This window comes from Anomaloglossus baeobatrachus, chromosome 5, assembly GCF_048569485.1.
Source record: "Anomaloglossus baeobatrachus isolate aAnoBae1 chromosome 5, aAnoBae1.hap1, whole genome shotgun sequence".
Taxonomy (NCBI): Eukaryota; Metazoa; Chordata; class Amphibia; order Anura; family Aromobatidae; genus Anomaloglossus; species Anomaloglossus baeobatrachus.
Window position 1 is genome coordinate 487732480 of NC_134357.1, and position 144179 is coordinate 487876658.

The 144179-nt window shown below is 48.9% G+C and overlaps 1 protein-coding gene across 2 annotated transcripts; it reads left to right on the plus strand.

Moving 5' to 3' along the window:
• Positions 1–14296: 14296 nt before the first annotated feature.
• On the plus strand, positions 14297–105987 carry GPR142 (G protein-coupled receptor 142). 2 transcript variants are annotated; one of them, XM_075347904.1, is made up of 4 exons: positions 14297–14394; positions 75951–76012; positions 76414–76581; positions 104844–105987. In XM_075347904.1, the coding sequence occupies exons 3-4, from the start codon at positions 76434–76436 to the stop codon at positions 105716–105718; spliced, it is 1023 nt and encodes a 340-aa protein (XP_075204019.1). In that variant the 5' UTR covers positions 14297–14394; positions 75951–76012; positions 76414–76433; the 3' UTR covers positions 105719–105987. The 2 variants fall into 2 exon arrangements, with proteins under 2 accessions (XP_075204019.1, XP_075204020.1); XM_075347905.1 differs by lacking the exon at positions 14297–14394 and adding an exon at positions 33746–33792.
• Positions 105988–144179: the final 38192 nt, after the last annotated feature.

A 144179-nucleotide genomic window follows, 5' to 3' on the forward strand; every position in this document is an offset into this window, starting at 1 on the left:
AAATGCGCATGCACGAGATTATGGGCGGGTACGAGCATGGCGCTGGTGAGGTCATGCACAGCGCCAACCTCACCAGCGCCATGCTCGTACCCGCCCATAATCTCGCGCCTGCGCATTTAGCTCACCGGCGCAAGCTAGGTCAGCTATGTTTTGTGTTCTGCCCGTGATATGGCAGAGCGAACTGCGCCTGCGCGAGCAGACCTAATTGCACAGGCGCGAGATTTGAAAATGTGACGAGAAGGATGACGGAGGGCGTCATCCCGTCAATCAAGACAGGGGGGACGGCGATCAGCACCAGGAGGGGGATAAAGGAGCAGAAAATGAGCCCGTCCATCTGGCCAACACAGGTAATTAGCATACCTAACGGACAAGTTTTATAAAGTTCATAGTATCATAGTATCATAGTTTTTAAGGTTGAAGGGAGACTCTAAGTCCATCTAGTTCAACCCGTAGCCTAACATGTTGATCCAGAGGAAGGCAAAAAAAACCCAATGTGGCAAACAAGTTCCAATGGGGAAAAAATGTCCTTCCTGACTCCACATCCGGCAATCAGACTAGTTCCCTGGATCAATACCCTGTCATAAAATCTAATATACATAACTGGTAAAATTAAATTTTTCAAGAAAGGCATCCAGGCTCTGCTTAAATGTTAGTAGTGAATCACTCATTACAACATCATGCGGCAGAGAGTTCCATAGTCTCACTGCTCGTACAGTAAAGAATCCTAGTCTGTGATTATGATTAAACCTTCTTTCCTCAAGACGTAGCGGATGCCCCCGTGTTCCAGTCGCAGGCCTAGGTGTAAAAAGATCTTTGGAAAGGTCTCTGTACTGTCCCCTCATATATTTATACATTGTGATTAGATCCCCCCTAAGCCTTCGTTTTTCCAAACTAAATAACCCCAAGTTTAATAACCTGTCTTGGTATTGCAGCCCACCCATTCCTCTAATAATCTTGGTCGCTCTTCTCTGCACCCTCTCCAGTTCAGCTATGTCCTTCTTATATATCAGAATTGTACACAGTATTCTAAGTGCGGTCGCACTAGTGACTTGTACAGAGGTAGAACTATATTTTTTTCATGAACACTTATACCTCTTTTAATGCATCCCATTATTTTATTAGCCCTGGCAGCAGCTGCCTGACACTGTCCACTAAAGTGAAGTTTACCATACACCCAAGTCTTTTTCTGTGTCTGTTTTACCCAGTGTTCTACAATTAAGTACATAATCATACATTTTATTTCCTCTACCCAAGTGCATGACCTTACATTTATCTACATTAAACTTCAATTGCCACTTCTCAGCCCAATCCTCCAATTTACATAAATCTCCCTGTAATATAAAATTCTCCTCCTCTGTATTGATTACCCTGCAGAGTTTAGTATCATCTGCAAATATTGAAATTCTACTCTGCATGCCCCCAACAAGGTCATTTATAAATATGTTGAAAAGAAGCGGGCCCAATACTGACCCCTGTAGTACCCCACTATGAACTGAGACCCAGTCCGAGTACGTACCATTAATAACCACCCTTTGTTTCCTATCACTGAGCCAGTTTATAACCCAGTTACACATATTTTCCCCTATCCCCATTATTCTCATTTTATGTACCAACCTTTTGTGTGGCACCGTATCAAAAGCTTTTGAAAAGTCCATATACACAACATCCACTGCATTTCCCTGGTCCAGGCTTGAACTTACCTCTTCATAGAAGCTGATCAAATTAGTTTGACAGGATCGATCCCTCATAAACCCAAGTTATTTTTAGGGTCTGGAAGGGGAATCAGGGCCAAGGTGCACCTTCATAGAATGCAGCCCAGGAGCTGCAGAAGGGGATTCTTTTAATTTAATAGGTAAAAATCTGGTGACAGGTTCCCTTTAAATATATTACTAGGGGCACTCTAGAGTCTGGAAAAACCTGATGACAACCCTAAAACAAGAGCTCCATTGGTTGTCAGTCAGAAACAGATATATTAAAGGGACAGTCAGGGAGTTTTAAGGTAAAAGGTCTTTAACAGAAAATATTATGAAAAACGCTCTTAAGCGTAATAATGTGACCTAAATGTTTTTTAGTACAGATGGTGGCAGATAAGGAGCCGGACTTCTGCCCAACAATCTTCCTGAGTCTTATCAGCTCCTCTTAATGGTCCTGACTGCATACAGCCGATACATAGGAGGTGGCTGTAACTAGAGAGAGAAATCTGATTGTCAAACAGGCAAAAATCAAGGGTGTATACACCACATCCAATGACTGCCATTGTCGCTGGAACTACAGTGGGGGACATAATTATTTGATCCCTTGCTGATTTTGTATGTTTGCCCACTGACAAAGACATGAACAATCTATAATTTTAAGGGTAGGTTAATTTTAACAGTGAGAGATAGAATATCCAAAATAAAGTCCAGAAAATCACATTGTATAAATTATATAAATTGCAAGCCAGTGACCCCCATAACAGTGCAAGCCACAGAGTGACTCCTTAACAGTGCAAGCCAGTGACCTCATAAGAGTGCAAGCCACAGAGTGACTCCTTAACAGTGCAAGCCAGTGACCCCCCCCATAACAATACAAGCCACAGAGTGACTCCTTAACAGTGCAAGCCAGTGACCCCCCCCATAACAATACAAGCCACAGAGTGACTCCTTAACAGTGCAAGCCAGTGACCCCATAACAGTGCAAGCCACAGAGTGACTCCTTAACAGTGCAAGCCAGTGACCCCATAACAGTGCAAGCCACAGTGACTCCTTAACAGTGCAAGCCAGTGACCACCCCCATAACAGTACAAGCCACAGAGTGACTCCTTAACAGTGCAAGCCAGTGACCCCATAACAGTGCAAGCCACAGAGTGACTCCTTAACAGTGCAAGCCAGTGACCCCATAACAGTGCAAGCCACAGTGACTCCTTAACAGTGCAAGCCAGTGACCACCCCCATAACAGTACAAGCCACAGAGTGACTCCTTAACAGTGCAAGCCAGTGACCCCCCCCCATAACAATACAAGCCACAGAGTGACTCCTTAACAGTGCAAGCCAGTGACCCCATAACAGTGCAAGCCACAGAGTGACTCCTTAAAAGTGCAAGCCAGTGACCCACATAACAGTGCAAGCCACAGAGTGACTCCTTAACAGTGCAAGCCAGTGACTCCTTAACAGTGCAAGCCAGTGACCCCATAACAGTGCAAGCCACAGTGACTCCTTAACAGTGCAAGCCAGTGACCACCCCCATAACAGTACAAGCCACAGAGTGACTCCTTAACAGTGCAAGCCAGTGACCCCCATAACAGTACAAGCAACAGAGTGACTCCTTAACAGTGCAAGCCAGTGACCCCCCCATAACAGTACAAGCCACAGAGTTACTCCTTAACAGTGCAAGCCAGTGACCCCCCCATAACAGTACAAGCCACAGAGTGACTCCTTAACAGTGCAAGCCAGTGACCCCCCCATAACAGTACAAGCCACAGAGTGACTCCTTAACAGTGCAAGCCAGTGACCCCCCCCATAACAGTACAAGCCACAGAGTTACTCCTTAACAGTGCAAGCCAGTGACCACCCCATAACAGTACAAGCCAGTGACCCCCCCCCCCCATACCAGTGCAGGGTACAGGGTGACTCCTTAACAGAGCAGGTCCCACAGTCATCTCAGTAACAGTGCAAACCAAACAGTTACCCCCATAACAGTGAAAACCACATAGTGAACCGCCATGGCAGTATTAGATACACAGCGAAGCCCATAATACTGCCAACAACACAGTGACCCCCATAACAGTGTTAGTCACATAGTGGTAGGAGGTGATCGCGTGCACACCTACCCCTATAGTATTATGTTGTCCCCGTTGTACTGCAAAGAACGAGTTTTATACTAAGTAGTTTGTCAATGTCGTTGAATATTATAATGTATAGAATATGTTTAATGTTCTGCCACTGTATTAACAATATATTAGCTAGAGTATGGGTTTCAGTAGTTATACACAATGTCGGACACTTCCTAGGGATTCAGAGTCAGGAGGGGAGGAGTGACAGATGGCCAGTGGGTTGATTAGACAGACAGGCCTGGTCAGTTCTGCAAGAGGGTTCGTGGACTAAAGAGGTGTCATGGACTGAGGGCCGGCTAGGGAAACCGGAGGCATCCTCATAAGGTCCGGAGCCTACGGCTCACCCCAACAGGCTTAGGAAGTTGAGCGACTAGAGAGCCGTTGAGGTAGAGAATCGGACAGCAGTGATAACAGTGGGGGAATGGAGGCACAGGTGCCCGGCAGATTGCGAATAAGTTCTAAGATAACAGAGAGAAGCCGAAACAGAGTCCCCTAAAGAACAAATAGAGCAGAACCGTAGGAGTGAGGCCATGTCTGTCATACCGGTGAGAAAGAACATAAACTGTTCAAGTTATGTTTTCCAAAAGAACTCCTGTGTCCAGTGTTTCACTACTGCGTCTACGACAGGGTGATGGACACCACGCTGAAGAGAACAGTAAAGGCAACTTTATACACAGCGACATCGCTAGCGATGTCGCTGGTGAAAGCACCCGCCCCCGTTGGTTGTGCATCGCGGGCAAATCGCTGCCCGTGGTGTGTAGCCCCACAGGCGTTGTGTCGGTGCATGACCTTCAGGGACTCTACGTGGATGGAACAATCTGGTCACAGGTAGGAAACCTTCTTTTAGGATTGTCGTGACGCCACTCTCAGAATTGCGGCCAGTGGAGACCGCCACTGCAGATTAAGGGAAGCCTGGGGCTGATGGTGGGTGCAGTCAGTTGTAGTAGCCTCCTGAGAGTGAGGCAAGCCCCAGGGCCCTGTGTAGGTGTGTGGAACCACAAGGCGCAGAATAACTCAACACAAGCAGAATGTCTTTCAGGGGTTTTTACTCACTGTTGATGGCAGGGTGAGTAACCCGGGCGTAGCTGGGATGAACCAGGCTGGAACCAGGCGTCCTTCAGGCTGACTTATGAGGGTGGCTACTGACTCGCCTTCCTTAGCCCTTCTGTTGTTTGTGATGACCCCGACTTGCAGTCCCTATGGGGGTCACCCAGGGAAGTTACTGCTCCCCTCGTTTCGGCCCGTTTGCTTGTAGCCTGGACCAGGTCACTCCGGCTGCTTGCCTCCTGTGAACTATGGGCCCTCACTTTGCTACGTGGCTGCGGACTCTGTAGTGTTGTCTTGGGGGTTTGAAGTGCCCCCTCAAGCAGGTTTGGCAGAAGAAAGCTGGATCTATCTCTGCACTGGGACCTGTTACCCCTTCGGGCCTGGTACCTCCCTGGCAGTCCTCTTACTCTCCACTCCGTTGCTCTCTCTTTAGCCTTGTGTGGATTTCGGACGGCACCACTAGGTGACCGTTCTCCCCCGTCAGTAGTCACTGCGCGTACGTTGTCAGAATTGTGTAGAGCTACAGGGTCTGCTTCTGCTCTCCCTGAACTTCACCACTCAACTGCCTGGCTCACTGTTCCCTCCTCTCCTGTTCTTGCCTACGTCACCTAGCAACCAGGCTCTCTACCACACCCTTTGAGTGGAGATGGAGGCCTCGCCCCCTCCTGGGATCCCCAGGGGTCCTCTCAAAGGTAAATGTGTGAGACCTGATCACTATGCGCCTGTGTAGTCACACCTCGGTCAGCCTTCTGGATTACCTGTTTTGTACTGTCCCCAGCATGGGTGCAGTACTCAGTGGTGCCTGACCAGGTCAGGGGCGCCACATTCCCCCTTAGTTATCACCAGCACGTCCTCGGGCTGCAAGACAACATTTTAAAATGCGTAAAACAGTAAAACATTGTAAAACATTTTAAAACCACCAGGTACCATACATCACCACCCTCCACCCACAAGTCCGTTAACCAACCCAAAACCCTCTCAGGAGGCAGGTCACCGGTTTCTTTTGGTAACCAGGTCTGGGCCATCCGTTTCCCCAGACCTTTCCTCCAATCTGCCTCTCCCGTTGGCCGCGCCTTCAGCCACTTCTGGCAGGATGTAGAGGCGGCTTTCATGGTCTGGTGGTTTCAGGGTATACCTGGCCTGGTGGAGCCGCGCCTTCAGCCTCTTCTAGCAGGATGTAGAGGCGGCCTCTTCAGTTGGTGCCGACCAGGTACCCTCTTTGTGGTGGAGAGCCAGGCCCCATAAACAGGCGTGCTCCCTGGTTGCAGGCGAGCCAGGCCCCTGAACAGGCTGGCTCTGGTGGTGGTACCTCTGGGGTAACTATGTACACTGCGAGAGTTTGTGGCTATAGCCAGTTCATAGCCTTAAGGTTCATTTTTCAAAGTGCAAAAAGAGGTTTCTCACATCAGTTCATGTGGGCACATTTCTTGAACAGGTAAACGTTGCAAAACTTGTCAAAACTTCTGTACTTTACTTTACTTTACATGAACTTTGCTCCTTCTTCTTCCTCACCAGGGCTTGGGCCTGTAGGGCTGCGGCACCTGTTGCTTTCTCCATCTCTGTCATCATCTGTAGTGGTCTCATCAATGGGTTCTTTGTCTTTTCTTTCCTCTTCTTCTGTATCTCTATCTTCTGTTGTGGAGATAGCAGGTTTACTGTAGAGACTTCTGGGGCATGGTGTGACATCTAGTGCGTACCATCCGCGTTCTCCTTGGTGCTTTGTAAATTCTACTGAGTCTCCTATCTGTAGGTTTCTTCCTGGATGTCCTCTGGGCAAATGGGCTCTAACATCCCTTCTGTTCACAAAGATGCCCTCCTTTACACCAGGTGCTACTATAAAGCCATATCCTGATTTCAAACTGAAGTCTTCTACTACTCCTCGACAAAGTGGGCCTCTGACCTGGGATTTGGCTCTTCTCAAGGACCGCTTTTCCTCTAAGTCTCTGGCCGTGACCTCGTCCTTCTCCTCTGGAGGCTGCTGTGCAGGTGGATCCCTTGTCCTACTGCGGTGCCGTGTCCTGCGGGCTGGGTCCTGCCTGACCACCACCTCACCGCTTGCAGGCTCCCAGGTGATGTATTTGGACAGATCTTCTTCAGCGGAGGATGTCGGGCCCTCTTCATCCCAGCGGGAGTACGGCAGCATCTCTGGCTCTTGGACTGGTGCTGCATCCGCTGCTAATGGCTCTGGGGTCAGCTCTTCAGCTTCCTGGCCTCCTCTCCCCCTTAGTTCTTCTGAGCACTCCTCTTGTGGCAGCGCTAGGGATGGATATTCATCAGCAGGCCAGGGCGGTGGACTCTTTGGCGTGGATGTTGCAGGAGTCTTCCTGTGGGTGTGCGGGGGGAGCAGATACCGGTCCACCATCTCCTTTGGGAAGTGGGCCTCTAGATCAGCCTTCAGCTTCCAGTATTCGGGGTCCTCCCCCAGCAGAGATTTCCTAGCAGGGACTTCCTTGGGCTGGGGAGCGGTGTCTGCTCTGGCCTTGCAGGCCGGGGTAAATAGCTGTATAGTCTTGTCTTGGCGAGCCGCGCCCTGCATGGCGGCGGCCTGGTCTTGGCGAGCCGAGCCTGGCATGGCGGCGGCCTGGATCAGCGTCGCAGTCGCAGCCGGTTCGTGGCGGGCTGAGCTGGGCGTCGCCGCAGCGACCTGAGTCAGCGTCGCTGTTGCGGCCGGTTCTTGGCGGGCCGGGCTGGGCGTCGCTGCAGCGATCTGGGCTTGGCGGGCCGCACCTGGCGTGGCTGCGGCCTGGTTCAGCACCTCACTTGCGGTGCGGACGAGCGTCGCTGCTGCGGTGGGGTCTTGGCGGGCCGGGCCTAACTTGACGGCGGCCCGGGTCAGCGCCACGCCTGCGGCGTGGAGGAGGGTCGCGGTGGCAGCCGGATCTTTGCGGGCCGGGCAGGGCATCGCTGCGGCGGCTTGGGCTTGGCGGGCCGCACCTGGCGTGGCTGCGGCCTGGTTCAGCGTCGCCGCGCCGGGCATCTCTCCAGGGACCGCGGGCATGGCAGCAGGGGTCGGGGCACTCGCGCTGACAGGGGCAACACAGGACTCACCCATCAGTAACATCATCGGGGTCTGAGTCGTCGCCGCTTGGTCTGGCACTCGTCGTGCGGTTCCCCTCTCATAGGCCTGAATCGCTGCAGCCATCTCCAGAAGCTCCGTGCGTCCCTCGCTGATCTGCCATACGACCCTGGCCTCCAGTCGGTCGCAAAACTGGGCAAGTTCCCGATACCACCAGGCAGCGGAGCCTGGCTCTGGGTCTCTGCGTCCAGACGCCATTTCCTCTGCGTCTCCTTCTTCTAGTAGCAGGCTTCTGGCTCCCTTTCCTTCCCGACGTCCCTGAACGCCTCCGCTCTCATCACTTGCGAGACCAGGACTCTGCAGGGGATCTCTGGGTAGCCACACCTCTTCGTGGGCGGTAACTTCTCCCAGCGCGGGCTGCTGTTGTTTTTCAGCGCGCTTTTCATGGTGGCAATATGGCGGCGCTTCCAATTTTTCAAGCGGACCGCCCAGGCACATGGTCACCTGTCTGAACAGGTCTAGTCCTTATCCTGTTCGTGACGCCAGATGTGTAGCCCCACAGGCGTTGTGTCGGTGCATGACCTTCAGGGACTCTACGTGGATGGAACAATCTGGTCACAGGTAGGAAACCTTCTTTTAGGATTGTCGTGACGCCACTCTCAGAATTGCGGCCAGTGGAGACCGCCACTGCAGATTAAGGGAAGCCTGGGGCTGATGGTGGGTGCAGTCAGTTGTAGTAGCCTCCTGAGAGTGAGGCAAGCCCCAGGGCCCTGTGTAGGTGTGTGGAACCACAAGGCGCAGAATAACTCAACACAAGCAGAATGTCTTTCAGGGGTTTTTACTCACTGTTGATGGCAGGGTGAGTAACCCGGGCGTAGCTGGGATGAACCAGGCTGGAACCAGGCGTCCTTCAGGCTGACTTATGAGGGTGGCTACTGACTCGCCTTCCTTAGCCCTTCTGTTGTTTGTGATGACCCCGACTTGCAGTCCCTATGGGGGTCACCCAGGGAAGTTACTGCTCCCCTCGTTTCGGCCCGTTTGCTTGTAGCCTGGACCAGGTCACTCCGGCTGCTTGCCTCCTGTGAACTATGGGCCCTCACTTTGCTACGTGGCTGCGGACTCTGTAGTGTTGTCTTGGGGGTTTGAAGTGCCCCCTCAAGCAGGTTTGGCAGAAGAAAGCTGGATCTATCTCTGCACTGGGACCTGTTACCCCTTCGGGCCTGGTACCTCCCTGGCAGTCCTCTTACTCTCCACTCCGTTGCTCTCTCTTTAGCCTTGTGTGGATTTCGGACGGCACCACTAGGTGACCGTTCTCCCCCGTCAGTAGTCACTGCGCGTACGTTGTCAGAATTGTGTAGAGCTACAGGGTCTGCTTCTGCTCTCCCTGAACTTCACCACTCAACTGCCTGGCTCACTGTTCCCTCCTCTCCTGTTCTTGCCTACGTCACCTAGCAACCAGGCTCTCTACCACACCCTTTGAGTGGAGATGGAGGCCTCGCCCCCTCCTGGGATCCCCAGGGGTCCTCTCAAAGGTAAATGTGTGAGACCTGATCACTATGCGCCTGTGTAGTCACACCTCGGTCAGCCTTCTGGATTACCTGTTTTGTACTGTCCCCAGCATGGGTGCAGTACTCAGTGGTGCCTGACCAGGTCAGGGGCGCCACATTCCCCCTTAGTTATCACCAGCACATCCTCGGGCTGCAAGACAACATTTTAAAATGCGTAAAACAGTAAAACATTGTAAAACATTTTAAAACCACCAGGTACCATACATCACCACCCTCCACCCACAAGTCCGTTAACCAACCCAAAACCCTCTCAGGAGGCAGGTCACCGGTTTCTTTTGGTAACCAGGTCTGGGCCATCCGTTTCCCCAGACCTTTCCTCCAATCTGCCTCTCCCGTTGGCCGCGCCTTCAGCCACTTCTGGCAGGATGTAGAGGCGGCTTTCATGGTCTGGTGGTTTCAGGGTATACCTGGCCTGGTGGAGCCGCGCCTTCAGCCTCTTCTAGCAGGATGTAGAGGCGGCCTCTTCAGTTGGTGCCGACCAGGTACCCTCTTTGTGGTGGAGAGCCAGGCCCCATAAACAGGCGTGCTCCCTGGTTGCAGGCGAGCCAGGCCCCTGAACAGGCTGGCTCTGGTGGTGGTACCTCTGGGGTAACTATGTACACTGCGAGAGTTTGTGGCTATAGCCAGTTCATAGCCTTAAGGTTCATTTTTCAAAGTGCAAAAAGAGGTTTCTCACATCAGTTCATGTGGGCACATTTCTTGAACAGGTAAACGTTGCAAAACTTGTCAAAACTTCTGTACTTTACTTTACTTTACATGAACTTTGCTCCTTCTTCTTCCTCACCAGGGCTTGGGCCTGTAGGGCTGCGGCACCTGTTGCTTTCTCCATCTCTGTCATCATCTGTAGTGGTCTCATCAATGGGTTCTTTGTCTTTTCTTTCCTCTTCTTCTGTATCTCTATCTTCTGTTGTGGAGATAGCAGGTTTACTGTAGAGACTTCTGGGGCATGGTGTGACATCTAGTGCGTACCATCCGCGTTCTCCTTGGTGCTTTGTAAATTCTACTGAGTCTCCTATCTGTAGGTTTCTTCCTGGATGTCCTCTGGGCAAATGGGCTCTAACATCCCTTCTGTTCACAAAGATGCCCTCCTTTACACCAGGTGCTACTATAAAGCCATATCCTGATTTCAAACTGAAGTCTTCTACTACTCCTCGACAAAGTGGGCCTCTGACCTGGGATTTGGCTCTTCTCAAGGACCGCTTTTCCTCTAAGTCTCTGGCCGTGACCTCGTCCTTCTCCTCTGGAGGCTGCTGTGCAGGTGGATCCCTTGTCCTACTGCGGTGCCGTGTCCTGCGGGCTGGGTCCTGCCTGACCACCACCTCACCGCTTGCAGGCTCCCAGGTGATGTATTTGGACAGATCTTCTTCAGCGGAGGATGTCGGGCCCTCTTCATCCCAGCGGGAGTACGGCAGCATCTCTGGCTCTTGGACTGGTGCTGCATCCGCTGCTAATGGCTCTGGGGTCAGCTCTTCAGCTTCCTGGCCTCCTCTCCCCCTTAGTTCTTCTGAGCACTCCTCTTGTGGCAGCGCTAGGGATGGATATTCATCAGCAGGCCAGGGCGGTGGACTCTTTGGCGTGGATGTTGCAGGAGTCTTCCTGTGGGTGTGCGGGGGGAGCAGATACCGGTCCACCATCTCCTTTGGGAAGTGGGCCTCTAGATCAGCCTTCAGCTTCCAGTATTCGGGGTCCTCCCCCAGCAGAGATTTCCTAGCAGGGACTTCCTTGGGCTGGGGAGCGGTGTCTGCTCTGGCCTTGCAGGCCGGGGTAAATAGCTGTATAGTCTTGTCTTGGCGAGCCGCGCCCTGCATGGCGGCGGCCTGGTCTTGGCGAGCCGAGCCTGGCATGGCGGCGGCCTGGATCAGCGTCGCAGTCGCAGCCGGTTCGTGGCGGGCTGAGCTGGGCGTCGCCGCAGCGACCTGAGTCAGCGTCGCTGTTGCGGCCGGTTCTTGGCGGGCCGGGCTGGGCGTCGCTGCAGCGATCTGGGCTTGGCGGGCCGCACCTGGCGTGGCTGCGGCCTGGTTCAGCACCTCACTTGCGGTGCGGACGAGCGTCGCTGCTGCGGTGGGGTCTTGGCGGGCCGGGCCTAACTTGACGGCGGCCCGGGTCAGCGCCACGCCTGCGGCGTGGAGGAGGGTCGCGGTGGCAGCCGGATCTTTGCGGGCCGGGCAGGGCATCGCTGCGGCGGCTTGGGCTTGGCGGGCCGCACCTGGCGTGGCTGCGGCCTGGTTCAGCGTCGCCGCGCCGGGCATCTCTCCAGGGACCGCGGGCATGGCAGCAGGGGTCGGGGCACTCGCGCTGACAGGGGCAACACAGGACTCACCCATCAGTAACATCATCGGGGTCTGAGTCGTCGCCGCTTGGTCTGGCACTCGTCGTGCGGTTCCCCTCTCATAGGCCTGAATCGCTGCAGCCATCTCCAGAAGCTCCGTGCGTCCCTCGCTGATCTGCCATACGACCCTGGCCTCCAGTCGGTCGCAAAACTGGGCAAGTTCCCGATACCACCAGGCAGCGGAGCCTGGCTCTGGGTCTCTGCGTCCAGACGCCATTTCCTCTGCGTCTCCTTCTTCTAGTAGCAGGCTTCTGGCTCCCTTTCCTTCCCGACGTCCCTGAACGCCTCCGCTCTCATCACTTGCGAGACCAGGACTCTGCAGGGGATCTCTGGGTAGCCACACCTCTTCGTGGGCGGTAACTTCTCCCAGCGCGGGCTGCTGTTGTTTTTCAGCGCGCTTTTCATGGTGGCAATATGGCGGCGCTTCCAATTTTTCAAGCGGACCGCCCAGGCACATGGTCACCTGTCTGAACAGGTCTAGTCCTTATCCTGTTCGTGACGCCAGATGTGTAGCCCCACAGGCGTTGTGTCGGTGCATGACCTTCAGGGACTCTACGTGGATGGAACAATCTGGTCACAGGTAGGAAACCTTCTTTTAGGATTGTCGTGACGCCACTCTCAGAATTGCGGCCAGTGGAGACCGCCACTGCAGATTAAGGGAAGCCTGGGGCTGATGGTGGGTGCAGTCAGTTGTAGTAGCCTCCTGAGAGTGAGGCAAGCCCCAGGGCCCTGTGTAGGTGTGTGGAACCACAAGGCGCAGAATAACTCAACACAAGCAGAATGTCTTTCAGGGGTTTTTACTCACTGTTGATGGCAGGGTGAGTAACCCGGGCGTAGCTGGGATGAACCAGGCTGGAACCAGGCGTCCTTCAGGCTGACTTATGAGGGTGGCTACTGACTCGCCTTCCTTAGCCCTTCTGTTGTTTGTGATGACCCCGACTTGCAGTCCCTATGGGGGTCACCCAGGGAAGTTACTGCTCCCCTCGTTTCGGCCCGTTTGCTTGTAGCCTGGACCAGGTCACTCCGGCTGCTTGCCTCCTGTGAACTATGGGCCCTCACTTTGCTACGTGGCTGCGGACTCTGTAGTGTTGTCTTGGGGGTTTGAAGTGCCCCCTCAAGCAGGTTTGGCAGAAGAAAGCTGGATCTATCTCTGCACTGGGACCTGTTACCCCTTCGGGCCTGGTACCTCCCTGGCAGTCCTCTTACTCTCCACTCCGTTGCTCTCTCTTTAGCCTTGTGTGGATTTCGGACGGCACCACTAGGTGACCGTTCTCCCCTGTCAGTAGTCACTGCGCGTACGTTGTCAGAATTGTGTAGAGCTACAGGGTCTGCTTCTGCTCTCCCTGAACTTCACCACTCAACTGCCTGGCTCACTGTTCCCTCCTCTCCTGTTCTTGCCTACGTCACCTAGCAACCAGGCTCTCTACCACACCCTTTGAGTGGAGATGGAGGCCTCGCCCCCTCCTGGGATCCCCAGGGGTCCTCTCAAAGGTAAATGTGTGAGACCTGATCACTATGCGCCTGTGTAGTCACACCTCGGTCAGCCTTCTGGATTACCTGTTTTGTACTGTCCCCAGCATGGGTGCAGTACTCAGTGGTGCCTGACCAGGTCAGGGGCGCCACAGTGGCACACAACATCGCTAACACCCGTCACACGGGACTTACCTGCCTAGCGACGTCACTGTGACTAGCGAACCGCCTCCTTTCTAAGGGGGCGGTTCGTGCGACGTCACAGCGGAGTCACTAAGCGACCACCCAATAGAAGCGGAGGGGTGGAGATGAGCTGCCGTAACATCCCGCCCACCTCCTTCCTTCCTCATTGCCGGCAGCCGCAGGTATGATGTTGTTCGCCGTTCCTGTGGTGCCGCAGGATCGACGAACAACATCGTACCTGCAGCAGCAACGATATTTGGGATTAGAACGACGCATCAACGATCAACGATATGGTGAGTATTTTTGATCATTAATGGTCGTTCCTGCGTTTCACACGCAACGACGTCTCTAAGGAGGCCGGATGTGCGTCACAAATTCAGTGACCCCAACGACATCTCGTTAGCGATGTCGTTGCGTGTAAAGTGGCCTTAAGTGTCACACACCCCGCTCAAAGTGATCCACACACACACAGACTTTTTCTAGCATAGTAGTGTGGAGTCCCCACGGCCAGGCGTCCGTACCTTCTTACACAGTGACTCCATAACAGTGTCAGTCACACAGCGACCCGCATAAGCTATGTGGTGAAGCCCATAACAATACTGACACACAGAGATACCCAAAACAGTACCCACTTCTAATGCCAGTCAAACAGCGACCCCCTAATAACCCCAATATTTCTTAAAATGTCTGATATGTTATAGAGGGCTGATTGAGGTCTGGGTGCTGAGGCCCCTACCACTGCTGGAGTCAGTGATCATGAGCTGTAGGTAGAAAGTTCTATATGGCCCCAGAGCAGTATATTCATACATATGTATAGAGGAACACACCTCCTCAGTGTCACACATCTCCCCTGTCATTACCCCAGCAGGCACATCCTGCAGCCTCTCTGTTCTCAGCATGCCTGGAAATAATGTGCTCCTCTGATAACCTGCAGCTCCAGCCTCACACAAGCCCATGTAACAGCGGCAAGGTAAGAGGCTCATATATCCATTTCATCTATCTATCTATCCCTCTATCTATCCCTCTATCTATCTATCTATCCCTCTATCTATCCCTCTATCTATCTATCTATCTATCATCCATCTATCTATCCCTCTATCTATCCCTCTATCTATCTATCTATCCCTCTATCTATCTATCTATCTATCTATCTATCTATCTATCTATCTATCTATCTATCTATCTATCCCTCTATCCCTCTATCTATCTATCTATCTATCTATCTATCTATCTATCTATCCCTCTATCTATCTATCTATCTATCCCTCTATCTATCTATCCCTCTATCTATCTATCCCTCTATCTATCTATCTATCTATCTATCTATCTATCTATCTATCTATATATCTATCTATCTATCTATCTATCACTCTATCTATCTATCTATCTATCTATCCCTCTATCTATCTATCTATCTATCTATCCTCTATCTATCTATCCCTCTATATATCTATCCCTCTATCTATCCCTCTATCTATCTATCTATCTATCTATCTATCCTCTATCCCTCTATCCCTCTATCTATCCCTCTATCTATCTATCTCTCTATCTATCTATCTATCCCTCTATCTATCCCTCTATCTATCTATCTATCTATCTATCCTCTATCTATCTATCCATCTATCTATCTATCTATCTATCCCTCTATCTATCTATCTATCTATCTATCTATCTATCCCTCTATCTATCTATCCTCTATCTATCTATCCCTCTATCTATCTATCTATCTATCTATCTATCTATCCTCTATCTATCATCTATCTATCTATCTATCTATCTATCTATCTATCCCTCTATCTATCTATCTATCTATCTATCTATCCGTCTATCTATATCTATCTATGTATCTATCCCTCTATTTATCTATATCTATCTATCTATCTATCTATCAACTTTTTCAATATTCTTTCTATTACAATACCTATCATTTTCTTTCTATTTCATATCTATCCCTCTCAATATATAACTATCTTTGTATCTAATGATCAATTTGAAAATCATCTATTAATCTATGTATAACTGTCATATATATCTTTTTCCATCCATTCCTTCTTGCTCTCCCCTAATTCTATACACTGTACTATATGTATTATAACCATAGCATGAGAACAATGTGCTACTCCTTCCAGACATGATTGTTAGCCTCAAGGATGCACTACCAAATGTTAACAATGTACAATTTACATAATGTTACTTGAACATGTTATGGCAGTATTATTTATGAATAATTATTACAGCATTCTATGGCAGAATTATTTAGAAACAACTACTGTATTACAGCACTCTATGGCAGTATTATATAGGAACAGCTTTTAGAGCACTTTATGACAGTATTATTTAGAAACATATTACAGCACTCTATGGCAGTATTATTTAGAACCATCTATTATAGCACTCTATGGCAGTATTATTTAGAAACATCTATTACAGCACTCTATGGCAATATTATTTAGAAACATCTATTACAGCACTCTATGGCAGTATTATTTAGAAACATCTATTACAACACTCTATGGCAATATTATTTAGAAACATCTATTACAGCACTCTATGGCAGTATTATTTAGGAACAGCTATTACACCACTCTATGGCAGTATTATTTAGGAACAGCTATTACAGCACTCTATAGCAATATTATTTAGAAACATCTATTACAGCACTCTATAGCAGTATTATTTAGGAACATCTATTACAGCACTCTATAGCAGTATTATTTAGGATCAGTTATTACACCATTCTACGGCAGTATTTTATATAATAACAGCTATTACAGCGCTCTATGGCACTATTATTTAGGATCAGCTATAACAACACTATGGGAGTATTTTATAGGAACAACTGCTACAGCACTCTATGGCAGTATTATATAGGAACAGCTTTTAGAGCACTTTATGACAGTATTATTTAGAAACATATTACAGCACTCTATGGCAGTATTATTTAGAACCATCTATTATAGCACTCTATGGCAGTATTATTTAGAAACATCTATTACAGCACTCTATGGCAATATTATTTAGAAACATCTATTACAGCACTCTATGGCAGTATTATTTAGAAACATCTATTACAACACTCTATGGCAATATTATTTAGAAACATCTATTACAGCACTCTATGGCAGTATTATTTAGGAACAGCTATTACACCACTCTATGGCAGTATTATTTAGGAACAGCTATTACAGCACTCTATAGCAATATTATTTAGAAACATCTATTACAGCACTCTATAGCAGTATTATTTAGGAACATCTATTACAGCACTCTATAGCAGTATTATTTAGGATCAGTTATTACACCATTCTACGGCAGTATTTTATATAATAACAGCTATTACAGCGCTCTATGGCACTATTATTTAGGATCAGCTATAACAACACTATGGGAGTATTTTATAGGAACAACTGCTACAGCACTCTATGGCAATATTTTTAGGATCAGTCATTACATCCCTCTATGGCGGAATTATTTATTTAAAGGTATTACAGTTCTCTATGACAGCATTATTTAGGAATAATTTCTACTGCACCCTAAGACAATAATATTAGTGCAGTATTATTTAGGAACTGTTTTTATAGCACTCTAGGGCAGGAATTTATAGGAACAACTATTACAGTACTCTATGGCAGTATTATTTAGCAACAGTTATTACAGCACTGTATGGCAGTATTAGATAGGAAAACGTATTACAGCACTCTATGGCAGTATTATTTAAGAACAGTAGTTACAGCACTCTATGGCAGTATTATTTAGCAACAGTTGTTGCAGTACTCTATGACAGTATTATTTAAAAACAGCTACCGTCGTACAGCACTCTATTGCAGTATTATATAGAAACATCTATTACAGCACTCTATGACAGTATTATTTAGAAACATCTATTACAGCACTCACTCTATGACAGTATTTTATAGGAACAACTACTACAGCACTCTATGGCAATCTTTTTAGGAACAGTCATTACACCACTATGGCGATATTATTTATTTAGAGGTATTACAGGGTTCTATGACGGCATTATTTAGGAATAATTATTACTGCACCCTATGGCAATATTAATATTGCAATATGATTTGGGAACTGTTTTTATAGCAGTCTTGGGCAGAATTTTATAGGAATAACTGTTACAGCACTCTATGGCAGTATTATTTAGGAACAGTTATTACAGCTCTCTATGGCAGTATTAGATAGGAAACATTATTACAGCACTCTGTGGCAGTATTATTTATAAACAGTTCTTACTGTACTCTATATAAATTGTGAGATAGCTACGCACAAGCGTCTTTCTGGGATCACTCCTCTAGGAGTTCTGAAAATAGCTGAGCTTGGCTATTCTGAATGCCTATTGAAGTGAATAGAAATAGAGGCGCATATGCAACCGTATCTCCAGTCGTAGCGTCCACAAGATGGGGGTTGTGAGACTCCCTTTCTTTAGATCGGTGTGGGTCCCAGAGGTGGCATTAATGGACAACATGTGGATGCGCCATGATTGTCTGAGATGGGAATAATCCTTTATAGCAGTGTTACTAGAGCACTTAATGGCGATATAAGTTGGGCACTGTTACTTGAGCACTGTACAACAGTATTGGTAAGGCACTGTTACTTCAGAACTGTGGGGTTAATTATTCAGGCAATGTTACTGTCACCTTATCTTACTGTGATGCCCTGGACAAGCCATGTAGTCACAGATAGAGCCCCGCACAACACCAGTCCCCTCACTAGGTAACACCAGCCAACCACATATCACCCTAGTCACCTCCCTCAGGGCTGGATGGACACACCAGGGGGCGGGGCCTGGCAGTTGGACACGCCCACCGAGGAGTTCAGAGAGCCTGAGGCAGGAAAAAGTAAACGGTTTAGTCTGGGAGTTTAAAAGTGCAGTTTGAGAGGAGAGTGGAGGAGGTCAGGCCTGGAGGTAAGGCCTGTGACAGACTGACAGGTGCCAGTTTTGGAGCCCGGGCACCTTTGGCTAGGAGGCATATGGAGGCCTCTGTCTGTAGGAGCCGGGAAGACGGCTCGGTGGAACCGTGGTGGACCGGGACAGGGTAGTGGCCCGCCGGTACCGACATGGGGAACCGACTCGGAAACCGGAGCACAAGAGGGGGTACTCAGACCCTGAAACGAGGTCTAGAAACTACTGGACTGAGTTAATTTACTGATTGCGGTCTGGACTTTAGGTCCTTTCCCACCCAAAGTCCCTCATAGAAGACAACAGCCCAACGAGGGGGATAGAAAGCCACCGCCAAGGCTCAGAGATCCCACGGGCCAGCGTCTGCAGGCAAACGGGCTCTTCCGACATCCACAAGCCGGGGAGCAGACTCCTGACTCTGCAAGCGCAGTTAGTCCAACAACTCAAACAGGTGCAGGAGAAAGGCAGAGACCACCAACCGGGTGGGGGAACCCACCGGCTACGGGCATCGACCACCATCATCTTGGTTTACCAGAGACTTGAGTGTTTCATTCTAATAGTGAGTACACCAGTGCCCTCCGGCCGCCCATCTCCCTGCACCGCCAAAACACCCCCAATGGGTCCCGGGGCCACCATCCCTGCCCATGGAGGGGTTAACAACTTGCTGCATACCATCTCCCCTGGGTGCCCCGTAACTGCAGCGGTGGTGTCCACCTTCACCACATCCCGTGGGTGGCGTCACGAACTTAAAACACGGCTCCGGCAGTACACCTACGTCACCAAACCGCCAACCCCTTTTTGGTCGGAGTGATCGCAGGGCCCCCGGGTCCGGAGACCCTCGATCCACCCACTGAAGGTCCGGACCCGAGCGGCTTGGTTGCAGCCGAGCACGGGGCGGCACATTACTGTAAGCACTTTTGTGAGCACACTATGGCAGTTCTTTCAGCCACTCATACTCCACCACTGTCTGTTAGTATTATTTAAGTATTGTTTCTAGTGCACTAGATGGAAGTATTAATTGAACAGTCTTGCTCAAGCACTGCATGGCAGTATAATTATGGCATGCTTACGGGACTAAAATTAATACTTGGTCACTTTATGGCAGCATTTTTTATGTACTGTTCTTTGAGCATGGTATGGTGGCATCGTTAAGACATTATTAGTTGGGCGCAGTATATTTTAGGTACTGTCAGACTCAGTTCACACCATATTTGTATATATCATGTCATTTTGCCATACATTTGGTTAGTCTACATTTACTTTTGAACCATCTGTATGGTAACTAGTGGACATTTACGCTTCTCAATACATAATTTTGCCCGGGTCTCTCCATGTACCGTAACACCCTGTGTATAGAGCACTATGTATTTCCATGTTTCTGAACAGTTGCAGTAAGATCAATGTTATTGATTGCTGTGGGTTCTTGTTGGGGAGGAGTGCTGAGGATTTTGGCGGTGAAGTTTTCACGCAGATATATAAAATTTCATGGAACATCAACTCTCAGAGATATGTGAGCGGAGGCTATTCCTGCACACTCTGCACTTCATGAGAACCTATACGAGCGCGGCTGTCACTGGAGATATACTTAGCCGCATCTTCCTACTCATTAAACCTTGGCTCTGCCGCACAGATGGAATATGGGGACAGTATGGCAGGACTACAGCTGGATGAAAAATAGCCATAATAATAGGATTTGGGCTTGAGTGCACTTTACCCACTACACAAACAGTTCTTATCACACTACAGCGCCGCAACAGCTCTTGTGAGTTATAGTCCCTTTCATAAGGCACAGTATACTTACTGGTTGCAGTTTACTGTATTTGGAGTTGTGTAGGTGAGCATTCTAGGGCATAACTCGAACAGTTCTTAGGTTACAACTGTTAAAACCTTCATTACATAGATCATTGTTAAGTCTAGATGACTTCAGATGACTGTTACCTACACACAGACCTCGGGGGCAGTGTTAATCTGCTCACAGACCTCGGGGGCAGTGTTAACCTGCATACAGATCTCGGGGGCAGCGTTAACCTGCATAAAGACCTCCGGAGCAGTATTAACCTCACACAAACCTTGTGAGCTGTGTTGACTTCGCACAGACCTCAGGGGTAGTGTTAACTTCACCAATACCTTGTGGGCAGTGTTAAACTCGCACTGACGTAGGGGGTAGTTTTAACCTAACACAGACCTCAGGGGCAGTGTTAAACTCACATACAGTTAGGTCCAGAAATATTTGGACAGTGACACACTTTTCTCGAGTTGGGCTCTGCATGCCACCACATTGGATTTGAAATGAAACCTCTACAACAGAATTCAAGTGCAGATTGTACCATTTAATTTGAAGGTTTGAACAAAAATATCTGATAGAAATTGTAGGAATTGTACACATTTCTTTACAAACACTCCACATTTTAGGAGGTCAAAAGTAATTGGACAAATAAACCAAACCCAAACAAAATATTTGTATTTTCAATATTTTGTTGCGAATCCTTTGGAGGCAATCACTGCCTTAAGTCTGGAACCCATGGACATCACCCAACGCTGGGTTTCCTCCTTCTTAATGCTTTGCCAGGCCTTTACAGCCGCAGCCTTCAGGTCTTGCTTGTTTGTGGGTCTTTCCCTCTTAAGTCTGGATTTGAGCAAGTGAAATGCATGCTCAATTGGGTTAAGATCTGGTGATTGACTTGGCCATTGCAGAATGTTCCACTTTTTTGCACTCATGACCTCCTGGGTAGCTTTGGCTGTATGCTTGGGGTCATTGTCCATCTGTACTATGAAGCGCCGTCCGATCAACTTTGCGGCATTTGGCTGAATCTGGGCTGAAAGTATATCCCTGTACACTTCAGAATCCATCCGGCTACTCTTGTCTGCTGTTATGTCATCAATAAACACAAGTGACCCAGTGCCATTGAAAGCCATGCATGCCCATGCCATCACGTTGCCTCCACCATGTTTTACAGAGGATGTGGTGTGCCTTGGATCATGTGCCGTTCCCTTTCTTCTCCAAACTTTTTTCTTCCCATCATTCTGGTACAGGTTGATCTTTGTCTCATCTGTCCATAGAATACTTTTCCAGAACTGAGCTGGCTTCATGAGGTGTTTTTCAGCAAATTTAACTCTGGCCTGTCTATTTTTGGAATTGATGAATGGTTTGCATCTAGATGTGAACCCTTTGTATTTACTTTCATGGAGTCTTCTCTTTACTGTTGACTTAGAGACAGATACACCTACTTCACTGAGAGTGTTCTGGACTTCAGTTGATGTTGTGAACGGGTTCTTCTTCACCAAAGAAAGTATGCGGCGATCATCCACCACTGTTGTCATCCGTGGACGCCCAGGCCTTTTTGAGTTCCCAAGCTCACCAGTCAATTCCTTTTTTCTCAGAATGTACCCGACTGTTGATTTTGCTACTCCAAGCATGTCTGCTATCTCTCTGATGGATTTTTTCTTTTTTTTCAGCCTCAGGATGTTCTGCTTCACCTCAATTGAGAGTTCCTTAGACCGCATGTTGTCTGGTCACAGCAACAGCTTCCAAATGCAAAACAACACACCTGTAATCAACCCCAGACCTTTTAGCTACTTCATTGATTACAGGTTAACGAGGGAGACTCCTTCAGAGTTAATTGCAGCCCTTAGAGTCCCTTGTCCAATTACTTTTGGTCCCTTGAAAAAGAGGAGGCTATGCATTACAGAGCTATGATTCCTAAACCCTTTCTCCGATTTGGATGTGAAAACTCTCATATTGCAGCTGGGAGTGTGCACTTTCAGCCCATATTATATATATAATTGTATTTCTGAACATGTTTTTGTAAACAGCTAAAATAACAAAACTTGTGTCACTGTCCAAATATTTCTGGCCCTGACTGTAGATTTTGGGGACTTTGTTAACCTCACACAGACCTCGGGGACAGTGTTAACTTTACACAGATCTCGGGTGCAGTGTTAACCTCACATAGACCTTGGGGACAGTGTTAACCTCACACAGACCTTGGGGACAGTGTTAACCTCACACAGGCCTCGGGGGCAGTGTTAACCCCACACAGACCTCGGGGGCAGTGTTAACTTTACACAGACCTCGGGTGCAGTGTTAACCTCACACAGACCTCATGGTGTAGCACCCACGGGGCAGGGGTTGAATGCTCGTCGCCGTGCCGGTGATGTGGGGTCAGGGGGATGTCACGGGTGGCCATGTCCGGCTTCGTGGCCCCGAGGTGTACAATAAACGTGAGGAGGATGAGGATGGGTAATGATGGAGGTTGAGAGTTGTAGTTGTCTTGTGACGCCACCTGCGGTATGCGGCCAGGGATTAGCCGCCGCTGTGGTCGCAGTCCTCTGGGGCGGATGGTGTCGCAGCTAGGGTAGTTCAGCTTCCCGCAGGTAAATCTAGGCCCCAGGGAGGATGATGGTCGTAGTAGTGGCCGTTGTCACCGAAGCGCGGGACGACGGCGACGGCAATAAAGAACGGACACGGCAGTTGCGGTTCCAGGTCTTTACTCACTTTCCTTTGGTTGTCCAGGAGTACCGGTCTCTGCCGTGATGGGCTCCAGCCGATCACGGAAAAATTAGAGGTAGCTACTGATATTTAAAAGTGTCCTTTCCCAAGGGATGTCCCTCTAGAAGTGAGGAACCTGGGCTGAGCTTCCTGCTCCAAGCCTCAGGCTCCGTGAAGAAAAAGAAGGAAGAAAGTGGTGTCGTGTTGCCAGAACTGAAGTCCCGCCTTGACTCAGAATCGTGTAAAGGTTGCTCCTACTTCTACCCCAAATGGTGCCCGCCTCCCAGGTGCTTGTCTTAGTGACCGGGAAAGTCCCATGCCTCGTGATGGCCACCCCCCCAGCCTACCCAAGTCCAGTCCCCAGTGAGAAGGTACCTAAGCTGTATGTGCAGTGAAGTGTGGAAACACCGGTGATTAACCCCCTCATTATCCGGGATGAATACTGCATCTGAAATGAGGTGCAGTACCCTGTGGCGACTGAAGCCTCAGGGGCACCACATTCCCCCACAAAAAATCGCAGCACTCCCGGGCTGCAATAAAATAACAATGTTATACCGCATTTTGTTATGCAATTAAACAGTTAAACAGTCTTCCCTTTATGGAAGGCATTTTCAATCAACAGTTTTAAACATTAACAGTTACCGGTCATCAGTGTGATCAATGCAACAAAACAGCAACATTTGCATATGAAAACATTTTACTCTTTCATGGCTGCTGGTGGTAGCAGAGGGCTGGTCCCAGCCCCCTGGCTCTGGTCACTCATGGGACATCCTCTGGCAAAATGTCCTACTTGGTTACAACAACGACAAACCGGTATTAGGATGTCCACTGTGTCAGGAGCAGGTTTCCCCTCAGAGGTAGCTCCTGAGCAAGATTCCGGTATAACTCCAGCAAAGGCTTTGAATCCACCATCTCTGGTGTCACGGGTGCAGTGTCTGGGGTAAGCTGGTCTTCCTCCTTAATGGACATGTGCTTGCAGGCACGGGGTTTCCTGCTGGTTTCTGGCAGTGGGGCTCTCTTTTGCACTCTTTCTGGGCTCCACCCATGCTTTCGCGCTCTGTTTTATGTTCCGTCCATGATGGCACGCCCCTTCTTTTCCCGCGTGGAATGATCAATGGCAACTGTCTTTTGAAGAAACATAGTTCAACACAGTTCTGTGAGGCGCACAGTACCCGTTTGTAGCGGGCACGGAATCCTGTTCGTGACACCAAGTTGTAGCATCCACAGGGCAGGGGTTGAATACTCGTTGCCGGGCCGGAGATGTCGGGTCAGGGGGATGTCACTGGTGGCCCTGTCCAGCTTTGTGACCCCGACGTGTACAATAAAAGGGAGGAGGATGGAGGATGAGGATGGGTGATGATGGAGGTTGAGGAGGTTGGAAGTTTTAGTTGTCTCGTGACGCCACCTGTGGTATGCGGCCAGGGATTAGCCACAGTTGCAGTCGCAGTCCTCGGGGGGATGGTGTCGCAGCTAGGGTAGTTCAGCTTCCCACAGGTGAAGCTATGCCCTAGGGAGGATGATGGTGGTAGTAGTGGCCGTTGGCGGGGGAGCATGGGGCCGCTGGCGCTGGCAATGAAGGACAGACATTCCAGTTGCGGTTCCAGGTCTTTACTCACTGTCCTTTGGTTGTCCAGGAGTACCGGTCTCTGCCGTGATGGGCTCCAGCCGATCATGGAAAAATTAGAGGTAGCTACTGATATTTGAAAGTGTCCTTTCCCAAGGGATGTCCCTCCAGAAGTGAGCAACCCGGGCTGAGTTTCCCGTTCCAAGCCTCAGGCTCCATGAAGAAAAATAAGGAAGAAAGTAGTGTCGCATTGCCAGAACTGAAGTCCCGACTTGACTAAGAATCATGTAAAGGTTACTCCTACGTCTACCCCAAGTGGTGCCCGCTCCCTAGGTGGTTGTTCTAGTGACTGGGAAAGTCCCATATCTCATGATGGCCACACCCCCAGCCTACCCTAGTCCAGTCACCAATGAGAAGGCACCTAAGCTGTATGTGCAGTGAAGTGTGGAAACACCGGTGATTAACCCCCTCCTTATACGTGATGAATACTGCATCTTAAATGAGGTGTAGTACCCTGTGTTGACTGAAGCCTCAGGGGCGCCACAATGGCAGTGTTAACCTCACACAGGCCGTGGCGTCAGTGATTATCTAGCAGCCCTCCCTCACCAGACCACATGTTTAATACTTTCCTCTTCAGGAATACACTGGCCAGGCCACACTATAGATTTCAGAGCAGCCAACCTCCTACTTGGCATGATCAGTTACTCCGTGACCAAAGTCTCTACAGAGCCCCTCCGGTCCGTCAGAAGCAGCTCTACCTGGGTTTAAGTCTCACACTGGCTGACCTAAGGGGCTTCCTCCCAGATTGATGTGTCTCAAACCCATTGAATTTATCAAAAATGACCCCTCCAAGGCTGACAATCTATACCACCAGGGGCGGGCTGGGCCTGGAGGCAGGCGGGCAATTGCCCCCCAGGCTGCTCTCCTAGATATTGTAGAGGGCCGGCCGCCAGCTGCATAATGTCTTTTGTAACACACATGGCCGTACACATTGAATGGCGCGTGGCCGTGTCTCTGTACTGTGATGTGGCCGGGCACACTGACATTAAAGGCACAGACAGTGCTGACCGGCCGCATAGTACAGGAGAGACGGCCACGCGCAGTGCACAGTGCACGGCCAAGTGTGTTATAATGGCTTCCTGCAGCGCTCTGCCTCCATCTAGCCGAAGAGCATCAGACAAGTGTTGCGGCTACATCCCAGTGGCTAGAAGGAGCTGCCTGGGTAGTGGGTGTGACCATCTTGGTTAGTGGGCGAGGCCATGCTTCCACCCGTCCACTATAATCATGCAGACTTCTCAATTCCCTCTCTCCCTGCGCCCCCCCTCTCCATTTGGGGATCTTACCTCAGACCCCCGCTTCTATTATAAACAACTCCAGGACCACCTGGAGTTTCTTTCTGGAATCAGCTGTAATGCTGAAGCCCCGCCCCTTCTGTTCACATGGGCGTGACGTCACCACAGGTCCTTTAGCCCGTGGGATTTACCATCAAACAAGTCTGTGGACTGCATGGGAGACAAGAAGAGGAGACAAGTGTCCCCCCATCGTCAAAAGTGAAAGTCCCCCAGTGTGTGTGTGTGTGTGTGTGTGTGTGTGTGTTTGTGTGAGATTGTGTCTGTCTATGTGTATGATTATTTGTAAGTGAATGTTTTCAAATATGTATACACTTCTATGTGACATCTGTGTATGTATGTGTGACTCGCCCACCCCAGGGCTTTGGGTGACTCGGTGTTGGGCTGGACTAGTCCGGGGTAGTCAGCGGTGGTGGGGCCCAACTCCGTGACCCTGGTGGAGTCAGTTAAATGGTGGCAGTATTGGGGGTGATGGTGATAATGTTTATAGGAATATTCGTGACGCCACCTGTGGTAATTTGCAGCTATGGAGCCGCAGCTGCTGGAAGGGACCTCCGGGGCTGATGTTATGGCAGCTAAGGTGTTTCTTGCTCTCCACAGGTAAAGCGGGTACCCCGGGGCAACCTTTCATGCTTGGTAAAGTCTATGGTGTTGTAGGTGCAGTGCAGGATAAAGCAGACGACACAGGGCTTGCAGTTAAGATCTTTACTCACTGTTTCTGATTCCAGGTGTCGACAAACCAGTTGCCCGACAGTATGCTGGGATCCACTGTCAGGGACCTCCGCCGATCCCGGGTAGTTCAGAGTTCAATACCGGTGCACCCTTCCTGTGTCTCTCTCCTGACTGTCTTCTCAGCCTCGACTCTATTAGTTGAACTGGTCTCGGCCTACACAACAGGGCCTGTACAAAGTGGGCTAACCGTAGTTGTATCTTGCTCCCTTCACCGGGGATCTGTGGTGGGTTGTGGCCCTGGGCGCTTGCAACCACCCTCGGCCTTTGGTGTTACTTTATGAGGAATTGTCTTTCTTCCCTCTGTCTGGGGACCGTCCCCGAATGCAGCCAGATCCCTCCACCCGATCTTCCTGTGGAACAGGCCACGAGCCAATATGCCCTTCCGTGGCCCTGGAATCCCTTCTTTCTCTCTTTAGGTGTCACCTGGGCCTAACTAGACCCCAGGATCTCCACCAGGAACTTCTTTCTGTCACTCTCTCCTGAGGTAACTACCTCCCTCTCACACTCTCCTCACTCCTCTGCTCCTTCTGACAAGACTAGACTGACTAGAACTTCCTGGTTTCCTTTCTACTCACACTTTCTGACTCCTCCCACACACCTTGAAATCTTATCAAAAACAGTTCAATCGAATTGAGTTTAGAGACAAGTACAAAGAACCTCAATTACCAGAATAAAATATAATAAACTTTATTGATATCAAAATTTAGTTAAAATACACCCAGTGACTGTGAACACACAGGGGCATACAAGAAAAATTGAGGAGCATTATCAAATGGGATCCCTCTAACAAGAGAACTGCTCCTAACTGTGGGAAAATATACAAGTGTGTGTAGTATACACCCCCTTTAGAAAGGTAATTAATCCTTGATGCCCCCTAGATATCAAAGAGTATTCATCACACCATAGGGGCACAATAAAGTAGAAGGGGTGGATAGTCTCTATGGAGTCCCTATCTCACCCTATACACGCCTACTCCTACCTACCGACGGGGGGTTTGACGCCGTAACTGTTTTGGGCGCCCCCGTTCCACGTCGGCTTGCCCTTAATGCACCCTACCTCAAGGTGAATGAATACTAAATAGTTTTTCAGAATTCATAAATAATTAAAAAAAATAGACTTACAATTACACATCCTGCAGTTCAGATAAGGTAATTACCAATATATTGCAGAATGGTTACAACCCATAATCGCAACGTCTTCCCTTGAAAAAAAATGAATCTCTGACTAACATTCATGGATCAGATTAAATGCAAATATTGTACAAACTGCACGAGAAATGCACAAAAAGGACTTAGATAACTAATCCTCAATGCATTCTAAATACCAAATGAGTATAAATAACACCTTGGGGCAGAATAGGGTGGAAGGGGAGACAATCTCTATGGGGTCCCTATCTCACCCTATACATACTCACTCCTACCTACCAACGGAGGGTTTGACGCCGTAACTGTTTTGGGCGCCCCCGTTCCACGTCGGCTTTCCCTTAATGCACCCTGCCTCAAAGGTGAATAAATACTAAGCAGTTTTTCAAAAATCACACATAATTCAAAGAGATGGACCTGTACATATACATCCTGCAGTTCAGATAAAATATTTACTAATATATTGCAGAGTAGTTACATCTGATAATCAAGATGCCATCTTTTGAAAAAAATGGTGAGATAAATTTCTGATTATCATGACATATCGTACAAATTGCACAAAAAAAAGGTACAAGGAGAAGGAAATATAGATACAGTTACTTCCCTTCAAATGATCGTTTCTATATCGCCTCGACGCGTTTCCCCTTCTTATAGATATAAGGATCATCAGGAGGCCAAAGTTTCAGCTGTCCGATGTGGTGATCCATGACTGTGCGCCCTGTCATGGATCACCACATCTGACAGCTGGAACTTTGGCCTCCTGATGATCCTTATATCTATAAGAAGGGGAAACGCGTCGAGGCGATATAGAAACGATCATTTGAAGGGAAGTAACTGTATCTATATTTCCTTCTCCTTGTACCTTTTTTTTGTGCAATTTGTACGATATGTCATGATAATCAGAAATTTATCTCACCATTTTTTTCAAAAGATGGCATCTTGATTATCAGATGTAACTACTCTGCAATATATTAGTAAATATTTTATCTGAACTGCAGGATGTATATGTACAGGTCCATCTCTTTGAATTATGTGTGATTTTTGAAAAACTGCTTAGTATTTATTCACCTTTGAGGCAGGGTGCATTAAGGGAAAGCCGACGTGGAACGGGGGCGCCCAAAACAGTTACGGCGTCAAACCCTCCGTTGGTAGGTAGGAGTGAGTATGTATAGGGTGAGATAGGGACCCCATAGAGATTGTCTCCCCTTCCACCCTATTCTGCCCCAAGGTGTTATTTATACTCATTTGGTATTTAGAATGCATTGAGGATTAGTTATCTAAGTCCTTTTTGTGCATTTCTCGTGCAGTTTGTACAATATTTGCATTTAATCTGATCCATGAATGTTAGTCAGAGATTCATTTTTTTTCAAGGGAAGACGTTGCGATTATAAGTTGTAACCATTCTGCAATATATTGGTAATTACCTTATCTGAACTGCAGGATGTGTAATTGTAAGTCTAGTTTTTTGAATTATTTATGAATTCTGAAAAACTATTTAGTATTCATTCACCTTGAGGTAGGGTGCATTAAGGGCAAGCCGACGTGGAACGGGGGCGCCCAAAACAGTTACGGCGTCAAACCCCCCGTCGGTAGGTAGGAGTAGGCGTGTATAGGGTGAGATAGGGACTCCATAGAGACTATCCACCCCTTCTACTTTATTGTGCCCCTATGGTGTGATGAATACTCTTTGATATCTAGGGGGCATCAAGGATTAATTACCTTTCTAAAGGGGGTGTATACTACACACACTTGTATATTTTCCCACAGTTAGGAGCAGTTCTCTTGTTAGAGGGATCCCATTTGGTAATGCTCCTCAATTTTTCTTGTATGCCCTTGTGTGTTCACAGTCACTGGGTGTATTTTAACTAAATTTTGATATCAATAAAGTTTATTATATTTTATCCTCCCACACACCCACTGACTAGGCCCCACCCACACTATTGGGACAGAAATGGGACTTATGGCCCCATGAATACATCTATGGGGGTTGCTGCCACTATCCCTGACCCAGTGTATGCCTACCAATTGGTGTGTGCAAGTTTAGTCTGTGGACTGGCATATGACCTCATTCTTACCCAGGATGGGATATCACACCTCTGGCTGACGTGCAATATCTCTGTGGCGACGGAAGCCTCAGGGGCGCCACATGTGTATATAGCTGTACGCTGTACATGTGTGTATACGGCTGTTCGCTGTGTTTATGTATACGGCTGTGAGTGTGTATGCGGCTGTGCGTGTGTATACAGCTGTACGCTGTGTGTTTATGTATACGACTGTGTGTGTGTGTATACGGCTGTGTTGGGTGTGTGTATACGGCTGTGCAGTGTGTGTGTGTGTGTGCAGCTGTGCGGTGTGTGTATACGGCTGTGCGGTGTGTGTGTGTATATGGCTGTGCGGTGTGTGTGTATATGGCTGTGCGGTGTGTGTACGGCTGTGCAGTGTGTGTATGGCTGTGCATACGGCTGTGCAGTGTGTGTGTATACGGCTGTGCGTGTGTATACAGCTGTGCGGTGTGTGTGTATACGGGTGTGTGGTGTGTGTGTATACGGCTGTGCGGTGTGTGTATGTGTACACATCTCTGTACTGTATGTTTACATGTCCGTGTTTCTGGGGTTGGGTATAGCCTGCTTTACACCTTACGATATCACATACGATATCGTATGCGATTGTACCCGCCCCCATCGTATGTGCGGCACGTTCAATTTGTTGACCGTGTCACACAAACGATTATTTCCCATCACACGTACTTACTCTTCCATACGACCTCGATGTGGGCGGCGAACATCCACTTCCTGGAGTGGGAGGGACGTTCGGCGTCACAGCAACGTCACGCGGCAGCCGGCCAATAGAAGCGGAGGGGCGGAGATGAGCGGGACGTAAACATCCCGCCCATCTCCTTTCTTCCGCATTGCCGGCGGGAGCCGCGGGACGCAGGTAAGATCTGTTCATCGTTTCCGGGGTGTAACACACTGCGATGTGTGGTACCTCGGGAACATTGAACAACCCGACGTGCAATTTTAAGGAAATGAACGACGTGTATGCGATGAACGGTTTTACGTTCAATCGCAATCGCACCGAGCTGTCAAACGCTACAACAACACTAAGGATGCCGGATGTGCATCACTTACGACGTGACCCCGCCGACACATCGTTAGATTTGTTGTAGCCTGTAAAGCCCGCTTATGTGTGTAAGATGTCTGTATGTAAGGCATTTATAAGGGTGAGTGTCCACCATCAGGCATCCTCACGGTCTGGACACAGCGTGCTTTTTCTGGTGGAGACGCTAGTGGAGCACCCCCATGGGGCCTGGGGGGTTACTCGTCACCGGGCCGGTGAAGGGTCGGAGGGATGGATGTCACGAATGGCCTGCCTGGTTTCGTGACCCCGAGGTGTCCATGGAGAAGGGGGAATGGATGGAATGATTTTGTGACGCCACCTGCGGTACGCGGCCAGGGATTAGCCACCGCTGCTGTTGCTATTTTTTGTGGCGGATGGTAATAGCAGCTAAAATGGTTTCGCTCCCCATAGGTGGAGTGGGCCCCGGGAAGGATAATGAGTTGAGTAGTGGCAGCGGCAGTTGGCACCGAAGCGCAGGGCGCCGGTAATAAGAGTCCGAGTTGGCTGCTGCAGTTCCAGGTGTCTTTAGTAACAGTCTTTGTATTGCCCGGGAGGCACCGGTCACCGCCGTGCTGGGCCCCCGTCGACCTCTGATGAGTTTGAGGAAGCCACTGGTGTTTAGAAAGTGTCCAATCCAAGGGGTGTCCCTTCACGAGAGGGGGAACCCATGAGCATCTCGCTCCAAGCCTCAGGCTCCATGAGAAGAAAAAGGAGAATAAGTGGTGTCGTGTCGTCAGAACTTAAGTCCCGACTTGACTGTCGGGTATGTGTGATGCTCCTCTTCTATCCCAAGTGGAACCCGTCCCCCAGGTGGTTGTCCTAGTGACCGGGAAAGTCCCAAGCTTCGTGTTAGCTAACCCCCTGCCTACCCTAGTCCAGCTTCCCAGTGAAAAGGCTCCTAAATTGTATGTAAAGTGTGTGTGGAACACCGGTGATTAACCCCCTCCTTACCCGAGGTGAATACTGCACCTTAAATGAGGTGCAGTACCCTGTGGCAACTGGACCCACAGGGGCGCCACACTAGTCTCTTAGGCGGGAGATTGCGCTGTCTGTTCACACAATCATAGTGACTGTCAGCGGATATTCGCTGTATTCTCCCGCTCAGAGCACTAGCATCTCTGTTAGAATAAATTGACATGCTGAGGATAGGAAAGCAGCACCACAGGTCAGTTTATGGAGGGTCTAAAAGAAGCACAGGGGGCCGGAGATTTCTATAAATCCATCCACTGTGCCTGTACTGTACAACGCAGCATTTTGGACTCAGTGTAAACACTTTGCGTTCAAGCCGCTGCTGACACTGATTGTGGGCACGGACCCTAAGGGCTCACTCACATATGTGTTAGGGAATTTCATTTATCTTTCCATGTTTATGAAAAGAAAAGTGAAATTAACCCCTGCACTGTGACGTAGCTATGTGACCACCTTATGGCCTCCTTCACGTGTCTGTGTATCTGGTACGTGTTGTATCCAATTTTTTTCATAGGTACCATACGTACCCATTAAAACATATGGTGCTGCTCGCATGTTCGTGTGTTTACACAGACCATGTGTGATACCTACGGAGACATCTGTTTTTTTTCCCCAGCAGCGCAGATGACAAGGGCCAATAGAAGTCTATGGGGCCGTGAAAAGCACGTACAGCACAGAAATGGCATCAGTATATAGTCCGTGTGCCAGCCCTGTTCTGTACGAGTTTAACATTGAAAATATAGGAGAAGCCTTGTAATTGTTGTACATGTCATTAGCTGGGTTATGGTACTGTATCTATGTAGTAAGCGTGGTTTTTCTCCTATATCAATACAGTAAGCTCAGTTATGGTACCATAGTTAAAGGGTACCTGTCACCAGATTTTTCCCTATGCAACGAAAACTACCACCTTCTGCAGCTCCTCGGCTGCATTCTATGAAGGTGTGCCTTGTATTTGGCCCCCTTTTCAGACCGCAAAAACAACTTTATAAAAGATTACCTTTTCATATGTAAATTTTATTGGTGGGCCTAAAGGGCGGGCTCTCTTTTTCATTCGTTCCTCCTTCCTGCCGCTGTACGCCGTCCCCTGTGTTGATTTGAATTGATGACGACGGTCCCGTCATCCTCCAAGCTGTGCCGAAGTCTCGCACATGCGCCGTTATCGTAGGCCACTATCGCAGGCCTGTGCACAAACTATCCCCTCACGCGTGCAGGGGATGTATTTGCGCAGGCAGAACTACCTGGCCATAGCAGAGGACCATATTTGTGAGCCATTTTTTTTGTGTAGATTTACGATACTAGATGGGGGCTGTGGCGGCACTTCAGGGAGCAAAGGCAGTCAGTGGCACGAGTCTGTGAAGTTACCCACCAACTTCAATTTGCGGCCTAGCAGAAAGTGTTGTTCACTCCAATTAGAGCCTGTGTGGTGCTTGTGTTATTTACAGTGGGGGATATAAGTATTTGATCCCTTGCTGATTTTGTACATTTGCTCACTGACAAAGACATGAACAGTCTATAATTTTAAGGGTAGGTTAATTTTAACAGTGAGAGATAGAATATCAAAAGTAAAATCCAGAAAATCACATTGTATAAATTATATAAATGTATTTGCCTTTTGCAGAGAGAAATAAGTATTTGATCCCCTACCAACCATTAAGAGTTCTGGCTCCTACAGACACTTAGGCTATGTGCCCACGGGGACAGTGTCCTGCGGATATATCCGCAAGACATTCCGCAGGAGCTCCCAGGAAACAGCACCACAACTTTTGTTTGTTTCCATGCTGCGGAATGTCATGCGGATATGGTGCGGGCTTTCTGCATTGAGGATACAGTACCATGGCTTCAGCACTGCATCCTCAATGCAGAACAAGTGCTGCAGTGATCGGGGGAGTTCATACTCACCTCCATCATGCAGCACCTCGCTTTCCGGCAGCCGGGTCACTCTCTCAGCGTCTTCAGGAGAAGGTGGGCGGGCCTGAACTAACTCCGGCTGTCACATGACCAGAGCTCGTGCAGGCTCCGCCCACCTCTTCCTTCCTGACCTGGATTCACCGCGCTCCTGTACACCGGACGGAGAAAGTGACTCCAGTGAGGCAGGTAAGTATATGGGACCCTGCAGAGAAATCCGCAACAATAATGGACATGCTGCAGATTTTTCCGCACAGAAATCCGCACGATTTCCGCTGCGGAAAAATCCGCAGCGTGGGCACAGCATTTCCCAAATGCCATAGAAATGGCTGGGGAGTAGCTGTGCTGCAGATTACTGGAAAATCTGCGGCTTTTCCGCGAGAAATCCGAGGCAAAATCCGCGGATTTTCCGCAGCGTGGGCACATAGCCTTAGACGCTCCTAATCAACTCGTTACCTGCATTAAAGGCAGCTGTCTTACATTGTCACCTGTATAAAAGACTCCTGTCCACAGACTCAATTAATCAGTCCAGGGGTGTACAAAGAAATCATGGGGGCCCATAGCAGAATTTCTAATTGGGCCCCCCCCCCAAAAAAAAAATAATAATAATATTCGGCTGTGTCACAGAAGAGCATATTTCACAACTTTCCTCCTATTGAAGCCCCTAGATTCCCCTTTCATTGCAGCCATAAAATATGATGGCAACAAAAGTGCCCCAACACTGTATGATCCCCCACAGTAAATTCCTCCACAGTACCCTCCACACACAGTATGATGACCCTACTGTACCCCCCTTCAACTACCCTGGCAATGAATGGTGACCCTGACACAGTACAAAAAACATCTGACTGCTGTGCTTCCCAACAAGGGTTTTACCACCAAGTATTACTTGTTTGCCAGGGGGATCAAATACTTATGTCTCTCTGAAAAATGCAAATAAATGTATATAATTTATACAATTTTCTGACTTTTATTTTGGATATTCTATCTCTCACTGTTAAAATTAACCTACCCTTAAAATTATAGATTATTAATGTCTTTGTCAGTGTGCAAATGTACAAAAACGGTAAGGGATCAAATACTTATTTCCTTCACTGTAGATAGTTGACGACGGTGACGGCAAAAAGTGACACTGATGTTTCCCGAGTTGGGCAATTAGGAAGAAGATATTATTGACGGTGACTGTTATTTAATGCTAGGAGCAGTATAATAGTCTGTAAATTATATTGAGTTTATATCCTGCATATCTGTATTGTTCTTTGTCATCAACTGTACTATACCCTGACATCATGCCGAAGGCACCTTGTCTTGTCTCCTTGTTTGTGTGAAGTAAATATAGCGTTGTTGATTCAGTTACCACTGTCTCCTCATTGTCTGCTTTGTTGCATCCACGCACCTGTTTACACCTACTGCAACTACCTTATCACTAGCAGCAGCAATAGTTGCAGACTCCTCTGAGGCTCCCCCTTTGTCAGATTATTTATTTGGGAACTTACTCCATGCCTCCTGCCTAGCTCTACTGCTTTCCTAAGGCTAGGTTCACATTTTCGTTGTTTTGCATCAGTCACAATCCGCCGCTTTGATAAACGCAATTCGTTTGGCGGACTCCGTTGTTTCCCATAGACTTATATGAGCAGCGGATTGTGACTGATTACGCTGCGTAGCATCCTCCGCCCAACTGATCAGTTGTGGAACGACTGACCGTCGGGCGGCAGGAACGCAGAGTAACGTTTTTTGAGCAGCGGAATCCTTATGATTTCGCTGCGCATGCTCTATCTCGCCAGCCGAACGATCAGCTGATCTCCTGGCCGGCAGCTTTTGAGAGCGATCAGCTTATCTCCCGGCTGCCGGCTTTTGAGAGCGATCAGCTGATCTCCCGGCGGCCGGCTAATGAGAGCGATCAGCTGATCGTTCACAATAGCCGGCCGCCGGGAGATCATCTGATCGCTCTCAAAAGCCGGCGGCCGGGAGATCAGCTGATCGCTCACAGAAGTCGGACGCCGGGAGATCAGCTGATCGCTCTCAAAGGCCGGCAGCCGGGAGATCAGCTGATCGCTCTCAAAAGCCGGCGGCCGGGAGATCAGCTGATCGTTCTCAAAGGCCGGCGGCCGGGAGATCAGCTGATCGCTCTCAAAAGCCGGCGGCCGGGAGATCAGCTGATCGTTCTCTCTCTCTCGTTTTACAACGGAATCCGCTTTCTAATTCCAATTCTTGTCATCTGTTGTACAACGCATCAGTCACAAGTGTCAAGCAACGCATGTGACTGATGGAAAACAACGGAAATGTGAACCTAGACTAACACAGGGGACCTCTCCATGCCACGCGGCCTCAGCCACACACTGATTCACTTCCAGGAAACCGCTCTTTTTATAACATCCAAGTTTCTGTAAAATGTTGACATCTAGTGACAATAGTTAATATGACAGTATAGGCACACATATACTGGAATAACAAAAACAAGGCAGGGTACGAGGGAATGATTGAAACACACATATATACAGGCCTTTATATAAGGGGTACGTATGAAGTTTACCAACACAACATATTCAGCCATATAGGAGTAGGTGACATTCCACCACATGACACGGTGTCACACTTTACAGCATGCAGCCTGGCGTCCAGTACTGAAACCATAAGTGGCCAGTGTAGGTGTGTAGAGACCCAGCCGTGGGCAAGAGTATGGTAGCCACACTACCATTTATTTTAAGAGGAAGTGTAATACTTACCCAATAACAGTACCATTTAGTACCCAATTAATACCACCGTTAAATGTTACATAATGCCCGTAATGCTTATACAATACTAGTGCAAAATGTCTTACTGCAATAATTAACAGTGCCTGTCGTGTTAATATTAAGTCTATATCTCGCTTACCGTAAATAATACCACAATTGGTACTATGATATACATTATAGGGACAAAACTATTGGGACACATTTTAATAATTCAATTCAGACTATTTATTTAGCCCATTGCCTCAGGTGTATAATATCCAACCTAAAAGCACATAAATTGTGAGCCCAGAACTTCATAGCATAAGTTTGCTTTTTTCTTGGCGGAGCAGCCGTATATCACCAAGCACAATGCCAAGTGGAGTAAAGCCGTCACCACTGGACTCTGCAGGAAACATGTTCTGTGTAGTGATGGATCACACTTCTATCTGGCATCTGGGTCTGGGTTTGGTGACTGGAGAACGTTACCCGCCTGACTGCATTGTACCCACTGTACAGTTTGGTGGAGGAGGATAATACTGTGGCGATGTTTTCAGGAATCGGCCTTGACTTCTCAGTTTCAGTGAAGGGAAATCTAAATGCTTCAGAACAAGACATTGTGGACAATTGTAGCTTCCAACTTGGTGGGAACAGTTTGTAGAAGGCACTTTTTGTTTTCTCCATGACTGTGCACAAGGTCTATAAAGACATGCTTGGAGGAGCTTGGCGGAAGAACCTGACCGGTCGCACAGAGCCCAGACTCCAACCCCATCCAACACATTTGGGATGAACTAGAACGTAGATTGTGAGTCGGGTCTCTCCTCCAACATCAGGGTCTGACCTCACAAATGCTCTTCTGGATGAAGGGGCAAAACCTTCTACATACGCCTCCGAAATCTTGTGGAAATCCTTCCCAGAAGAGCGGATGCTGTTATATCTGCAGAGGGGCCGACTCCATATTAATGTCTATGGATGTAGAACGGGAAAAAGCTCCTGGGGTACAATGTGTTGTGTCCTAATACTTTTGTCTATAAGGTGAATATTTGGGAAGGTGTAACGTAGAAAACGAGCATTTTTAATGGGTTGCAAACCAGACAATTTTAAAGGGCTGGTTGGGAGCAAACTTAACTCACATAGTATTTAATGGCATCTGATGTGTTTTTGATATTGAATTATAGTATTTCAGTTGATCTATATGGCAGTATTTTTCAGATGAAGCATATTATTCGAGATCTACTGTATATGGTAGTATTATTTAGGCCGTAAATAGTAATATCTTGACACTTTATGGCAGTATTATTTGGGCAAAAAAGACAGTGTGAGGAAAGTAATCAATATCGCCCATTTCCTAATGAGGATTTTGAACGGAAAGGGTTAACTGTCCCCCTTAAGCTCCTGATCACACTAAATATGAAGTGTATTGAATCTCCCCCTCCCGATGGGCTGCTTCTGGAGCGGAGAACACACATATTAACAACATCAATTATTCCTAATGTCTTTATTTACTCTAAGCAGTCGATAATAATTTGTGTTTTTGGCTTTAATGAAAGCAGCCAAGTGAATCGCTGTGTGCCGGAGTTAACCCCTTGTTTCCCAGTGGTTGCAATACTACCGGTTAGCACTGCTGAGCCTGACGCAGGAGTCTGAATCAGCCACGAATTATCTGGGTATCTGGATGAGTTGGGGCAAAACGTAGGCAGTGATCGTACAGAACTGCTCTACTACCCAAACATTGGATCCATAATGTGTCCTTCAATACCGTGTCTAATATATACAGTGACAGTCATAGCGTACCCTGCCCCTCATTCATTGTCATTGTTTATGTGCACCCCCATACAAAGGCAGCCATACTTTGTTAGAGTTTTGCACAGAGTGTTTTCTGCAGTGTTGGGTATAATGTACCAAGCCCTCCATGACAAACATTTGTACGGTAGTAGTGATGGGTGAGCGTGCTCTCCACTGCATGGTACTCGATTGGGTATCCCTGATATTTGGGTGCCATGCTTGAGTCCCCGCCCCGCATGTTTTTCAACTGGTTTTCAGCTACTAAACATGTGAGGATTGCCTGCCAATCACGGTAATGCCGTAGCCATGATAGCTACTGTCATTACTTTGATTGGCCAACAGCATTGCGTTATCGAGTCTATATAAGACCCGGTGATACATCGCTCAGCTCATTCTACCCTGGAAACAGTGTAGGGAGAGCTGCTGGAAAAGGGATAGGCTATTACGGTTATTATTGCCTTACTGTCCTTGCTGCGGCAATGTGAAAAATCTATTCTTTTCTCCAATAATACTGCTGTTAGCTTCATATAGTGTAGGGCTTGCTGCTCGAGAAGGGATAGTGTATTAGAGGCATCTAGGCAGGGATGTCTTATAGTCAATGCTGCTGCAAAGTAAAACAAAAAGTTATTTTCAGAGCTAAGTCTAATCTATTCTATTCTCTAATAAAGCCAATAATACTGCTCTTAGCTGCTTTTAGTGTGAGACTAGATGCTTCAGAAGGTATCGTTGGTTAGAGGCATCTAGGCAGGTATTATTGCCTTACAGTTCTTGCTGCTGCAATGCAAAACCAAAAGTCCTTTTCAGGGCTGAGTCTAATATATTCTATTTTCTAATAATACAGTTCTCAACTGCATTTAGTGTAGGGAAAGCTGCTCCAGACAGGATATTGTGTTAGAAGCATCTGGGCAGAGATTATTGCCTTACAGTCCTTGCTAATGCAATGTAAAAAATCTCTTCTCTTCTCTAATAATACCACTCTTAGCTGCATTTAATGTAGGGAGAGTAACAGTAGAGTCATCTAGGCATGGGTTACTGCCTTACAGTCCTTGCTGCTGCAACGAAAAACATAGGCCTCTATTAAAACATCTATTCTAGTCCCTATTAATACTGCTCTTAGCTGCATACCTAATTTAAAATGTGCAAGGCACACAGACTGTGGCCTTGTGTCAGGGCAAACCGTGCCTGCTGCGGGAGCACTAAAAACACACTCATCATCTAGACCTATCTTCCTGTCCCACTTTAAAGGGGTTTGTGTGCAAGACACAACTGTTGAAACCAGAACAGTACGAAATGATGGTGGGTTAGATGACAGACAATGTTATCAGTCTGTTTCCCAGCACCAGCTTCCACATTGTCCAGTCTCTCTAGCCAGGAGTCTGCATCACATAATCTTCACCCTGATCTCACTTCCACCCACCAAGGCAAGTCGCAGGAGACAAGTGATCCCACATTGGGACACTCAGAGGAGCTCTTTATGTAGCACCCAGGGATATGGGGTACTCGGTCCCGGGAAGTGTCTCTTGGGAATGTCAAGGTGGTGGCCGTTGCCCGGTTCCGTGCCCTGGGCCCTTTTTGTAATGGGGATATTTACAGGGGGTTGTTGAATAGAGTCAATATGTGACTCCACTTGCGTTGTTGCGGCTAAGTGTAGGGAGCCGCCGCTGCAGAATGTCTCTACTGGGGCTGGTGGAATTGGCAGCTAGTATGGTGATCCCTCCACAAGTAGGGATTTGCCCCAGTGGGTGTATGGTGCAGTGGGCGTCGGAAGAAGGGAGTCCACACAGGTATTCAGTGCAACTGGTTTACTCACTTGTTTTGAGTTGGTAACTGGGGCCCGAGGCCGGCTGGTTTCACTTCCAGGTTCCCTTTGTCCCAGTGCCAGTCTGGTTCTCTGGTACCTTCTTCCCCTGCACCTGTCTCTGGTAAGTGGGTTCCTGTGGTATGGAACACTGGGGGTTCCCGTTGTGTGGTTTGTCCACTTCTGTCTGCCTAACGGTGGCGTGAACCCTGTAGGTTTGGAGTCTCTGGTCCTGTCCCCGGTTCTCCCTTTCCTACTGAGTCTTCTGATTCTTTAGGGTCAGCAAGATCTTTGATGGTCCCCTTTGCTGTGCAGGTGTTAACAGCTCAGCTTGAAGCTCTTTCCTGTCCTAGGGTTCTGTGCCCCGTCAGTGCGTAGTTCTGGGGGTACTCCACCATACTCCACCGGCAACCACCTCTCCTGGGTACCAGGTCACCGTTAACCCGAGTCAGGGTGTCACTTCACTTCCACCTTTACACCTCTACAGTCTGTCCCTCCCACCTGGTCAACTAGTGGACTGGAGTGGCTCCACCTCTAGGCGGCCATCAATGGTACCACCCTAGCTGGGTACCACTGTATGGGGGATTGTTGGGGAAAACTGGGATTACCTGAGTTTTTGGTGTTATCGGCACTGGGGTTGTGGGTCCCTAAAGCCCGCTTTACACGCTGCAATGTATCTTACAATGTGTCGGTGGGGTCACGTCGTAAGTAACGCACATCCGGCATCGTAAGGTACATTGCAGTGTGTGACAAGTACGTGCGATTGCGATTGAACGGTAAAACGTGTATCGCACAGACATCGTACATTTCTCTAGAATTGAACGTCAGATTGTTCATCGTACCCGAGATAGCACACATCGCAGTGTGTGACACCCCGGGAACGATGAACAGATCTTACCTGCATCCATGCTGAAGGAAGGAGGTGGGCGGGATGTTTAGGTCCCGCTCAGCTCCACCCCTCCGCTTCTATTGGCTGGCTGCCGCGTGATGTCGCTGTGACGCCGAACGTCCCTCCCACTCCAGGAAGTGGACGTTCGCCGCCCACAGCGAGGTTGTATGGACGGGTAAGTACGTGTGACGGGGGTTAATCGTTTGTGCGGCACGTTCAACAAATTGAACGTGCCGCACATACAATGGGGGCATTGCAAATCGCATACGATATCGCATGCGAAATTGAAACATGTAAAGCAGGCTTTAGGGGGTAGGCCCTGCATCCTGGTGGAGATGCAGAACGTTGTAGCACCCTGATGGGTTCAGAGGCGCTATATTCCCCCTTGGTTAATTTCAGCACGTCCTCGGGCTGCAAGGTAAAATTAGTTACACATTTTTTCTTTTGATTTACATGTAAACATTAACATAACTGGTCATCCCACGCAGGGGAGGTGCGGAACTTCAACGCTACAACCTGGGTATCCCTCCCTGCACCCACCACCCAAAGGTCCTGGTCCCAGAAACCTTCTCAGGAGGCAGGTCACCGGTTCCACTAGTGACCAGGTCCGGACCATCTCTGTCCCGAACCTTTACGGCACTCGGCCTCTCCTGGTGGCAGTGCACACAGCAATGTCCACCGGATGGGTGTACCCTGGTGGGGCACAACTGATGCAACTATTTACAAAGACACAAGTTTGTGTTGGCTGCTGCCAGTCCTGCAGCCTGGGTCCATTTTTATCAACACATTTGAAAAACTGGTAACTGGCAATCTGGAACAGTCCAATGTTCAAACAATAAACAATGAATAGTTTAACTAGTAGCTTTCAGGTCATTGCTACCAGGGTGCTGGGTAGGGGCCATCAGGTTCACTTGGCCTCCTGGGATCAGCACTTAGAGTCTGAGTGCACTGGTCCTGTGCACCTGCACTGCCTCCTGGTGGCTCTGCCGGCACATAGGGTGGCATCTGAGAACCAACCCCACGACAGGCCGGGTACGGAGTGACAGCGAATTGGCGCACCAGGTGCTCCAGCCTTGGTGCCCGGGACCTGGACACCCGGTAGCTTTTTAGCACGACACTAACAACTTTGCCATCTGCAGGTGGGATCCACTCCAGTGCGGGGAGCTGGTCAGCATGCCCCCTACAGCCACCGGGCACAGTACTTGAGGACAGTCGTCAGCACTGGTGACGGCCTCCTCCGCGGCTCCCGATGATGTCATTGCCTGGGCTGCCGTCACTAGATCAGGTGCTGGAGCCTGCTCCTTCTCCAGTGGAGAAGTTGATGTGACCGCTTCTTGTCTGGCAGGGGACACTGGCAACACTTTGTCCTTCTCCAGCGGTGAAGGTGATGCGACCGCTTCTGGTCTCTCTCGCTCTGGCGGTGACACGGCCTGGTCTTGGACGGATCCTGGTAGCTGGATCGGTGCAGCCTGGTCAAGCGGTGCTCCACTCTCTTGAGTCTGCATGGCTGCCCAACCTCCATCATCTCTGCCTTCCACTCCTCGACTCGCTGCAGGTGTCCCTCACGCAGAGTCCAGCACAGCTGCTGGACCCCTGCCTCTAGCCTCTCCACGATCCAGGTCCTTGGTTGACCTGGGGCACTGACATGATCCCCTGGAGCAGACATGTTGCAGGATATAGTCCTGGAGGCATTTTGGTGTAGGGCCTCTGGGCTCCCTGCTTCCAGTTTCGTTTTACATTCCGAATACTCCCAGGGGGCATTGCTTTCTTTTTGCACCTTTTAGTCTGCTGTGGCGCAGGTATTATTCACAGCAAAATGGCGGCGGTTTTTCAAACAATAAAGTTCAGTCCAAATAACACAGCTTTTAAGGCACACGTCACCCGGTTTGACAGGGTCCAGTTCAATCCTGTTCGTGACGCCAGGAAAAAGGGTTGTAGCACCCAGGAATATGGGGTACTCGATCCCAGGCAGTGTCTCTCTTGGGAATGTCACAGTGGTGGCTGTTGCCCGGTTCCGTGCCCTGGGCCCTTTTTGTAATGGGGATATTTATGGGGGGTTGTTGAATAAAGTCTATATGTGATGCCACTTGTGGTGTTGCGGCTAAGTGTAGGTAGCTGCCGCTGCAGAATGTCTCTACTGGAGCTGGTGGTATTGGCAGCTAGTATAGTAGTCCCTCTACAAGTATGGATTTGCCCCAGCGGGTGTATGATGCAGTGGACGTCGGAAGAAGGGAGTCCACGCAGGTATTCAGTGCAACTGGTTTACTCACTTGTTTTGAGTTGGTAACTGGGGGCCCGAGGCTGGCTGGTTTCGTCTCCAAGTTCCCTTCGTCCCAGTGCCAGTCTGGTTTCTCTGGTACCTCCTTCCCCTGCACCTGTCTCTGGTAAGTGGGTTCCCCTGGTATGGAACACTGGGGGTTCCCGTTCTGTGGTTTGTCCACTTCTGTCTGCCTGATGGTAGCGTGAACCCTGTAGGGTTGGAGTCTCTGGTCCTGTCCCCAGTTCTCCCTTTGCTACTGAGTCTTCTGATTCTTTAGGGTCAGTGAGGTCCTTGATGGTCCCCTTTGCTGTGCAGGTGTTAACAGGTTGGCTTGAAGCTCTTTCCTGTCCTAGGGTCCGATACCCCATCGGGGCGTAGTTCCGGGAGTACTCCACCGGCAACCATCTCTCCTGGGTACCAGGTCACCGTTAACCCGAGTCAGGGTGTCACTTCACTTCCACCTTTACACCTCTACAGACACTACTCAACTGACTACTCTCCACAGTCTGCCCCTCCCTCCTGGTCAACTAGTGGACTGGAGTGGCTCCACCTCTAGGTGGCCATCCATGGCCCCACCCTAGCGAAGTACCATTGTAGGGGGGAATGTTGGGGAAAACTGGGATTACCTGGGGTTTAGGTGTTACCGGTGTCGCGGGCGGAGGAGGGGACGCTGCGCTCTCCCACTGCTCGGGTCCGGCTGCCGCTGCTGCTGCGGCCTGCTGCTGCTCGGTGGCTCGAGCGATGTGCTGGATCCTGGGGACTCGAGCGGCGCTCCTCGCCCGTGAGTGAAAAGGGATTGGTTGTTTGGATAGTTTATTGTCCGTGACGCCACCCACGGTTGTGGTGATTATATGGACACCACCACTGCTCTGTATGGGGATCCCGGGAGCGGTGACAGGGAGCAGCAAAGTTGTTAGTTCTCCCCTCCGTGGGTAGGGGGTGGTTGTCCCGGGGCCCAGTGGTGAGGTGGGGGATGCTGGATGGCAGGGCCGGTGCAGGGCTTGGTGGGGTGCAGGGACGCGGGGGCAGCGCTGTGCCTCACGGCACTGTGGTACTCACTCAGCCTGAGACGGTGACACAGTTCTCGGTAAAACACACGGCTGGAAAGACGGTTCCCACAGACGGCTGCTGTTGCTTTTCCCCAGTAGTTGACGGTGACGGTCCCTTTTCCTGCACCTAAGATGATGTTGGTAGCGATGGGTTCCCACTGGTAACCCGCTCCCCGGCTTGGATATGTGCCGGAGGAACCCCTCTTTGCCCGCAGGCGCTGGCCCTGAGAAACTGGTGCCTTGGCGGTGGCGGTGTCTCTCTCTAACGGTTGGACTGTTGCCTTCAATCGGGACTTGGTTGTTGGGAGACCCAGAGGTCCCCTTCACTGACGGATTTGGCAAATTCACGGCGACTCCTAGCCTTGCCGGGATCCGAAAGGCCCCTGCCAATGGTGCTGGCTTCACTTCGCATACCGCTCCGGTACCGCCGGGCCACTACCCGTCCACGGTCCTTTCGTCAACCTCCGATCAGCCTCTCCTGCAGACAGTCACCGCCGTCTGCTAACCTTGCTGTTCTCAGTCCGTGGCACACACCCGGACCAACTTCAGGCTTTCTCAACTGTCACTTTCTTTTCCACCTTTTCTCCTCTCACTTGCTCCTCTACCACTTCACTCTTAACTCTCCCTCTCCCTAAACTGATCTGCCTGGTTTTCCCGCCTCCAGGGCTGTGAACTCCTCGGTGGGTGGAGCCAACCGCCTGGCCCACCCCCTGGTGTGAACATCAGCTCCTGGAGGAAGGCAACAAGGATTTTTGTGTAGCTTTGGTGTACCTATCTGGGGTGTAGGGTGTGGTGGTGTTATGACCTGTGACCCCTGGCTTGCCCAGGGCGTCACATTCCCCCTTAGCAAAATGCAGACCGTCCGCGGGCTGCCCGTCCAACACCGGTTTTATTTTCTGAAAAGATATAAAAAATGACATACAAATAAAATAACTTCATCCCACATCGGGAGGTACGGTACTTAAACGTTACAAACATTTTTAAACGGTTGCGGCTGCCGCTCTCTCCCACCCAAGTAACCTGGCCCTGATGCTGCCCCTAAAACCCAGGCAGCACCCCTTGACCCCAGTCCTGAACCAGTTACCCGAGCGGGATCTGTCCTTCCCCTCCAGATGGTAGCCACCGGTTCCGGTGGTGGCTGGGCCCCAGCCTGCTCCACTGCGGGCCCTCCCTCCAACCTGCCTCTCCGGAGGCGGTAACGGTAAGCTGCAACAACAACATTTTTATTTACAAGCCACTAACGTTTGTGGTTGCCCTGCAAGTTCTTGGGCCTGTTCATAGGAGTTCCTATGCAAACTTGTAAAAGGGGTCCCAACGGGGACAACGGTGCCGGCAATGGCCGGTCCAATCACGGTTCAATCAGATGACTTCCTCAGTTGATCACTCATTTTCATCTTTAAACACTGGTGGTCCCAACGGGGACAACTTTTAGGAGGAGGACCGCCGGCTTAACAGTCCATCCTCAATCGCGGGGCTCTAGTGCCACCTTCACATGGCGCACCGCTGTGGACCCCGATGGTAGCTCGCTGCGGGTGATTTTCCTCTATATACATGCGGGCATGCACATCCGCTCTACACCCCTCTCGGGCATCGATCTCCCTGCGCAGCTGCCGTTGCCGCCGCACCCAGACGGGAGCACTTTCTGTTTACTCCGGTTCAGCGTGTGCGGGGGACGGACCCAGCCAGAGTCCCTCCGTGTCGGCTACGACCGGCACCTTCAGTAATGAGGGACCTCGCTGTGACATGGCCTGCTCTGCCTCCTGGCAGCTGCATCCCCGCCGTGCCTCCGGTGCATCTTTGCTGACGGGCTCAGCCTTCGGTTTCTTCCATGGAAGCGGATCAGGGTGGTCACGGGCTTCGGCTGCAGGTCGGTCCGCCGGGGCGGATTGGCAGGGTACCGCTACCGGTGGTGGTGGTAGCGGGCCTAGTGGCGGGGCAGCAGCAGCCAACACGGGTAGCGGGGGAGGTAGCAGGGCGAGCGGGTATGGACCGGGTCCCTCAGCCGCGATGACCGACCCACTAGGGGTACAGGGGCGTGGGTCACTTACCCTCCCTTCCAAGACTCCCTCCACCTCGCGTCTCCGTATGGCCGCCACCACTTCCGCCATGTCGGCCTCCCACTCCTCCAGGAGGAGCTGCATGCGGACCTGCAGACGGCTGCTTAGCTGGACGGTCCGGACTTCCACCCACGCTGCAGGGCCAGGCGCGGGGACCACGGTGTTGTCGGTCGGACTCAGCATCTTTAGCAGCGGCCTCTTCCAGGAACCAGTCAGTGGCCGCAGGGTCCTGGCGTCCCTGCTTCTATAGCCGCGGCTACATGCGACCAGTCGCCATTTCGTCCCCCTTAGCCTCTTTCCGGCCCCTCCTCTATCGGGGCGGGATTTTGGCCTTCGCGCCTCCGCTACTCGAGAAGACGCTCGAGCGGGAACTTTTCGTGCCAAAGATGGCGGCTTCTGAAATTTTCCGGCCGGACACCTCCGGCGGTAACAAGGCGCACCTCTACCCAACGGCAGAGCGGTAAGATCCTGTTCGTGACGCCAAGTTGTCGCGGGCGGAGGAGGGGACGCTGCGCTCTCCCACTGTTCGGGTCCGGCTGCCGCTGCTGCTGCTCGGTGGCTCGAGCGATGGGCCGGATCCCGGGGACTCGAGCGGCGCTCCTCGCCCGTGAGTGAAAAGGGATTGGTTGTTGGGATAGTTTATTGTCCGTGACGCCACCCACGGTTGTGGTGATTATATGGACACCACCGCTGCTCTGTATGGGGATCCCGGGAGCGGTGACAGGGAGCAGCAAAGTTGTTGGTTCTCCCCTCCGTGGGTAGGGGGTGGTTGTCCCGGGGCCCAGTGGTGAGGTGCGGGATGCTGGATGGCAGGGCCGGTGTAGGGCTTGGTGGGGTGCAGGGACGCGGGGGCAGCGCTGTGCCTCACGGCACTGTGGTACTCACTCAGCCTGAGACGGTGACACAGTTCTCGGTAAAACACACGGCTGGAAAGACTGTTCCCACGGACGGCTGCTGTTGCTTTTCCCCAGTAGTTGACGGTGGCGGTCCCTTTTCCTGCACCTAAGATGATGATGGTAGCGATGGGTTCCCACCGGTAACCTGCTCCCCGGCTTGGATATGTGCCGGAGGAGCCACTCTTTGCCCGCAGGCGCTGGCCCTGAGAAACTGGTGCCTTGGCGGTGGCGGTGTCTCTCTCTAACGGTTGGACTGTTGGCTTCAATCGGGACTTGGTTTGGGAGACCCAGAGGTCCCCTTCACTGACGGATTTGGCAAATTCACGGCGACTCCTAGCCTTGCCGGGATCCGAAAGGCCCCTGCCAATGGTGCTGGCTTCTCTTCGTATACCGCTCCAGTACCGCCGGGCCACTACCCGTCCACGGTCCTTTCGGCAACCTCCGATCAGCCTCTCCTGCAGACAGTCACCGCCGTCTGCTAACCTTGCTGTTCTCAGTCCGGGGCACACACCCGGACCAACTTCAGGCTTTCTCAACTGTCACTTTCTTTTCCACCTTTTCTCCTCTCACTTGCTCCTCTACCACTTCACTCTTAACTCTCCATCTCCCTAAACTGATCTGCCTGGTTTTCCCGCCTCCAGGGCTGTGAACTCCTCGGTGGGCGGAGCCAACCGCCTGGCCCACCCCCTGGTGTGAACATCAGCCCCTGGAGGAAGGCAACAAGGATTTTTGTGTAGCTTTGGTGTACCTATCTGGGGTGTAGGGTGTGGTGGTGTCATGACCTGTGACCCCTGGCTTGCCCAGGGCGTCACACCGGCACTGGGGTTCTGTGTAACGGGGTGCCAGGGGTGCCTCGGGGATTGTAGTCATGGCCCCTTTTTCTATCAGGCTTACCCCTGGCTCCGCCGCCACTTTAGGGACAGGAGATGACTTGGTGGGGCAGAGTGTGGTGGTGCAGATGTCGCCGTCAGAGATACAAACACTTGGTAGACGTGGATCAATTGAACCAGCAGGCATGTTTATTGTACACTTCTTCATGACAGAGGCAATACTCGGATGATATCACAACTTTCAGCTGGGGAAAACCTTCTCTGAACGTCTCCTCTAGTGGGGATGTGCCCGGCTACTCCACTTCACCTGGCTCCCACTCCGGCTAACACAGACTGGACCCACACCAATTCTGCTTCACCCTTGAGGACACTTCTCTTCTTTTCCTTCACTTTCCTGTCCACCCAGCTCCCACACTCTGCCCCTTCTGCTTCTTCTCTCCCGTCCCGGACTCAACTGCCACTGACTCAAGCTTTTTCTCTAACACTTTTTCCTCCCTCCTCCTTCTGCTGCCGGCTCCACCTTGCTCCTGCTCCGTTGCTATGGGGACAGCCGTCCCACCCGGCCACTAGGGGAACCCACTAAAACAGCATAAAACATTTTTATTAAATCACATAAACATTAACAGTTTTTCAGGGGGAACTGTGCCTCCTTGTAAGGGGTCTGCCCACCCCTTACATTCCTCCCCTCTTTAAGCCTTAGCCTCCCGGCAAGGCCCGCACCTGAAAAACAGAAACTGGGCAATATACAAACTTAGCAGCAAAGTCACTTTTATAAAAACCTTAAAAGAATGTTCACATGAAGGCACACTCAAGGGGCGCACAAGTTCGGCGCCCGGAGTCCCTCCTGGGAGCTCCCGGTCTTAGTAGATAGTGCGCCCGGAGGCTTTCACTGCACTCCCGGTCTTTGTAGACGATGTGCCCGGAGGCTTTCTCAGCACTCCCGGTCTTTGAAGGCAGGATCATAAAACAACAAAGTCTTCTTTGACGACACAGAAGGGGCCCCTGGGCTCAGTCCAGCATCAGGCTCCTTCCGGGCTCGGTAGCTTAAACTTTGGTTGCAAACGGTGGAACATTTCCGGCTCTGGAACAATGCCGGTATTCAACATGAACATGTCCATTACCTCCGGTCATCACGGGTCACTCGGGGTGGTATGCGCGCTGCCATTCGGCCCGCTGAGCCCTCACATAATCAGAAAGGGACTGACCTGGCAAGCGGCGCAGCCTCCGGAATGGTTCGTAGTTGACGGTTGGTTCTGGCGCCTCTGCCTCTGGTTTTACCTCCTCAACCCCCGACGGGGGTGACGGGGTCTCTGAACGGGACGGCTGTGGGCTGCCCACGACGATCACCGGATGTGTGACCAGGCTCTGGTGAATTGCCAGCACCGCCGGTGTTCCCTTCTCTGGATCAGCACTCGGTCCTGTCATAACTTCGGGCGATACCGCCAGTGTGCTTCTCGGCCGGGAGATCTCAGCCAGTACCGGTCTCTGTTGGGTCCGCCTCCGGTATTGGCACTCTTCGCATTCGATTTCTTGCTGCCACTGCGCGGCTTCTTGTGTGGTGGGCATCCGGGTCACCCCTACTGCAAGTAGGCCCCGGCATCCCACTTCTCTCCGGAATCTCACTTTTTCTCCCGGGTACAAGGTATGAAGGCGTTGTGGTAAGCCCTCAGTGTCCAGGTTTACCCGGTTGTAGAAGAAATGGTCACCGGTCTCCTCGTCCTCAATGAATCCATAGCCCTCTTTCTGGTTAAATTTGACTACGGTGCCGACGGTACACTGCCGTTCAAACTCGTCACTAAGTGGCCCGGCCATCATCTCGCGGGCCACGGTCGCGGCCAGTAACCTCTCCTGCACCGGATCGGGTTCAAGCGATGGGGACTTTCGCTGAGTCAGGGGCGTCGGCTTCACCGGCTCCCAAAAGAATCCCCACTCGTCCTCTTCTAGCTCCCGGACGTGTTGCTCTTCCGGGGCCGGAATTGCTGTGTGGATTGGAGCTCCCAGGACTTGGTTTCCCGGATGTAGCTGTGCCGTGTAGGTGGCCCGGACTTCAGTCGAGGTCTCAACGGTCGCGGCGTCCCAGGTAGTGACCCAGGATACTTTTGTGGGCCGCTCCGGTCCTTCTGGCACAGCCGGTAGGGCAAGGGCAAGTCCTTCCGCGGCCGCAGTCTGCTTCGGGCGTCCTCTGCCCAGGCTGGTTGCTACCAGCGCGCCCACTGCAGCATGCTGTCTTCTCAGAGTCTCCATTTTGCTCGGAGTCAGTCTCTGTACTGTCGCTTCTTGCAATGGCGCCGGGGACAGTGGAGATGCTGGAGAAGTTGGAGGCGGGCCTTCTTTTCCCGCTCTTGGGTACACTCCACCCCCAGTCTCGCACATCAAGTCGACCCGGCCAAGGCGGCTCTTCTTTTTTCCTGTAACGCCGCCCACTTCACATATCTTCATCAGCATCCTGGGGCCAGCACCTCCCCTCTTTGAGCGGCGCACTCCGCACTTCTTTTTCTTCACCGGCCAGCCCCAGGCTCTTCTTTTGGCGCCAATTCTTCGCGCTCTCACTGTGTTCATGAAGACGGCGGCCATCTTGCCGCCATCTTGTGCCCGGTCCAACGCCTTAGGCACCACTTCTTCTTCCCACCATGGGATCGGGACCCTTCGCCAATAATCTGGATCCTGTGCCCTAGGCACCACTTGGTCTCCATCTTCTTGAATCGGGACCCCTTGCATATAATCCGGATCCTGGCGACTACGCCACATGTAACGGGGTGCCAGGGGTGCCTCGGGGATTGTAGTCATGGCCCCTTTTTCTATCAGGCTTACCCCTGGCTCCGCCGTCACTTTAGGGACAGGAGATGACTTGGTGGGGCAGAGTGTGGTGGTGCAGATGTCGCCGTCAGAGATACAAACACTTGGTAGACGTGGATCAATTGAACCAGCAGGCATGTTTATTGTACACTTCTTCATGACAGAGGCAATACTCGGATGATATCACAACTTTCAGCTGGGGAAAACCTTCTCTGAACGTCTCCTCTAGTGGGGATGTGCCCGGCTACTCCACTTCACCTGGCTCCCACTCCGGCTAACACAGACTGGACCCACACCAATTCTGCTTCACCCTTGAGGACACTTCTCTTCTTTTCCTTCACTTTCCTGTCCACCCAGCTCCCACACTCTGCCCCTTCTGCTTCTTCTCTCCCGTCCCGGACTCAACTGCCACTGACTCAAGCTTTTTCTCTAACACTTTTTTCCTCCCTCCCCCTTCTGCTGCCGGCTCCACCTTGCTCCTGCTCCGTTGCTATGGGGACAGCCGTCCCACCCGGCCACTAGGGGAACCCACTAAAACAGCATAAAACATTTTTATTAAATCACATAAACATTAACAGTTTTTCAGGGGGAACTGTGCCTCCTTGTAAGGGGTCTGCCCACCCCTTACATCTGGGTCCCTAAGGGGGTAGGCCCTGCATCCTGGTGGGGATGAAGAACATTGTAGCGACCTGATCGGTTCAGGGGCGCTACATTTACATTTTTTGATTCTGGCCTCTCACCCTGCATATTTCAAGAGGGACATGAGAAAATTGTGCACAGTGATGCCCAAATATTTGAGCAGCCACGGTCAGAAGAAAATGTTGGGGAATGTCAATTACTGTTTCAAGAGGTGGATGATAATGAGGCACAGTTGCCAAAAAGTCATGTTAAGTCAACAAGTTAGAAGGAGCACCAGAGTGCAGAAGTAAAAGACAAGATGGTGCACGATTAAGTCACTAACCCAACCAAGGAAGGTGGCATGCAGAGCGAGGACACCAGTGCAGAGAGGGTGGGATCCGCAGCAACACAACAGGCAGAAAGAGGCAGTGGGGTAGCCAGAGGGAGTAGACGTTATACTGTACCCCATATCACACACACACACACGGCTAGTTCCAAGGCCAAGGGATAGGTGTTCCCCAGTCTGGCACTTTTTTAAAGAAATTGTGGTTGATAAAAGGACAGTCATTTGCAATCTGCGCTATATCAAGATCAGCAGGGGCCTGACCACTACCTCCCTGACCACCACCAGCATGCTCAGGCACATGTCATCAAAGTACTCAACTAGGTGGGTTAAAAGCCTGTGCCCACAATCAATGTCTGTGGGTGACCACACTGCCTCTTCCCCTGTACTACATCCTTGCCAATCCCTTGTACAGGATGAAGGCGTGGATGCCTCCCACCACTCACCTGTCGTTGAACATTCTCAACCATGTACGATATTTTTCTACCAAAGCTGCGTTCAGCTGACCATACCCCAAGCCTTGGAACGCAAGCAGAAATACACAGCCCCCCACCTACAAGTCCAAACAATAAACAGCCACATTTCCTGACTGTTTACCCTGGAAATGTTGCTATTTAGGCTTGTGGACATTGAGCCTTTCTGCAACCTCATTGCGGCTGTCCCACTCAGTCCCTAGCAGACACTATTTCTCCTGGTGTGCCAACCCCACTTTACACAAGCATGTGTCCCATAACATCACCCAGGCCATAACCAATGAAGTTCCTGGGGAGAAATACTTAACCACCGATACGTGGGCAAGTGCTTGAGGTCAGAAACGTTACCATTTCCCAACAGTACACTGGGTGAACCTTGTGGAGGTCAGGACCAAGTCGGACCCAGTAACGCACTATGTGCTATCGACGCCTAGGATTGCTGGTCTTAGTTCCATCAGGGTTTCCCCCACCTCCTACACTAGTTCCTACCCTCCTTGTCCTCCTTCATCTCTGAATTGTTGCCCATATCAGTGGCAAGCTGGAAGGACTGAACCACTGCCTCAGTGAATCAGCAACAGGCTCTGTTGAAACTAATTTCTTTGGATGACAAACAGCACACAGCCGCAGAGTTGTTGAAAGGACTAACAGACTAGACAGAACTGTGTCTCTCTCGCCGCTGAACCTACAACGAACCATGGTCATGTGTGATAATAGCTGTAACCTGGTGGCAGCTCTGAAGTTTAACAAGTTCACACACGTACCATGGCTGGCCCATGTCCTCAACTTAGCATTTTCTGAAAACCTATTTAGATTTGCCTGAGCTACTTTTGAAGGTACATCGCATGCATACCCTTTTCTGCAAGTAACAGCTGCCACTGGTCTGGCAGGGCTGCAGCAGCGCTTGCAAGTGCCACCTCACCGACTGGTGTACGATGTGCTAATGTGCTAGAACTCCATATTACACATGTTGGCAAGGCTTTGTGAGCAGCAGAGGGCAGTAGTTTAAAACCAGCTACAACACGTCCATCGGTATTCCAGTTAGTGTCTGCACATAAGAACCGATGAGTGGGCAAGGATGTCTGACATCTGTGAGGTTCTCCAAAACTTTGAGGAATCAACCAAGATGGTGAGCAGAGATTATGCCATAATCAGAGTAACCATCCCGCATCTGACTCGCCCACCCCAGGGCTATGGGACACCCGGTGCCGGGCCGGACTAGTCCGGTGGTAGTCAGTGGTGGCTGGGCCCGGCTCCGTGGCCCTGGTGGGTGTCAGTAGAATATGTGGCTTGCTTATTAATGGTTGTGTTCGTGACGCCACCTGTGGTCTGCGGCTATTAAGCCGCCGCTGCTGTGTGAGGCCTCCGGGGTGATGTTATGGCAGCAATGGTGGTACTGCTCCCCACAGGTGGAGCGGAGCCCCGGGGATACTGTTAGTGCTTGTGGAAGTCTATGAGGTTGTGTGGCTAACACGGTGCAGGGCCGACAGGCGATGAAAGAACCAGGCATAAACAACAGTCTCTTTACCTTTTCCTCTTTACTTTGGAAACAGTCCAGTCCTGGGAGACCGTTACAGGTGGTGATGGGGATCCGGTCGGCCTGGAAGTACTTGGGGTGATCTCTCTGGCCAGCTGAGTATGAGGCCTACTCCTTTACTTTGCTTTGTTACGATAGGACCCTGCTTCTCTGAATCCATCAATGGCCCTCTGTGCTGCTAGGACTGTTGGTGCGTCCCTTTCCCTCTGTAGTAGGCTGCGCAGGCTCTCTCTCTGGTGCTTCTCTGCTGGAATCCACACCGGCCTTGATGCTGCAGCTGTACTTTTGGGATGTTTTTGGGCCAGGTGCTTGCAGCTCTCCTGCCCTTCGGATTCGGCTACCAGGGAGTATTTTAAGCCCTGGTGGCCACAGACTCCGATGTCCGAGTCTCTCTGCTGCCTCTCAGCTACTCCTGCTTCTCTGGGCCAAGCTGCTCCAGCTCTAGGCCCCAGATTCACAGGACAGCTCACTCTGCGTCTGTTCACTCCTACTGCTCTCTACAGACTGAACACTACTTCCTCTCTCAGACCAGGCTTAAGGGGATGCTCCCTGGAATCCCAGGTTGAGAGCTCCCCCTGCTGGCCGGAGGGAGAACTGCGGGCAATGCTGTTGTGGCGACCAGGTCCTGGGGCGCCACACTCCCCCTTAGTTAAATTCAGTACTTCCGGACTGTGGAAACAAACATAACATGTTACAACATTTCATCCCATTATGGGAGGCGCATTACTTAAACGTTACAAACTTAAACACTACTATAAGAGTCCAGTGTGGCTCCCCGCTGGGTGTCCATTACACTGCTCCATGGGGGACCCGCCGCGATCAAACCCCCAACGTAGGCTCTGGGCGTGCATCAGAGCATTGATGACCCCACTCTATGCACGCCGGACGGGTTTTTCTTCAGGGGTGTTGAGCACACTGGTGCTAACTATGAACAATTTAGGTGTTGGCCACCCATAGTCCAGTGGCCCAATTGTCCATTTACTTAATCACCTAAGACAAAAAGCATTTTATACACAACATTACAGACATTTCACATAACTATTTACATTCTGTTAGGTATTTTACTTTCTATATTCTATACCTTGGAGGGGGCTGTCCCCGAGTGCTACGTTGGGACCGGCGTAGCTCTGGGGTTTGTCCCTGACTACTTAGAGGTTCTGCCCCCCCCCCGTGTGATTGGTAGGCCTAACCCTGACAGGGATACGTGTCGGTTGCCTACGGGATCTCAGATTCGCCAAGGGTACGGCAGGTTCACCACTGGCAGGGGGTTGAACCTCCTGTTCCACTGCTGGCGTGTCACCTCGTGTTGGAGCGGACGGTTCTTTAGGTGGATCTGGAACCTCTTCTGTTTCTGGCTCGACCAACTGCAGGAACGTCAAGACTGGTACCACTATGGCATTGTTTATTCGGGTCCAAGTTTTGGGGAATTTTCCAAGGATTGTTTGGATCATCTCTTCCTCTTTTTCTTGACTTTGGGGACTTTCCTGTACTTCTTCTACTTCTTTTTGGGTTCTGCACCGTTCAGGGCACGCTTTCAGGCGGTCTCGAGAAATTGCTTGATAGGTCTTGCCTTCATCCTTGCTTATGAGGCATACCTTACTATTGTCAAAGTTGGAGGGGATAATGGTGTAGGGCTCGTTTTCCCACTGATCATCCAATTTATGCGTCCTCCGCTTCTTCTTGAGGACTTGTTCTCCAGGTGCTAAGGGAGTTGCTGGGGCTGTTTGATTGTAATGCTGCTCTTGTCTCGTTCTTGCTTGAGACAGGCTCCTCTCTACGCATTCCTGGACCTTACGGTACCGCTGCTGCCGCTCTGTATCCCAATCCTCTATTTCCTGAACCGCCTCAGGTGACACAGTCCCCATCTCAAAGTCTACAGGTAACTTGCCAGGTCTGGCTCGCATCAGGTAAGCAGGGCTGCAGTTGGTCGAATTTACCGGGATATGGTTGTACAAGTCTACCAGATCTGGTAACTTTTCTGGCCATTGGTTTCTTTCTTCCAAAGGTAGAGTCTTGAGCATATCAATAACCACATGGTTCATCTTCTCGCACAATCCATTGGTTTGGGGGTGGTACGGTGTGGTTCTGATTTTCTTACAACCGTACATGTTACAGAACTCTTGGAACACTTCTGCCTCGAATGCAGGACCCTGATCAGTCAGTACCCTTTCAGGGTAACCGTGAGGTCGACAAAAGTAGGCCTGAAACGCTCTCGCTGCTGTTCTGGCTGTCTGGTCCTTCACGGGCACTACTACCAGGAAACGCGAGTAATGGTCCACAATGGTGAGGGCATACACATAGCCTGACCGGCTTGGTGTTAACTTCACGTGGTCCAGGGCCACCAACTCCAGGGGCTGCTTCGTGACAATTGGCTGTAGGGGAGACCTCTGGCTGGCATCATCTTTCCGCCTCAGATTACACGGACCACAGTCTCGGCACCACTTCTCGACTGTCTTTCTCATGTGCACCCAGTAGAACCGATCACGGAGTAGGGTCTCCAACTTCTTTCACCCGAAGTGTCCTGCGTTATCATGATAAGCTGCTAGGACCATTGGAGCATCCCTCTGTGGGACCACTATCTGCCAGACAAGTTCATTCGTTCGCCAGTTGACATATCTCTTGCAGAGCTTGCCTTGGTAGGTGAACAGTCGTCCCCTCTCCTTCCACAGCTGCTGGGCTTCTTCTGGAGCATCTGGGCCAAGATGAGTCTCAGCTTGTGCTAGCTTTTCTTTGACCAGTCGCACAGCCGGGTCACCGTTCTGTGTCTCTTCCCAATTATGGTGGAGTAATGGGTTGACCGAGACCTCGTGCTGGCTCGAGCGCTTCACTCCCACAGCATGCTCACACTGGGAAACACCCTGATGATGGAAAGCCGGTAACTCTATCTCTTCGAGTTCATCCAGGTCTTCTCCAGATTCGGGTAAGTGAGGCATTCTGGACAGCGCATCAGCATTGTTATTCTTCTTGCCAGCCCGATACTTGATGGTAAAGTCAAAGTTAGACAGCCGGGCCATCCATCGCTGTTCCAACGCACCTAACCTGGCTGTTGCCAGGTGTGTCAACGGATTGTTGTCCGTGAAGATGGAGAACTTGGCCGACGCCAGATAGTGCTTGAAGCGTTCAGTCACTGCCCAAACAATAGCGAGGAACTCCAGCTTGAAGGAACTGTAGTTTTCTGGATTCCTTTCTGTGGGCCGAAGCTTCCTACTGGCGTACGCTATCACCCTCTCTCTGCCTCCCTGCACCTGGGACAGAACTGCTCCCAGTCCCACGTTGCTGGCATCTGTATACAGTACAAACGGCTGGCTGTAGTCAGGGTAGGCCAGAATTTCTTCTCCCGTGAGAGCCCCTTTCAGCCGGACAAAGGATGTTTCTAGTTGGCTGCTCCATTCAAATGGAGGGCTCTGCTTCTTAGCCTGCTTTGGCTGGCCCACCAGGAGATCTTGAAGGGGCGCTGCTATCTTGGTGAAACCATCAATGAACCTTCGGTAGTAGCCCACCAGCCCAAGGAACTGCCGCACCTCCTTTACCGTGGTGGGTCTTGGCCAGTCCTTGATTACAGTGACTTTCTCCGGATCAGGTGCCACACCTTCTGCGCTGACCACATGACCCAGGTACTGTACCTTTGGCTTCAAGAGGTGACATTTGGACGGCTTTATCTTCAGGCCATATTTCGACAAGGACTCAAACACTTCTGCTAAGTGCCTCAGGTGGTCTTCATAAGTCTTGGAGTAGACTATGACGTCATCCAGGTACAATAGCACGGTTTCAAAGTTGTGGTGGCCCAAGCAGCACTCCATCAACCTTTGGAATGTCCCTGGGGCGTTGCAGAGCCCGAATGGCATACAGTTGAACTCACAGAGGCCCATTGGTGTCGTGAATGCAGTCTTCTCCTTGTCCGCCTCTGCCACGGGAACCTGCCAATACCCACTGGTGAGATCCAAGGTGGAGAAATAGTTAGCTGACTTTAAGGCTGTTAGTGACTCCTCTATTCTGGGCAGTGGATAAGCATCTTTATGTGTAATGCGGTTAATTTGCCTGTAATCTACACACATTCTCATTGTACCATCTTTTTTCTTTACGAGCACTAGTGGAGCTGCCCAGGGGCTACAACTATCTCTGATAACCCCAGCCTCCTTCATTTCCCGTAACATTTCTTTGGCACGCTGATACTGTGCGGGGGGTACAGGGCGGTATCTCTCTTTAATGGGATGATGATCACCCGTGGGGATTTGATGTTTAACCCCTTTCACCTGCCCAAAATCTAGGGGGTGTTTGCTGAAGACCCGTTCGTACTCCTGTACCACCCGGTAAACCCCATGCTTTTGGTGTGAGGGGGTGGAGTCGGTGCCCACATGTAATTTTTGGCACCAGTCTTCCAGCTGCCCCTTGGAGCCATTGTCTTCCGCCTGGTCGGACGGGATCAAGGGTTCCACTGCTTTGATGGTATTGTTGCTGACAGTGAACAGTTTTGCTACAGTGGCGTACCGGGGCAATTTGGCTTCGTCCTACCCACAATTCAGGACACGGACGGGCACTCTCCCCTTGCGGACGTCTGCTACCCCTCTGGCTATCAGGACTCCAGGCCTACTGTCTGAATACACCGGTTCTACCAAGGCATGGTAGTCCTGACCATTGAGGCCTATTGCTGCCCGACACCATATCAACATTTCACTTCTTGGGGGTATTGCAATGGGGAGGGGGTCACTTACCCTCACACTGCCAATTTCTCCTCTGGCCAGCTCTACCTGCTGCCTCCTCATCAGGGCTCGGATCTCCCTCTGTAGGGCACGCTGCTGCCCGGAGCTGGCAGTTTCAGACGCCTGTTGCAACAAAATTATCACTTCGGCAATACAATTTTCTATCACATTTGTACCAATGGTTAGCAGTGGGTCAGATTCTTTGCGATCAATATCTACAATTATCATCCCCTGACAAGGCAATTCTACCCGCCCCACTTTAATGGTTACTTCTTTGTACCCAATTTGAGGCAAGGGCTGACCATTACTGGCCACAATTGTTAAATCATCATCTGGGCCATGGTCAATGTCTGAATCAGCCCAATATCTTTTGTACAGTTTATAGGGGATGGTTGTTACCTGGGACCCCGTATCCAGGAGAGCATTCAAAGGGATCCCATCCAGCACAATAGGAAGGACCGGTCGTCCTCCCACATACTTGCTGCGGCTGGGGGTTGAGCCGGGCTTCCTTACACCTGGGGGTCGGCTCCTGGCCCCAGGCTCGGCCCATTTAAAGGACAGTGTCGTGCAATGTGGCCCGCCTGGCTGCAGCGGCGGCAGATCGGTTGTCCCGTTGAATCATACCGGTCTGTGTGTCTCTGCCTCGGGTCGGCGGAATCCTCCTCTGTCGCATCCATGGGACGTCATCTGGGCTGGAGGCCAACTCGATTCTTGCAGGTGATGGGGTCACTTGTAGAGACTGCACGGTCTTGGCAAGGGCAGCTACAGTTTTGGTCAGCTCCCGGACCTGCTGTCTGAGCTCTGCAGTGGGATCCTTTTCCAGGGACTGCGCCTCGGCCCCTGCAGCAGCTGGTGTTGCAGGCACCACCCCGGGGTACGTGATAGCAAGAGGCCGGAGGAATACTGGGTCATTCGGTGTAGATTCTCTCAGTACCCGGATGGCCTGGTCCTTAAACTTTGCAAAGTCCAGAGCAGGGTTCTGCAGGACCATGATACGCAGCTGGGTCCTGTGGGCATCTGACAGGAGCCCTTCTATGAACTGCTCAGTTAGGAGTTTGTGTTCTTCACGTACACTCTCTGGGTCCACCTGTTTAACTGCTTTCAGGGCCTCCTGCAAGTTTAAGGCATAGTCCCTGATGCTGTCTGTGGCCCGTTGTTTGCACCCAAAGAATCTCATCTTTATTTCTGCTGCGGTGCGGGTGTCAAAAGTACTCTTTAGCTTGGCCAGTATCTGGGTTACTGTCCCTTTATCTGTATCAGGCCAGGACTTCACTTCACGCTGGGCTGCGCCGGCTAGCTGCCCCATTAATATGCCCACCTTCTGGCTCTCAGTCAGTGGATACACCCGGAACAAGCTGTGCAGGCTTTCTCTGAAGTCGCTCAAGGTATGGGACTCCCCGGCGTACTGCGGCAGCCATTCTGCTCCCGGGATGTACGGCATTGTGATCGGCATTACCGGCGCTACAGCGGGGGCTGGGGCGGCGGCGACTGGGATTGCTTCGGCCGGTGCTGCGGCGCCTCGGGCTATGGCAGCCACCTGCTCTTCCTCCGAGTCGGACATCTTCCTCCCCCTTAGTGAACCTTACCAGGCTCCGTTCACTTTTCAAACTCCCTTCTGGGTCGCGCGGGGTTAACAGCGCTCTGCTCTGATGGCGCGCTCCCTTCGCGCTCTTTGTCAGGCACGCCCTTCTTCTTCCTGCGCTCAGTGGGGCTAATGGCGGCGGCAGTTTTCAAATAGTAACACAGTCTTTTAGGCACAGTTTCTGCAGGCGCACAGTACCCGGTGGGACCGGGCACGAAATCCTGTTCGTGACGCCAAAAGTTGACTCGCCCACCCCAGGGCTATGGGACACCCGGTGCCGGGCCGGACTAGTCCGGTGGTAGTCAGTGGTGGCTGGGCCCGGCTCCGTGGCCCTGGTGGGTGTCAGTAGAATATGTGGCTTGCTTATTAATGGTTGTGTTCGTGACGCCACCTGTGGTCTGCGGCTATTAAGCCGCCGCTGCTGTGTGAGGCCTCCGGGGTGATGTTATGGCAGCAATGGTGGTACTGCTCCCCACAGGTGGAGCGGAGCCCCGGGGATACTGTTAGTGCTCGTGGAAGTCTATGAGGTTGTGTGGCTAACACGGTGCAGGGCCGACAGGCGATGAAAGAACCAGGCATAAACAACAGTCTCTTTACCTTTTCCTCTTTACTTTGGAAACAGTCCAGTCCTGGGAGACCGTTACAGGTGGTGATGGGGATCCGGTCGGCCTGGAAGTACTTGGGGTGATCTCTCTGGCCAGCTGAGTATGAGGCCTACTCCTTTACTTTGCTTTGTTACGATAGGACCCTGCTTCTCTGAATCCATCAATGGCCCTCTGTGCTGCTGGGACTGTTGGTGCGTCCCTTTCCCTCTGTAGCAGGCTGCGCAGGCTCTCTCTCTGGTGCTTCTCTGCTGGAATCCACACCGGCCTTGATGCTGCAGCTGTACTTTTGGGATGTTTTTGGGCCAGGTGCTTGCAGCTCTCCTGCCCTTCGGATTCGGCTACCAGGGAGTATTTTAAGCCCTGGTGGCTCCAGACTCCGATGTCCGAGTCTCTCTGCTGCCTCTCAGCTACTCCTGCTTCTCTGGGCCAAGCTGCTCCAGCTCTAGGCCCCAGATTCACAGGACAGCTCACTCTGCGTCTGTTCACTCCTACTGCTCTCTACAGACTGAACACTACTTCCTCTCTCAGACCAGGCTTAAGGGGATGCTCCCTGGAATCCCAGGTTCAGAGCTCCCCCTGCTGGCCGGAGGGAGAACTGCGTTGGGTGTTAAACTTGCTGGCCAATGGATCTCCCAATTACCTCCAGGCTCAGCATTAACCCTTTGGGAGGGCAATGCTGTTGTGGCGACCAGGTCCTGGGGCGCCACACATCAACATGCAGCCCTCACTCTTGATTTTTCAAGTGGGAACTATAGTTTAGGAAGTAGCATGTAGAACAAAGCTCATTGCTGCATTTACATCTTAGGCAGTTTCTCAGGACCGCATTCTTACAAGTAGGTTCATCATGATAGAAGATGGAAAGGAGCCTCCCAAATGCCTCTACTTATTGATCTGCTTCAGCTCTTCACATTCAAACTTAGTGTTTCTGCCTCCCATAGACAAGGTCCTATCAGTGAGCCACAGGTTGAAGTCTAGCTAATTATTAACAGATGTAGATGAAAAGAAAAGTTTAGGAGAATTTGAAGTCTGTGTCGTATGATGTGATTCCCTCTTTCATAAAAATTCCGAGGCCTTCCTCTACGTGTCTTCTAGGGTGTATTGGAGTACCAACTTCTTATTTTTTGGTAGCCCTTGCATATATTGCATAGGCATTACTAATTTAGGAGTTCCACTCAAAAAAATGGTTTTCTGACACCCTCTTTAATGTGTCTTCCAGGGTGTATTGGAGTATGTCCTTCACATTTTTTTCAGGGATTTCTTGATACCTTATTAAATTTGTCTTGCCTTCCACATGCTGCAGGCTTTCAGTACCAGGGAAAGCAAAGCACCCCAGAGCATCACCGAGCCACTGTCATGCATCACTGTAGCAGGGTTGCCAACTTGACTTTTTATTTTTTTTGGAAGGCTTATCAAAAATCACAGACAGTCAATTTTTTTATGGACACATTGGAAAACCATAATAAATCATTATGATTATAAGAGATGCATGTCTATAGCCCATAGCTCTAGTATGAAGGCATTAAAAATGTAAAATGATGATAATTAAATTTAAAACAATCTGTATAAGTTCCTTCAGCTTCAAAAAAATCACAGATGCCTTACATTTTTTTTACACACAGGGCAAAATAAGTGCCCTATTTTTACAGACTGTACTGGAATTTCTGGATGGTTGGCAATCCAGCACTGTAAGCATCACTGAACCACCGCCATGCTTCACTGTAGGTATCAATGAGTCACTGCCATGCTTTACTGTAGGCAGGATGTTCCTTACAGCATATTCTTCAATCTTTCTCATCCAGACATACCACTGATCCATAAGCCTTCTAGTTTTGTTTCATCGCTGCAAAGAGCAGTATCCTATATGTGGCCTATTGCTTTGAACATATTGAAGCCACCTTTTCTTGTGCTTTTGGGCTAGATGAGGTGATGTCTTGGAGTGCGAACATGGAGACCTTCAGTGTTCACATGCCGTTCATATGACTGTAGATTTTCTCATGCAAGAGAATCAGATCTATTATGCAAATGACACTCTGATCAAACTTTGATCAGAGTGTCAGCTTAATGTGATTCATTTCTCTTGCATGAGAGAATCGTATTAAGGCCACTTTACATGCAACAACATCGCTAATGAGATGTTGTTGGGGTCACGGAATTCGTGACGCACATCCGGCCTTGTTAGCGACGTCATTGCGTGTGAAACGCACGAACGACCGTTAACGATCAAAAATACTCACCATATCGTTGATCGTTGACGCGTCGTTCCATTCCCGATTATCGTTGCTGTTGCAGGACGCAGATTGTACGTCGTTCCTATGGCAACACACATCGCTACGTGTGACACCGCAGGAACGAGGAACATCACCTTACCTCCGTCCGCCCGCAATGAAGAAGGAAGGAGGTGGGCTGGATGTTCATCCAGCTCATGTCCGCCCCTCCGCTTCTATTGGGCGGCCGCTTAGTGACGCCGCTGTGATGCCGCACGAACCGCCCCCTAAGAAAGGAGGCGGTTCGCCGGCCACAGCGACGTCGCTAGGCAGGTAAGTATGTGTGACGGGCGTAAGCGAAGTTGTGCGCCATGGGCAGCGATTTGCCCGTGACGCACAACCGACGGGGGCGGGTACGCTCGCTAGCGATATCGATAGCGATATTGATGCGTGTAAAGTGCCCTTTACACTATCAGGAGAAAATGGATAACAAAATTTTTCCATCTTCTTCATTCTGTGCGTATGCGAAAATCGGACTGTACTTGGATGTTATCACAGTGCAGTCTGATTATTTCCACGCACCCATAGACTTGAATGGGAGCTCACCATCTGATTTACGCTGGCAATTGCAGCATGCTGCAATTTTTTTTTCTCATGTCAAATCAATATGAGAAAAAACATGCTGATCAGCACTGCCCCATAGTGTAACAATGGTCCTAGTGCTATCCGATAAGCCTGATGAGCGCAGCCATAGTGCAAACTGATACCTCACAACTTGCTGCCTCTAAATCTTATTGCAGGTCTTTGCTTTTACTCAAGTGTTTTTCAACCCCTGCAAAACAGCAGAAAATTTGTAAATTTTGCTAATAACCTAAATTTATAATGTGGGTTGAATAAATGTGATCATAATCGTATGTCCCAATACAGTACCCTCCATAGTTTGCCTTCCTTACAATATTAGCTGTAATTTTCCCATTCATTCAATGCTAGCCACAGTTTGCCTACCTATACAGTGTCAGCCATTTTGTATCTTTGTAATGTGCCCTCATAAAGTGCCAGTCACAGTGTCCTCCTTTATAGATTTGTAGCTTCTCATCAACCCCTATACACTGCGAGCTGCAATGTGCCCCTTGTACTGGTGTCAGTCAATGTGCTCCTGGGTAGTGCCAGGTGCAGTACATTGCCCATACAATTCCAGTCATATTATACCAAAAATACACAGAGAAGGAGCTATTTCTTCCAGGGCAAACACTGAGTGCAAAGGGCCCCTGTGCTAGAATTGACCATGCCGCCCCTCCCCGAACCCCTCCCACACCTCTCCCCTGCCTCTTGGAGTTTAACATTTTAAAAAAATAATGAAATCAGAGTTACTCATTTTCACCTGGTCCAGTGATGTCTCTCTGCTGCTCCATCTATATTTACAGGCTGCAGTGATGATGTCACAAGTGACCACTTTAGCCAATCACAGGGCTCCGCAGCTTGTGCCATCTACCTTGGTGTAATAGTGCTAGAAAAAAGAAGCGCTAATAGGGTTTTACCCGATAAATAACAGGTTAGTAATGTAAATAAATACACTCACCCAAAATGGTTGTGAAGGGTCACAACCACCATAGATAGCATAGGATAATGGCGGCTGCCGCGACCCCACGTGCAGAAGTCTTCAGTATAAGAGGAGAAAAAGGAGTTAAACCCGCGGAATCTGCCAAATAAGATGTAGAGATGTTGATCGATTAATCCCTCTTTTATTCCATAGGTCTACGCGTTTCAAGGTACAGAGACCTCTTCCTCTGGACCAGAAAATCAACATGTTGATAAGGCCCTGTGCGCACTAGAAAATGTAATTTTCTTAAGAAAATTCCACAGGCTCTGAAAGATTTCCGCACCCGCGGAAAAAAAACACAAAAAAAATGCACCGAAATCCGCATGCGTTTTGGTGCGGTTTCGGTGCGGTTTTTCTGCGGGTTGGTACATGTGTTTTAATGCATTTAATGCAATAAAGCACATTGAAAAAAAAAAGAAAAGAAAGGTAATTTCCTTCTGATAAAGATAGATAGAGAAATAGACAGATAATGGATAGATAGACAGATAGATAATGGATAGATAAATAAATAAATAGATAATGGATAGATAGATGGCTAGATAGATAGATAGAAGGATACATAGATGGATAGAATATAGATAATCAATAGATTGATCTGTCCTCTATCAATCAATAGATAGAGTCCCTGTGAGGACACACTGCATTCTCACGAGCGGTAGTGTGTTCACATTACCGACCGTGAGAAATGACCTGTAATTACCTCTGCAGGCTCGTTACGAGGCTGCATTCAGTGCAGTTTGTCAGACGTGGCTGGATGCAAGTGTCGTGGGACCTGCGTGGATTACGCCGGAGCTGTGTCTTGGGAGGGGTTAATAAAGGGGTGGAAGAGGGGCTTTTTTGTCTTTTTTTCGTGGTGTGTGTGTTTATTCACTTTACTTATGGGTTAATCATGAAAGCTGTCTCATAGACGCTGCCATGATTAAGCCTGGACTTAAATGGCAGCGATCCGCTGCCATTTAACTCCTTATTACCTGGATTGCCACCGCATCACGGCAATCTGGAAGAGCCGGGGACACTCCGGGACTGTCGCATAATGGCTGCGACAGTCCCGGGGCAGCTGCCGGCTGATATTCTCGGCTGCGGGAGGGGAGGGGGCATTAACCCTGGCCTTCGCCCTCCCCAGCCTGAGAATACCGGGCCGCCGCTGTGTGTTTACCTCGGCTGGACGGTAAAAATACGATGGAGCCCGCACTTTTTAAATTTTTTTTTATTTGTACGTTTGATTTCTATGTGTATTCTATATGTCCGTGTCTGTGTGTGAGTGTGATATGTATGTGTATTCTATATATCTGTGTGTGATATGTGTGGGTTTACTCTGCTCCGCTTCCTCTCCCTGTCATAATGACATCACTTCCATGCAAAATGCAGGCAGTGATGAACATTATGTCCCGAAAACGCAAAATACCGCAGGAAATAACGCAGGAAAACGCAATGAACCGGACAGAATTTGCTACCTGCGTTATTCCCTGCGGGATTTCACGATTACATTACAGTCAATGGAGTGAAATCCCGCAGCTACCTGCGGAAAAGAAGTGACATGCAATTGTTTTTGCTGCGGGAATCGCGCAGCAAAACATGCAGCTGTCAAAATCCGCATAGTGCGCACTGCATTTTTTTTTCCCATAGGAATTGCTGGTGATTCACTGCAGAGATGTTATGAACATTTTCTGCAGCGAAACATGCAGCAAATCCACGGCAAAAACCGGCAAGTGCGCACAGGGCCTAAAAGTATGATTTTTCATGGAAAAGACAAAATTGTCTGGGTGACCCCAAACTTTTGAACTGTAGTGTACACACAGGCACATATAATATTTATGCACCGAGATACATATACGGTACTATATATACACATGCACATCTATGCATACTATATATACATAACAGGCACATATACACACAAGCACATACCCTATATATACAAAGGCACATATACACATACTATTTATGTACAGAGATACATATACTATTGTGACGCCCTGGACTAGCCAGGTAGTCACATACATACCAACATACACCCCCCCCAACCCTAGACAGTTACAACAGTCAATCAAAAAACCCTTGTTGCCTCCCTCCAAGGTCTGATGGCCACACCAGGTGGGGCGGAGCCAGGCAGTTGGCCCCACCCACAAAGGAGTTCACAGGCCTGGAGGTGGGAAAAGTGTCAGATCAGTTTTGGCGGTGGAAGTGAGAGGAGTAAATACTTCAGGTGTCTGGGTAGGAGCCCAGGCACTGACAGCAAGGTTGGCAGACGGTGGTGGCTGTCTGCAGGAGTTGGTGGAACTCTGCGAAGCCGTAAGGACCGGGGTCGGGTCGGGGTTGGCCCGCCGGTACCGAACCGGGGAGCGGAGTGAAGCTAAGCACACAGGCAGGGCCATCGGACCCCGACCAGGCTTAGAGCCGCCGACAATAGTCAAATCCGAGTGTGACAGGAACCCCAGGGGTCTCCCAACAACCAAGACCCGACAGAAGGCAACAGTCCACACCGTGAGGATATACAGCCACCGCCACAGGCTAGAGATCCAAGGGCCAGCGCCTGCGGGCAAAACGGGCTCCTACGGCACCTATACGCCGGGGAGCGGACTACCGGTGGGCAACCACGGGAGTCAGAACACTCTAAAAGGTGCAGGGAAAGACAGCCACCATCACACCTTCCGGGGAGAGCACAACAACACTGCAGCCGGCTGCGGGACCCGTCCATCCGGCCGTTTGGTTTACCAGAGACTCTGTCATTGACTGTCTGAGTGAGTACACCAGTGCCGTCCGGCACCGCGCCGCGCTGCCCCTGCAACCCTGCACCCCAGCCACCCAGCCTCCCCGTTACACCACCGGGCCCCGGGATCACCAACCCCTACCCACGGAGGGGACAACATCCTAGCTGCTCCCTACCATCTCTCCTGGGATCCCCGTCACCAGCAGCGGTGGTGCCATCATCACCACATCCCGTGGGTGGCGTCACGAACTCTCTCCCTAAACAAACCATCCCTTTTCACTCACGGGTGAGGAGCGCTGCTCGAGTCCCCGGGTCCGGCCCACCCCTCGAGCCACCGAGCAGCAAAAGCCCCGGACCCGAGCGTGGCGAGCGCATCCCCTTCGCCCGCGACAATTTGGCGTCACGAACAGGATAGAACCGATCTACTTACCAGTAGAAGTGCGCCTTGTAGTCTCCGCCGGCCGAAAAATTTGAAGCGCCGCCATCTTTGGCGCGAAGATTTCCCGCTCGAGCGTCTTCCCTGAGCAGGGAAGGCGTGAAAGTGAAGCCCCGCCCCCTGAGAGGAAGTGCTAGAAAGAACCAAGGGGGGGCGGGTGAAGGCCTGCCTAATGTAGCCGAGGGCATAAAAAGCGGGGACGCCAGTACTCTGCAACATATCCGGTTCCTGGAAGCCTGCCAGCAAGCATGTCCGTCCAGTCCGGTGATGCTAAAATTCCCGAGCCCACGCCAGGAACGACGGCGTGGGTGGAAGCCCGGACTGCACAAATGTGCTGCCGCCTGCAAAACCAGGTCCGGTTCTTGATGGAGCGCTGGGTGGCCAAGATGGAGGAGGTGGTGGCGGCCGTGCAGAGACGCGAGGTGGAGGCAGCGTTGGAGGAGCGGTTAAGCGACCCATGCCCCTGTGTCCGAGAAGGACCGGTCGCTGCAGCCGAGGGGCCCGGTCTGCGTCCGCTCACCCTCCTGCCTCCCCCGCCATCCGTACCGGTTGCTGTGGCCCTTACACTCGGTCTGCTACCCCCAACATCGGTAGCGGAATCTAACCCGCCCGCCTTAGAGGACTGGCCTGTGGGCGTTAACCGGAGACGGCCCGTACCGATTCCACTGCCGTGGAAGGTCCCTTCGGAGGTGCCCGTCCGTGAAGCGAAGCCGTCGGCCCTGGAAGCAGCCGTACCCGAGACCATCCCGGCCCCGGCAGTCCGCCCGGCCGTGGAAGAACCGGCCGCTGCGGGCCCGAAGGCCCAACCGGTGAGGCCATCTGTCCCTGAACTCCCTGCCTCGGCTGAGGCTGCGCCGGGTCGTCGCTGCAAAGCAGCAGCCCAGGCCATGTCACCGCAGGACCCCCACCAGAGAGTATCGGTCGTGGCCGGGGTGGGCGCAGTCTAGCGGGGCCCGACCCGCGCGCAGGGGCATGCAAACGCCCCTTACTAGGACAGGGAGCTGAGCCAACAGGACTGTGAAATTGCCACCAGAGAGCATCAGAGGGCCGAAGTGATGGCGCGAGTTATCAAGGAGAAAGACGCTCTCCGCAATGCCACCTTTCGGGTCCGGGGCCGGTGTATGAGGGCCAAGTCAGGGAGTTTGACTCGCAAAGGGGGTTTGGCTTTATCTACGAACTGGGCCTGGAGGCCGAAGTGTTTGTGGCTCGCCGCGACGTGAACTCGCACCTCCCAACGGGCCACCCAGGTCGCGATCTGTTGCCAGGCATCCTGGTGACCTACACCCGACATTGCGGTGAGAGGGGCTGGTTCGCCCTGGACGTTAAGCAGAGGGAAAGCCGCGGTGTGCAGATGTGGCCTCAGCCCCCTCCTCCACCGTGCCGTCCGGATATCGAGCTAGAGGAGGTCCTTGATGAGTGGGACCTCAAGTAAAGGCAGCGGTTCTCCGTTGTCACCAAGTTGTCCCCATTGGGACCCTCAGCACTTTGAATGAACACAAGTCAAACCGAGTTTTTCACCTGATTGTCTACCGTGATTATCCCGGCCGTTGCCGGCAAGTTGTTGTCTTGCTAAATTCTACTAAAAAGGGGGCTGAAAGCCCGTACTTACGAAGCGCTCACTGATATCCTAATCAGGCACGAATACTAATATTCTTTATAGCCGACCACAGTTGACCATAGTGTTAGTGAAATATTGCAATGAGCCGTAAATTTCATATGCAAGCTTCCTTAAACCTGTCTTTAAGCCAACCACAAGTTTCCGGTAAGTGGAACTGTAAATGTGACTTCCTCATTATCTTATTCTTTGGTCATCATAGTGAAATTGGTTATCCAAAGGACATCTCTTTGATACTGAATTATTGATAGGTCAAATAATATCTGGGATCACTCCTATCTTTTGATTATGATTCCTATCTAATCACACATTCTTTCAGTCATATCACATTGGTATCACAGTTGTCCCCGGAGGGACCCTATGTGTTTTACCGCCCACATGAGAAACTGCTCATGAACATGGCCGAGAACTAGCAGGCCTCTTACGAACTTGTGGGTTTGTAAATAAATTGTGGGCTGTTTTCCGTTCCGTGCCACCTCCGGAGAGGCAGATTGGAGGAAGAGCCCACAGCAGAGGAGGCTGGGGCCCGGCCACCACCAGGACTGGTGGCCATCCTCCAGGGGTCAGGGGTCCCCCTGGACGTGGGGTCCCCTGAAGTGACAGCCGGGTGCGAGATACCGTACCCGTTCACGCTCAGGTAACCTGGACCAGGACTGGGGTAAAGGGCTGCTGTCCGTTTCTTAGGGGCAGCATCAGGGGCAAGGTTGCTTGGGTGGGAGAGCGGATGACCATGAACCCGTCCGTTTTAATAAAAATATTTACCGTTTGCAACGTTAAAGTACCGAGCCTCACGTAAGGGAAGAACTAAAATATACTTATGTTGAATGTTTACATGTTAATTTATCTTTTGCAGAAACAAAAATAAAACCGGTGATGGACGGTCTGCATTTTACCAAGGGGGAGTGTGACGCCCTGGACTAGCCAGGTAGTCACATACATACCAACACACCCCCCCACCCTAGACAGTTACAACAGTCAATCAAAAAACCCTTGTTGCCTCCCTCCAAGGTCTGATGGCCACACCAGGTGGGGCGGAGCCAGGCGGTTGGCCCCACCCACCGAGGAGTTCACAGGCCTGGAGGCGGGAAAAGTGTCAGATCAGTTTTGGAGGTGGAAGGGAGAGGAGTAAACACTTCAGGTGTCTGGGTAGGAGCCCAGGCACTGACAGCAAGGTTGGCAGACGGTGGTGGCCGTCTGTAGGAGTTGGTAGAACTCTGCGAAGCCGTAAGGACCGGGGTCGGGTCGGGGTTGGCCCGCCGGTACCGAACCGGGGAGCGGAGTGAAGCTAAGCACACAGGCAGGGCCATCAGACCCCGACCAGGCTTGGAGCCGCTGACAATAGTCAAATCCCGAGTGTGACAGGAACCCCAGGGGTCTCCCAACAACCAAGACCCGACAGAAGGCAACAGTCCACACCGTGAGGATATACAGCCACCGCCACAGGCTAGAGATCCAAGGGCCAGCGCCTGCGGGCAAAACGGGCTCCTACGGCACCTATACGCCGGGGAGCGGACTACCGGTGGGCAACCACGGGAGTCAGAACATTCTAAAAGGTGCAGGGAAAGACAGCCACCATCACACCTTCCGGGGAGAGCACAACAACACTGCAGCCGGCTGCGGGACCCGTCCATCCGGCCGTTTGGTTTACCAGAGACTCTGTCATTGACTGTCTGAGTGAGTACACCAGTGCTGTCCGGCACCGCACTGCGCTGCCCCTGCAACCCTGCACCTCAGCCATCCAGCCTCTCCGTTACACCACCGGGCCCCAGGAACACCAACCCCTACCCACGGAGGGGACAACATCCTAGCTGCTCCCTACCATCTCTCCCGGGATCCCCGTCACCAGCAGCGGTGGTGCCATCATCACCACGTCCCGTGGGTGGCGTCACGAACTCTCTCCCCAAACAAACCATCCCTTTTCACTCATGGGTGAGGAGCGCTGCTTGAGTCCCCAGGTCCGGGCCACCGCTCGAGCCACCGAGCAGCAGCAGCAGAAGCCCCGGACCCGAGCGTGGCGAGCGCGTCCCGTCCGCCCGCGACACTATATACAAGCCACACATCCAAGCCCTCTTCACCTCCTGCTGCCTCCAACTCAAAAATATTTCTCGGATCCGTACATTCCTTTCCCAAGAAGCTGCAAAAACCCTAGTGCATGCCCTTATTATCTCCCGCCTGGATTATTTTAACCTCCTGCTCTGTGGCCTCCCTTCTAACAGTCGGGCACCCCTACAATCTATTCTAAACTATGCTTCCCGGCTAATCCACCTATCCCCCCGCTACTCCCCGACCTCTCCTCTCTGCCAATCCCTTCACTGGCTTCCCATTGCCCAACGACTCCAGTTCAAAACCCTAACCATAACCTACAATGCCATCCACAACCTATCTCTTCCCTACATCTCTGTCCTAGTCTCCCGGTACTTACCTGCACGTAACCTTCGATCCTCACAAGATCTCCTTCTCTACTCCCCTCTCATCTCCTCTTCCCACCATTGAATCCAAGATTTCTCCCGTGCCTCCCCCATACTCTGGAATGCTCTGCCTCAAAACATCAGACTCTCGTCTCGCCTACCTTGACAAGCTTCAAAAGGAACCTGAAGACCCACCTATTCCGATAAGCCTACAACCTGCCGTAACCCTCAGTCTGATACAGCGCCGCACAATCAGCTCTACCCTAACCTACTGTATCCTCACCTATCCCTTGTAGACTGTGAGCCTTCGCAGGTCGGCACCTCTATCCTCCTGTACCTGTCTGTGTCTTGTATTGTTTATGATTATTGTACTTGTCCCTATTTTGTATACCCCTTTCACATGTAAAGCGCCATGGAATTGATGGTGCTATAATAATAAATAATAATAATAATAATACACACAGGCACATACACACATATACTGTATATACACACAGATACATATACTATATATACACAGACACATGCACAATTATTTATACTATAAGCAACATAGGTATGTAAAAACAGACAGATCCAAGAAGTATATACTCACCTCTCTGTTTCTTGATAAGTTGCTGATAACCTGTGAAGTTTGTCCTACGCTTCCTCTCCTGCTGTGGATGTGGAGCTGTGCGGCCTCAATCTTTCTGTTGCCCCTCAGCTCTGCCCTCCTCTCCTGCAGGAATCAGCTCTTCTTTCACGGCGGCCTCCATCCTCTCCTGAGTAATGACCCAGCATCCTCTCCCCAACTCTCTTAGCCAGAGGAGAGGCAGAGTGAACTACAGAGCATTGAGAGCAGAGCTGCAGGGGTGCACGAGGGCCTCATACTGGTTCCAGTGCCCAATGGCATTCACCAGTTTCCTGGTGAGTCAGTTGGACCCCGGAAATATATAATATGTATTACAGTGCATGGCCCTCCTTTAAGGTGGTGTCACACACAGTGACGGTGACAACGACGTCGCTGCTAAGTCACCATTTTCTGTGACGTAGCAGCGACGTCCCGTCGCTGTCGCTGTGTGTGACATCCAGCAATGACCTGGCCCCTGCTGTGAGGTCGCCGGTCGCTGATGAATGTCCTGCTTCATTTTTTGTTCATCGCTCTCCCGCTGTGAAGCACACATCGCTGTGTGTGACAGCGAGAGAGTGACGAACTGAAGCGAGCAGGGAGCAGGGAGACAGCGTCTGGCAGCCTGCGGTAAGCTGTAACCACGGTAAACATTGGGTAACCAAGGGAAGCCCTTTCCTTGGTTACCCGATATTTACCTTAGTTACTAGCGTCCACCACTCTCACGCTGCCAGTGCCGGCTCCCTGTTCCCTGGTCTCCTAGCCAGAGTACACATCGGGTTAATTACCCGATGTGTACTCCAGCTACGTGTGCAGGGAGCCAGCGCTAAGCAGTGTGCTCTCACGCTGCCAGTGCCGGCTCCCTACACACGTAGCTGGAGTACACATCGGGTAATTAACCCGATGTGTACTCTGGTTAGGAGAGCAGGGAGCCGGCACTGGCAGCGTGAGAGCGGCGGATGCTAGTAACTAAGGTAAATATCAGCTAACCAAGAGAAGTGCTTTCCTTGGTTACCCAATATTTACCTTAGTTACCAAGCGCAGCATCGCTTCCACGCGTCGCTGCTGGGTGGGGGCTGGTCACTGGTCACTGGTGAGATCTGCCTGTTTGACAGCTCAGCAGCGACCATGTAACGACGCAGCAGCGATACTGATAAGGTCAGGTCGCCCGTCGTTATCGCTGCTGCGTTGCTATGTGTGACACCAGCTTTAGTTGTGAGGGGCCTCCCTCTCCTCTTACTCATTAGATAGTTCACAAAGTTGAATCTTGATTACTATTTGCCAATGGCAACTAAACCCCAAAACTAAAGACCTATTGATAAAACTTAACTCTTATTATCACCAAAATGAAGTGTTAATTAAGTGCATAGTACATACATAAATGCATGGGCTATACGTCCACCACTGATCTGTATCATGAGGAAGATTGATTTGGGCATGAAATTATGGCATTCCTAGCTTGAGATATAACACTGATCTGACGTCACCTGTCATACAATGTAATTTGGTAACTAATTTAAGAGGGATTTCAAACAGTAAGTTTACTACCCCATCAATCGATAGAGCAAGAGTCACTGAGTACATTGATATTTAATTTTATAGAAAAAATATGCAATATCAACTAGTAATTCATTCATTGAAATCTCTGCTTACAAGTCCAGAGGGCGGAGTCTCTCATAACAGGATATCTGTCATTCCTTTTTAGGAATGCCCTCCACACTTTGAAGAAGCCAGGTTATAATCTATAAATTCCAAAAACTACTGAATCTTTTCCCAGAAAATTATATATCGTTCTGCTCAGCTATTCCTACTCTTCATGATGATGAATTGAGATAGAGCAATATCTTCAGTATGACAAGGCCCCTTTAAGAGGAACTTGAGGTATTTTTAACTAAATACAGTTCCTTTTCCATAATTTTCTTGCTATGTTCTTCCTGCAGTAGGATACATCTGTATTTTACCCCTATACCTCTTATCCGCACTCACTTTGCTGGACTGATCTCCCGAAGCGTGTTATAGCAGAGTCATGCTATCTGGTTAGTCATGTCAAAACCACTATAATGAGGTTAATAAGCTTTCTCTATACTCACTCCCTGTGGAGTCTTATGGTAGGGCCCTCCACCCGAGAACATAATATACAGCTATAGAAAAATTAGCTTTAATTAGGTCAGACGAAATTAATGATCATCTTAATACTTGTCCTTTGATCTACCATATAATGAGCATTTCTAACATGGAGGAAAGGAATTCAAAGCATTTGGGGGTATAATGGGGAGGTCCCTAATTACACAAATATGCTGCAGAATCTCCCAGAAGTCGTACTCAAAATTTTGTTCTGGCCTTTAACTAGAGTAACATTGCTGGCCTGTCCAATGTGTCAAGTAGGCCAAGCCTTTGCCCTTCAAGAGGATGTTGATTACCTCCTGCAATTGCCACAGCTCAACTGATTCAGGAAGGTTTTTTGACACTACTGTAGAGGGAATGTGTAGCTAGGACTTTTGTGGGGTGGTCACTCTATAGCTACCACTAATAGGGTGTTTAACTGGCACCATTTAGAGAGGGTGATATATGGCTAAGGTTCTTATGGAGGCACTGTGTGGCTGGAAGTAATTGGGATGCAACGTGTGGCTAGCAATTCCATTGCGCAATGTGTGGCTAGCACTACTGTCCGGGAATTGTGTGGCTAGCTCTTTTATAGGGGTACGTGCTGTCTGGCACTAATAGGGTATGTGACTGGCACTACTTGGAGGAGAGCAATGTGTGAATAGCACTGTAATAGAGGTAACGTGAGGCTAGTAGTGTTGTCGAGTGGAAATTATGGAACTGACACTATTTGGAGGGAAAAGTATACACTCTTAGTAGAGTCATTGAAGCATGGAGTGACTGGTACTGCTAGGAAGGGCAAAGTGTGAAAGCACAGGTATGGGGGGGCACTCTGTATCTGGGACTTTGATATGGGCACTATGGGAAAATGGTTCTCTAACCAACAAAGGAGTCAAACCTTGCTTCGCTGATTGCTTCATAATTGATAGGGGACTCCGTGCAGCTCTCATACCAGTTCAATATTGGCATTATGTTGCCTATATCTGTGCATTTATAGCCGTAATTTGGAGTAAAGGGTAAAGTGGCGGTCATATTTATAGCGCTATCTCTATTACTAAATTTTCTCGCCAATTGCTTTTTATATTTAGCTCACCTGCAATGTCAGGAATGAATGGACGTAAGCCAATTATGTCATTACTTCCCGTAGTGTGCAGATACTGTGAAACAGAAGGTGGTGGATAAAATGCAAACACTGTTAGAGCTTTGTTCGCGATTCTGCACTCCATGAGTCTAAGTAATTATAAAATGCTTGTTGGAGCAATCTAATAGGGATTTTCCAATGATACATTAATAAAAGGTAGAGGGAACCTGTTTCCTAGTCTTCCAATCTTGGTGGGGGTACTAACTTAGGTGTGGTCACTCTCCATGGAAGTGAAGTTTATGTCAAAACCAATTAGATATGTCAATCCTTTAAAAAAAAATCACAACCAGAGCTCCAAATTCCTTGCATATCAGAAAAACACATTTATGACGTCTATAAGATATTATAAAATTAAAGGGGGTTGTCTCAACAAGGACATCATAGGTTTAGGAACCCTTGTAGAAGCATTCGTTTTTGTAGACTTTATGGAGTGCTATTGACATGCTTAACCACCTCTCCAAGCAGGGATCTCCCATCAATGGTCCCAGAGTTGGAACTTCCACATATCAGACATTTTTTGCAGTTTAGTTATTGTCCTACTGCCCATGACTGATTTGCTTTGTATAACCAACTGAATGTTTTGTTTTGCAATTACAGCACTGGGGAAAAAAATCTACTTCAAGATGTGACTTCAAATCGGCCAAACTCTAGTTCACATGGTAAGAAAGTTATTAAACTTAACAAATAAGTTGTTTTTCTAGGATCTGGGAGAACAGTTCCAAGTTCTTCTGCAGAATTTGGCCACCTCATTTGCTTCTGTGCCAAGAGGATATACCACATGGAATCTGAGGAGGCCATATCATCCAGTGTTTCACCATCATTGTCCTATATGAACTTGGCCATTGTTTTGGGTCACAGTGTTGCTTTAAAAGAAAGCTGGGACCAATTGGAAGGGTCCATTCTTCATCTCTTCTCTAATGTTTCATGAGTAGATGATAATCTTGACTTAGGTTCCACCTGAAAAGGTTAGAAGTCTTTATGTAAGTCTTGAAGCTAAGACATTTGTATCACATATATTTTGTGCATAATGAAGTCAACATCTTCATCTTTCTCTCTCCAGAGCTGCACCTATGACTTCTGATGATGATCCCTTTACAAAATTCCAGTGAAAACAAAACATCCATGTTGGCAGTGGAAGAGGAAGGCCAAAAAACAGACCCTTCACCATGTGTTCTTGGCTATATACCAATTATATATTATAGTATACTACTCGGTCTTGGCTTACCAGGTGAGTATAGGAGTTTCTTGCCCATGCCCTAACATGTTTTTCTCAATGAACTACTACTACATATTGGTACTATTGTTTAGAGGGTTTAGAGGGTGACATTGTTTACAAAGTCTTCTGTTTTCATTTGTTAAACCTACTGGCTAAGAAAGATGGGCCATCAGGAAAATCAACCTAGTAGTAGCTGGATGCTCTTGTTGGAGGTTGTCACAACTCCAACTCTCATATCAACACCACTGGGCAGTGGCATGATCTTGTCCAATTTAGTGGGGCAGTGAACCCTCATGGGAGAGTCATTGCCCCATCAAAATCAATTGCTTCTTATACTCAACATGAGATGTCTTCACCCTATTGAGGCCATTTGGTTTTCTGATTCAGATGATTCAGAACCCAAACATACTTGACATATAGAATATAAGAAAACAGGATGTAAATGCTATCATCTACCTAAATATTTGTTTACTGTTCTTAGGCCTCTTTTTGTCTTCCTTTTGCTACTTCTTTTTTTCCTTGATTTTTTATTCCTTCTTTTTTTGCTATATCTTTATTCTTTTGACTTCCTTTTTTCTTTCTTTAACTACTTTATTGTTTCTTACGTTTACTTTTTCTATTTTCATCTTTGATTTAATTTTTAGTTTTCTCCTTTTTTTTCTCCTCCGTTTTCATTTTCCCTTATCTTCATTTCTATGTTCTTCTACATCTTCCCATTTCTTTTTTCCTTTTTTTTTACCATTTTCTTTTATCTTTTTGCCTTTTCCTTTTTTGCCATATTTTTCTTCTTCCTTTTTCTCTTCTCTGTTCTCCTTTTTTTGCTTCTTTTTTTCTTTGCTCCTCTCTTCATTTTTTGTCCTGGATATTTTTGTTCCTATTCATTCCTTTTCATTTATTCATCTTGTCTTTTATTTTCTTTTGTTATTTCCTTTTATTCTTCTTTCTGGTACTTCATTATTTTTGTTCCTCGGTTTATTCTTCTTGTTTACCCGCATTCTTGACTTTTCTTTTGCTCTTATTTTTCTTCTTTTTTTCTTCTTCCATTCTTCCTGTTTTTCCTCTTTGTTCACCTTCCTTGTTCATCTTTATTTTATTCGTTCTTTTAAGGGTTTCTTTTTTCCTTTTCATCATTCTTTTCATTTGTTCTTCCCTCTCTTCCTTTTATTTCCTTTTTCACTTTACTTCTATTCACTTTTAACTTTTTATTTTTGCTTGTTGTTTATTCTCTTAATTTTTTGTTTCTTTTCTTGCTCTTCATTTTCTTCTTTTTTTTCTTCTACTTTTTTCTTTCCTATATTGTAAACATACCTATCATAATTTTATATCACTATTCCAATAAGAGTGTTTGATGCTGAAACCACATCTTTTTCTCTTCCTGTCTACGTGGACAAGGTTTGTATAATTGGCCATTAATTACGTTCAGCTACATTGCCCCGGTAACATGCGGCTGATTACGTGAGAACCCCGACTAATTAGCACATTATTACTAATTCTTATATTAAATGCCTGTAAAATGTTTTATGGAAAGGGGCAGCATATTGGTGACACATTATTTATCAATTTATACAGGATGCACGAACCAATTGCTGTAGCCTTGTAACCCTTTTAAGAGTAGCAATAAGGTGCACTTAACCTCCAATCTGGGTACATAATGAGTGTAAGGTTCATACAAATTACGCCTTGTACATGCCCGACACATTAGGTTTATAAAGGGCAGTTATGCCATATGTTTCATGCAAATGATAACAGGGGACTAACTTCATAAATCTGCTGGAAAAATGTATACTGGATTAGATAATAGACAGCTATAATGAGATCCCAGAAGGCAGAAAATCCATGCATTTTAGCAGGAATCTTGTTATTAACTCTAACCTAACCTCTCCCTGCAGCTCCTGATAGTTCAGTGTCTGTACTGAGGGCACTTTGTTGATTTGACAGATTATTTTTTTATGCCATGAACTTTACTGCCTATATACTGTAACTACTGCTGGCATGTAAATTAAGCTCAATTCTTATCTGTACCTTTGAACTTACATCTTTCTGCAGCTCCTGATGGTTCAGTGTCTGTACTGATGGCACTTTGTTGATTTGACAGATCAATTGTTTATGCCATGAACTTTACTGCCTATATAACTACTGTTGGCTTCAAAATTAAGCTCAATTCTTATCTGTACTTTTGAACTTGCATTTTTCTGTAGCCCCTGATGGTTCAGTGTCTGTACAGATTATGCTTTGTTTATTTGACATGTATAACGAGTTTGGATAATAACTTTTTGACAATTCTCATAAATAGCTGTGAACCCATTTTATCTGCAGCCCCTGATGGTTTGATGTCTGTCTGCAGCCCCTGACAGTTCAGTGTCTAAACCTGTGGTGCTTTGTTGTTTCAACACATGTTGTGTTTATATCAAGCAAGCACTGTTCAGTACAGTATAATTACTAGCTGTTAATTGTAGGCTCAATTCTCATTTATAGCTCTGAGCTTACAGCTGCCTGCAACCCCTGGTGTCTGTACATATTATACTTCATTCATTCAAGGGATATAGGGTTTCTGCCAAGCAATGTGCTGGATTATTTTGGGAGATATATAGTATAGCGTAACTATAAACTCAATTCCCAAAAAGTTGGGACGCTCAGCAAAATGTAAAGGAACATGAATACAATGATTTGGAAATCTCTTATAGGCCCCCTTCACACGTCAGTGAAAAAACACGCACGTGTGTTACGTCCGTTTTTCGGGTCCGTTTTCCGTTTTTGTGTCCGTTTTTATGGTCCGTGTGGCATCTGTGTGAATTGCGTATGCTAGCCGTGTTTGTGTGTAGAACGTCCGTGTGTGCGTGTGGAATAAACGTGTATGTGTACGTGGAATGAACGTGTGAGTGATGCACAATGTCGTTTATAAATGTCGGCTGACAGCCGACAGAGTTGCGCGATGAGAATGAACAGTCCCAGAACTGTCGCATATAATGTATGCGGCAATTCTGGGCGGCTGCTGACTGATATTGTTAGGCTGGGGGGCTCCCCATAACGTGGGGCTCCCCATCCTGAGAATACCAGCCTGCAGCCGTATGGCTTTATCTGGCTGGTATTGAAATTGGGGGGGACCGCACGCCGTTTTTTTAAATTATTTATTTATTTTACTGCACAGTATAGACACGCCCACCGGCTGCTGTGATTGGGTGCAGTGAGACACCTGTCACTCAGCGTGGGGGCGTGTCTCACTGCAACCAATCATAGGCGCCTGTGGGCGGGTAAAGCAGGGAATACGCACAGTTCCTGCATTTTTGATGTTATGGGCTGCATCCGTGCCTGTGGCATGGGCAGGATACATATCTTAAAAGCTGTTATCAGTCCTCCACCATATACCTATATTTACCTATATTTACTGTTGATCATGCAGCCATTCTGATACATCAGTTCTCAGAAACACAAATCTACTTAAGGATAAGAACAGCACAAGCTTGAGGCGGTGTAATCCAAGACAAGGCTTTATTGTCTAGTTACGATGTATAACCTATGCTGCACGCGTTTCTTCCTGATTCACTTTACTCCTATAATGAAATTACATGATGCAGTACTGACAGCTGTCCCTTATATTGCATACATTGGTCATGACACAGCAGGTGAATATATCTGCCCCCGGGTGCAAAAGGGAACATAAATTCTATCAATAGGTGAAATCTGATTTCTATGCATTTCCTTCTTTTATGTGTATGTGTCATTCTGCACATGAATACACTTCATGTATCAAAAGACCAAGCAGTAAGAAATAAAAAATTCACAATAAGACCCTGTGTGCACTGGGAAATAACTTTTTCTTAAGAAAAATCCGTACCCTCTGGCAGAATACCGCACCCGGGGCAAAAACCGTGGTAATAACGCACACACGGTTTTGCCACGGTTTATACGCAGGTTGGTCCCTGCGTTTTTTTAACATTATCTATGGCAAAAACCTAAGGTACCTGCAGAAAAGAAGTGACATGCTACTTCTTTTTTGCTGCAGAAATTCTGCAGCAAAACCTATAGGAAAAAATGCAGTGTGCGCACAGCATTTTGGATTTCCCATAGATTTTGCTGGAGAAGGACTGCAGAAAGGTTATGAGCCGGATACCTGACCCTAGGTATCCCTAGTGCTGGGTCCTAAATTGGGAATGGATGGAATGTGATCTCATCAACCCCACTAAACACTATAGACGACACAAGAAGGACACACAGGGGGAAAACGCATGAACTACTTATCTACAGATGACACAGGTAGAAGTTCAGCAAAGTTTTCAGCAACGATACCACAGAGAAGTACAAGCCACCTGCTTGCTGCTTGTAACCAAGACTTGAATGAACTAAAAATATCACCAGCAGCAGTCCAAAGAAGGAAGGGGTATTTAAGCACCAAGATAATGTTGATGATCAGCAGCTGGGTGGAAGGCGAGTTCCTGCTGGATCCAAAATAAGAAGAGATGAATCCAGTAGGAAAGCTACCTATACCAATGAATACTGACAGCTGAACAAATGAAAGTCAGGGATCATTTTGCGCAGCCAAACGCTGTTATCTTCTATGGCCAGAAACCACATGACTGTCTGTGACCTCTGAAACACCCCTGACAATTACTCTTTGTGGCTGATAATGATCGATCTAGGCTGTCATGTTATTGCTACTTCCAAAGTATATACGTTTTTGCCATATATGTTATTACAAGTAACTATATGAGTAACATACGCATAGTCAGCAGATGTGAGAAGAGCGGTAGAGTGTTTAAAGGGAACCAATCACCAGGATTTTCATATATAAGCTAAAGCTAGTGCTATACTGGCACTATCAGGCTGATTCTATACATACCTATAGTGGTCAGCTCGGATGTTTAGATTTTGAAATCCAAGAAAGTAAAGTTTATAAAATCATCAGCTACTTGAGTGACAGCAGCTGAGGATCAGATAATAGCGGGGGGGGGGGGGGTATTCATAGTTATCCCCTCTCCCTGTTAGAATTAGCATAAGTATTATACCATCGATTTGCTTTCACTTGCAGGACAGTGGGGAGGTCATACCCATGTGACCAGAAGGGGCGGGGCCAACAATCAGCTGGTCACATGGGTATGATAGAAAAGAAAATCTACTGCAATAAATCTGCTCTAGGCAAAAAAGAGGTTTTCTCAGATAAGTAGTATTTTGGAGAGGTTTTAGTCTACAAAAAATGTCCACAAATGTCACACAGTGCCCAGATAAATAGTTCCATATGTTGCATGAGCAATGCCACTTTTCATGTACAGTCATGAACGTAAATGTTGGCTCCTTTGAAATTATTGCAATCAGACGTTTTGTCATACACTTTTATTTCTTTTTTTGTGTACGAGTATTAGAATAACACAAAGAAATAGAGAAAAAAGGCAAATTGGACATCATATTACAAAAAAAGCAAAAATGGCCTGGACAAAATAATTGGCACTTGTCCAAAATTTTGGATAAATAACTTTGTTTCAAGCATGTGGTGCTTTTTTAAAACTCAACTGTTGCATTTAACAGCTGTGAGCAATATGACAATCACACCTGAAGCCAGATAAAAAAAGGAGAAGTTGAATCAATTTTTGCATTGTGCGTGTGTATGTGCCACACTCAGCATGAGGAACAGAAAGAAGAAAGGAGACCGGTCTAAGTACTTGAGAACCAAAATTGTTGAAAAATATCAACAACCTCAAGGTTACAAGTCCATCTCCAAAGATCTTGATGTTCTTTTGTCCACGGTGCATAACATAATCAAGAAGTTTACAACCCATGGTACTGTAGTTAATTTCACTGATGAAAGGTTACAATGCTGGAGAGTGTACGGATGGAGGATAACCAGCCCCAATCAACTTCCAAAGAAATTCAAGCTGTCCTGCAGGCTCAGGGTGCATCAGTGTCAGCGTAAACTATCCGTCGACATCTGAATGAAATGGAACACTATGGCAGGAGGAGACCCACGAGGACCCCGCAGCTGACATAGAGACATAAGAAAGCTAGACTGCAGTTTTCAAAAATGTATGTAAGTCAAAATCTTTCTGGAAAATCTTTCTTGTGCAGAGACGTGACAAAGAAATGGCTTTTTGGTAAAGCATATAATTTTACTGTTTACCGAAAACAGAGTGAGGCCTACAAAGAAAAGAACAAGATGTTTTGGGATGTTCTGCTGCCTCTGGCACTGGGTGCCTTGACTGTCTGCAGGGCATCATGAAATCTAAAGATTACCAAAAAATTTTGGGTGGCAATGTAGTGCCCAGTGTCTGAAAGCTGGGTTTGCATCCTAGGGTCATGGGTCTTCCAGCAGGACCAAGACCCCAAACATACTTCACGAAGCCCCAAGAAATGGATGGAAACAAAGCACTGGAGAGTTCTGAAGTAGCAGCAATGAGTTCAGTCCCATTGACACCTTTGGAGAGATCTTAATATTGTTTTTGGGGGAAGTCGCCTTCAAATATGAGAAACCTGGAGCAGTTTGAAAAGAAGAGTCCAAAATTCCAGGTGAGAGGTGTAAGAATCGTATTAATGGTCATAGGAAGCGATTGATTGCAGTTATAGGTTCCAAAGGATGTGCAACCAAATATTAAGTTGAGGGTGCCAGCAATTTTGTTCAGCCCATTTTTGTGAGTTTTGTGTGAAATTATGTACAATTTGCCTTTTAATCTCTGTTTTTTTGTGTGTTGTTCATGTAAACACAAAGGAAATAAACGTGTATAATGAAAAAATGTATAATTGTAATAATTTTTAGGGAGAAATACTTAATTTTCTGGAACAATTTCAATGGTGCCAACACTTTGGGCCATGACTGTATATGAACAGTGCAGTTTAGTGTCTATCTAATGCCCCTTGGTAATAGTTTGGTTGGAAGCGGTGTTATGCAGATATGGAGCTAAAAAGGCCTCTTCTAGTTACTCTTCGATCAATGATGAATTCTAACACCGTAATAGCACTAGTAAGAAAAGCAATATCGTCCGAGCCATCGCTAATTTTGCCATTCAAAGGTAAAAATATGAAAGCAATCATCTTTGCATGGGTTGCATCAGGGCCGGCTCCAGGTTTTTGTGGGCCCCGGGCGGAAGAGTCCCAGTGGGCCCCATAAACACGCAGACACACATACATACACACACACACACACACACGTACATATACATATTTAAAGACAAACTCACAAAAATACATATAAACAGACAAATCTATACAGTCATATACACTGACATACATAGATACACATCATACATGCATACATACAGAGACACACTGCTATGCTGCATACATACATATAGACAGACACACACATACTGCTCTGCTACATACATACATACACACACATACTGCTCTGCATGCATACATACATATAGACAGACACACACACACACTGCTCTGCTACATACATACATATAGACAGACACACACATACTGCTCTGCTGCATACATACATACAGACACACTGCTCTGCTGCATACATACATACAGACACACATATTCTGCTTTGCTGCATGCATACATATAGACAGACGCACTGCTCTGCTGCATACATACATACAGACACACACACACTGCTCTGCTACATACATACATATAGACAGACACACACATACTGCTCTGCTGCATACATACATACATACAGACACACTGCTCTGCTGCATACATACATACAGACACACTGCTCTGCTGCATACATACATACAGACACACATATACTGCTCTGCTGCATGCATACATACAGACACATACATACTGCTCTGCTGCATACATACATACAGAGAGACACGCATACTGCTCTGCTGCATACATACATGCATACATACAGACACACACATACTGCTCTGCTGTATATATACATACATACAGACAGACACGCATACTGCTCTGCTGCATATATACATACATACATACATACAGACACGCATACTGCTCTGCTGCATATATACATACATACATACAGACACGCATACTGCTCTGCTGCATATATACATACATACATACAGACACGCATACTGCTCTGCTGCATATATACATACATACATACAGACACGCATACTGCTCTGCTGCATATATACATACATACATACAGACACACATACTGCTCTGCTGCATATATACATACATACATACAGACACGCATACTGCTCTGCTGCATGCATACATACATACACACAGACACGCATACTGCTCTGCTGCATATATACATACATACATACATACAGACACGCATACTGCTCTGCTGCATATATACATACATACATACAGACACGCATACTGCTCTGCTGCATATATACATACATACATACATACAGACACGCATACTGCTCTGCTGCATATATACATACATACATACATACAGACACGCATACTGCTCTGCTGCATATATACATACATACATACATACATACATACATACAGACACGCATACTGCTCTGCTGCATACATACATACAGACACACATATACTGCTCTGCTGCATGCATACATATAGACAGACGCACTGCTCTGCTGCATACATACATACAGACACACACTGCTCTGCTACATACATACATATAGACAGACACACACATACTGCTCTGCTGCATACATACATACATACAGACACACTGCTCTGCTGCATACATACATACAGACACACTGCTCTGCTGCATACATACATACAGACACACATATACTGCTCTGCTGCTTGCATACATACAGACACATACATACTGCTCTGCTGCATACATACATACAGAGAGACACGCATACTGCTCTGCTGCATACATACATGCATACATACAGACACACACATACTGCTCTGCTGTATATATACATACATACAGACAGACACGCATACTGCTCTGCTGCATATATACATACATACATACATACAGACACGCATACTGCTCGGCTGCAGATATACATACATACATACATACAGACACGCATACTGCTCTGCTGCATATATACATACATACATACAGACACGCATACTGCTCTGCTGCATATATACATACATACATACAGACACGCATACTGCTCTGCTGCATATATACATACATACAAACAGACACGCATACTGCTCTGCTGCATATATACATACATACATACAGACACGCATACTGCTCTGCTGCATGCATACATACATACATACAGACACGCATACTGCTCTGCTGCATATATACATACATACATACAGACATGCATACTGCTCTGCTGCATATATACATACATACATACAGACACGCATACTGCTGCATATATACATACATACATACAGACACGCATACTGCTCTGCTGCATGCATACATACATACACACAGACACGCATACTGCTCTGCTGCATATATACATACATACATACATACAGACACGCATACTGCTCTGCTGCATATATACATACATACATACAGACACGCATACTGCTCTGCTGCATATATACATACATACATACAGACACGCATACTGCTCTGCTGCATATATACATACATACATACATACAGACACGCATACTGCTCTGCTGCATATATACATACATACATACATACAGACACGCATACTGCTCTGCTGCATATATACATACATACATACATACAGACACGCATACTGCTCTGCTGCATATATACATACATACATACATACAGACACGCATACTGCTCTGCTGCATATATACATACATACATACATACACGCATACTGCTCTGCTGCATATATACATACATACATACATACATACAGACACGCATATGTCGCGGGCGGGGAGGAGGGTGTCAGCACACCGCGCTCACCCCTTCTGCTCGGGTCCGGCAGCTGCTCAGTGGTGGCTCGAGCGGTGGGCCGGATCCCGGGGTTTCTCGAGCGACACTCCTCGCCCGTGAGTGAAAGGGGGTTGTTGGGTGGTTGGGTGTGGGGGTTGTTATAGTTTGTGACGCCACCCACGGTTGTGGTGATTTCACCACCGCTGCTCAATATGGGGATCCCGGGGATGGTGATGCGGAGCAGCCAGTTGTTGTGTTGCCCCTCCGTGGGTAAGGGTTGGTGATCCCGGGGCCCGGTGATGGAGAAGTAGGTGCGGGGCCTGATGGGCGCAGGGACGCGGGGGCAGCGCTGTGCCTTGCGGCACTGTGGTACTCACTCAGCCTGAGACACGGACACAGTTTGTACGGTAAACCAAACAGCTGGTAGGATGGTCCCACAGACGGCTGCACCTGCACTCCCGATAGGTGACGGTGATGTCCCTCTTCCTTGCACCTATGTTTGACTTGTGGTAGCGGTGGATTCCCTCCGGTTACCCGCTCCCCGACTGCAATCTGGGCCGGAGGAGCTCTACACTTTGCCCGCAGGCGCTGGCCCTGAGAAACTGGTGCCGTGGCGGTGGCGGTGTCTCTTCAATACGGGTTGGGCTGTTGCCTTCAATCGGGACTTGGTTGTTGGGGGATCTGCGTCCCCGTCACTGACGGATTCGGCAAATTTGGCGACTCCTAGCCTTGCCGGGGTCCGAGAGGCCCCTGCCCTGGTGCTGACTGTCCTTCGGAACACTGCTCCAGACCTCCGGGCACACAGCCAACGGGGTCCTTCCAGGAACTTCCAAACGGTCCCCCTCCAGACAGTCACTGCCGTCGCTGACCTTGCTGTTCTGGCCCTACACAAAGCTGGACCCTTCAGGCTTTCTTTCTTTGCTGTCACTTTACTTGCTTTCCTCCTTTTCCACTTTTCTGCTTTCACTTTCTTAACTCCTCTACTTAGCTCCTCACACTAGCCCTGCCTGGGCTTCACTGCCTGGTTACTTCCTGCCTCCAGAGTTGTGAGCTCCTCGGTGGGCGGAGCCAACTGCCTGGCCCACCCCCTGGTGTGCATCATCAAACTCCTGGAGGAAGGCAACAAGGATTTGTGGTTAGCATGATGTGCCTACCTGGAGTATGGGGTGTGATGGTGTTGTGACCCGTGTCCCCTGGCTTGCCCAGGGCGACACATTCCCCCTTAGCAAAATGCAGACCGTCCGCGGGCTGCCGTCCTACACCGGTTTTATTTTTCTGTAAAAAGGGGTAACAAGGTTAAACAAACATAAATAACATTTTTAATCAAAACTCTTCCCAAGACGGGAGGCACATTTACTTTAACGTTGCAACGGTTTACGGTCACGGTTTCCGCTCTCTCCCACCCAAGCAACCTGGCCCTGATGCTGCCCCTAAAACCCAGGCAGCACCCCTTGACCCACAGTCCAGCACAAGTTACCCGAGCGGGATCTGTCCTTCCCCTCCAGAGGGTGGCCACCGGTTCCTTTGGTGGCTGGGCCCTGGCCTGCTCCGCTCAGGGCCCTCCCTCCAACCTGCCTCTCCGGAGACGGTATTGCGGAAACGGTAACGGTAACCAACATATTTACAAGCCACTTAATGTTTGTGGTGCCCTGCAAGTTCACGGGCTTGTCCATGGATAGTTCCCATGCAAAACTTAAACGGTCCCCACGGGGACAACGGTGCCGGCTCCTGCCGGTTCAATCACAAGGCAAATCAGGTGAAAAACTCGGTTATTTTCATTTTCTTATCATTCTTTCTGCAAACTTTCAAACAAACTTGAACTCACTGGTGGTCCCAACGGGGACTGCTGCTACGGGCACCCACGGCCCTACTCCGGTCCTCCAGGCTCCAGTGCTCCTTCCAAGGGAGGGGGCGCGGCGCTTGCTAGGGCCTCTGGGCTGCCCTTCAATCTAGCGTCCAGCGCAAACCACCCTCGCTCCCCAAAGAACCGAGTGTACTGTACTATATCACCCGGCATCAGATTACGGCCAGGATGCTCCTCGGGCAGGTGGGCATTCACATCCCGCCGGGCTACAAAAACTTCGGCCTCCAGGCCCGGCTCGTAGATGAACCCGTAGCCCCGGCGGACATCAAATCGCCTCACCTGCCCCACGTACAACGGTCCTCGGGCACGGGAGGTTGCCCGCCGGAGGTGCTCCTTCTCTCGGATCGCTCTGGCCACCAGTTCGGCCTTTTTCTGCTCCCTCTCGGCGATCTCCAGGCCCAGCGGTACCGGCTCCCTATCCCAGTATGGCGCTGCCGCCAGCGCCGGCGCACGGGTCGGGCCCCGCGGGACATCCATAACGTTACCCACTGTCAGGATGGTGGGCGGCGTATCCCGCGGTGTCATGGCCTTGGGCGCTGCCTTGCAGCAACAACCCGGCGCCACCTCAGCCGAGGTGTGGGGGATGGGCATAGGGGCTTTCCGCTGCCGGGCCTTGGGCTCGGAACGGGTCATCGGCTCCGGCTCGGGGAGTTTTTCAAGGGATGCCTCCGGTTCTACTTTCGGCGTCTTCCACGGTAACACCTCCGGTGTGCCGCGGGCTCCGGTTACAGGTCGGCCCGCCTGGGCGGGGACGCTGGGTACTGCTACCGGTTGCGGTGGTAGCAGGCCTAGTGGCGGGGTCACGGCCTCCGGGACGGGTGGCGAGGGAGGCAACGGGGGGAGAGGGCTTGGACCGGGCCCCACAGCCGCGATGACCGGCCCTTCAAGGGCATCGGGACGTGGGTCACTCACCCTCCCTTTCTCCGCCTCCTCCTCGCGTCTCCGCACGGTGGCTACAACGTCCGCCATGTCGGCCTCCCACTCCTCCATGAAGAGCTTCATCCTGACCTGCAGCCTTTGATAGAGCTGCGCGGTTCGGATCTCCACCCACGCCGCGGTTCCAGGCGCGGGGGCTACGGTGTCGCGGGACGGCATCCACATGATGGCTTCTCTGTTTGCTTCCAGGAACGGTATATTTGCAGAGTCCTGGCGTCCCTGCTTTTATAGCCGCAGCTACATGCGTCAAACCGCCATCGCGTCCCCCTTAGCTCTTTCCGGCCCCTCCTCTCTCGGGGCGGAGTTTTGGCCTTCGCGCCTCTACTGCTCGAGAAGACGCTCGAGCGGGAACTTTTCGCGCCAAAGATGGCGGCTTCTGAAATTTTCCTGCCGGATGCCTCCGGCGGTAACAAGGCGCACCTCTACCTGACGGCAGAGCGGTAAGATCCTGTTCGTGACGCCAAGTTGTCGCGGGCGGGGAGGAGGGTGTCAGCACACCGCGCTCACCCCTTCTGCTCGGGTCCGGCAGCTGCTCAGTGGTGGCTCGAGCGGTGGGCCGGATCCCGGGGTTTCTCGAGCGACACTCCTCGCCCGTGAGTGAAAGGGGGTTGTTGGGTGGTTGGGTGTGGGGGTTGTTATAGTTCGTGACGCCACCCACGGTTGTGGTGATTTCACCACCGCTGCTCAATATGAGGATCCCGGGGATGGTGATGCGGAGCAGCCAGTTGTTGTGTTGCCCCTCCGTGGGTAGGGGTTGGTGATCCCGGGGCCCGGTGATGGAGAAGTAGGTGCGGGGCCTGATGGGCGCAGGGACGCGGGGGCAGCGCTGTGCCTTGCGGCACTGTGGTACTCACTCAGCCTGAGACACGGACACAGTTTGTACGATAAACCAAACGGCTGGTAGGACGGTCCCACAGACGGCTGCACCTGCACTCCCGATAGGTGACGGTGATGTCCCTCTTCCTTGCACCTATGTTTGACTTGTGGTAGCGGTGGATTCCCTCCGGTTACCCGCTCCCCGACTGCAATCTGGGCCGGAGGAGCTCTACACTTTGCCCGCAGGCGCTGGCCCTGAGAAACTGGTGCCGTGGCGGTGGCGGTGTCTCTCCAATACGGGTTGGGCTGTAGCCTTCAATCGGGACTTAGTTGTTGGGGGATCTGCGTCCCCGTCACTGACGGATTCGGCAAATTTGGCGACTCCTAGCCTTGCCGGGGTCCGAGAGGCCCCTGCCCTGGTGCTGACTGTCCTTCGGAACACTGCTCCAGACCTCCGGGCACACAGCCAACGGGGTCCTTCCAGGAACTTCCAAACGGTCCCCCTCCAGACAGTCACTGCCGTCGCTGACCTTGCTGTTCTGGCCCTACACAAAGCTGGACCCTTCAGGCTTTCTTTCTTTGCTGTCACTTTACTTGCTTTCCTCCTTTTCCACTTTTCTGCTTTCACTTTCTTAACTCCTCTACTTAGCTCCTCACACTAGCCCTGCCTGGGCTTCACTGCCTGGTTACTTCCTGCCTCCAGAGTTGTGAGCTCCTCGGTGGGCGGAGCCAACTGCCTGGCCCACCCCCTGGTGTGCATCATCAAACTCCTGGAGGAAGGCAACAAGGATTTGTGGTTAGCATGATGTGCCTACCTGGAGTGTGGGGTGTGATGGTGTTGTGACCCGTGTCCCCTGGCTTGCCCAGGGCGACACATTCCCCCTTAGCAAAATGCAGACCGTCCGCGGGCTGCCGTCCTACACCGGTTTTATTTTTCTGTAAAAAGGGGTAACAAGGTTAAACAAACATAAATAACATTTTTAATCAAAACTCTTCCCAAGACGGGAGGCACATTTACTTTAACGTTGCAACGGTTTACGGTCACGGTTTCCGCTCTCTCCCACCCAAGCAACCTGGCCCTGATGCTGCCCCTAAAACCCAGGCAGCACCCCTTGACCCACAGTCCAGCACAAGTTACCCGAGCGGGATCTGTCCTTCCCCTCCAGAGGGTGGCCACCGGTTCCTTTGGTGGCTGGGCCCTGGCCTGCTCCGCTCAGGGCCCTCCCTCCAACCTGCCTCTCCGGAGACGGTATTGCGGAAACGGTAACGGTAACCAACATATTTACAAGCCACTTAATGTTTGTGGTGCCCTGCAAGTTCACGGGCTTGTCCATGGATAGTTCCCATGCAAAACTTAAACGGTCCCCACGGGGACAACGGTGCCGGCTCCTGCCGGTTCAATCACAAGGCAAATCAGGTGAAAAACTCGGTTATTTTCATTTTCTTATCATTCTTTCTGCAAACTTTCAAACAAACTTGAACTCACTGGTGGTCCCAACGGGGACTGCTGCTACGGGCACCCACGGCCCTACTCCGGTCCTCCAGGCTCCAGTGCTCCTTCCAAGGGAGGGGGCGCGGCGCTTGCTAGGGCCTCTGGGCTGCCCTTCAATCTAGCGTCCAGCGCAAACCACCCTCGCTCCCCAAAGAACCGAGTGTACTGTACTATATCACCCGGCATCAGATTACGGCCAGGATGCTCCTCGGGCAGGTGGGCATTCACATCCCGCCGGGCTACAAAAACTTCGGCCTCCAGGCCCGGCTCGTAGATGAACCCGTAGCCCCGGCGGACATCAAATCGCCTCACCTGCCCCACGTACAACGGTCCTCGGGCACGGGAGGTTGCCCGCCGGAGGTGCTCCTTCTCTCGGATCGCTCTGGCCACCAGTTCGGCCTTTTTCTGCTCCCTCTCGGCGATCTCCAGGCCCAGCGGTACCGGCTCCCTATCCCAGTATGGCGCTGCCGCCAGCGCCGGCGCACGGGTCGGGCCCCGCGGGACATCCATAACGTTACCCACTGTCAGGATGGTGGGCGGCGTATCCCGCGGTGTCATGGCCTTGGGCGCTGCCTTGCAGCAACAACCCGGCGCCACCTCAGCCGAGGTGTGGGGGATGGGCATAGGGGCTTTCCGCTGCCGGGCCTTGGGCTCGGAACGGGTCATCGGCTCCGGCTCGGGGAGTTTTTCAAGGGATGCCTCCGGTTCTACTTTCGGCGTCTTCCACGGTAACACCTCCGGTGTGCCGCGGGCTCCGGTTACAGGTCGGCCCGCCTGGGCGGGGACGCTGGGTACTGCTACCGGTTGCGGTGGTAGCAGGCCTAGTGGCGGGGTCACGGCCTCCGGGACGGGTGGCGAGGGAGGCAACGGGGGGAGAGGGCTTGGACCGGGCCCCACAGCCGCGATGACCGGCCCTTCAAGGGCATCGGGACGTGGGTCACTCACCCTCCCTTTCTCCGCCTCCTCCTCGCGTCTCCGCACGGTGGCTACAACGTCCGCCATGTCGGCCTCCCACTCCTCCATGAGGAGCTGCATCCTGACCTGCAGCCTTTGATAGAGCTGCGCGGTTCGGATCTCCACCCACGCCGCGGTTCCAGGCGCGGGGGCTACGGTGTCGCGGGACGGCATCCACATGATGGCTTCTCTGTTTGCTTCCAGGAACGGTATATTTGCAGAGTCCTGGCGTCCCTGCTTTTATAGCCGCAGCTACATGCGTCAAACCGCCATCGCGTCCCCCTTAGCTCTTTCCGGCCCCTCCTCTCTCGGGGCGGAGTTTTGGCCTTCGCGCCTCTACTGCTCGAGAAGACGCTCGAGCGGGAACTTTTCGCGCCAAAGATGGCGGCTTCTGAAATTTTCCTGCCGGATGCCTCCGGCGGTAACAAGGCGCACCTCTACCTGACGGCAGAGCGGTAAGATCCTGTTCGTGACGCCAAGTTGTCGCGGGCGGGGAGGAGGGTGTCAGCACACCGCGCTCACCCCTTCTGCTCGGGTCCGGCAGCTGCTCAGTGGTGGCTCGAGCGGTGGGCCGGATCCCGGGGTTTCTCGAGCGACACTCCTCGCCCGTGAGTGAAAGGGGGTTGTTGGGTGGTTGGGTGTGGGGGTTGTTATAGTTCGTGACGCCACCCACGGTTGTGGTGATTTCACCACCGCTGCTCAATATGAGGATCCCGGGGATGGTGATGCGGAGCAGCCAGTTGTTGTGTTGCCCCTCCGTGGGTAGGGGTTGGTGATCCCGGGGCCCGGTGATGGAGAAGTAGGTGCGGGGCCTGATGGGCGCAGGGACGCGGGGGCAGCGCTGTGCCTTGCGGCACTGTGGTACTCACTCAGCCTGAGACACGGACACAGTTTGTACGATAAACCAAACGGCTGGTAGGACGGTCCCACAGACGGCTGCACCTGCACTCCCGATAGGTGACGGTGATGTCCCTCTTCCTTGCACCTATGTTTGACTTGTGGTAGCGGTGGATTCCCTCCGGTTACCCGCTCCCCGACTGCAATCTGGGCCGGAGGAGCTCTACACTTTGCCCGCAGGCGCTGGCCCTGAGAAACTGGTGCCGTGGCGGTGGCGGTGTCTCTCCAATACGGGTTGGGCTGTAGCCTTCAATCGGGACTTGGTTGTTGGGGGATCTGCGTCCCCGTCACTGACGGATTCGGCAAATTTGGCGACTCCTAGCCTTGCCGGGGTCCGAGAGGCCCCTGCCCTGGTGCTGACTGTCCTTCGGAACACTGCTCCAGACCTCCGGGCACACAGCCAACGGGGTCCTTCCAGGAACTTCCAAACGGTCCCCCTCCAGATAGTCACCGCCGTCGCTGACCTTGCTGTTCTGGCCCTACACAAAGCTGGACCCTTCAGGCTTTCTTTCTTTGCTGTCACTTTACTTGCTTTCCTCCTTTTCCACTTTTCTGCTTTCACTTTCTTAACTCCTCTACTTAGCTCCTCACACTAGCCCTGCCTGGGCTTCACTGCCTGGTTACTTCCTGCCTCCAGAGTTGTGAGCTCCTCGGTGGGCGGAGCCAACCGCCTGGCCCACCCCCTGGTGTGCATCATCAAACTCCTGGAGGAAGGCAACAAGGATTTGTGGTTAGCATGATGTGCCTACCTGGAGTGTGGGGTGTGATGGTGTTGTGACCCGTGTCCCCTGGCTTGCCCAGGGCGACACACATACTGCTCTGCGGGGCCCACACACGCGGCTCCGGGGGCCACACACGCACGGGGGGACAGGGAGGGGCGGGGAGGGAGTGATGTCCCACATACTGATCAGGTCATGGTGCAGATGGGGCCCACACAGCGCTGGAGGGAAGCGATGTGCTGGGGGTCGCTGGCTGGCACTGTGACTCCTTCATCTGTGGGACCGAGCAGGACGCCGGGCGGTAGCTCCGCCCACAGATGATGCTCAATGCAGGAGAACACAGTGAAAGCTGTGGTCTGCGGGCCTTAAAGGGCCGGCAGCCACAGTTTCCAGTGACAAGGACTGCGGTCCCCGGAACTCGGCCCGGGGGCAGCAGAACTGACGAGGCCGAGTGGGCCCCCCCAGCTCTCCAGGGCCCCGGCATTTGCCCGGGTATGCCGCGTGCTGACGCCGGCCCTGGGTTGCATCATTGTTTTTTTTAGCATTTATTATTATTCATGACTTCCACTAATGTAGCCAAGCGTCTTCTAAATGTAATTTTCCATCGAGAAGAGGTAAGTAGCATTGTCCTTCAAAAATGGCCCTAATGAGCGTATGATCAAGCCGAGTGTGCACAAATGTTCTCAAGCTATTTGCCATCCTTATATGGGCACACGGTCTTGGACATTGGTTATCTCTGTGTGTATTTACTTTACAAAACGTCCAGACTGGCCCATAGCTGTATCTCCATAGTGAATAGTGCCGACGTGACAATGATCACAGTTCCAACAGATGCTCTATGTTACCTCAGTGTACCGAAGCTACAATGGTGGAAATGGATGAGTATGGATGTTAATGCTTGGACACACACTTATCTTACAGTAATTTGTACTAGAAGACTATATCAGCATTAAACTATTTTTTGCTGAATATATAATTGTTCCTGTGACGCCCTTGCCTATCAGGTCGTCACAAGGGTGCCGTGCAATCTACCCTTATGCATGGTATCCGCTCCTCCTTGGTTACGGGTCCTGTCCCTTTGGTGTTGCTAAGAACAGGTATACACAAATCCTGAGGAACACTCTGCACCACCCACCAAAGACCTATTAGGTAGCCTGAGGTGAATAGGGCCACCCAGATGGAGGGATAGTAGAAGGAGGGCCAGAAGTGTCAGTTGTAGTCAGAGAGTGTCAGTGAGCAGTGACAGGAAAAGGTCACGCTGCAGAGCTGGGCTCCTGTACCCGTCCCAGGTGCCAGACGTTGGCCTGGCCTGGAAGGAGCTGGAACCCCGGTTGTAGGGGGTAGTGGCAGGGGGTATGGTACTGCCACGGAGGGCAGTTCGACCGCCTTGTGCTACAACCGGGCAGGGGTACGTGGACCCTAGGCTGGGAAGTAGCTTTATGCAGCCCAGTAATTCACCCGACGAGGACGGAATATTCATGAACCGCTCTCCACCCGCTAGAAAATCGGGGTACTAGCGCAACAAGGGGGATAGGACTTCCCAAATCCGTCCAGAAAATCCCAAGCGTGAACCCTGAGAGCAGGCTCACCTTGCTACCCACGCAGGTGAGTGGGACCTGAGTAGTTTTAGGCAAAAGGGATCCACCAAGACTAAATACAGTGCCAAGGGACAAGGCTTCAGACCAACCAGCAATGCCAAGAGGGCACGGACCCAGCGTGTTCGAACTAAAGCTGCAGGGCATTCAAGACTTTGGTTTACCTGGTGTCAGCGTCAGCATCTCTGGACTGTGTGAGTACGTTGTGCCCCTTTGTTTCCAACGAGTCCCCAGCCTGCCATCACCGAGCCCCGGAACACCTTCCCCTGCCCACGGAGGGGTTAACATCACCAGCTGCCATTCCATCGCTCCCGGGCGCTCTCCCTCTCTCCTAAACGCAGCAGCGGTGGTATCCCATTTTACCACGACCCGTGGGTGGCGTCACGAACACTATCCAATCCACCCTTTCTACTCTTTTTTCATTTTGAGCAGCCGCGCGACCCCGCCTCGGGTCCGGAGATCCCTCGAGCCACTGTGGCTCCGGATCCGAGCAGCCCGTTGGCTGTCGCAGGGGCGGCACATTCCTATTGTACAGTATAAAACTATAGTCTATGACTGGCCCTTCTTGGTCAGATCTCGAGGTTTAATAGGCAGGAGGTTTTGTGTCCAAATAGATGGGCACCTCAGCTCCAGCCTATTCACATACATCATGGAAGAAGCCCGTCCATCCATGTTGTAATCACTTCTACAGGAGTTTATGATAAGTTACTAGTGAGATACTGTAAAAAAAAAAGGTTCCTGTCATGATTGTTTCCCAGTATGGGAGACTTGTGACAGGTTTTGAAACCTGAGTCTCCTTTTGTAATGAAGGACTCTTCATTTTAAATGTGTTTCCTTTTTCTTTCTTTTGGTGCATTAGGGGTTAATGTCAGTTTTGCTGTTAGCAGCTCTTTTGTAGTTCTGTTCAGGGGAAGCTACTCTGTGACCAGGCCCATCTCCTTCAAATAGTCACATGCCCCATCAGCTTACACTGGTGATAGAATCTCATTCTGTTCAGCCGCCTGGGTGAAAGGAGCTGTTGGAGTAATGACTGCTGCCTAGCCATCTGCAGCCTAGGAGTCTGACTGCAGCTGTGAAGATGCTATTGTTATCCTTTCCCCCCCCCCTGTCTTTCCTTCCCTTTGTGATTATTAGTGCAATGGTGAGAATAGCCTTCTTGCAGGCCTACACACTAATACGGGTGAGGTTAGGGAAAGCAAGGGCCAAGGTATCCTGCTTGGCGACGGTGTGAACAAACGCGTATCCTGAAGGCTAGAGAGCTCAGGGTACAGCTGCAGGTTTGTGCAGGAGGTGTCCCATCACCCCTCTTCCTAGCACCAAGGCCCACTGTTGTTCTGGTGTCCCTTGCGTTCCCTTGTTTGTTGGATTGTGCGCCAGACATCCGTAGGTCGTTACACCATTGTTACGCAATATATTCGGACATGTCACTCTAAGCTGGACAGTTCCCTAGTTTTTATGCAATGCCCACTCTTCCTCAGAGAAAAAAGGAAGAAAATTTGGCAAACCAACTGACCTCACTAAATGCACATATACTTTAGCTTTACAATGTTAGGGCATTAATGTTAGGCAGATTTTCACATTAGCAAGACTGCACCAACTGCGGACCAAATGAAAAAAACTGAGGTCACCATAATGTTCCACCAAATGAGGCCTAGATTACCATAGAAATGTACAGTGTACCTGAACTTAGATCATTCATTATACATTTATATTGGGCTTGGGCTGTCACATCCTGACTCTTTGGGCTCCCTTCCACAATGGCTTGTTTTTGGATTGTGCATTGCATTGCCTTGTTTTAGTGTCTCCTAGTTCCATCTTAGATCTCGTCAGTCACTGTTCCTAAAACCTGCTGGTTATATTTGAACCTTCTTGTTCTGACTGAGGCCTGGACCTAATATCTTGTGTTTTTGTTCAAGACCTGCTTGTGAAAGCTGCATATGGAATCTCTTGGTTCCAACCCTAGCCTAGTCCTGGACTTTGGTGCTGACATTGCCTTGTTCCATCCTGGTCTACTCCTGTTCCTAATTTCAACCTTAGCCTAGTCTCTGGATCATCTTTCTGGCATTTTGTTTCAGTTCCTAGTCTATATTTAGTTTCCGTGTTTCTCATTCCAGAATCTTTTTTGTTCTCCATGTTACTTTAATTTCTAGTCTCTTCCTGGACTCCTTTTGTTACGTGTTTGAGAAGGTTCCATAGAGCTGCTCCATTCGCCATGTCTGGTCCTGTTTCTGTCGTATCATCACTGTTGCATCAGGCAGCCAAGTTGTCACTATGGGGACCTCAACCTGGAAAATGTCCTGCAAAAAGTCTGTACCTCCTTGAGGGGAAAAAGAGGAGTCCTTATTTTTTGGACTCCAGTCTAACCATAGCAAAATCATTTTCAGTTTAAGGATCTTCTTTCTAAATCTCAAGAACTGTATAAATTACAACATGGATCCAATGATCTGAAGTTAAATCAACATAGGTTTCTACTAAACTGAACTTGCAAATTCATAAAATCTCAGTAACTCAAACGTAGATCACGATAATAAAATTCCACTGGACTAAATGTAGAATACCATAGTTTTCCATTAAATCTAACCTAAATCACTATAGGGTGCATTAAGTCAACTAAAGGCTGGATTCTTGACACAGTAGAATATGTGTATATAAATTTATATATATATATATATATATATATATATATATATATATATATATATATACTAGCTGTACTACCCGGCTTCGCCCGGGTTAATAACTGCTGTTAAAATAGAATGTATTAACAAAAATGTATTCTGCACACAAAAACCACAAAACAAATAGATAGAAATGTAATTATTAAAAGGCAAAAACTAAGCTAATAGAAGTATTTCACAACATATATTTCAACACCACAACAGATATTCCACACAGATTTAACATCTTATGACCTCACACATACTGAGAATGTCCTTTGTTGCCTATATTAACCAATCCAAGATCAGATTAATTAACTGTAGCAAAATAGAAGCTAAGCTGTGATTGGTTGCTATTGGCAGCCTGATAAATCTCCAGGCAACAGAAAGCCCTCCCCCTGACAGTATATATTAGCTCACACATACACATATAGACAGGTCATGTGACTGACAGCTGCCGTATTTCCTATGTGGTACATTTGTTGTTCTTGTAGGTTGGCTGCTTATTAATCAGATTTTTATTTTTGAAGGATAATACCAGACTTGTGTGTGTTTAGGGTGATTATGTGGTGAGGTTGGTGTATGTGTGGTGAGATGTGTGCTGAGGGTGGTATATGTGTTCAAGTACGTGGTAGTGTGTGGCGCATTTTGTGTGTGTGTTCATATCCCCGAGTGTGGTGAGTATCCCATGCCGGGGCCCCACCTTATCAACTGTACAGTATATACTCTTTGGCGCCATCGCTCTCATTCTTTAAGTCCCCCTTGTTCACATCTGGCAGCTGTCAATTTGCCCCCAACACTTATCATTTCACTTTTTTCCCATTATGTAGATAGGGTCAAAATTGATTGGTAAATTGGAACGCGCGGGGTTAAAATTTCGCCTCACAACATAGCACCCGGCGCTGCCCGGGATAGTAACTGTCTCTCTGTTTCTCTCCCATTTTCTGTCTGTCTCCCCCTCTGTATATATCTCTCTCTGTCTCTCTGTCTCTCTCTCTCTATATCTCTTTGTCTGTCTGTCTCTTTCTCCGTCTGTCTCAATCTCTTTCCCTGTCTGTCTATCTCTTTCCCTGTCTGTCTCTTTCCCTGTCTGTCTATCTCTTTCCCTGTCTATCTATCTCTTTCCCTGTCTGTCTATCTCTTTCCCTGTCTGTCTATCTCTTTCCCTGTCTGTCTATCTCTTTCCCTGTCTGTCTATCTCTTTCCCTGTCTGTCTATCTCTTTCCCTGTCTGTCACTTTCCCTGTCTGTCACTTTCCCTGTCTGTCACTTTCCCTGTCTGTCACTTTCCCTGTCTGTCACTTTCCCTCTCTTTCCCTGTCTGTCTCTTTCCCTGTCAGTCTGTCTCTTTGTGTCTGTCTCTTTGTGTCTGCCTCTTTCCCTGTCTGTGTCTGTCTCTTTCCCTGGCTGCATTGTGACACGCCAACATTCCATATAAGGGCGTGGCTGCGCATTCTTCTGAAGTTCTGGCTGCACTGTGGCTCCCAGCTCCATTCGCTTTAATGGAGGCAGGTTTTTTGGCGAATAACTGTAAAGAGCGGGGTTAAAATTTCCCCTCGAGGGGGAGTTGCTATTTTAATATCCTCCAGTTGTCCTCTACAAATTACGGGTTCTCACTGCGATCCAGAGGGTAGATATGTGATTCTGGAGGGCCAACTGGGGGGATCCCCGCACATACTGGCCAACATTTATGCACCTAATGAAGGGCAGATACGCTTTCTTAAGAAAATACTCGATCTGATAGGCGGACTGGCACCGGCCTCTACGGTGTTGGGGGGAGACTTTAACATCCCTTTTTCGGAGGTGGCTGACAGACTCTCTGTGGGTGGACACCCTCCATCGGGTGCTTTGAAAAATTTGTCCCGGGACTTTCGGAGGCTCATTAGATCAGGGGCTTTATACGACGCTTGGAGGGTGGACCACCCGGGAGAGAAGGCCTTTTCCTTCTACTCGCATCCGCATCAGACGCACACCAGAATAGACTATTTTTTCATTGACTCACAGCTGCTGGGGCGTCTTGAGAGGGTGGAAATGGGATCCATTACGTGGTCAGACCATTCCCCACTCATAATGGACTTCAAGAAAGATGGTCCTCGACCTAGGCCTCAGCATTGGCGCCTTAATGAATCTCTGATCAAAAATCCCGACACTAGGGCCTTTTTAAATAAGCAACTGGTCGAATTCTTTCAGTTGAACACGGGCACGGTCACGTCGCCGGCAACACTCTGGGAAGCTCACAAGGCAGTGATGAGGGGACTATGCATTAGAGAGGGCGCCAGGGCTAAAAAGAATGCCACAAGCCAGCGGGACTCTATAACGGCCCATCTTAAGCTACAGGAGGGGAGACTGGCGGCTGCCCCATCACTGACTATTCTTAGGAGAGTCATCAGCCTTAGGGAAAAGTTGAGAGACTTGGCAATTGGCAGAGCAGAAAAATTGCTAACCTTTTCCAAACAAAGATACTATGAAAGGAGTAATAAGGCTCATACCTTACTCGCCAGGCAGCTTAAGGAGCGCGCTACATCCTCATGCCCTCAGGCTCTGCGCGACGAAAAGGGCACTATCCACTATCACCCCGCTTCAATAGCTGACATTTTTTTCAATTACTACAACAAGCTTTATAACCTTCCGGCTCCCCCGGGCATGGCTTCGCGCGGGGCTGGGGCACTTGGGGACTATTTTTCGGCCCTTGAGCTCCCTTCACTGCCTTGCAGAGCAGCCGCGGCTTTGAATGAAGAGATTACTACAGAGGAACTGGAGCAAGTTCTGGAAGCCCTGCCTGGCGGGAAGTCACCGGGCCCGGACGGCTTTACTTATTTTTATTACAAGGTGTTTGCGGCGGAGCTCCTCCCACACATGGCCGCCTTGTTTAACTCTTTCCTTCAGGGTGACCCTATCCCTCCATCCATGCTACACTCCCATTTAATCCTCCTGCCCAAGCCACCCAGGGACCCATTGGACTGTGCTAATTATAGACCAATAGCCCTTTTGAACTCCGATTTGAAGATGTTCACCAAGCTCTTGGTGGCCAGGCTTAATCGATGGTTGCCCCAACTCGTGTATAAAGACCAGGTGGGTTTTGTCCCTTGCCGTCAGGGGGGGGACAACACCAGGAAGGTCATAGACCTGGTGGATGTGGCAAATCGGACGAAGCAACAGGCGTTGGTGTTGAGTCTAGATGCAGAGAAGGCTTTTGACCGCCTTGCGTGGCCTTTTCTCTTCAAGACAATGGAGGTCTTTGGGATCTCGGGTGGCTTTATGCGGGCCTTGAAGTCCCTGTATAGCGCTCCTACGGCCTCTATCAAACTCCCCCTCCACATCTCTAAGCCTTTTCTCATCTCCAATGGCACCAGGCAGGGGTGCCCCCTGTCCCCCCTCCTTTTTGCGCTATGCATAGAGCCCCTCGCGGCCTCGGTCAGGAGCAACCCAGACATCTCGGGGGTCCTGGTCAGGAATAAACCGTTTAAAATCTCACTTTTTGCCGACGATGTGCTCATTACACTTACTAACATCCATGTGTCCCTTCCAATTTTAATGTGCACCTTGGGTAGGTACGGGAGCCTTTCGGGGTATAAGATCAACTCTAGCAAAACGGAGGCAATGCCCTTGAATCTCGACCCGGTGGCCCTGGATTACCTGCGTTTGAATTTTAAGTTTCGTTGGAAGACAGATGCGGTCAAGTACCTGGGGGTTAACCTCACATCTACTTATGATTCCCTCTATAACCTTAACTTCCCCCCCCTTTTCCGAGAGCTGAGAACTCTTTTGAGCAAGTGGTTGCCCCTCCCTCTTTCGTGGATGGGGCGCATTGCGGCGGTTAAAATGAGCTTGCTCCCAAAATTATTATATTTCTTTGAAACCCTCCCAGTTAAGGTACCAATAAAGGAGCTGAAGTCCCTTCAGGCGGCTATCCTTAGATTTATTTGGTGTAACAAACGTCATAGGGTGGCCAGGGAGGTGTTGATGGCTCGGAGAAACAGGGGGGGGCTTTCTGTCCCGGACATCCTAAAATACTATTGGGCGGCCCATCTTAGGAGGATCCCCTGTTGGGTGTCCCTTTGGGCATACAACAGGTGGACTGAGATTGAAAAACTTTGGCTGGCGCCTATACATCCAAACGCGCTCCTGTGGCCCCCGGCCCGGTGTGATTCGCCCCCCCCTCTTCTTGGACCGATGCAGTTCACTAGGGACCTCTGGGCATTTTGCATTAGAAGATTTCCTTTGGCATCCCCCTGCTCCCCTCTGGTGTCCTTCATATACCAACCCTTGCTCCCAAGCAGTCTGGAGTCGGACATGGTGCACCCCTGGCTCAAGGCAGGTCTATTCAGATTTGCAGACATTATAGATGGAAGTACAATGCAGATCCATTCCTTTGAGTACCTTAGAGATAAATTCTCTCTCTCTAATCGAGAGTTTTTCCAATATCTGCAGATCAGAGACTTGGCTGGCTCCTTGTTTGGCAGGGCAGGGGCCTCGATTCCCACAGATTTTGAGAAAATTTGTAGAAGGGGCACTGATACTAAGGGGCTGATTTCGGAAATTTACATTTTGCTTTCTGATTCACGGGAGGGGCCCGAGGGGTCTTTTCCATACATGCGGAAATGGGAGTCTCTATTGGGAAGGCGGATACTTCCTCAGGAATGGGCAGCAATCTGGGGAAACGCCGCCAAGACGTCAATATGCACACTATATAAGGAAAATATCTATAAAATTTTGCTATTTTGGTACCACACTCCAGATTTCCTTCATGGCATAGACCCCTCCATACCGGCTTGTTGCTGGAGATGCGGGGGAGGCAGGGGCACCATTCTGCACATATTCTGGTCCTGTCCAGGGATAGTCCCCTTCTGGGAGCGGGTTAGAGGGTTGATCCATAAAGTACTATATATAGAGGTTGATCTTGATCCCCTGATCTATGTTCTGGGTCTTGGGAATGGGGGATTGGGAAAAACGGCCTCTAAGCTTTTGTCCCACATCCTTACGGCGGCCAGATGCTTAATTGCAAAGAATTGGAGGCAGCCAGGGACACCCTCACTCCAGAGCCTCAAGTATAGATTACTGGACGTTAGACGCATGGAACATCTCACAGCACTATTGCATGACACAGTTGACCGCTTCCAGGCCGTGTGGGCACCATGGGACTACTTTGCGGGACAGGAGGATCTGTGAGACTGAGGCCTATGGGTCCTATGGAAAGAGCATGGACTCTTGAAACCCTTCCCTCTTCCCTCCTATTTCTCCTCTCCCCTCCTAACCCTCCTCACCTGTCCTGTCATTGTTTGTCTAGGTTCGATAAGAATTGTGAATTTTATGTTTTATTTTATGTATGAAAAACGTAAATTGAAAATCTCAATAAAAATTCAAAGTTTAAAAAAAAAAAATTTCCCCTCGAAACATAGCCTTTGACGCTCTCGGGGTCCAGAAGTGTGAGTGTGCAAAATTTTGTGGCTGTAGCTGTGACGGTGCGGATGCCAATCCCGGACATACACACACATACACACACATACACACACACACATTCAGCTTTATATATTAGATATATATACTTATACAGTGGAACCTTGGATTGAGAGTTACTTGGTTTGAGAGCAAGACTAACAAAACTTTCTAAAAATTTGCAACTTAGTTTAAGAGCAATGATTTGCATTAAGAGCAAATACTCACCGTGCACACTACTGGTTCCGTCCTTTCACCGCTCTCTGACCTGCTCTGGAGGTAACTTTCTGTACATATGTACTATATACTATATACAGTATACCAGTGTACAGTACATACTATATAGCATGTATATCAATTTGCATTTGTGGATACAGTATTGTACTTTCTTTCTGCAAGCCAGTGCAACACATTGCTTGTACTGAAATATATTCCTACCCCACATTTGGCTTAGTTCTGCCCTTATTTTGGGGAGAGTAGATTTGTGGTGTGTTTTTTTGTGAATTGTACTAGAATAAAGGTTGCCATATTTGTACACCATATTTTCTCTCTCTATATACTGTACCTCCTGCACACAAACAATTCTATTGTAAGCTAATGTGGAGTTAAATCTATTTTTATAAGATTTTACTGTATTTGTATTAGTGTACTGTAATAATTTTATATGAATACAGTACATTATATTGTATTACTGTAATAAGTTTGTATAAATATAGTAAATATGTTTGGGTTGTGGAACGAATTATCTGCATTTCAATTATTTCCTAGGGGAAAATTTGCTTTGATATAAGAGTAACTTGGTTTAAGAGCTCACTCTTGGAACTAATTATGCTCGTAATCCAAGGTTTCACTGTATTTCAAAATTAGAAAAACATAGCTACCGTACTTTTTTTTCTAAAAACAGCACCACAGATGTTCATAGGTTTTGTCTGGAATTGCAGTACAGCTCCATTAAAGTAAATGGGGTTGAATTAAAATAACTCACGCAACTTATGGACAAATATGGCCAGCCTTTCTTTTTAGTTTCTTTAGGCATGTGGGATGTTCTTTAGGTATAACTGCTTCTAAGAGATGCATACCACTACATAGATTTTTAGTAATAGCTGGAAATTTACCCAGACAATATGTCAGGCTGTACTTGTAGGATTTTAGATTATTCATAATTTCCATTTTCTTCTCTTCCAACAGTGAACATCCTAACAGCTTTCGCACTCTCAAAACTGGCTTCCAGGACCAAGAAATCCTCCTACTTCTACCTCCTGGCCCTCACCACCTCTGACATCTTGACTCAGATTTTTATCGTCTTTGTAGGCTTCATTCTTCAGACTGCCATCCTCCATCGCAAGGTTCCCAATGCATTCATCCATATGGTCAGTGTCCTTGAGTTCTCCTCCAACCATGCCTCCATCTGGATCACTGTCATCTTAACCATGGACCGATATGTTGCATTGTGTCTTCCCTTACAATATCGCTCTCTCTCCTACCCAGAACGTACACGTAAGATTATCGTAAGTGTTTTTTTAGCCTCCTTTGTGACCGGCATCCCTTTTTACTGGTGGAGTGATGTCTGGAGAGATCCTCAAGCACCAGGTGTGCTGGACCGTGTCCTCAAATGGGTCCATTGTTTCATAATTTACTTCATTCCTTGCACCTTCTTTTTTCTCATCAACACCATAATCATCCTTAGGCTCAGAAGGAAGTCTGAGACCAAAAGGTACAAACTTCGAATAGGCAAGACCACAGCCATACTCATGAGCATCACAACTGTATTTGCTGTGCTATGGGCTCCTAGGACCATAGTCATAATCATTCACATGTATGTCTCCTCTGTCCACAAGGACTGGAGGGTCCACTTGGCTATGGACATTGGAAATATGTTGGCTCTACTCAACACCGCTGTCAATTTCTTCTTGTATTGCTTCGTGAGCAGGAGTTTTCGGGATATGGTCAGGGAGATTGTTGGAATGCAACGACCCAATCGAACATCCGATGGGAAGAAAACACCAAGTGACAACTCTGACTTTTTGAAGCCTCTAGAGGTTCCACAGGCAACAACAATATAAAGCTATGCTGCAACAGAAGATTGTCTGGTTTCCCCATTTAGCACTTGTCCATTATGATTGCATGTCAATCCAAATATGAAAACATGCATGAGGGATGGTTCTTTAAGATCATTCTATATAAAAGTGTAAGATCTCCATATGTCTCCTATGTTTAACGCATATATGATGCCAAATGTGTACGTATGTGCTACAGGAAGGAGGAAACAGGAGAGGTGACCACAGATAGATGATGTGTATGTACGAACAAATAAAGGAAACTATCAGACACAACTGAAATGTTCGACGGCATGATGGCATCTAATGATAATGAGTCAATGACAATGAAAAAATTTTCCTTTTTTTCCCCATCAAATCTGGCAGCCCATAAGTTAGCACCCAGACTACCAGTTATAGACACCCAATGAATATTATGACTTAAAAGGGAATCGGTCAGTAGGATAAAGCTTTCTTTCTAATTGAATACAGGTCAAATAGACTTGAATAACAAGATACCTTGATATTTTAGATCCAATATCTTATTCCACAGAAATAATTTTTCTTAATATGTAAATGATCTGTTAAGATCTATGGGCCAGACATAGATCTCAGTGAGAATCTTCCTCCAGAGCCTATTTTAAATGAAAGGAGATGTTACCAGTGTGAGACATGTAATGACTGACAGTCTGCTCTCCTGATTTACATGTTTCACACTGGTAATGCCCCCCTTTCAATTAAAATAAACTCTGGAGGCATATTCTCAGTGAGATCTGTATCCGGTCCAAAGATCTTAACAATTAGTTTATGTATTAATAAAAACATTCATTACTCTGGAATAAGATATTGGATCACAGTTATAAAGATATAATTTTATTCAACTTTCTATGATCTCCATATAGACAGCCTAGGAGGATTGATCCCATGACAGATTTCCTTTAAAGCCCATATACATAATAAGGTTGGCCCAAAGAGTGCTATTTCAGAGATACCTATAACTCATTTGAATTTTGTGGGGGGGTCTCCAGAAAGTGAAATAAAGCACCCCATATACATTAGGCTAATGGTGGCCATACCCGCCGATATCATCAGATCCTGATGAATGTCTAACGGATAATTGAATGTTGGGAAACTGAAGAAACCGGTATGTCCAATTTAGGATTCCCGATCCTTTTGTTCTCCCGGAGATGAGCACCCATTTCTGGCACCGGCTTTCTCTTAAAGATCACAGCAACACTCGGCAGAGTGAACGCTCCTGTGCATGGGAGACACGGCTGAGACGGCTGTCGCCCAAACCATCGACTGGAAGACAGCCATCTAATGTGTATCAGGTAGTTTGAAGTTAAAAGCCAGATCATTTAGTTCACAGAGAAGATAAACCTTCACAGTCAGAGTAAGGAACCCCAGAGCAGCAATCAAATTGGGTCCCACTCCTAGCACTATATAACATCATAACACGATTGGACGTGCCGCTTTTTTTAATACTGTGTGGTCAATACAGAGGTAGAGTCCTACTTATAAAGGAAATACTCATCAAATGGGCATTGTATTTCTATGTAGAGGAGAAAGGTGAGTGAGCAGGAACACAGAAGAAATCCCATCCAATCTGAGGTGCTCTGGAAAGGATCCTTTTCTACTTATCAACATATATACAGTCATGGCCAAAAGTGTTCTTGAACTCTTGAAATTGTTCCAGAAAATGAAGCATTTATCTCACAAAGTTATTACAGTTTCACATGTTTTTTCATACCCATATTCATTTCCATTGTTTGTATTGGAACAACATACACAAAAAAAAACCCAGGAAAAAATGACAAATTGGACATAAATTCACACAAACCCCCATCCCCTCCCCCCAAAAAAATAGGCCAGACAAAATTGTTTACAGTTTTCCAAAATGGTAGGTAAATAACTTTGTTTCAAGCATGTGATGCTCATTCAAAGTCATCTGTGGCAAGTAACAGGTGTGGGCAATATGAAATCACATCTGAAACCAGATAAAAAGGGGAGAAGTTGAATCAATCTTTGCACTATGTGGGCCACACTAAGCATGGAGAACAGAAAAGAGGAAAAGAGAACTTTCTGAGGACTTGAGAATCAAAATTTTCTCAAGGTTACAAGTGCATCTCCAGAGATTTTGATGTTCCTTTGTCCATGGAGCGCAACAGAATTAATAAGTTTAAAACCCATGGCACTGTAATTAATCTCACTGGACATGGACAACAAAGAAAAATTGATGAAACATTGCAATGCAGGATAGTCCGGATGGTGGATAAGCAGCCCCAATCAAGTTCCAAAGAAATTCAAACTGTCCTGCAGGCTCAGGGTGCATCATTGTCAGCGCAAACTATCCATCAACACTTGAATGAAATTAAACACTATGGCAGGAGACCCAGAAGGACCCCACTGCTGACACAGAGACATAAAAAATATAGACTACAGTTTTCCAAAATGTATGCAAGTAAGCCAAAATCCTTCTGGGAAAGCATCTTGTGGACAGATGAGACCAGGATACAGCTTTTTGGCAAAACTCCCCATTCTACTGTTTACCAAAAACAGAATGAGGCCTACACAGAAAAGAACACAGTACCTACAGTCGTATATGGTGGAGGTTTAAAGGTTTTGAGGTTGTTTTGGGGTTGTTTTGCTGCCTCTGGCACTGGTTGCCTTGACTGTGTGCAAGATCCCATGAAATCTAAAGATTACTAAAAAAAATTGAGTTGCCAATGTAGTGCCCAGTATCAGAAAGCTTGGGTTTGTGTCCTAGGTCATGGGTCTTCCAGCAGGACAATGACCCCAAACACACTTGACGAAGCCCCCAGAAATAGAAACAAAGCGCAGAGAGTTCTGAAGTTGCAGCAATGAATCCGGGTCCAACTCCCATTGAACACCTATGGAAATTGCTGTTAGAAGGCGCCGTCAAATATGAGAGACGTGGAGCAGCTTGCAAAAAATAAAAAAAAGAGGAGTCCAAAATTCCAGATCAGTGGAGTAAGAAGATTGTTGTTGGTTATAGGAAGCGATTGATTGCAGTTATTTATTCCAAAGGGTGTGCAACCAAATATTAAGTTGAGGGTGCCAACAATTTTCTCCGGACTATTTGGGGTTGTGTGTGAAATTATGTCCAATTTGCATTTTTTCCTCTGGTCTTTCTTTTGTTGTTCCAATTCACACAAAGGAAATAAACCTGTGTATAACAAAATGTGTAACTGCAATAATTTTCTAGGAGAAATACTTCATATTCTAGAACAATCTCTAGGGTGCCAGCACTTTCGGCCATGACTGTATGTAAATACACATAAACAGCTGGATGGCCAGCACTGACTGTGTGACATTGGCACGCTCCACATAACTACTGGGCTGATAGCCAGAGGCTGTCCTGTAGGGTGTTAATTCTTCCATTCTCTATGAGAATATGTAGCGAGTTTTTTTTATTTCATATTTGAAGTCAAATGTGCTCATTAGCACCCCCTACAATAGGGCCGATGCCAGCACCCGGCAAGTGCCAGTTCCCACAGCATCTGGGGGGGGCAACACTATCCGGTATAAATCTGAGACATCCGCTGCACATGTAATATGGATGTGCACACTGCATGTATAGGGGGTATTAGGAGCTGACCCGGCTCCATACAAAGGAGGTGCCGTGTGTGCTATGGAGCTGGCGCCAAACTGCTCCAATTGCAGAAGATTAACCCATTAGAAGCCACTGTCAATGCTGATAGTTGCATTAAGGAGTTTTGAAATGTGTGAAGATGTCCTTTCTATGTCATGTGCAGACATTGAGTATTTGGTGGGTATTTTTTACCTCAGTATTTGTAAGCCAAAAACCAGGAGTGGATAAGAAATGCAGAAATGGCGACGTGTTTCTATTACCGTACTTTTAGTTTTATAAGACGCACCTCAAATTTAGAATAAAGGGAAAAAATATGGAGTCCGTCTTATATTCTGGTATTGTCTTACCAGAGGGGGGCGGCAGTGGTGGGAGAGCAGGATCATAGGAGGCAGGGGTCTTGGTGGAGTAGGGCGATGCTGCAGGCGGTGCAGCGGGTGTCTCAGATGCACGCTGCATGCACTGTAAGGCAGGAGGAGTTTCCAGAAACTGTCGGTGGTGCAGGCTTCAAAGAAATTGCGCCCGGAGACAGCGCGTGTGTACCGCCCCATGCTCGGCAGCCGAGCCGCTCGGATCCGGACCTTCAGTGGGTGGCTCGAGGGTCTCCGGACCCGGGGGTCTCGCGGTCACTTCAACTAAAAGGGGGATTGTGGTTTGGGGATGTAGATGTACGGCCGGAGGCATGTTATGTTCGTGACGCCACCCACGGGATGTGGTGAAGATGGACACCACCATTGCAGTTACGGGGCACCCGGGCGAGATGTTATGCAGCAAGTTGTTAACCCCTCCGTGGGCAGGGATGGTGGCCCCGGGACCGATTGGGGGTGTTTGGCGGTGCAGGGAGATGGCCGACCGGAGGGTGCTGATGTACTCACTATTAGTAAACATACGAGTCTCTGGTAAACCAAGGTGATGGTGGTCGGTGCCCGCAGCCGACTGCGGTCTGGTCCCCCACCCGGCTGGTGGTCTCTGTCTTTCTCCCGCACCTGTGTTGGATGGTGGACTGCCTATGCTTGCAACCTCAGGAGTCCGCTCCCGGCTTGTTGTTGCCTATGGAGCCCTTTGCCCGCAGACGCTGTCCCGTGAGATCTCTGAGCCGTGGCGGTGGCCGTTTATCCCCCTCGTTGGGCTGTTGCCTTCAGTCAGGACTTTGGGTGGGACAGGACCTCTAGTCCTGGCCACAATCAGCTAATTAGCTAGCCCCCAGTAGCTTCTGGACCTAGCTTCAGGGTCTGAGTACCCCCCTTTGCGCTCCGGTTTCCGAGTCAGTTACCCGGGTCGGTACCAGCTGGCTACAACCCTGTTCCGGTCCACCTCGGTTCCACAGAGCCGTCTTCCTGGCTCCTGCAGACGGAGACCGCTGTCTGCCTCCTAGCCAAAGGTACCAGGGCTCCTACCCCGACACCTGCTCAAATTGGTTTCTCTCCTCTGTTGGAGCTGCACACAGCTCCAGCCTACACACCTCTCCAACTTGAACTCTAGACTTGTTCTGAACTTTCCCGCCCCAGGCTGTCTGAGACTCTTTGGTGGGCGTCTTCCAACCGCCTGGTTCCGCCCCCTGGTGTGTCCATCAAGCCCTGAGGGGGGTGACTAGGGTTTTAATGTTTGGCTGAATGTTACCTATGAGGGACACGTGTAATGCGGGGCCCTATCTGTGACTACCTGGCATGGCCAGGGCGTCACACGTGCACAGCTGGAGGTCTCAGCTCAATAACAAGTCGACATTTCATCTCCGCACGTGCCACCTCCGGGCACCATTTTCCTTAAGTTCGCTGCAGGGAGATCAATGGTCCGGAGGCAGTGCGTGCACAGATGAGATCTTGAGCAGAGAGCTCCATCTGTGTATGCACCGGCTCCGGGCGCCATTATTTGAAGCCTGCACCACAGACATTTTCAGAATGGCGGCTCTTACCTCACAGCCCGCAGCACCGCCCTCAGTACAGCACCCGCGGCCCGCAGCATTGCCCCTGCCTCCTGTGACCCCTCTGCACCACCTGAAGGTAAGCTACATTCAGGTTATAAGACGCACCCCTCATTTTACTCCCACATTTTTGGGAGGAAAAATGCGTCTTATCTGAAAAATACGGTATACTTTTCCTCTGATTGTTCCTCTCCTGGTTTTGTCTGAGGTAAAAAACTCACCAAATACTTGTGTGCATGTGACTTAACACTTATCACCACCACGTGTCACCCCTGCATCATGGTGGCAGGGTGGCGGTGGCATTGTCATGACAGCTGAAGGCTTTAAGATATGATATGAAGCAAATCAGGAATTTTACAATATACTGCAATATTCTAGTATTGCAGTGCATTGTAGAATGGGGTTTAATTCCCCTATATATTAAGAAATATATTAAGAAAAAGAAATTTTATATATATATTGGAATATTGCTTTGAATCCTGGACCGTTTGGGACATCTCTACCACACACAGAATACATAGTAGACCACTGTAAACAGAATAATCGGAGTGACCGATCTACATTAATATTTAGTTTTCATTATACTGGTACAGTATAGCACTAGGGCACTACATGGCGGTATTATACAGTCACATTAATATCTCTTTTTGTCAGAAGAAGATGGGCAGGGGTGGCACTATGCAATGTTTAGCTCATGGGGCCTCCGCATATGTCACGTCAGCCTTTTTCATCATATAGACAAGTAGGTGACATATAAAAGTATTCACGCCTCCCACCAGCACTTTAAATCCTGCTCTTAATCCCCCTGGGCATCCTGCCAGTTATCGAATTAAAGAAGATTTAGGGCAGAAGTCGTGAAAAATAAGGGACAACACTATAATATATTGAGTCTTTATATAAACTTGATGTATCTTTATATATAATTGCCTTATTCTGTCTGTCTGTCTGTCTGTTTGTCTGTCTTGCTCCAAAATTATGTCCTTACCGCGACAAGCGTCTCATTGGCCGCTCGCCTCGGCTCCGCCCCCCCGCACGGATTGGCCGCTCGCCCAGGCTCCGCCCCCACACGGATTGGCCTCTCGCCCCAGCCCCCTGCACGCATTGGCAACTCGGCCACGCCCCGCCCCCCTCACACATTGCACGCTCGCTCTGGCCCCGCCCCCCCGCACGCGCAGCGGCGGAACACACAGATACGCACACACATAAGAACAGACACACACACACACAGATCACACTCACTCTCACACACACCTCACACACACATCAGATCGCATCCACATACTCACAACATCCCGTGATATCGCTTGCTTCTCGGCGGCGATACTGTGCAGTGACCTTCCAGGACCTGCCGGAGGATCACATGGCCGGAAGCATGTGGTATCTCCGGATGTTGTGATTGTGTGAGCGCGTATGTGCGATATCGTCAGTGTGTGTGTGTGAGTGTATGCGATCGGATGTGTGTGAGTGTGTTCTGATGTGTGAGTGTGTGTGTGAGTGTATGCGATCGGATCTGTGAGTGTCGGCAGAGGAGCACGGCGTGCAGCACAGCTGCTGGGACCGCCCACCGGTGGGCACAGGGAGAAGTGGGGTGTGTGTGTGAGTGTATGCAATCAGATGTGTGCGTGTATACTGTCTGATGTGTGACTGTGGAGCACGATGGGGAGTGCGCAGCATGGGGGATGGAGCACGATGGGGAGTGCGCAGCATGGGGGATGGAGCACGATGGGGGGTGCGCAGCATGGGGGATGGAGCACGATGGGGAGTGCACAGCATGGGGGATGGAGCACAATGTGGAGTGCGCAGCATGGGGGATGGAGCACGATGGGGGGTGCGCAGCATGGGGGATGGAGAACGATGGGGGGTGCGCAGCATGGGGGATGGAGCACGATGGGGGGTGCACACCTCCCCCCAAAACACACACACACCGCCACACATGCACTGCACAACACACCACACACACACTGGGAACCACAAACACTGCCCTACACAGACACCCACACACACAAACAACGCCGCACACACACAACACGGCACACACAAATATACGCACATACCGCACAACACACACATTGCACAAAACATACCTCCCACCAAAACACACACCCCACACCCACACAAACCGCGCAACACACACACACAACGCTACAGACACACAGCGCTCCACAAATAACGCAACACACGCAACACACAAACAACACCACTCTCACCCCCCGCCACACCCAGACAACACCCAGAACATTTACAGCGCCCTACACAAACACTTGGTAACTACACACAACAACATCTTTATATATAACAAAAATCATACATTAACTACACAATACGTAAATTCTAGAATACCCGATGCGTAGAATTGGGCCACCTTCTAGTTTTTCAATAAAAGTGTAAAAACTTATGAAATACAGTTAATTGTACTTCAGTAACCATAAAAACATCTGACTAAAAGATCTAAAAACACTGAAGGGCTCAGACTGAAAACCTTTGGCTGTGATTATCACAAGATCTCCGCGTGTCTATTATAATTCCACCACCAGAGGGCGCACTAAACACAGAATTGCTTACACTGATTAGCGCCAGGATATATTTGGGGACCACGGGGGAACACTATTCTCCTTAAGGAGACTTTGCAAGCCAGTCTGGCTGCCAGGTAAGGGGACTTATAGCTGCAATGCCCCTAAAATTCCACGGGGGAACACTATTCTCCTTAAGGATTGTCAAAAATCCACTTGTGACTTTTAGGATCGCTACTTCCAATAGGTGGCGCTGTGCTAGAGTTTGTCTCCTTTACTGGAGAGACAATTAGGATATATTTGCAGATTACAGCTTTCCGCCAAGGAGTCGCTTAAAACCTTGAGTTGACCTTGTCGTTTTATGCACAATCGCATTACAGCCCCCAGCTTCCCGAGACTGGCGATACACAAATGTGAAACCATGGCATGTTAATCTGAAAAGCTGGGTGACTGCAGTCCTAAAAGCTTTTATTGTTTGTGAAAGACAATTTATATTTTTAGTAACTATTTCTATACATAAATTGAAGGACACCTCTCGGGCATATTGGGACTGACGGGCGCTGTACCCTGTCTGCACCAAAGGGGGTACCAGCAAACCAAAAATAACCGTATTTAAATACAGGGGTAAAGTGATTTATTGGATTTTTGCACCAGGTGAAGGAATGCTTATTACGACTACAAGACTGAACACTGGAAGAAAGGGAATAGCCATTGTGACATGGATAGAGGCACAGGCGTATTAGCGGACTCACGCATTTACACCAGTCTATGCTATATAATGATATAATGTGCTGCTGATTGGTCATATGTGGTTTTTAGCGTGCTACCGCATCATTCCCAACTGTCCCTGACCCAGTGGTAAAGTTCCAATTTGGGAGAGCTGTCCCGCTGTCCCAGGAGGTCAGCACTCTGTCCCGACTTGCACTCACACTTTGCTATCTCTTCTCTCTGACTGTCTCTATTGCTCCATAGATTCTGCTACTTGGGGGGCATTGCTCTGCTTTCTAGTACATTCAATTAAACAAACAAGTCTTCTCTGTTCTTGAGAGATGATCTCACCAGGATTGCAACACCCAACCTGCAACATTGGAAGCAACAGCAAAAGCTAGGAACCAGGCTGCACTAAAGGGTGCTCCACACGCTGCGACATCGCTAACGATATATCGTCGGGGGTCATCGTGTTTGTGACACACATATGGCGTCGTTAGCGACGTCGCAGCGTGTGACAGGCTGGAGCAACCTAAAACGATCGCAAAAAAGACAAAAAACGTTGGTGTTGGAGAGGTCGTTCCAGCACGTAATATAGTTGTCTGGACAGTAGCGATGTTGTTCGTCGTTCCTGCGGCATCACACATCGCTGTGTGTGAAACCGCAGGAGCGACAAACATCTCCTTATCTGTGTCCACCGTCAATGCGGAAGGAAGGAGGTGGGCGGGATGTTACGTCCCGCTCATCTCCGCCCCTCCGCTTCTGTTGGACGGCTGCCGTGTGACGTCGCTGTGACGCCGCACGAACTGCCCCCTTAGAAAGGAGGCGGTTGGCCGGCCAGAGCGGCATCGCTAGGCAGGTAAGTACGTGTGACGGGTGTAAGCGATGTTTTGCGGCACGGGCAGCGATTTGCCCGTGTCGCACAACCGACAGGGGCAGATACACTCACTAGCGATATCGGTACCGATATCGCAGCGTGTAAAGTACCCTTTAGGCCAGAGTCACACTTGTGAGAGACTCGTCTTGCATCACATCACCCGACATGGCCTGCAGCTCTCCTGACAGGAGCATCTCAGTTGCATAGAAATACATGCAGCTGACCCGCTCCTGTCAGGAGAGTGTGTGGCCATGCCGGGTGATGCGATGTGAGACTCGCGAGTCTCTCGCAAGTGTGACTCCAGCCTTAGTGTGGGAGTTTTCTCTACTTAAAGGGAACCTTTCAGGTCCAATATGCACCCAGAACCATGAGCAGTTCTGGTTGCATATTGCTAATCCCTGCCTAACCATCCCTGTATCTAGTAGCATAGATAAAGGTATCTTTTATCGTATGCTAATGTGCGAGGGGACTAGTTCTCTGGGCGTTAGTTCCCCGGCTAGTCGGCCCCATTAGCATGTTAGTACGTCCCTGTGGGCGTACTAACATGCTAATGAATACGCATCGTCAGAGGATGATCTCACTTTCCTGTCCGCTGCCATCGCCGCCTGACGCTGGATTTTGGCTCAGTGCGCATGACCCCAGAGTTAGAAAAATACTTTTTCTAAAGATCTCTTTATCTAGGCTAGTGTATACAGGGACGGTTAGGCAGGGATTAGAAATATGCACCCAAAACTGCTCTTGGTTCCAGGTGCATATTCGACCTGACAGGTTCCCTTTAATTGTGCAGTGTAGGTTCCTGAATTACAACCAAATTATACAAGTACATACAGATACATCTCTTTATACTAGGGCCTTTTTATCTACCTGTGTTCTAGAAGGAGAAGGCAGATTTGCTTTTCTTCCTATAAAATTGCTAAATAGTAATGAAAAACAATTACAATAATGACATTTTAATGGACGTTTAAAAGAATAATAAACATCACAAATCAGCAAATATGGACATACTCGGTGTCTCTGTAATCCTAACGACCTAAACAACACAGTGAACATTATTTATGGTGATCGGTAAATGCCATAAAAAATGGCGTGATTGATTTTTTTTCTCCATTAAATCCATAAAAAATGTAATAAAATTGTAAGACTGAGACCGTGTTCACACACAGAGGGGCAGCAGCAACATTGCCATAAATTGCAATAACAGGCAATCAAAACATCGTATTTACCCAAAAATGATATAATTAAAAATGTCAGCTTAAGATGCAAAAAATAAGCCATCACAGAGCCTCAGATCCCGAAAAATGAGAACGCTACGGGTCTTGGAAAATGGTGACAAAAGCGTCATTATTTTATTTTAACATATTTCTAGTTTTTTTTACTACCAACCAAATAAAAATAAAACTACACATGTTTGGTGTCTACAAACTCGTACTGACCTGGGGAATCATATTGCCAGGTGAGTTGTGCCATATAGTGAACATGGTAAATAAATAAAAAAAAAAAAAGATTATGCAATTGCACTTTTATTTTTGCAATTTCACCACACTTGAATTTTTTTTCTATTTTCCAGTACTCTATATGGTAAAATTAATGGTTTCTTTCAAAAGCACATCTCGGATCCACATAAAAGCGGATTTAATCACTAAAGGGAACCTGTCACCGGATGTTCATAATACTCACCTAACGGTCGGTGTAGAGCAGACTGGTTGGATGGGCGTCTCCATTCTCCAGGTCCCGCGCCTCCTCTTGCGGCCATCTTTGTCCTCTTTCTGAAGCTAGTGTGGATGATGCGTTCTACGTCATCTACACTAGCCGAACATGAGGTCCTGCGCAGGCGCACTTTGAACTGCCCTGCAGTATCTCACGGTCGGCTAGTGTAGATGACGTAGAACGCGTCATCCACACTAGCTTTAGAAGAAGTACAAAGATGGCCGAAAGAGGAGCCGCCGGACTGGAGAACGGAGACGCCTATCCGACCTGTCTGCTCTGCACTGACCGTTAGGTGAGTATTATGAACATCTGGTGACAGGTTCCCTTTAAATAGATTGGTGCAGACACCTGCAGAAAACCCCCCACAGTATTTACGCAACGTGTGAACACGGCCTTACAGACACAAAAAAAACAAGAGCTTATGTAAAAATGAAAACAGCATGACTGCTACAACTATGAATGACTGAACAAAAAAATAAATCCATAGGTCTGAACAGTCCTGAATTCAGCGAGACAGTCCCAGATTTGGGTCTACACCCTCAAGTCCTAAGCAGTCTGCTGAATGTTCCTCACTGCTACCATGTGCCCCCTGACATCTCCTCTTGCCAGGGTAGAGAAAAATGGTAAAAGGCTGAGGTTTAGACATGTGGCTAGGGCATGATCAGAATTTTGCTGCATATGTGACGCCCTGGACTAGTCAGGTCATCCCAGGTAGTCACACACACACACCCCCTCCCTGATTAGGTGACAGAAACCAACCTAGAAAACCTTGTCACCACCCTCCAGGTTTGATGTCCACACCAGGGGGGGACGGAGCCAGGCGGTTGGCTCCGCCCACCGAGGAGTTCACAGGCCTGGATGTGGGAAAACAGATGACACAAGTGGTAGTGCAGAGTAGAGAGAAGTCAAGTTTGTTTTTGCCCCATTTTACCTAAAGACAAGGCCGAGAACTGGCAGGCCACCCAAAAACTATTGGGTTTGTAAATAATACCTTCCCTTAACCGGCCTGCCGGTTTCACAGCCTCCGGAGAGGCAGACTGGAGGATGGGCCTGCGGGACATAGATGGCCGAGGCCCGCCACCACTACAACCGGTGGCCATCCTCTGTGTCGGGGGTCCCCTGGACGTGATGTCCCTGAAAGAGAGGCAATTGTGAAACCTGCACCCGTCCCGTTGGAAAACACCTGGGCCCGTTCCTGGACTTGGGAAAAGGGGTGCTGCCCACTTCTTAGGGGCACTTTGCACACTACGACATCGCAAGCCGATGCTGCAATGCCGTGCGCGATAGTCCCCACCCCTGTTGCAGCTGCGATATCATGGTGATAGCTGGCATAGCGAACATTATCGCTACGCCAGCTTCACATGCACTCACCTGCCCTGTGACGTCGCTCTGGCCGGCGACCCACCTCCTTATTGAGGGGGCGGGTCGTGCGGCGTCACCGCGATGTCACACGGCAGGCGGCTAATAGAAGCGGAGATGAGCGGGACGTAAACATCCCGCCCACCTTCTTCCTGCCGCATTGCGGCCGGGATGCAGGTAGGAGATGTTCCTCGCTCCTGCGGCTTCACACACAGCGATGTGTGCTGCCGCAGGAACAAGGAACAACATCGTAACATCGGTCATTCCCAATTCATGGAAATGACCGACGCTACACCGATGATACGATTACGACGCTTTTGCGCTCGTTAATTGTATCAAAAATGCTTTACACACTACGATATCGCCTGCGACGCCGGATGTGCGTCGCTTTCAATTTGACCCCACTGACATCGCACCTGCAATGTCGTAGTGTGCAAAGTGCCCCTTAGGGGCAGCATCAAGGTACAGGTTGTTTGGGTGGGTGAGTGAAGGACCCGGACCCATTTCCCGTAATAATAAAAATGTTTTACGTTCGTAACGTTCAAGTATGTGCCTCCCGTAAGGGAAGATCTAAAAAGCTAAAAATGTGAAAGTTTGTACAACTGTTAGTATACTTGTACTGTGCTCCCGTTTTTCTATTTTTCAGAAACAAAATAAACCGGTGATAGACGGGCAGCCCGCGGATGGTCTGCATTAAACCAAGGGGGAATGTGACGCCCTGGACTAGTTAGGTTGTCCCAGGTAATTACACACACACACCCCCTCCCTGATTAGGTGACAGCAGCCAACCTACAAACCCTTGTCACCACCCTCCAGGTTTGATGTCCACACCAGGGGGGACGGAGCCAGGTGGTTGGCTCCGCCCACGGAGGAGTTCACAGGCCTGGGGGTGGGAAAACAGACGACACAAGTTGTAGTGCAGAGTAGAGAGAAGTCAAGTTCAAGGGCAGACCTGTGTCCAAGCCTGCCATCAGACTACCCCGGTGGCTGGGTCGGAGCCCAGTCACCTTTGGCAAGGAGGCAGACGGTGGTGGCCATCTGCAGGAGCTGGGATTACAGCCGGTGGAACCGTAGGGACCGGGGTCGGGCGGTGGCCCGCTGGTACCAAACCGGGGAACCGATTGGAAACCGGAGCACCAGGAGGGGTACTCAGACCCAGTACAAAGCCCTGAACCGACAGGGCCGAGTCAAATCAACTGATTGCGGACTGGACTTTAGGACCTATCCCACACAAGACCCGTTAGAAGACAACAGCCCAACCATACAGGGTAAAGCAACCGCCAAGGCATAGAGACCCAAAGGGCCAGCGTCAGCGGGCAAACGGGCTCCTACGGCATATACAAGTCGGGGGGCGGACTACCGTTGCTTAGGCATAGGAGTCAAACATTCTTACAAAGAGGTGCAGGAGAAAGGCGGAAACCACCAACCTATTCTGGGAGAAGCTGCAGCCGACTGCGGGCCCCGTTCATAACCCCGTTTGGTTTACCAGAGACTCCAGTGTATTGTGTCATAGTGAGTACACCAGTGCCTTCGGGCCGCGCACCGCGCTGCACCGCGCCAGCATCCAGCCCGCACCCGCTCCCACGCTTCAGCACCTCCCCCGGGACCATCACCCCCCTACCCACGGAGGGGTCAACACCAAGCTGCGCAACACTGTCCCCGGGAGGCCTAGTTAACGGCAGCGGTGGTGTCCATCTATTCACCACAACCCGTGTGTGGCGTCACGAACTTACATCCGAAACCAAACCACCGCGGCCCCGGCCGTGGAACTCCCCATCAAGTCCCTGCGTGTAGCGCCAACTCCCTTGCAGAGCAACGTGACCCCCGGGTCCGTGAGAGGCTCGAGCCACCACCCACCATACGAGCACGGATCCGAGCGGCTCGGCGGTCGCAGCCGAGCCCGCGGGGCAGTACACATACTTTGTCCCATTTTCTGCTGTGTAAAATCTAGGAAGTATGTTATTGTCCTGTGCCAGGATGCTGCTGGTAAAGCCAAGCCAATAAATGTCATACTCAGTATGTCATAAAAATTTATAAAACTTTTCTGATATACTTTGGGTTTAGAAGCATCAAAATTTTCATGATCTCCCACCTAGACCTCTATTATATACTGTGATAGGGTCACCTGGAGTACGCGACTCCTCCAAGTCATTCATATCTCCCAACTCTGAAAGACAAGAAAGAGGGACACATATTGCAAAGTGTTACAGCAATTTCTATTTTATGGTAAACCAATTCACTAACCTCTCCCAGTAGTTTATATTTGCTCACACAGAAATATTTGTCCTTGTGCAATCTAATGCGGGCGTCACACGGTACGATATATCGGGCGATATGTCGGCGGGGTCACGTCATAAGTGACGCACATCCGGCATCATTTGATATATTGTAGCGTGTGACAGCTACGAGCGACGGTGAACGAGCAAAAATACTCACCTTATCGTTGCTCGTTGACATGTCGCTCATTTTCAAAAAGTCGTTTCTTCTTCTGTGTGCCGGTTGTTCGTCGTTCCCGAGGCAGCACACATCGCTCCGTGTGACACCCCGGGAACGATGAACACATCTCACCTGCGTCCCGCCGGCAATGCGGAAGAAAGAAGGTGGGCGGGATGTTTACGTCCCGCTCATCTCCGCCACTCCTCTGCTATTGGCCGGCCGCTGTGTGACGTCGCTGTGACGCCGAACGTCTCTCCCCCTTCTGGATGAGGATGTTCGCCACCCACAGCGAGGTTGTCCGGGAGGTAAGTGCGTGTGACGGGGGGTTAACGACGGGGGCGATAGATCGTCCCGTGTGATGCCCGCGTTACAGTGTTCCCACACAATATGGCACCACTTTTATGGACCCACAAAGCCCCCCACGGTACGATGCCTTCACAATGCATTCCTCCACACACTGTATCACACTAATCATATGTGAGGCCGTATGGCACATTTTATAAAAATATTTTAGTGTAGGACTGCTTCAAATGAGATTTGCCGTGACGTGGCGAAGCAGCTCAAGAAATTGCAATTTTTTGCCAAAAATCTCAAAACATTTTTTATAATAAGTACAGTTTGGAAGGTTTAGTGCTGTAGTGCACATTTGGTGCTGGCTTTTTGTTTTTTCTTCATTGAATTGGTCGGTGGTTGACCTCCACCTTGCTGTGCACCCCAATTTGGGATGTATTCCATCTGTCTGGATTTTGGCGGTTGGTGACTGTTCACATTAAGTCATCAGGCTTTGTCCACAGGCTATTTACTTCATGCAGCATTTGCTTGGACCTGTCCCGCCCACAGCCATGACTCAGTCATGGGTACGGGATTGAAATAGACCAGGTGAGTGCTGCTAAGAGCAGTTCTACTATTCATATGTGAGGCCATATGGCACATTTTATAAAAATATTTTAGTGTAGGACTGCTTCAAATGAGATTTGCCGTGACGTGGCGAAGCAGCTCAAGAAATTGCAATTTTTTGCCAAAAATCTCAAAACATTTTTTATAATAAGTACAGTTTGGAATGTTTAGTGCTGTAGTGCACATTTGGTGCTGGCTTTTCGTTTTTTCTTCATTGAATTGGTCGGTGGTTGACCTCCACCTTGCTGTGCACCCCAATTTGGGATGTATTCCATCTGTCTGGATTTTGGCGGTTGGTGACTGTTCACATTAAGTCATCAGGCTTTGTCCACAGGCTATTTACTTCATGCAGCATTTGCTTGGACCTGTCCCGCCCACAGCCATGACTCAGTCATGGGGACGGGATTGAAATAGACCAGGTGAGTGCTGCTAAGAGCAGTTCTACTATTCATATGTGAGGCCGTATGGCACATTTTATAAAAATATTTTAGTGTAGGACTGCTTCAAATGAGATTTGCCGTGACGTGGCGAAGCAGCTCAAGAAATTGCAATTTTTTGCCAAAAATCTCAAAACATTTTTTATAATAAGTACAGTTTGGAATGTTTAGTGCTGTAGTGCACATTTGGTGCTGGCTTTTTGTTTTTTCCTCCACACACTGTATAGCAGGGGTCTCAAACTCGTCTGGGTGTATGGGCCGCACAGAGGAAAAAAAATAATTTGGGGGGCCGCATTCTTTGCAGGACAAAGTGACATTTTTATTGGTACCATATATTTTTTTACACACCTTTGGATCACTGACTTTGAATATTTTTCACTTGTTTATTATAGCAAATGTGCACAAACTTTGTTTAAATATATATATATATATATATATATATATATATATATATATATATATATAAAAAAACAAAACTTGATGGTAAAAAAAAGTCATGCCTTATTTTGAGCTTTTTGGGTTTTGTTTTTTTTACATTTTATACCTTCATTGTATACTAATAGTGTTACAATTAGCACAATATAGAAATTTTGGCCAACATCTTTTAGTAATGTTCCCCATCTTGTTGTAATGTGCCCATCCTTGTCCCCTTATAGTACTTGTACAGTCATGGCCAAAAGTTTTGAGAATGACACCAAAATTATATTTTCACATGATCTGTTGCCCTCTGGTTTTTAATTGTGTGTGTCTGATGTTTACATCACATACAGAAATATAATTGCAATCATGAGTACCAAAAGGTTATATTGACAGTTAGAATGAGTTAATGCAGCAAGTCAATATTTGCAGTGTTGACCCTTCTTCAGGACCTCTGCAATTCTCCCTGGCATGCTCTCAATCAACTTCTGAATCAAATCCTGACTGATAGCTGTCCATTCTTGCATAAGCAATGCTTGCATTTTGGCAGAATTTGTTGTTTTTTGTTTGTCCACCCGTCTCTTGATGATTGCCCACAAGTTCTCAATGGGATTAAGATCTGGGGAGTTTCCAGGCCATGGACCCAAAATCTCTATGTTTTGTTCCATGAGCCATTTAGTGCCTTTGCTTTATGCCAAGGTGCTCCATCATGCTGGAAAAGGCATTGTTGGGCGCCAAACTGCTCTTGGACAGTTGGGAGAAGTTGCTCTTGGAGGACATTCTGGTACCATTATTTATTCATGGCTGTGTTTTTAGGCAAGACTGTGAGTGAGCCGATTCCCTTGGCTGAGAAGCAACCCCACACATGAATCGTTTCAGGATGCTTAACAGTTGGCATGAGACAAGACTGGTGGTAGCGCTCACCTCTTCTTCTCCTAATAAGCTGTTTTCCAGATGTCCCAAACAATCGAAAAGGGGATTCATCTGAGAAAATGACTTTACCCCAGTCCTCAGCAGTCCACTCCCTGTACCTTTTGCAGAATATCAGTCGGTCCCTGATGTTTTTTCTGGAGAGAAGTGGCTTCTTTGCTGCCCTCCTTGAAACCAGGCCTTGCTCAAGCAGTCTCCGCCTCACAGTTCGTGCAGAAGCACTCACACCAGCCTGCTGCCATTGCTGAGCTAGCTCGGCACGGCTGGTAGTCCGATCCCGCAGCTGAAACAGTTTTAAGATACGGTCCTGGCGTTTGCTGGTCCTTCTTGGGCGCCCTGGAGCCTTTTTGGCAACAATGGAAGCTCTCTCCTTGAAGTTCTTGATGATGCGATAGATTGTTGACTGAGATGCAATCTTTGTAGCTGTGATACTCTTCCCTGTTAGGCCATTTTTGTGCAGAGCAATGATGGCTGCACGTGTTTCTTTAGAGATAACCATGGTTAACTGAAGAGAAACAATGATACCAAGCACCAGCCTCCTTTTAAAGTGTCCAGTGGTGTCATTCTTACTTAATCATGACTGATTGATCGCCAGCCCTGTCCTCATCAACACCCACACCTGTGTTAATGGAACAATCACTAAAACAATGTTAGCTGCTCCTTTTAAGGCAGGAATGCAATGATGTTGAAATGTGTTTTGGGGGTTAAAGTTCATTTTCTTAGCCAATATTGACTTTGCAAGTAATTGCTGTTAAGCTGATCACTCTTTATGACATTCTGGAGTATATGCAAATTGCCATTAGAAAAACTTAAGTAGTAGACTTTGTAAAAATTAATATTTGTAGCATTCTCAAAACTTTTGGCCATGACTGTAGTATTGTGCCCCATCCTAGTCCCCATCCTACAGTAATGTGCTCATTCTTGTCCCCATCCTATAGTAATGTGCCCCATCCTTGTCCCCATCTTATCATAATGTGCCTCATTCTTGTCCCCATCCTATAGTTATGTTCCCCATCCTTGTCCCGTTGTAGCAATCTCCCTATCCTGTAGTACTGTCCCCATCATATAGTTGTCCCATTCTATAGTAACGTCCCCATCCTATAGTAATGTCCCCATTTTATAGTAATGTGCTCACCTTGTCCCCTTCCTATTGTAATATCCCCAGCCTTGTCCCCATCCTGTAGTAATGTCCCCATCCAATAGTAATGTGCCTATCCTTGTCCCCATTCTATAGTAATGTCGCTAACCTATAGTAATGTCTCCAGCCTTATCCCTATCCTATAGTAATGTTTTCCATCCTTGTCCCCTTGTAGTAACGTCCCAATCCTATAGTAATGTGCCAACCTTGTCCCCATCCTATAGTAATGTCCCCATCTTATAGTAATGTGTCCACCTTGTCCCTATTCTATATTAATGTGCCCACCTTGTCACCATCCTATAGTAATGTGCCCACCTTGTCCCCATCCTATAGTAATGTGTCCACCTTGTCCCCATCCTAGAGTAATGTGCCCACCTTGTCCCTATTCTATAGTAATGTCCCCATCCTATAGTAATGTAGCGGCGGCTGAAAGGAGGCAGTGGTGCTATAACTTACCGATCGCTCTCCTCAGCTTCCACAGACGCCGGAGTGAAGCTGAGGGGGCGGTCTCTGGCCCCAGATCCACAGTGATTGGAGAGATTGATCACAAGACTGGTCTCTCCAATCAGAGCTGGGGGCGGGTGAAACAGAGGTCACCCAGCTCCAGCCAATGATCAGTGCTATAGCTGCACTGAGCATGGCTGGATTTCAATGTTTCAGCCATTTTCAATGACTGAAACATTACAGTGGCTGTGATTGGCTGAGCGGCGTTTGTCAGCCAATCACAGCCTCCGTAGGTCCAGGGAGGAGACACAACCCCTCCTGAGGTCCCCTCCTCCCTGAATCTAAGGTATTTTCAAAGCGATTGCGGCCACTGGGGCTCTGGGGCCGCCATTTCGCCATGACGTACTGGGTACGTCATGGGTTCTTAAGTACCAGGTAGCCATGACGTACCCAGTACGTCATAGGTCGCTAAGGGGTTAATGTGCCGTCCTTCACATACACACACAAAAAAAACCCACCATTCTTCTCACCTGTCCCGCGTTCCCTCGGCTGCCTCATCTCTGCTTCTTGCTGTCTAAAGGCCCGTGCCCCCCGGTGACTATCGCGGCCGGTGCAGGGGCCGCAGCCACTGTCAGCGATTTATGTCAGATAATTGTTTTGCCGGCGCTGCGCGCGCAGAGTCATGCTCTCCGTGCTCTCCGTGCTCAACGGCGGCCGGCTTTTGAGAGCGATCAGCTGATCTCCCGGAGGATGGCTAATGAGAGCGTTCAGCTGATCTCCCGGCGGCTGGCTATTGTTAACGATCAGCTGATCGTTCTCATAAGCCGGCCGCCGGCTTTTGAGAGCGATCAGCTGATCTCCCGGCGGCCGCTTTTAAGAGCGATCAGCTGATCTCCCGGCGGCTCACTAATGAGAGCGATCAGCTGATCTCCCGGCGGCCGGCTATTGTGAACGATCAGCTGATCACTCTCATAAGCCGGCTGCCGGGAGATCAGCTGATTATTCTCAAAAGCCGGCCACCGGGCGATCAGCTGATTAAACACAATATTTGAGCATGCACAGTGAAAACATAAGGATTCCGCTGCTCAAAAACGTTACATGCTGCGTTCCTGCCGTCCGACGGTCAGTCGTTCCACAACTGATCAGTCGGGCGACGGATGCAATGCAAGGGCATCAGTCACAATCCGCCGCTCATACAAGTCTATGGGAAACAACGGAATCCGCCAAACGGATTGCGTTATTTATCAGAGTGGTGGATTGTGACTGATCATAAACAACGGAAATGTGAACCTAGCCATAGTCAACAGGGGCACGGGCCTGAGGGGCTGCACGAAGCAGCCTGAGGGGCTGCATGCTTGAGACCTCTGCTGTATAGTGTCCCCCACAAGGTACATTCCCACACAGTATGATGTCCTCACAACCACCCATACAAAGTATAATTTCTTCAGAGCCCATCACTCATTATGATGCCTCCACAGTACATTCCTCCACACACTGTATAGATTCCCCCACAAAGTAAGTTCCCACACAGACATAGTATAATGCCCTCACAACGGCAAACACACACAGTATAATTCCTTCAGACCCCACTATACAGTATAATGCCACCCACTATTCCCCATACACAGCATGATGCCCCAACATGCCCCCATACAAAGTATAATGCCCCCACATCTACCCACATACAGTATATTCCCCCCCACACAGTATGATACTCCCGCAACAAAGTGTCCTCACACAGTATGATGCCCCCCACTATTCCTCATACACAGCATGATGGCCCGACATGCCCCAACACAAAGTATAATGGCCCCACATCTACCCACATACAGTATATTTCCCTCCCACACACAGTATGATACTTCCGCAGTAAAGTCTCCTCACACAGTATGATGTCCTCAGAGTTCATTCCCCTTCACACACTATGATACCCTCATAATACAGTCTCACTGACACACTATGATGACCTCACAGTATGGTCCTCCTCACACACTATGGTGCCCTAAAAATACAGTCCCCCTCACACACTACAGTCATATGAAAAAGTTTGGGCATCCCTATTAATGTTAACCTTTTTTCTTTATAACAATTTGAGTTTTTGCAACAGCTATTTCAGTTTCATATATCTAATAACTGATGGACTCAGTAATATTTCTGGATTGAAATGAGGTTTATTGTACGAACAGAAAATGTGCAATCCGCATTTAAACAAAATTTCACTGGTGCAAAAGTATGGGCACCCCTATCAATTTCTTGATTTGAACACTCCTAACTACTTTTTACTGACTTACTAAAGCACTAAATTTGTTTTGTAACCTCATTGAGCTTTGAACTTCATAGGCAGGTGTATCCAATCATGAGAAAAGGTATTTAAGGTGGCCACTTGCAAGTTGTTCTTCTATTTGAATCTCCTATGAAGAGTGGCATCATGGGCTCCTCACAACAACTCTCAAATGATCTGAAAACAAAGATTATTCAACATAGTTGTTCAGGGGAAGGATACAAAAAATTGTCTCAGAGATTTAAACTGTCATTTTCCACTGTGAGGAACATAGTAAGGAAATGGAAGAACACAGGTACAGTTCTTGTTAAGCCCAGAAGTGGCAAGCCAAGAAAAATATCAGAAAGGCAGAGAAGAAGAATGCTAAGAACAGTCAAGGACAATCCACAGACCACCTCCAAAGACCTGCAGCATCATCTTGCTGCAGATGGTGTCAATGTGCATCGGTCAACAATACAGCGCACGTTGCACAAGGAGAAGCTGTATGGGAGAGTCATGCGAAAGAAGCCGTTTCTGCAAGCATGCCACAAACAGAGTCGCCTGAGGTATGCAAAAGCACATTTGGACAAGCCAGTTACATTTTGGAAGAAGGTCCTGTGGACTGATGAAACAAAGATTGAGTTGTTTGGTCATACAAAAAGGCGTTATGCATGGAGACAAAAAAACACGGCATTCCAAGAAAATCACTTGCTACCCACAGTAAAATTTGGTGGAGGTTCCATCATGGTTTGGGGCTGTGTGGCCAATACCGGCACCGGGAATCTTGTTAAAGTTGAGGGTCACATGGATTCAACTCAGTATCAGCAGATTCTTGACAATAATGTGCAAGAATCACTGACGAAGTTGAAGTTACGCAGGGGATGGATATTTCACCAAGACAATGATCCAAAACACCGCTCCAAATCTACTCAGGCATTCATGCAGAGGAACACTTACAATGTTCTGGAATGGCCATCCCAGTCCCCAGACCTGAATATCATTGAACATCTGTGGGATGATTTGAAGCGTGCTGTCCATGTTCGGCGACCATCAAACTTAACTGAACTGGAATTGTTTTGTAAACAGGAATGGTCAAATATACCTTCATCCAGGATCCAGGAACTCATTAAAAGCTACAGGAAGCGACTAGAGGCTGTGATTTTTGCAAAAGGAGGATGAACAAAATATTAATGTCACTTTATGTCAATTAATGTTAGATATATGAAACTGAAATAGCTGTTGCAAAAACCCAAATTGTTAACATTAATTGGGGTGCCAAACTTTTTCATATCACTGTATATTGCTCATGCAGTCCATTCCCCTTCACACATTATGATGGACCCACAGTCCCGCAAGCACTGTATAATGCTCCTATAGGCCCCCATACAGTATGATGGCCCTACATTATAGTCACTCTTACACATTATGATGCAACACAGTACCGCCTCACACATTATAATGCCTACACAGAGCACTAAATACTAAATAGGATTCGCCAAGAGTTCCCACCACACAGTATGCTGTCCCCCACAGTATATTCCCACACACAATTATTGTAGTACATATCCCCACACAAGGAATAATGCCCCATAGTCACATAAAGTATGATGCCCCCACTATTCCTCCACACAATATGATACCCCCACAACCCCCCACACTGTATAATAGTACAATGCCTCAGTAGCCCCCTTCCACACTGTAATTCACCCATCTATATATATAATTGCCTTATTCTGTCTGTCTGTCTGTCTGTCTGTCTGTCATGCTCCGAAATTGTGTCCTTACGGTGACACAAAGCTGATTGGCCGCTGGGCTCGCCATGGCCCCGCCCCCCCACACGGATTGGCCTCTCTCCCCGGCTCTCTGCAGGCCCCGCCCCCCTCACGCAATGCACGCTCGCTCTGGCCCAACTGACACGGAGCCGCGACTCCCAGGTGAGTACACACACACGCATCAGATCACACTCACTCTCACACTCACACACACCTCACACATCACAACATGCTGGGATATCACTTGCTTCTACACCGGCTCCGTCAGGATCCCGGCAGCGCCAGACATAACCTTGCGATGCTGGGATCTTGACGGAGGCCGTGAAAGCTGGTAACCATTATAAACATCGGGTAACTAAGGTCCCTTAGTTACCCGATGTGTATCATAGTTACCAGTGTACACCGGCTCACACTCACACACACATCACACACACATCACATCGCATCCACACATCAAGGTCCTGCAGTGGCGGAAAATACAGACACATAACAGCACACACACATAACAGCACACACATACACACAAATCAGATCACACTCACACACACCTCACATCGCATCCACATACTCACAACATCCTGGGATATCGCTTGCTTCTCGGCGGCGGTACTGTGCTGTTAGCTTCCAGGACCTGCGGGAGGATCACATGGCCAGAAGCATGTGATACCTCCGGATGTTGTGAGTATAAGCGCGTATGTGCAATATCGTCAGTGTCTGTGTGTGTGAGTGGATGCGATCGGGTGTGTGTGAGTGGATGCGATCGGGTGTGTGTGAGTGGATGCGATCGGGTGTGTGAGTGTCGGCAGAGGAGCACGGCGTGCTGGAGGAGGCTGGGAGCAGAGAGGCTGATCATGGGGAAGGCTGGGAGGAGAGAGGCTGATGCTGGGGGAGGCTGGGAGGGGGAGGCTGGGACGAGGGAGGCTGATGCTGGTGGAGGCTGATGCTGGGGGAGGCTGGAAGGAGAGAGGCTAATGCTGGTGGAGGCTAATGCTGGTGGAGGCTGATGCTTGGGGAGGCTGATGCTGGGGGAGACTGGGAGGGGAAGGCTGATGCTGAGGGAGGCTGGGAGGAAGGAGGCTGGGAGGAGAGAGGATGATCCTGGGGAAGGCTGGGAACGGGATGCTGATGCTGAGGGAGGCTGGAAGGAGAGAGGCTGATGCTGGGGGAGGCTGGAAGGAGAGAGGCTGATGCTGGTGGAGGCTGATGCTTGGGGAGGCTGATGCTGGGGGAGACTTGGAGCGGAAGGCTGATGCTGAGGGAGGCTGGGAGGGGGAGGCTGGGAGGAAGGAGGCTGGGAGGAGAGAGGCTGATCCTGGGGAAGGCTGGGAAGGGGAGGCTGATGCTGGGGGAGGCTGGAAGGAGAGAGGCTGATGCATGGGGAGGCTGATGCTGGGGGAGACTGGGAGCGGAAGGCTGATGCTGAGGGAGGCTGGGAGGGGGAGGCTGGGAGGAAGGAGGCTGGGAGGAGAGAGGCTGATCCTGGGGAAGGCTGGGAAGGGGAGGCTGATGCTGAGGGAAGCTGGAAGGAGAGAGGCTGATGCTGGGGGAGGCTGGAAGGAGAGAGGCTGAGGCTGGGAGGAGAGAGGCTGATGCTGGGGAAGGCTGATGCTGAGGGAGGCTGGGAGGGGAAAGCTGATGCTGGGGAAGGCTGGGAGGACGGAGGCTGGGAGGAGAGAGGCTGATCCTGGGGAAGGCTGGGAGAGGGAGGCTGATGCTGGAGGAGGCTGGAAGGAGAGAGGCTGATGCTGGTGGAGGCTGATGCTGGGGGAGGCTGGAAGGAGAGAGGCTGATGCTGGTGGAGGCTGATGCTTGGGGAGGCTGGGAGAGGGAGGCTGATGCTGAGGGAGGCTGGGAGGAGGGAGGCTGATGCTGAGGGAGGCTGGGAGGAGGGAGGCTGGGAGAGGTAGGCTGAGAGAAGAGAGGCTGATGCACACACACACACACACACACACACACACACACACACGCGCGCACTGCACAACACACCACACACACACACACACACACTGGGAACCACAAACAACTGCCCTACACAGACACCCACACATACAGACAACGCTGCACACACACAACACCCAACACACAAACACCGCGGCACACACAAATATACGCACATACCGCACAACACACACATTGCACAAAACATACCTCCCCCCAAAACACACCACACACACACAAACCGCGCAACACACACACAACGCTACAGACACACAGCGCTCCACAAACAACGCAACACACATACAACACCGCTCTCACCCCCCGCCACACCCAGACAACACCCAGAACATGTACAGCGCCTACACAAACACTTGGTAACTACACACAACAACATCTCTCTCTATATATATATATATATATATATATATATATATATATATATATATATAACAAAAATCATACATGAACTACACAATACGTAAATTCTAGAATACCCGATGCGTAGAATCGGGCCACCTTCTAGTACAGTATACTGCTCCTACAGTATATTCCCCCACGCACAGGATGATGACAGTACATTTTCAACATATTATGATGCCCTGAATTTCCACCACACAATATGATGTCCCCACAGCCTCCCCAACATGATAAAATATCCCCTAAATCCGTCTCCTACACAGTATGATCAGTTTGATGCCCCCACAGACCCACCAAGACAGCACAATAAAAACAAAAAAGTGAGCTGGAGTATGAGATGATATGGCTAAGAGCCATATTGAGGCCTATTTTAGACCCATGGTAAGGTTTTAATATTAGAGAGTGTAGGTACTATCCCAACTGGGTACACCTTGGCGTTGGTGGGATAGCTTTATGCTTTTTTTGATCAAAAAACAGTGTTTACTAAGTACCCTATGTTTATATGCACTATGCTTTTATTTAGTTACAGCAGGGTATGTTTTCACCATTTTTTTTTTCCTTGGTTTCTCTTTGTCTTATGGCCAGTGTGAACATGAGCTCACAAGCACCATGTGTATCATCTCATAATCCAGCTCACTTTTTTGTTTTTATGTAGTTTTTTTGTATTCAGTACAAATAGGGTGTGGCCCCCTTCTCAGTGAGCTGGGCATTTCACTCTGTGCATCCCCTGACTGTGTGTCCTGTTGGGACCCGGTCACTCTCAGCCCTTAGCCATATTGAGGCCTATTTTAGACCCATGGTAAGGTTTTAATATTAGAGAGTGTAGGTACTATCCCAACTGGGTACACCTTGGCGTTGGTGGGATAGCTTTATGCTTTTTTTGATCAAAAAACAGTGTTTACTAAGTACCCTATGTTTATATGCACTATGCTTTTATTTAGTTACAGCAGGGTATGTTTTCACCATTTTTTTTCCTTGGTTTCTCCAAGACAGCACAATGCCCCAAAGTCCCCTACACACAGTATGATGCCTCAATACAAACCGTCAGGACCATAGTTCTGGCAAGACATCTCTGGAAAACTTGGACTTTACTGGGCCCGGGGCTTGGAGCGGGAGCTCAGCTAGGGTAACTAACTGCTAAGGGGGACACTCTAGAAATAGGACACTCTCTCTCCTTCTTTCTTCAAAACACCGGTGGTGACCTTTTACTGGATCTGGGATTGACCAGAGCCCATCATGGCAGTGACCAGTGTGACCAGGCTGGCAGCTGAAGTTGTGAGTAAACCACACCCTGAACCCGCAGAGACTGTGTTAGCTCGTTCTTGCCGGCGTCGCTACCCAGCGCTTAGGCGCCAACGGCCATTAGAACCTTCATCATCCACCCAGGGCCCGCTCTGTCTGTGAGGAGCAATACCATCCTGGCTGCCTTAGCACCTGCCCCGGAGAGGAATCCTGCAGCGGCGGCTACTACTGGCCGCATACCTCAGGAGGTGTGTCGCGGGCGGTGGGGCGCTGCGCTCACCACGCTCGGGTCCGGCGCTGCTGCTGCTTCTCGGTGGCTCGAGCGGTGGGCCGGATCCGGGGACTCGAGCGGCGCTCCTAACCCGTGAGTGAAAGGGGGGTAGTTCGGTTTGGGGATTTGGTCCGTGACGCCACCCACGGGTTGTGGTGAGGTTGGGCACCACCGCTGCTATTGACGGGGATCCCGGGAGCGATGGTAGTGAGCAGCTGGGATGTTTCTCTCCCCTCCGTGGGTAGGGGGTTATTGGTCCCGGGGCCCAATGAGGTGTCGGGTAGGCAGGGTTGGCAAGGTGCAGGGTCGCTTGGACTGCGCAGCGCGGTGCCGGATGGCACGGTAGTACTCATTCAGCCACAAATGGATGCAAAGTCTCTGGTAAACCAAACGGTTGGATGGACGGGTCCCGCAGCCGGCTGCTGTGGTTTCTCCCGGACGGTTGGTGGTGGCTGCCTTTCCCTGCACTTGTGTGTATGTTCGGTCCCGATGGCTTCCCACCGGTAACCCGCTCCCCAGCGTGTATATGTGCCGGAGGAGCCCTTTTGCCCGCAGGCTCTGGCCCTTGGAACTCTAGCTGTGGCGGTAGCTGTATTTTCCTTTTGCTGGTTGGACGGTTGCCTTCAAATCGGGTCTTGGCTGTTAGGAAACCCCTGGGGTCCCAGTCACTGACGGATTTGACCTATTTAACGGCGACTCCAAGCCTGGTCGGGGTCCGCAGGCCCTGCCGGTTTGTGCTGGCTTCACTTTGCTCCCCGGTTCGGTACCGGCGGGCCACCGCCCGTCCCTGGTCCTACGGTTCCGCGTCGATCTGCCTCTCCTGCAGACGGCCACCACCATCTGCCAACCTTGCTCTCGGTGCCCGGGCCACGTACCCGGACACAGTCAGTTTGCTCCTATACTCCCACTTTACTCCTCACTCTTCCACTTCCCTAACTGATCTCGACTCCCTTCCTTTTCCCGCCTCCAAGACTGTGTACTCCTCAGTGGGTGGGGCCAACTGCCTGGCTCCACCCCACCTGGTGTGGACATCAGCCCCTGGAGGGAGGCAACAAGGATTTTGTGTCTGGCTGATGTGCCTATCTCGGGGTGGGGGTGCATGTTGTAGTACCTGTGACGACCTAGCTAGTCCAGGGTGCCACAGGTGTCACGACAAACTTCCCCCACAATTAACTGTACACCTCGGGACAACGGAACCGGGCAAGGCCACTGCGTGACAATGTCTGACCTGACCCGAAACGGCCCGGTGACGAGTAGGTTAACCGCCTGCCCCTGTGTCCTGAAGACAAAGGAACAGTTAAATCAGGAGTCAGGACGTAACCCTGACCTGTCAGAAAAGGGACAGCTCCCCAAATTCGAGACTGTCCTGCTAAATCTAGAAGAATTTTCAAGGAAAGAGCTCTGCGTATAAAGATGTGCACACCATATATATATAATATATATACATATCTATATATATAACAATTTTATTAAATATCAAAAATAGACATGTCATAAACATTAAAAACCAACACCCAAAAAAAGCTGACACTCTTTATAGCAAATGCTTCTGAAATAAAGGAAGCTTCCGCAAAATCAAGTTCCCTTAGTAACGGATGGTCTACAAAAATATCATCTGATTAATAGCATGCAATACAATTAATTTTAAGACATGATAAAGAGACACTTTGGGCCCCTCTACCTATGGTGGTGTGTATAGATTATGTGTACTTAAGACAGTGTCTCTGTATCATGTCTTAATATGAATTGTATTGCATGCTACTAATCAGATGATATTATTGCAGACCATCCGTTACTAGGGGAACTTGATTTTGCTGAAGCTTCCTTTATCTCAGAATCTCAGAAAGCTTTTTGTGTGTCGTTTTTTAATGTTTTAATATATCTATTGTTGAAATTTTATAAAATGGTTATAGTTTATATATATATATATATATATATATATTATATGGTGTGCACATCTTTAGATGTAGAGCTCTTTTCTTCAAAATTCTTCTAATTATACATTCTCTGCATGGTGTGGCACCCTTGGGTCTATATATATTCTTTAGCAAGTTTAGTGCACCCCATCCTTTTTGTCCTGCTAAATCTGGGACGGTTGGGAGGTATGGACATATAGTAGCCTTCAAAATGCAACTGCCCACATGCCCAATAAGTTGCTGAAAAAGAACCTAATAGGCTGGAATATCTGGAATATCTCATGGCTATTAGTCTGCCACTGCGACATCTCTTTTGGAGGGACATTGGAGACTAAGCATGTGGTTATCCAAGTTCACACACATTATGAAGCCTGCAGGCTTGAGGGACACTATTAATATTTTCGTATGGGACCCCACCCTTCTGGTGGAACAGGTGTGATTGAGAACTCTCCGGTGTCAAAGTGGGAGACGTTTGTTGCCTTTAGCTAATGAGCTAAAAGTAGAAAATTCTCTTCAGTCACAGTCTTGGATTCTGTAGGCTCTAGGCAAGAAAAGCTATACTTTAGAAGCTCAGTTGTAGTCATACCTGGTTCTTCTGGTTACGTAATGGGTGATATTTCCTGCAGTTCATACTGGAATATGTAAGGTGTTGCTGGTGGATAATGTTGGCCCAGATAGGCAGAGGAGCTGCATATGTGGCGCCCCTGAGGCTTCCGTCGCCACAGGTCATTGTACCCCATCAGCGGTGTGATGCCCCATTCTGGGAGAGGAAGAGAGTGAACTCCGGTCCCCTGGTAAATCCACACTACACCCATTGCTAGGGACACACAGGACCAGGGAAAGTGGCAGGCAACCCTCCCATGCTGCATGCTGAGAGGGGCTGTAAGACCCATCCCTGCTCCCATAGGGTGGTAGCTTAGCAACTGGGGAGGTGGGAGGAGCCACCAGAGAGCAGATAGAGAAAGGAAGTTAAGTTAGTTTCAGTTTACCTCAGGGAGTGAAAGAGTGAGGAGCCAGCATGTAGTTGGAGAAGAAGAACGAGAGCAAGGAGGGAGGAGGGGGCCTGCTGGAGGCAGGCAAGGAGAAAGAAAGAAAGAAAGAAAGAAGGACAGAAAGGCTCCAAGTCAGCCAGGAGCAGAGGAACTGAAGGAGACGCTTCCTGGTGAAGAACCTGGGACCCAGAGGTCCAGGTGACACCACGCAGAGACAGAAAGGGTCGCAGGGCCGCGGGTAGTCCTGTAGGTACCACGAGCAGTCCTTGTTGGGTACCGAAGCCGAGGGCCCAGAGGCGCTACGAGTAGCTGCAGGCTGCGGTGGCCTGTTCCACAGTGACATCGGTGGAGTGATTAGCTGCGACAGGGGACGGTCCCTAGAGACTGGAGGAGTGAAAAGACAATCTCCAAACAGTAAAAACCGAGGCCCAGGGAATTGCAAGCTCCCAGGGCCAGAACCCAGAGCAGACCTTCAGAAAAGGGGTAATCAGCCGACAGGTGACCCCCCAGCCTGGAGGCTGTGATGGAGGCCAAGCCAAGTCCATCTAACTAAGGCAAGGCTAGTGAAGACAGCAGAGAAAAAGACACTAAGAGGAGGGTACCGGATTTCACGCTCTGAATCATCCAGAAACGGCGGAGGTCCCTGACAGTGGTCCCAGCAGTCTGAGGGTCCCTACAACTGTGACAAGAACTGTGAGTAAAGAACTTGAACTGCACCCTTGGAGTTGCCTCTGTTATTCCATCTGCCTAGACACTTACAAGCACCAACTGTGCCCCGGGCATTGCTCCACCTGTGGGGAGCAGTACTATCATTGCTGCCACAACATCATCCCGGAGGCCTCACACAGCAGCGGCGGCTTAGTAGCCGCATACCACAGGTGGCGTCACGAACACAAACATTAACAAGCAAGCCACATATTCTACTGACACCCACCAGGGCCACGGAGCCGGGCCCAGCCACCACTGACTACCACCGGACTAGTCCGGCCCGGCACCGGGTGTCCCATAGCCCTGGGGTGGGCGAGTCACATACACGTTTAGCACTATCTCAGGAAGTGTTCAATAGTACCTATGTCATAGAAGGTATACAACATAGGATATATCTAGAACGTGTCCTTATGAATGCACAATAATTCTTTGGTGAGGAATCAATAAATGAACCCATTTATAAAATGTCTTTTACATCTACTCCTAAACATGCCTACTTACAAAGCTATTTCTCAAAACGTTCAGTCCACATTAGACATACATTTTAAAACGCAGCTATATTAGCTTATTTTAGAAATACTCATTCGGGCATCTTTCATCTGCCCCTTTAAGGCCCATTTTTCAGATTTGAGGTTATAAAAAGGGGAACACATATATAATTTTCAGCAACACAAACTCATTTTTCGTAGATTGCCCCAAAATGTTTTTTGATGCTATCACCTTTCTGAAACATATGGCCACAGATCTAACGCGTTTTGAGCTACATACAGTCTTTGTTCATTGGTCCATCATCTTACGCTTGGTGATCATCTGATCACATCACAGACTATGGTGTGATCAGATGGTCACCAAGAGTACGATGATTCACCAATGAATAAGAACTGTATCTAGTCTGAAACACGTTAGTTCTGTGGCCATATGTTTCCTGACGGTTTTTAATTTATTCACGTTTTTTAATATTTTTTAATAAATGTAATGTGACGCCCTGGACTAGCTAGATAGTCACAGGTAGACCCCCACACTACACCTGTCCCCCAATACGGTAACATCAGCCAACCATAGAAACCTAGTCTCCTCAAACAGAGCTTGATGAACACACCAGGAGGCGGAGCTAGGCGGTTGGCCACGCTCACAGAGGAGTTCAGGGTGCCTGAGGCAGGAAATGGAGTCAGTTCAGTTCAGTTGAGTCCAGTTCAGTGGTAGTTGAGTGAGGAGTGAAGGAGTCTGACAGGTGCCGGGGTTGAAGCCCGGGCACCTTTGCCTAGAAGACTCGACTCAAAATATGGAGAGCCCCTTAAATTAATAGTGATGGAAGCTTCCCTTAAAGAGGAGCTGTCACTTGCTCAAAAGAAGTATGTTAAATACTTTGGAAAAATCATTGAGATCCCCTGATTTTGACACTCTTTTCCATGTTGTGCTGAGTTACTACATCACAGAGATATTCACAATTGTTTCTTCTGGAGAGCAATATGTGAAATCTCTGCTTTCAGTCTAACTAGGCATTTTTTCAGAGTCTTCTCTGAGGGCATGTGCTTTCACCCCTCCCTCTCAGATGCTGCCAATCACAGCCATGTAGATGAACTAGCTATCTATCAGTCTCAGACATTGCTAGGCTATGATTGGCAGTGTCTGGGAGGAAGGGGTGGAAGCACACGTCCTCAGAGAAGACTCTGAAGAAAAAAACAGTTAGGCTATGTGCGCACGTTGCGTACTAGCCCTGCAGATATTTCTGCAGCGATCTGAAGAGCACATGTGCGCTTTAGATCGCTGCAGAAATGTCCGTAGTGAGCGCCGATTCCATGCGCTCTGCCTGCAGCTCCTGCCATAGACAGAGCAGGGGCTGCCGGCAAAGCGCAGGAAAGAAGTGACATGTCACTTCTTTTTGCGCAGCGCTTCGGCAGTAGCCGAAGCGCTGCGCTCTTAGACGCCACGTGCGCACGGCCCCTGCACAATCTCCATAGACTGTGCAGGGGCCGCAGGACGCATGCAGTTACGCTGCGCTACAAAGCGCAGCGTAACTGCATGTTTTTACGCAACGTGCGCACATAGCCTAAGACTGCAAAGCAGAGATTTCCAAAAGCAACAAATATGTGTATGACTGCAATGGAGTGACGCAGAACAAAATGGAAACGGGCAGCAAAATCAGGGGAGCTCAGGGAATTTTAGCAAGTATTTAACGCAATTTTTGTGAGTAAGTGACAGGTGTTCTTCAAGATATCCAATATATATATATACACATGTTCCTCCTCTGTTTCAAAGAATTGTTAGGAGTCATATGATAGTGTGTCATCTGTCTATGTTGCTAAATAAAGTTTTGTCTCATTCTGACTTAGTCTTTTTTCCCGGAACAGTTATCAAATGATTATTATTTTCCGAGAGTATCTGACGGTTCCGTGCTGTCCTTCACATGTTGGGACTTGTTCTCTGTGAAGGATGTTTGATGAAGATCTTGAAGGATTGTACCAACAAAGAGCAGTGGCCTGTTCCCATAACAATCTGCTTGACTGTACACAAACATTCCCCTGACACGTAGGTTTCTTACAATCTTGACTTCCTTGCACCACACCCTAATGGGGAGAAACCGGTCCTTAAAAAGTCACTCCATTATCAACGAATGCATACACAGCTACAGTTATAATTAATGGTGGACCTAAGGCAGCAGAGAGGGTTCTGCTCTATTAGAAAGAGTAGGAGACTCAGGACCCAAACAGTCCTATGAATTTAGCAAATTATCATCGGTCTGGAGTATAAATGATAAATGTTCATCATGGGGGTCCCACCAATCCTAAGAATTTGCACAACTGCTCCATACATTGTCTATAGGGTCACTGGAGATTACCGAGTACTGTGCCCATAGGCAATGAATGGTGCACATGCACAGATATCACTCCATTCAAGCAGGGTACTTCACAACCTCCTTCTCAGGTTCAGTGGGACCACCAGTGATCAGCAAAATAAGTTGCTCAGTTGGAGGGAATCACTTTCAAAATTATGTGGTCATACCAGACCCATCAAAATACTAGAAGATTCTGTTCTGTAGAAGACCCAGGCTCTCCACTTGGAACTTAGTTTATGGTAGATGAGATGGACAGGGGTGGGCAAAGCCGACCCCAAAGATGCATATGCCCCTATGGCCAGTCCTTCTTTAGTAGCTGTGCAGGGCCACCTGATATTTCAGGAGCACTGCAAACTTAAATCCCCTGCAGCCATCCCTTTCCAACTTTAGCTACATCCATGTTCTTGTGTCACAGATGGAGATGAACACAATGGTAGAGTATGGAGCACATGGAACTGTCAGAGACCTGCTCCACCATTCATTCTGAGTAGAAACTGAAAGACCTGCAAAGACCTTCATGTCACATGCCATTCTCTATCCATGTGACCAGCCGCAGAGTCCAGCTAATTTAGAAGAGCAGGGATGTGAAAGGCAAATTGTGTGCTTGTGTGGGAGCATCATACTGTATGTGTAGGCATTGTGGAGGAATTATACTGTGTGCATGAAGATATCATACCCTTTGGTGGAGCTGTGGGGGCATCAAACTGTGTAGGGAAGGCTATGGGGTATTATACTGTGAATCAAGACACTGTTTCTTGGGGGAATGTAGTGAGGAGGAAATCATACTGTGTTGGGGGTATCATGCTATATGAAGGGCGTAATACTGTGTGTGAAGGGCTATGGCGCATCATACTTTGTGTAGGGGCTATGGGGAAATCATGCTGTGGATGGGTCCTGTAGGGACATCATACTGTGCATAGGGGGAATGCAGTGTTGGGAGCATAATACTGGTGGGAGGTCATCACACAGTATTGCGGGCATCATACTGTGTTGAGGGGGGCATGACAGGGGTACTGTACTATATGAGAAGACTAATGGTCTTAGCTGTATGAGCACATATAAAGAACTGGGCAAGGTAAGGGAAGAGGCTTAATATAAATGACCCACTACGTATAAGTCTGACTACCTTACTTTTGGAAGGTATGTTAAAATACTCAAGTTATTGAACACCCTGCCAATGTCTTACTGGTTGTGTACATCCGGTTGTGGCACACTGGCAACAACGTTCAACTAGTTATGCATGTGGCAAAGTGTCACAATGGTGCAGTGGTTTCTAAGTTAGGGAAATTTTTGTAAACGTCTAGGGGGGGGGGTCGATGGGATCTGGGTATGGCGATCAACATTTACAAAAGGTGAAATGGGATTGTATGTGTTCTTACAACAGTGGTGTGTGGGCAGTGACGTTATAAACTGGATGGTGATTACCGGTAATTACACAGGTATGCAAAATTTAGGTTTATGAAAATTGTTTCAATTCCAATGATTGACTTTTATTTTCTTATGCTCCCATTTAAAAAAAAAACAAACAACAAAACACTTCTATTTTTAATCATCACGTATGGATTTTGAACAAAACGCTTGGGAAATCTCGTACAGGGGAAATGAACATGAAAAATTTTTCTTGTAGCCAAAATTGTCCACAAATATATATATATATATATATATATATATATATATATATATATATATATACATACAGTTAGGTCCAGAAATATTTGGACAGTGACACAAGTTTTGTTATTTTAGCTGTTTACAAAAACATGTTCAGAAATACAATTATATATATAATATGAGCTGAAAGTGCACACTCCCAGCTGCAATATGAGAGTTTTCACATCCAAATCGGAGAAAGGGTTTAGGAATCATAGCTCTGTAATGCATAGCCTCCTCTTTTTCAAGGGACCAAAAGTAATTGGACAAGGGACTCTAAGGGCTGCAATTAACTCTGAAGGCGTCTCCCTCGTTAACATGTAATCAATGAAGTAGTTAAAAGGTCTGGGGTTGATTACAGGTGTGTGGTTTTGCATTTGGAAGCTGTTGCTGTGACCAGACAACATGCGGTCTAAGGAACTCTCAATTGAGGTGAAGCAGAACATCCTGAGGCTGAAAAAAAAGAAAAAATCCATCAGAGAGATAGCAGACATGCTTGGAGTAGCAAAATCAACAGTCGCGTACATTCTGAGAAAAAAGGAATTGACTGGTGAGCTTGGGAACTCAAAAAGGCCTGGGCGTCCACGGATGACAACAGTGGTGGATGATCGCCGCATACTTTCTTTGGTGAAGAAGAACCCGTTCACAACATCAACTGAAGTCCAGAACACTCTCAGTGAAGTAGGTGTATCTGTCTCTAAGTCAACAGTAAAGAGAAGACTCCATGAAAGTAAATACAAAGGGTTCACATCTAGATGCAAACCATTCATCAATTCCAAAAATAGACAGGCCAGAGTTAAATTTGCTGAAAAACACCTCATGAAGCCAGCTCAGTTCTGGAAAAGTACTCTATGGACAGATGAGACCAAGATCAACCTGTACCAGAATGATGGGAAGAAAAAAGTTTGGAGAAGAAAGGGAACGGCACATGATCCAAGGCACACCACATCCTCTGTAAAACATGGTGGAGGCAACGTGATGGCATGGGCATGCATGGCTTTCAATGGCACTGGGTCACTTGTGTTTATTGATGACATAACAGCAGACAAGAGTAGCCGGATGAATTCTGAAGTGTACCGGGATATACTTTCAGCCCAGATTCAGCCAAATGCCGCAAAGTTGATCGGACGGCGCTTCATAGTACAGATGGACAATGACCCCAAGCATACAGCCAAAGCTACCCAGGAGTTCATGAGTGCAAAAAAGTGGAACATTCTGCAATGACCAAGTCAATCACCAGATCTTAACCCAATTGAGCTTGCATTTCACTTGTTCAAATCCAGACTTAAGACGGAAAGACCCACAAACAAGCAAGACCTGAAGGCTACGGCTGTAAAGGCCTGGCAAAGCATTAAGAAGGAGGAAACCCAGCGTTTGGTGATGTCCATGGGTTCCAGACTTAAGGCAGTGATTGCCTCCAAAGGATTCGCAATAAAATATTGAAAATAAAAAAAAAATTTTTGGGTTTGGTTTATTTGTCAAATTACATTTGACCTCTTAAAATCTGGAGTGTTTGTAAAGAAATGTGTACAATTCCTACAATTTCTATCAGATATTTTTGTTCAAACCTTCAAATTAAACGTTACAATCTGCACTTGAATTCTGTTGTAGAGGTTTCATTTCAAATCCAATGTGGTGGCATGCAGAGCCCAACTCGCGAAAATTGTGTCACTGTCCAAATATTTCTGGACCTAACTGTATATATATATATATATGAACATATATTCTGCCACTTTACTAGAAATCAATTCTTGTGCCTTTTCCTTTTCTCTTCCAAGCTTCTCTTGATCCCTTTTCTCCTATAGAAGGCCTGCAGATGTTCCCTGTGAAGCATCCAGCAATCGTACCCCATCATGTTCACGTTCCATCTATCTTGGTATCGTCATTCCGTCTCCTCGCTAACCTGTTGAAATCTTTCTCCTTGCTCTTCCGTAACAGCACCAAGGTTTTACGGAAAGTAATCCAAATGGGAATATAAAAAATATAACTTCAACTTCATTAACCCTAGGCTCTGAAACGTTTCAGCATATCAGCCAAGGACTTAAATTTTGGATCTTTGTTGTTGCTTAGAAATTTCTTCAAGGCTTCTTTAAACAAATCCCGAGCCATTTTCTCAACAGCTTTCATTTTTGTTATGAACATGTCGTCCTTCTTGAGTTTCCGAATATCTGAACCCACAAAAATTTCTTCCTTCAGTTTTACTTTGGGCACTGCCTGAAACTTGGTACACAGGTGCTTAAAGGTCTCTCCTTTTAGTAGAGATTTATAAACTGCTTCATCAGTCCAAGCTTAATGGGGAGTGAAACTTTCCGCATGCAAAGATGTTCTCGTTGGCCAACTTCTTTCTCTCCAGTGACAAGTCCTATTTTGGCTGTCCCATTCACACAAAAAGCATGGGTACATTGTGTATCTTTCTCGCTGCACAAGGAGCAAAAAAAAACTTTCAGGTCACTACATATTGACCATCCTTGATACTCGTAGTTAGGTTTCTTGAGAATAAAGTCTAAATTCTTGTAGCTTTCGTTCAAGTGCATAGAATGCCCTACAGGCACTGAAGCACACTTGCTGCCATTGTGCAGTAGCAGCTTTCAGACATTTTTTGGCTTAGTCAATAATCTCCACTCACATTGTACTCAGTGTTATATTTTTCCAACGGCCCTGGAGCATCACTGCAATGCACTAGAGCACCGTCTTGAGAAAAGTATAGGAGGAATTCCTTTTGGAAACCTATGGAATTTTATTCTTTTGAAAGCCTATGGAGTCAGTATTTATGTAAAAGCTGTATGTGATGGAATTTTTTTTATATATTTCAGAGTTCAGAGATATATAAAAATCACCATTAACTTTACAAACAATCTTACCCTTGCAGAAAACAAGTAGTATTATGAGGGAGGGAGGGAGGGGTGTAAGTAATAACACTCTCGTCTCGTCGGGGGTGCTCTATACTGCATGTGGTTTATGAGTTTATTACATGAAGGTGTCATTAACTTCAACAGTTGTATGTGATTATAATATAGAGGGAGAAATTATATTAGTGTAATTCGTGTGATTTAGTCACTACATTTCCATGATGACCCTTTGGTGGGTTTTTGATG

Bases quoted from the DNA above. Each gene is read 5' to 3' on its own strand.
- GPR142 (XM_075347904.1), top strand. From the start codon at position 76,434: ATGATGATCCCTTTACAAAATTCCAGTGAAAACAAAACATCCATGTTG. The intron at 76,582-104,843 runs GTGAGTATAGGA...CTCTTCCAACAG, and splicing joins ACTCGGTCTTGGCTTACCAG to TGAACATCCTAACAGCTTTC.